The following is a 144,179-nucleotide window of genomic DNA, read 5'->3' as shown; positions in this document are numbered from 1 at the left end:
TAGGGACTGACGTACAGTCTGCTAATCACTCACACACAACCTACTTGGTCCACAAAGCTCTTTATCAGGACTGGTAACTTGGTCTGTCTGGGGTGCTACAGTACATAGGGTTGAGTGAGGTACAGTCTGCTATTCTATAAGGACTGGTATCGGTCCACAATACATAGGGTTGAGGTGCACTACTGCTGACCGCTGCCCTATACTGCAGCAGTCCTTCATGGGTATAGGGACTGAGAGCTTTGTCACAAGGTCATTTAAAAAATGACAGGCAGAGGAAGAGGCAGGCCCTTCCGCAGGGGTGGTAGGGGTAGGGCAGGAGCAACAGGCTTGAGCCAAAGTGGGAAGTTGCAGAAAGTGCGTTCAATTACTTTAAAGGACGCACCAGACTTGGTTGAATGGCTCGCTCAGCCTTACTCTTCTGCACCCTCCTCATCCTCTCGATCTGCACCCTCTTCTTCACTCTCTGCTATGTGCACCCCCAAAGACACTACCACCAACAACACCACCACCACATACCTTCCGCTTGAGTCACAGGAATTATTTTCCGATCCATATCAAGAGGACATTTCTGATGCGCAGCCACTCTTGGTATTGGATCAGGAAGAGGAGGTAGCAGCAACCGCTACTCAGCAGTCTGACGACAGTACCCAGATCAGCCCAAGGAGGAGGTTGGTCCCCGGTGTTGCTGCCTACTCCGAGATCTCTACTTATAGCGGTGGGGAAGGTGACGTTGATGATGACGTGTCTAGTGATGTCACGTGGGTGCCCACAAGAGAGGAAGAGGAGGGGAGTTCAGAGGGAGATATGGACCAGCAGATAAGGAGGAGAAGCAGGAATAACTTGCATTGCACAGGAGGGACAAAGCAGACTGCAAATGTATCAGGAGCGAGTCATCGACCATGTACGGTCACATCTGGCGCTCCCAGGACACCGGCACATGGCTCCGCAGTGTGGGCTTTTTTTAACGTGTCCGCTGCTGACAATAGCGTTGCCATCTGCAATCTTTGCAGTCAACGCATTAGTCGCGGTAAGCCCAACACTCACCTAGGGACGACCGCCTTAAGAAGGCACATGGGCAGCCATCACCGAGCCGAGTGGGAGCAACGGAACACACAAAGCCACACTGCAGGCTCTCACCGTCCAGCCTCGTCTTCTACTTCTCCTTCTCCTCTCTCCTCACAATTGTCCTCCACTCCACCTTCCATCACGCCAAGCTCACGTTTTTCTGCAAAAAGGCAGGCTTCCGTGGGCCTAATGTTTGAGCGTAAAAAAATGATGACGCCGAATAACTCTCTTGCCCAACGGTTGACGGCTGGCTTGTCAGAACTCATAGCCCACCAACTACTGCCATATAAACTGGTGGACTCTGAGGCCTTTCGCAAATCTGTGGCCATTGGAACACCACAATGGAAGGTCCCAGGAAGGAAGTATTTCTCAGAGAAGGGCATCCCAGAGCTATATGGCCATGTTCAGCGGCAAGTGAATGTATCTCTGGCACACAGTGTCGGTGCCAAGATACATCTGACCACAGACACGGTCTGACCACAGACACGTGGCAGGGAAGGTATATCACTTTTACTGCCCACTGGGTGAACCTTCTGACGGCCGTCAAGCATGTAACCCGTGGCACCCATGTAGATTTGGTTTTACCGCCACGGATTGCATGCAGGCCTGACTCTTCTTCTTCTCCTCCTCCTACTCCATCCTCCTCCCTCTCCTCCTCAGCTGACTCCTCCTTTTCCGCTGCTAGCGTCTCTTCCGCTGCGCCGCCCAAGCTCCCCAGAACCTATTCCACATGCCAGGTGAGACGTTGCCATGCCGTGCTGCGTCTGTTGTGCCTGGAAGCCAAAAGCCACACTGGCCCGGCACTCCTTTCAGCTTTGCGTTCACAGGCAGATCAGTAGCTAACACCGCTCAATTTGACAGTTGGTAAAGTGGTGTGTGACAACGGTGCCAATCTGCTTAGCGCATTGAAACAGGGAAAAATCACGCACGTGCCATGCATGGCACACGACTTAAACTTGGTTGTGCAGCGATTCGTTGTCAAATACCCTGGGGTCCAGGACATCTTGCGGCAATCAAGGAAAATCTCAGCCCATTTCAGAAGATCTTACACGGCCATGGCTCGCCTTGCTGACATTCAGCGGCGACACAATCTGCCGGTCAGACGTCTTATTTGCGATTGCCCGATGCAATGGAACTCAACCTTCTATACGCTTGATAGGCTGCTCCAGCAGAAATGTGCAGTTAACGTCTACCTGTATGAACTCTGCGGCAGAACCGGTTCTGGGGAGCTGGGGTTTTTTTTTACCGCACCAGTGGCTGCTCATGCGCAACGCATGCAGACTTCTGCGGCCATTTGAGGAGATCACCAAACTGGTCAGTCGCAGCCATGGCGCCATCAGTGACATGGTACCTTATGCCTTCTTTATGGAGAGTGCATTGCGTCATGTCATTGATCAAGCTGTGGAGGAGCAGGAGCGGGAAGATGAGGAAGTCGCAATGCTGGATGAATTCCCAGGGGGGCTACTCTATCTGAGACAAGTCAACAACAGGAGTCTGAAGAGGAGTCAGAGGAGGATGGTGCCGGGGCGGATGAGGAGGAGCAAGAAGAGCATGCTTTAAACCTTTCTGGGATCCCTGTTGTGCGTGGATGGGGAGAGGAGAATGAAGAGGACGACATTATCCTGGATGATGAGCAGGAGCCAGGCCACCACACCGCTTCCAGTTTAGTGCAAATGGGGGCCTTCATGCTCCAGTGTTTTAATAGGGACCCCCGTATAAAAAGCATAAGGGTCAAGGACCAGTACTGGGTGGCAACGTACTTAGACCCCCCGGTACAAACACAAAATGGCGGAAATGTTACCGCCGTCACAGAGGGCTGTCAGAATGCAGCACTTCCAGGCCTTGCTTCGAGAAATTCTGCATTCTGCTTTTGCGTGCGCTGGCAGAGGAGCAATTCCCACTCCCAGAGAAGGAGTTGCGGGCACCAATCCAACAGCGCTTGCAAGAAGAGGCCAGTTTGAAGATGTGTTGGTGACTTCGGATATGAGGTCATTCTTTCAGCCGACCCATCGACAGGTGTCATCCGGATCCAGCATCAGGGAACGCCTAGACCGTCAGGTGTCCGACTACATCGGGTTAACGGCCGATGTGGACGCTCTGAGGAGTGATGAACCCCTGGACTACTGGGTGGGCAGGCTTGACCTCTGGTCAGAGCTTGCCCAATTTGCAATCGAATTGTTGGCTTGCCCCTCATCCAGTGTCCTGTCCAAAAGGATGTTCAGCGCAGCAGGGGGGATCGTGACCGATAAGCGTACTCGCCTAGCTCACGACAGTGTTAACTACTTCACATTTCTAAAAATTAATGAGGCATGGATCTCGGAGGAATTCAACACATGTGACCAGTAGACCATGTATATGTCTATAAACAATTTTTTTAATCAAGCACACAGACTTTCTTTCTTCATTTGGCTCACTTCCTTGTCCAAAAAAAGCACACCGTACTATATGCCCGTACCCTCCTCTTTGAAGAGGTTGAGCGGTGTCATATTTCTACTGGGGCTGCTTATTATGAGGGGCTCCCACCATCCCTGTGCTGTGCTGACATCCTCCAGGGGCTGTACCTCTGCTGTGCATATTATGAAGGGCTCCCACCATCCCTGTGCTGTGCTGACTTCCTCCTGGGGCTGTACCTCCGCTGTGCATATTTTGAGGTGCTCCCACCATCCCTGTGCTATGCTCATTATGAGGGGCTCCCACCATCCCTGTGCTGTGCTGACTTCCTCATGGGGCTGTACCTCTGCTGTGCATATTTTGAGGTGCTCCCACCATCCCTGTGCTATGCTCATTATGAGGGGCTCCCACCATCCCTGTGCTGTGCTGACTTACTCCTGGGGCTGCTTATTATGAGGGGCTCCCACCATCCCTGTGCTATGCTGACATCCTCCTGGGGCTGCTTATTATGAGGGGCTCCCACCATCCCTGTGCTATGCTCATTATGAGGGGCTCCCACCATCCCTGTGCTATGCTGACTTCCTCCTGGGGCTGCTTACGGTGCAGGTGTCAGTGATGTATATCACGGTGCTGATGTCAGTGCTCTCTGTCACGGTGCTGCTGTCAGTGCTGTATATCACGGTGCTGGTGTGAGTGCTTTATGTCACGCTGCTGCTGTCAGTGCTCTCTATCACGGTGCTGCTGTCAGTGCTGTATATCACGGTGCTGGTGTAAGTGCTTTATGTCACGCTGCTGATGTCAGTGCTCTCTATCACGGTGCTGCTGATGTCAGTGCTCTCTATCACGGTGCTGCTGCTGTCAGTGCTGTATATGACGGTGCTGGTGTGAGTGCTTTATGTCACGCTGCTGATGTCAGTGCTCTCTATCACGGTGCTGGTGTGAGTGCTTTATGTCACGCTGCTGATGTCAGTGCTCTCTATCACGGTGCTGCTGTCAGATGACTCTATCATGGTGCAGGTGTCATTGCTGTATGTGACGCTGCTGGTGATCATCTCCTGCACCCTCTTCTTTGCCTACCCTGGTCCCTGACCTTCCCTCCATTGCCTTCATGCGCTCCACAGTCCTGAATTGTCACAACAATTTCCCATATAAAAAAAGAATGCTTGTAGTTGTCGATCCCAGATTCACCTCATACATGTGTTATGTCATTGGCCATGTGGTGGGACTATGTTTGCACAGCTAATAATTATTTAGTGGCTGCAAATTTGACCTATAGGTTTGCGAAGTTCGCCTCCCATTGAAGTCAATGGGGCCCGCCGCGAACGTTCCGGTTCGCAAACTATCGGCCACGTTCGCGGTCCGCGTTTGCGAAACGTCCCGTCGGAAGTTCGTCCATCACTATTCCTAAACATCTTGAGCAGATGCAGGAAAGGTCTCAGCAGATTTTATGTTATAGTTTTGCTGTAATTAGAAGTTTAGAACAGCATGTGTGAGAAACAAGTCAAAAGTCAAGTCATAAAAACATGAAATACTGCATTAGTCAGAACAAATGTCTATTATAAGCACTAAACCTTTCTAAATAGGCATATTTAAACCTGATTTATGGACAATTGCATAGATTTAGAAAGCACATGTTGAAAACTGGCATTAACATTGGTAAAAAAAAACTATTGTAGTTAAAGCTTATGCATTGCTTCACACAGACAGATAATGTGCACCATCTAGTCGTTAAAAAAAGAGTACTACCAAAATAATGTCTGTAGTAAAGCAATGCATTGCCAGTATGATTATTGCACAGTTAAAGTGTACCAGAGAGATAAAGATAATTATCTATAACACTGAATAACAGGAATATATATGTTATTAAAATATAGTAATGTTCATTGTTGTAACTACATTTTAAAATACTTTAGTTAACATCTGTATTATATATTGTTAATGGTTATAAACATGTGACTATAAAAATGTAAAAGATGTATTGTTATGTAAAAATGAAACTACTTCCAGCCATAAAGTCAGTGGTCATATCTCATGCTGTTTGTGTGTTTCTTTGCAGTCCACACCAAGCTGATCACCTTATCTCATCGCGTCTACAATCATCGGCTCTCTTAATTCACATTTTGAGGCCAGTAAAATTTTGGGGGCTCGTCCGGGATGCGTTGTGTTACCAGTGAGAGGGAAGCGCAAGACAAGCGTGAGGCTGCTACAGAGCTACAAGGAGAGTCGTGAGTGTCCTCTGCCTCGTGAGGGCAAGTCTTCAGATTGCAACAAAGATGGCGTCTCCTCGACGTGCGCTGATGTGGGATATCCAGAAACAAATTTATCTGCTTAATGAAGAACAGCTGCATAGCCTCGCTATTACACTGGAAGATGAAAGAGACGTGGACGTTCCATCAGTGACTGGTACCGACGAAATGGAACTCGTTGAATTTATTGAAGACTACTTGAGACGTGATCAGCTGGAAAAGTTGGAAGATCATTGTATGTCATACCTACTCATCATCCAAGACAAGATCAATGAACTAAAACTTAACAAGGAAAGTACACCAACTGTGCACATTGCAACCGCTGCTAAAAAATAAGTAGTGGGACTGCAAGGACTGAACAGGTATCAGAGGTGGTGAGATTAACTGATGTTGTTGCTTTATTGTCACGTAGAGAATTCAAAATGCATGGTGGTGTAATTTCAGATCATGGTTCGGACATGAGTTACAGTAGCGCGTGCAGACAAATTGACGAGGGTCTAAAAGAAAAATTCCCTGAATCTGAAATTATACGCACAGTGTTGAGAATAATCAAACCTGGTAATTTTAAAGATACAGTGCCTTGCGAAAGTATTCGGCCCACTTGAACTTTTCAACCTTTTGCCACATTTCAGGCTTCAAACAAAGATATAAAATTTAAATTTTTTGTGACGAATCACCAACAAGTGGGACACAATTGTGAAGTGGAACGAAATCTATTGGATATTTTAAACTTTTTTAGCAAATAAAAAACTGAAAAGTGGTGCGTGCAAAATTATTCGGCCCCTTTACTTTCAGTGCAGCAAACTCACTCCAGAAGTTCAGCGAGGATCTCTGAATGATCCAATGCTGTCCTAAATGACTGATGGTGATAAATAGAATCCACCTGTGTGTAATCAAGTCTCTGTATAAATGCACCTGCTCTGTGATAGTCTCAGGGTTCTGTTGAAAGCGCAGAGAGCATCATGAAGACCAAGGAACACACCAGGCAGGTCCATAATGCTGTTGTGGAAAAGTTTAAAGCTGGATTTGGATACAAAAAGATTTCCCAAGCTTTAAACATCTCAAGGAGCACTGTGCAAGCGATCATTTTGAAATGGAAGGAGTATCAGACCACTGCAAATCTACCAAGACCTGGCCGTCCCTCTAAACTTTCAGCTCAGACAAGGAGAAGACTGATCAGAGATGCAGCCAACTACAGAGAACTACAGCTGAGGTGGGAGAGTCTGTCCGTAGGACAACAATCAGTCGTACACTGCACAAATCTGGCCTTTATGGAAGAGTGGCAAGAAGAAAGCCATTTCTCAAAGATATCCATAAAAAGTCTCGTCTAAAGTTTGCCACAAGCCACCTGGGAGACACACCAAACATGTGGAAGAAGGTGCTCTGGTCAGAAGAAACCAAAATCAAACTTTTTGCCCACAATGCAAAATGATATGTTTGGCGTAAAAGCAACACTGCTCATCACCCTCAACACACCATCCCCACTGTCAAACATGGTGGTGGCAGCATCATGGTTTGGGCCTGCTTTTCTTCAGCAGGGACAGGGAAGATGGTTAAAATTGAGGGGAAGATGGATGCAGCCAAATAGAGGACCATTCTGGATGAAAACCTGTTGGAGTCTGCAAAAGACCTGAAACTGGGACGGAGATTTATCTTCCAACAAGACAATGATCCCAAACATACAGCAAAATCTACAAAGGAATGGTTCACAAATAAAGGTATCCAGGTGTTAGAATGGCCAAGTCAAAGTCCAGACCTGAATCCAATCGAGAATCTGTGGAAAGAGCTGAAAACTGCTGTTCACAAACGCTCTCCATCCAACCTCACTGAGCTCGAGCTGTTTTGCAAGGAAGAATGGGCAAGAACTTCAGTCTCTCGATGTGCAAAACTGATAGAGACATACCCCAAGCTACTTGCAGCTGTAATCGCAGCAAAAGGTGGCTCTACAAAGTATTAACGCAAGGGGGCCGAATAATTTTGCACGCCCCCACTTTTCATTTTTTTATTAGTTAAAAAAGTTTCAAAAATCCAATAGATTTCGTTCCACTTCACAATTGTGTCCCACTTGTTGGTGATTCTTCACAAAAAATAAAAATTTTATATCTTTATGTTTGAAGCCTGAAGTGGCAAAAGGTTGAAAAGTTCAAGGGGGGCCGAATACTTTCGCAAGGCACTGTATGTTGACTGACTAAGTTGATCTTACTGTTGCTGAATTGAAAAGGTTTTTGAAGTCACATATGAGAGAACAAAGTGGTAATGAGTTATTTCAGGACCTTAGCAATGCTACCCAGCAAGAAAGAGAAACAGCACAACAATTTGTTTACAGGCTAGTGGGGTTAAAACAAAAAGTTCTGTCTACATCACATGATAGGCGAGAGCTTAACTATGACAAAAAACTGGTGCAAGGCATATTCCTTCATACAGGGACTAAATGAGAAAAATTCTAATGTTAGATGAGATATCAAGCCTTACGTGTCTGATTTGACAGTAACGGATGACTTTATCATAGAGCAGGTCACCAGATCAGTTGATGAGGAAACAGAAAGGCAGACACGCTTAAACAGTGCACCTAAACATAAACCTCTTACTGTTCATTCATCACAGACACCAGGTAATAGTGAAAAAGACACATTGCAAAAGGGAGTTGAGGGAGATGCTAGAGCAAATCACACTGCATTAATGGAACTAATAACACAGGTCTCTGCTGTGACAAAGAACCTGGAAAAGATGATGAAGCAAACTCCTGTTGTTGGAAACCAAATGACTAAGCCACTAACCAATGTTCAAGTTCCAGATACAACTCACTGCAAGCCCAGGTGTGATGATTGTGTTAAACGAGAGAGTCAAAACTGCTACCATTGTTTCTACTGTGGTTGGACAGGACACAGAGTGGTTGATTGCTTGAAGAAAAGAAAATGACAGACGGTCACTGGGAAAGGGACAACCAGTGACCACCTCAAATGATCTGTCCCATGCTAAGGTAAACAGGGTATTCACCCACCGGTCAACTAGAACACTCCCAAAAGAGAATGGATTCTCCAAACAACACGTAGCACAATTAATTGGAGGAAAATGCCTACTGTCATGTCAGATGAATGGTGTTCCGGTTGACATGTTGATGGATACAGGAGCTCAGGTCAGCATTGTCAGGAAGGCATGGTTAGAAAAGTTTCTACCCAGCGTCTCCATTAGGCACATACAAGATTTACTTTGTGATGACAACTTATCCATTACAGCTGCAAATGGTTCTATCATTCCATTCATTGGATGGATTGAAGTCTGCCTGGAATTCGAAAGTAGTGGACAGGGAAACTCAGCCATTTATGTGCCAATGCTGGTGAGTGACTGCTGTAATGACAATTCAATTCTTGGGTTTAATGTTATCAAAGAATTGATCAGAGAAAACCGTGACTACCCAACAGCACCCAAAACCTGACTATCTTGCTGAATGAAGCTATGAAAGTAAGACCGAGTGTAGCGAATAACATTGTCAATGCTGTCATTCGAGCAACTGACCCAGGAGAAATATCCGATAGTCGTATGGTCAAAGTGGGAAAGAAGGGACTCCAGATTAAAGGAGGCGAGCTCTGTGAAATCAAATGCAGAATTAGAGCGTGGCCAAAAGGAGGAATCGTGTCATTTGAACCACTTCCTGAATATCCAGTTGAGGAAGGACATGAACTATTTACTTCAGTGGTAGATGTGCCAAATGGGTTCTCTAAACTGGTAAAGATACCTATACTGAACCGTGCTCAACATGACATCTACCTTTTACCCAGAACAGTATTGGGTACCATATTTCCAGCAGCCGAGATTCTACCGTTATCTCCAAACAAAGACGATGGAAAGGGAATTGACCAGAATAAAAGGGTGTTTCATATAAACCAGTTGAATCAAGTAGACACTGGAAATCAGCTACCCACTAACAAATCTGTTAAGTGGCACCCACCTGTCAATTTGGAAGATTTTTCAGAAGAAGAACAGGAGATAGCGAGACATATGTTATATGACAAATCAGATGTCTTTGCTTGAGATGAGGGAGACATAGGATGCATTCCTAACCTGAAACTGAGGATAAATCTGAAAGATGAAACTCCTGTCCAAAAACACTACAATTCGATACCGAAACCCCTATACAAGGAAGTGAAAGAATATATCCAAAACCTTCTTGACCGAGGTTGGGTAACAAAATCTTCTTTTGCATACTCATCACCAGTTGTTTGTGTTCAAAAGAAGGACAGTATACTACGACTATGTGTTGACTTTAGGGATTTAAACTGAAAGACTATCCCAGATAGACATCCACTACCTAGAATACAAGATCTGATGGATAGCTTAGGAGGATTGGTTCTCAATCCTTGACCAGGGTAGAGCGTATCATCAAGGCTTTGTGCATGAAGACTCCAGACATCTGACGGCTTTCAGCACCCCCTGGGGACTCCTGGAGTGCAATCGTATTCCATTCGGATTAACTAATGCCCCAGCAGCTTTTCAGAGATGCATGGAGAATGTACTCGAGGGCATCAGAGACAAATGTTGTTCTCCATACCTGGATGACGTACTTTGCTACTCCAAAACTTTTCAGGAGCATGTCAATATTAGGCAAGTGCTTAGTCAAATGCGCGAGCATGGTATCAAACTTAGACCAAAGAAGTGTGAACTCTTTAAATGACAGGATCGATACCTTCGACGAATGGTGTCAGAAGAAGGCATAAAAATTGACCCAAAAGGAATCCCCTTCCTGTTGTTCACTGACCTCCACTGGAGTAGATTCCAACTTCCCAGATAACTCTTTACTTATAAACATTGGGATGACTTCTCACACTAATTATGGGATGTGGTAATTGCATAATTTACTTGCAATCTATGGATCCCCACTCCTCTCACAGTTAGATCCCTGTAGGGGTGAGAGGGAGGGGGATGGAACCCCACACTCCCGAGCTCTCTATTAACAGCCCAAAGACAGATAGGTTCATTCCCCGTTGAAATGGATTCCTTACAACATTTTTTATAGACTAAGTTTACAGTTACACTTGTTAGAGATCTCAGGGTAAATGATTGCGACCAAAATAAAGGGCTATGGTGCCCCTTGGATGGTAGTTATACGATTGTTGTTATTAAAATCCTGGGTATCTGTTCCCACACTATAACTCTGAATATAACAGATTGTGCAGGTATTCAACATAATCTCCCAATAGACATATACAGGTATTAAAATATGCTTTCTATCCAGTCACACACGACGAATACGACCATTAAGCACAAACAATATTGGTTTGGGTGAGGCACAATACATAAACTAATGGTTACATGTTTTACATGTTTTGCCTTATGTCTCATATTCAGCCTTAAATGGATAGACTTCAGAATCAATACCTGCTGGACAACTGTTTATGACTGTTGGTTTCTTGTTGTTCTTAACCTATTGTACCATGCATCTAGCGGCTGCGCCCGCAATTATATGTTTCTGTTTTGCCTTTTTATTATCCTCAATAAAAAAAAATTTTGAACTGGAAAAAAAAAAATTGACCCAAAAGATCTTGAAGTGGTGTTACATTTGAGAAGGAAAGAGCCAAAAACAGTGGGAGGAGTCAGATCTTTGTTAGGATTCCTGAGCCTAACAAAGTCCTTCATTCAGGATTTCTCTTGACTTGCAAAACCACTGTATGAACTTTTGCAGAACACTGAGAAAGTATCTGCTACATCCATCCCCAAAAACAAATCGGGGGGGAACCTACAAAGAAAAACGGGAACAAAGCACAAGTGCCATCTAAAACACCAATTCAATGGACACCCAAACATCAAGCTGTAGTATCCAGACTGGCGGACATGCTAACCAATTCACCAATACTAGCATACCTTGATTTTTAATTACCCTTCGTCTTACACACTGATGCTTCCAATGAAGACCTAGGTGCTGTACTGTACCAACGACAAGGAGAAAAACTTTGTGTTATTGGGTTTGGCTCCAGAACATTGACTCCAGGCAGAGCGCAATTACCATCTTCACTCCGGTAATCTTGAGTTTTTAGCTCTCAAGTGGGCAGTCTGTGACAAATTCAGAGATTACTTGTACTACACTCCAACATTCACAGTTTACACAGACAACAACCCATTGACATATGTATTGAGTATTGCCAGATTGAATGCTGTGGGTCATCGCTGGGTTGGCGAGTTGGCCAATTTCCACTTTGATATCAAGTACAGGCCAGGTAAACAGAATGCAGACACGGATACACTGTCACAATTTCTGGTGGAACTCACAAAGAATCTGAGTGAGTACACAGAGCTTGTACCATCTGAGGTTGTGTCAGCTATGTGGCAAGGGAGCAAAGCTGTCGATGAAGAAGAGGCACTATGGGTGGCTTCATTGACTCTTCACTCAGAAAGTGATGTGGCTGAAGAATTGCTGAAAGGGCAGGCAATCTGCCCAATGACTCAGGAGAATATCAGAGCATTACAACAAGATGATACCAACATTAGAGAAGTGGTCTGGCTTAAAGAGAACGACTGGATTCCAAACCACAAAGAAAAGGAGAGTATGACCAGCAAAACAAGACGTTTGATACATGAATGGAACAAACTCAGAGTTGATGAAGGAATTGTTAGGAACGTCTAGTATTGAGTCTGACTTGGTGGAAGGGGACCTCTCCTACGGCTCTGGTTCCGGTCTCTCTGGAATGGGGACAGGGAGACAGGAGCGCAGCGGGGTAGAAGAGTCCGGCCAGGTGCAGCAACCGGTGCTGGGTAGGTGAGGATCCTTGGAGCAGGAACTCTCAGTAGTATGGAAGAAACAAGGAGAAGGCTGCTGACTGTGGATCCTGGATGGAGGAGGTCCGCTGGACGAGGAGATAGCCGACTCAGGAGCAGGCAGGAATCAAGCAGAGGTGTCAGGTACAAGCAGGAGGTTTGGCAACAGGAAAACAGTCCAAGAAGGGTCAAACAAGCCGGGGTCGGAGCAGGAGAGGTCAGCAAGGTCAAACGGAGCCGGGTCAGGTATCAGATGAGTAGCAGGCAGGTATCAGGTAACTTCAGGCACTAGCTGCAGACGAGACAGCACAGAACCACAACAACTGTGCCCTTAAAAAGGGTCACTGGCGCCAATCGAGCTAACGTACGCTCGTGCGTGCGTGCGCTGCGCGTACATACGATCGTCGTGCACCCGCGCGCGTCGGAAGGCGCTCGTGCCTACGACGACCCGCAACACGAACGCGTGCGCGCGCACGGAGAGCCGGTCGAATGGAACGGACGGATTCCTGACATTGCCCCCCCACAAGGGGCAACCTCCGGGTGCCCCTAGAGGCTTTCTTCTCCGGGTGAGCAGCAAAGAAAGCCTGGATCAGTCTATTGGCATGTACATTAGAAGCAGGTTCCCAAGAATTACTCTCTGGGCCATAGCCCTTCCATTTAATAAGAAACTGACCTTGTCCCCGTCGTCTTCTGAAATCCAGAACGGCCTCAACTTCAAATTCTTCATTGCCATCAACTAGCACAGGGTCAGGTGGTCTTGTTTCTCTACCAGGGAAGGGATCAGGTACAGCAGGCTTAAGAAGAGCTACGTGAAAAACTGGGTGAATTCTCATGGAATCAGGCAGGAGCAGTTCATAAGACACCTCATTGATCTTTCTCTTAACGGGAAATGGACCCAGAAACTTGGGTGCCAACTTCTTGGAGGGGCATGCTAACTTTAAATTAGAGGAAGACAGCCATACCTGGTCCCCGACTTGAAGGATTAGTTCTCCCCTTCTTCCTCGATCGAAGCTCCTCTTACTGTCAGCCTGAGCTTTGGTTATGACCTCCTGAAGCGTCCGATTATTCTGTTGCAGGAAGGATATCCTATCCTGGATCGCTGGAACCTGGGATTCTGTAGGAACATCGGGAAGAAAAGACAAATTAAAACCGTAGTTGGCAAAAAACGGGGACTGCCCAGTGGTGGCATGGCTGGCATTGTTATAGGCGAATTCCGCCAGAGGTAACAGGGGGACCCAATCGTCCTGGACAAAAGAAGAGAAGCATCTAAGATATTGCTCGAGGGTCTGATTGGTGCGCTCCGTTTGCCCGTTGGTCTGTGGGTGGTAGGCGGAGGACAGAGCCAGTTCAATTCTTAAAGATTCGCAAAGGGCTCGCCAGAAGCGGGAGGTGAACTGGACCCCTCTATCGGACACAATATTGATGGGTACCCCGTGGAGCCTGATTATTTCCTTAATAAAGACATGGGCAGTCTCGGTTGCAGAGGGGGTTCCCGCTAAGGGTAGGAAGTGGGCCATCTTGGTCAGACGGTCACAAACTACAAATATGGCAGTGCAGTTTTCAGAAGGGGGAAGTTCCACAATGAAGTCCATCGTGATCATCTGCCAAGGGCGGTCGGGTGCGGGAAGAGGTTTAAGCAGCCCCCAAGCCCGATTTCTGGGAACCTTATTCTGGCTGCATACGGGGCAGGTGTTTACATATTGCTTGCAAAATTCCCTCACGCCTGGCCACCAGAAGGAACGCTGTACTAGTTCTAAAGTCTTGCGGACACCAAAGTGCCCAGCGAGCGGGTGGTCATGACAGAGACCCAAGACCTTAATCCTCACGTCTTCAGGGACGAAGATCAAGTTGTCCTTCCAAAGCAGACCCTCCCTGGATGCTAGCGAGATTCCCGGGGGACCGGAAGAGGAGGAGGAGGCATTCTTGAGCAGAGTTACTAGATCTGGCTGGATGAGAAGAAAAGTATTAGCAGGGAGGATGGTATCCGGGGGTGTGGTGTCCTTAGGGCTGTCAAACATACGGGAAAGTGCATCAGGCTTAACGTTCTTAGATCCGGGACGATAAGTTATATGAAAACAGAACCGGGAGAAAAAGAGGGCCCAGCGAGCTTGCCGAGGTTTCAGGCGTTTTGCGGAGCGGAGGTACTCGAGGTTCTTGTGGTCCGTGTAGATGAGCACGGGGTGTACCGCCCCTTCGAGTAAATATCTCCATTCCTCCAAAGCGGACCTAATGGCAAGTAATTCCCGGTCGCCTACATCATAATTCCTTTCCGCTGGAGAGAGTTTTCGGGAAAAGAACCCTACGGGGTGCATCAGGTCGTCCACGCCAAGGCGCTGGGAGACTACCGCCCCTACTGCTATCTCAGAGGCGTCAACTTCTAGAATGTAAGGTCTGGATGGATCCGGGTGGCTGAGGATAGGAGCGGAGGTGAACAGGTCCTTAAGTCTCTTGAAGGCAGCCTGGGCTTCAGGACCCCAAAGAAAGCGTGTATTTTGCTTGGTAAGCTGGGTGATGGGGGAAATAATGGCAGAGAACCCTCTAATGAATTTTCTATAAAAATTAGCGAAGCCCACAAAGCGCTGGATGCCTTTCTTGTCAGTAGGGGCTGGCCATTCGAGGACAGCAGCGACCTTTTGCGGGTCCATCTTGATGCCTGCTGGGGAGATTTCGAGGCCGAGGAATTGGATCTCCTGCTGTTCAAATTTGCACTTCTCGGCTTTAGCATAGAGTCCATGTTCCCGGAGCCGAAGCAGAACTCTGCCGACGTGCCCCCGGTGCTGCTCCAGGGACCTGGAGAAGATCAGAATGTCATCAAGGTATACGATGACAAAGATATCCAAGAAATCACGGAAGACATCATTAATTAAATGTTGGAAGGTGGCTGGGGCATTACACAACCCAGGCATTACCAGATACTCGTAGTGCCCAAAACGAGTTCGGAATGCGGTCTTCCATTCGTCACCTGCTCGTATGCGGACCAAGTTATAGGCACCTCTTAAGTCCAATTTAGTGAAGATGGTAGCTGACCTCAGCTTCTGGAAGAGCTCAGGAATCAGAGGTAGGGGGTAGCGATTTTTGATCGTAACCTTGTTCAATTCCCGATAGTCCACACAGGGTCGAAGAGATTGATCTTTTTTGGTAACAAAGAATATTCCAGCCCCGGCAGGAGATGTGGAATGACGAATGAACCCCTTTTGGAGATTCTCGGAAATGTAAGCCTTCAGGGCCTCTTGTTCCTTTTCGGATAAAGGGTAGACACGTCCAAACGGGATCTCAGCCCCAGGAAGGAGCTCAATGGGGCAGTCATAGGGACGATGTGGGGGTAAGGAGTCAGCCCCCCGTTTACTGAAAACGTCCAGAAACTCATGGTAAGGTTCGGGGACAGATTGGCATAAGTCCAAGTCTGGGTCTAGGCAGAGGAGTGTTCTGGTGTGTATAGAAGCCCCAGGCAAGCAGTGGTCCCGGCAGTAAGGGGAGAGGAACTTCACCTCCCTTGTAGTCCAGTCGATGGAGGGATTATGGGCCTGCAGCCACGGAATGCCCAGAATCACAGGGAAAAGTGGGGATGAGATGACATCCAGGATTAATAGTTCAGAATGTTGGCAGGGAGTAGAGGCGGATAGTGGAAGGGTCTCCTGGGTGACTCGGCCGGACTTAATCTGAGAACCATCGGCCAAAAAGATAGCAAGTCCATGAGTCTTTTTCTGTAGTGGAATCGAATGCAGGTCGGTGAAGGCGGAGTCGATGAAGCAGCCGCAGGCTCCGGAGTCAAGAATGGCATTAACGTGTATGGTTCTTCCCGGCAGCTGAAACGAGAGCAGAAGGACAACATGGAGAGGGTTGGAAGGTGGGTTAAAGGAACTGTGAGACACAGGTGAGAGGCACTTACGTGGCTTTACAGGACAGTTGGCCACATAGTGCCCGGGGCCGCCACAGTATAGGCACAAGTTCATTTGACGGCGGCGGGCTCGCTCTTCAGGAAGCAGAGAGGGTCGGAGTAGTCCAAGTTGCATCGGTTCCTCAGGAGCAGGAGGCACACTGGTAGGTCCTCTTTGAGGGGGCGGAGAGAAGAAAGGTGTGGGAGACGAGGTCCTAGCCGTCATCCAGGCAGGTCTCAGTGGTTGGGAAGAGCGTTCGGCCCTACGCTCGCGAAGTCTGCGGTCTATTTGGATGGCCAGAGCAATTAAGTCCTCCAAAGCGTCAGGAGTGGAGACACGAGCTAACTCATCCTTGAGGCTTTCAGACAGGCCCATACGGAATTGGTGTCTAAGGGCCGCCTCATTCCACAGGGTATCTGCGCTCCAACGTCTAAAGTCAGAGACGTAGTCCTCAGCCGTCCTGCGGCCTTGCTGGAGCGCAGTTAATGCAGACTCTGCGGTGGTAGCCCGTTGGGGGTCATCGTAAAGTTGCGCCATCCCCTCGAAGAAGGTGGCGAGAGTCTGTGTAAGGGGGCTGTCATTCTCCAAGAGATGGTGGGCCCAGGACTGAGGCTCTCCTTGCAGGAGAGAAATGACAAACCCCACCTTGGTGGCCTCCAGAGAGAAAGTCCTGGGCTGGAGGGCAAAGTAAAGCTGGCAAGCGTTGCGAAAAGCCCGGAACTTGGAGCGGTCCCCAGAAAATCTCTCAGGAGTGGGAACCCTAGGCTCAGGTGGGAGCATCATGACTGTTGAATGTGCAGCTGGCTGGACAGGAGGAGGCTGAGGTATGGCGTCAGATGATCCCGGAGTAGAGAGGTGCTGGACACGTTCCTCCAACCTGGAGTAGCCATCTTGAAGGGATTTCACGGCCTGGGTGAGGGCCGCAAGGTGGGAGCAAATCTCCTTCATGGCGGAGGTCCCTTCCGCAGACTCAGACATGGCTGTCTCGTACTGTTAGGAACGTCTAGTATTGAGTCTGACTTGGTGGAAGGGGACCTCTCCTACGGCTCTGGTTCCGGTCTCTCTGGAATGGGGACAGGGAGACAGGAGCGCAGCGGGGTAGAAGAGTCCGGCCAGGTGCAGCAACCGGTGCTGGGTAGGTGAGGATCCTTGGAGCAGGAACTCTCAGTAGTATGGAAGAAACAAGGAGAAGGCTGCTGACTGTGGATCCTGGATGGAGGAGGTCCGCTGGACGAGGAGATAGCCGACTCAGGAGCAGGCAGGAATCAAGCAGAGGTGTCAGGTACAAGCAGGAGGTTTGGCAACAGGAAAACAGTCCAAGAAGGGTCAAACAAGCCGGGGTCGGAGCAGGAGAGGTCAGCAAGGTCAAACGGAGCCGGGTCAGGTATCAGATGAGTAGCAGGCAGGTATCAGGTAACTTCAGGCACTAGCTGCAGACGAGACAGCACAGAACCACAACAACTGTGCCCTTAAAAAGGGTCACTGGCGCCAATCGAGCTAACGTACGCTCGTGCGTGCGTGCGCTGCGCGTACATACGATCGTCGTGCACCCGCGCGCGTCGGAAGGCGCTCGTGCCTACGACGACCCGCAACACGAACGCGTGCGCGCGCACGGAGAGCCGGTCGAATGGAACGGACGGATTCCTGACAGGAATCCTCTACCGACACTCTGGAACCCAAAAACAGCTAGTTCTACCAGAAAAGTTAAAACCATTGGTCTTAAAAAATCTTCATGATGACATGGGTCACATTGGTACTGACAAGGTAACCCACCTAGCACGTGAACGATTTTACTGGCCATTTATGCAAAGAGACATTGATGAATATGTGCTGAAGAAGTGCAGCTGCATCAAACAAAAGCATCCAAATATCACGAAAGAGCACCTATGGGTTCGATTACTACCAGTTCACCCTTGGAGTTATTATCCATTGATTATCTTCACTTGGAGAAAAGCAAAGGAGGATATGAATATATACTTGTAAAAGTTGACAATTTCACACGCTTTGCACAAACATATCCAACTAAGAACAAATCTGGAAAAACGGCGGCAGAAAAGATCTTTCAAGATTTTATACCACGTTTTGGCTATCCAGAGAAACTCCACCATGACCAAGGAAGAGAATTTGAAAACAACTTATTTCAGACATTGCAACGATTGGCAGGGATTTCTCATTCAAGAACTACTCCATACCATCCACAGAGTAACCCAGTGGAGAGACTGAACCATACTTTGTTACAGATGCTTCGCACCTTAGAGGAAGAGAAAAAGTCTGATTGGAAAGAACATCTTCTACATATGGTTCATGCATACAATTGCACCAGGCATGAAGCCACAGGATACTCGCCATTCTTTCTATTGTACAGAAGATCTTTGCCAATTGACCTAATGCTCAACCTAAATTTGGAAAAGCAATCAGAAAGTCAACCAACATTTACTCAGAAATGGGCATCCAGAATGCAAGAAGCTTACAAAATCGCATCAGAGAATAGCCAAAAATCATCTGCTAAAGGGAAGAATTACTATGATAAAAAGATAAAAGGAGCACCTCTTCAACTGGGTGATCGGGTCTTAGTACGAAATCTCTCTGAAAGAGGAGGACCTGGTAAACTTCGTTCATACTGGGAAGAATCAGTACACAAAGTGGTAGAAAGAATCAAAGATGGGTCTGTGTACAAAATTCAGCCTGAAAGTGGTAAAAAGACTATTTGAGTACTGCACAGATATCTTTTACTACCAGTAAATGACGTACCAATTGAAGGACATATTACAAGAGTACCGATGAAACGAAGACAACCAAGTAACAGAAAGGATACCAGAATGGATCTGGACCAGGAGGAGGGATGTTCAGATGAAGAAAGATGGTATTATCCTTATATACCAGAGACTACAGAAAGTCATGATCGTGTTGTGTCTCAACAAAACTCTCAAAACGTACAGAAAATCCCATTAAGAGTTTCTGCTGAAGAGTTCTATCCTACAACTACCATACCCAATCTTGAACAAGAACAAAATGATGGAACAGTAGTTGGTGACCAAATCTGGGCTACAGACATGGTGTGACTAGACACTGCAGAATTACACTCATTAAGTCAAGACTTACCTGTGAACCAAGATATGCGAATGGAGAATGATGTTGATGCAGAAGCCTCAACTCCTGTCAGAAGATCTACCAGAAAAGCCAAGCTTACAGAGATCTTTACATATGACACACTAGGTCAGCCAAGATACATACCAAGTCAGATTCACACCATACAAACTCCTACAATGCTAGCTACTCCCATGACATGCCAGGTAGTTAACATAGCTCCTTGGTGGCAACAAGTACCTATTTGGGTTACTTAAATCACTAAATAGTGTTCAGATACCAATTGAGTTTAATGTCGGAAGCCATTAACTGAAGGAGGGGAGAGTGTGATGGACTGAAATATCTTCCTGCTATTCTATCAACAACCAGTAGATGGCAGATAAGGTACATAAACAGAGTCTATATAAGGCCACACACCATGTGACTGGAAATGAAACTACTTCCAGCCATAAAGTCAGTGGTCATATCTCATGCTGTTTGTGGGATTCTTTGCAGGTATGTACTCTAAATCGTTCCTAATCTGTAATAACCTGTGATAGAAAGATTTCTAAACATCTTGAGCAGATGCAGGAAAAATCTCAGCAGATTTTATGTTATAGTTTTGCTGTAATTAGAAGTTTAGAACAGCATGTGTGAGAAACAAGTCAAAAGGGCATAAAAACATGAAAATACTGCATTAGTCAGAACAAATGTTTATTATAAGCACTAAACCATTCTAAATAGGTATATTTAAACCTTATTTATGGAAAATTGCATAGATTTAGAAAGCACATGTTGAAAACTGGCATTAAAATGGGTAAAAAACCTATTGTAGTTAAAGCTTATGCATTGCTTCATACAGACAGGCAATGTGCACCATCTAGTGGTTAAAAAAAGAGTACTACCGAAATAATGTCTGTATTAAAGCAATGCATTGCCAGTATGATTATTGCACAGTTAAAGTGTACCAGAGAGATAAAGATAATTATCTATAACACTGAATAACAGAAATATATATAAGTTATTAAAATATAGTAATGTTCATTGTTGTAACTACATTTTAAAATACTTTAGTTAAAATCTGTATTATATATTGTTAATAGTTATAAAAATGTGACTATAAAAATGTAAAAGATGTATTGTTATGTAAAAATGAAACTACTTCCAGCCTTAAAGTCAGTGGTCATATCTCATGCTGTTTGTGTGATTCTTTGCAGTCCACGCCAAGCTGATCACCTTATCTCATTGCGTCTACAATCATCGGCTCTCTTAATTCACATTTTGGAGGCCGGTAACACCTATTATTATTATACAGGATTTATATAGTGCCAACAGTTTGCGCAGCACTTTACAACATGAGTGCAGACAGTACGGTAACAATACAATTCAATCCAGTACGAATCAGAGGGTCCTGCTTACAATCTAAAAGTGAGGGTCAAGTGTTACAAAAGGTAATAACTGTGGGGGGTGAGCTAATGGAGAAAAAGAAAGTACAGTTGTAAAGTGGAGGCAAGATAGGATTCTCTGAATGGAAGGAAAGGGGAAGAGGTTTCTAGGAACTTCCCTTTCCTCATTGGATTATGGCAGGAGGCAGTTTCAAGGCTCCGCCCTCCTGTGTGAATGAGTCACACAGGTGCCTTGTTAGGTCAAGTGCACAGAGGTGAATTCATATGGCCTATAGGGATTAGGCCATGTGAGTAAGGTCAGAGGTATACAGGCCGGGAGAATACTAGGCTAGGATTGGCTAATTTGAGGTAGTGTTAAATGGAAGACTAGGATAGGCCATGAGAATTTTACCTCAGGACATCCCAGAAACCACCTGAGCCTGCCTATAAAAGGGGGTTCTGTGAAGGGGAGCTCATTCACCTCAGAAGGCATAGCCATGGTGAACTAGGAGTTATATCCATTGAGAAAACTGTGCTTTTTGAGGCCAGAAGAATGAGCCTTCTGAGGAGGCTTATCGAGAGGATGGGCGAAGAAGGCGGAGAAGACTGGGTCTGCCGCTGTCTGAACCTACTGAGATCTCCGGGTCAAGAAGCACCAGAAGAAGGGGATATCACTGCCACCTGAGCATGGACCAGAGAGGGAGAATGGATCATCTCGTCATGGCAAGAGGAAGAGGAAGAAGATCCGGAGAGCAGGAGATCCGGAGAGCAGGGAGCCACTCAGCATCATCTCCGGCGTAGCTGAAGGGCCGGCGAAGAGGAGGCGTGTCCCGCGCAGAAGACACTTCCCGTCCCCGCCTCGCAGGTCAGCAAAGGGAGGAGCTGGACATTCGAAGCCTCGCAGCCGCCAGGGAGGAGAAGCGAGAGGCAGAGCCACGTCACAGCGGCCATCTTGCTGAAGACCAGAAGAGGAGTTTCCTAGGCAACCAGCAATGCCTGAAATGCCAGCATTAACAGCAGAGCGGTCATTGGTCCATCCAGACTCCTGATTCCTGTGGCGCCCACAGCGCAAGAGGTACAGCAAAGGAGTCATAGCATTCCTGTGGTCTGTGCCCAGCAACAGGTTGAATCTAGGAGATGGTAAGTTATCTTCTGTGCAATTATTGACTATCCTGACTAGTTTAGTACATGAGCTTGGTCAAGATTTAGATAACAGACACAAAGTGAGTCAATGTTTAATTTAAATGCAGATAACATATTGCTTCAGTTTGGGCGCCACCTACTGCACCTGTAGTTAATTGCACCCAATTGTCTGTTAAATTGTGATTCAGTTCGTTCACTAACTACTAGTATAGACAATGCTAGATTACAGAATTTACCAGAAACATCTCTTAAGAATCATTACCTTGTGAAGTATCTCCACTGGGTTATCACATTGCTCTCAGCATTAAAGAAAACATTTGGAGAGGCGAGTTTATTCATATATTAACTCTTTTACCGTCTTTCAAGGGATTTTTGTCTAAGGCTGAGAAAAGAGATGATAGAGCAGAAGAAGACAGGAAATGACCAGTAGCTAGATCTTTTAATAATTGGTTACAGGCGTTTTGCATTTTTAGCAGCACATTGGAATAATACTAGAAGCATATAAAAACTTTGGAAGGACAGCAAGGTTTTTGCATGACGAGTCTTTCCCTCAAAAAACTTGCTGTCCATCCTATTCTGAAATGGGGAACTAAGGACGTCGGCCTATGGCCCAAAGAGCTTCCTTCGTCAAACAAACAACTAATGTGGGACCCTTGTCAACAGCAGGCTATAGAAAAGGTATATGCTTTAATTTCAACGAAGGACACTGCAAATGGCCGATTTCCTGCAAATTTAGGCACAAATGTGCCTTTTGTGCAGGAGGCCACCCAGAGAATGGTTTTAGGTTACCCAAATTTTTAGGACAAGGGTGTACATTGGTAAATAATTTACAGTCAGTGGATAATATGTAGTTAGGGTTAACATTTTTAAGGAATTACTAGAAGGACGGTTCACTTTTTCTGTACCGCCTTTTGTTAATTTCAGAATTTCTCCTTTAGGTATTGTTCCTAAAAAAAAAGCTAAATTCGTTTAGATTAATTAATCATCTTTCATATCCAGCAGGTGATTCTTAAACAATCAAATTTCAGAAACAATGTCTATGGTCACTTACGCATCTTTTGAAGCTGCTCTTTGTAAACTTAGGCTTTTGGGCCCAGGAGCGAAAGCAGACATAAAATCTGCATTTCGGCTCCTCCCAATCCATCCATGCTTTTGTTCCCTAGGTTTTTTCTTTGATAATACGTTTTATTTCGACAAATGTTTGCCAATGGGCTTTTCTCTATCGTGTTTTTTTTTTTAACGTTTTTCCACCCTTTTAGACTGGGTAGTTTCTCCAGTTACTGGTTCTTCATTAAAGGGATTGTAAAGTGATTTTTTTTTTTTAAATAACAAACATGTTATACTTACCTCCACTGTGCAGCTCGTTTTGCACAGAGTGGCCCCGAACCTGCTCTTTTGGGGTCCCTCGGCAGCTGTCTCGGCTTCCTCCCGCAGGTGCTTCTCACGTTCATGCGAGCTCCCTCGCATGGTGAGAAGCATCTGCGGGCGCGCTCCCATGATACAGCTATAGCCGCTGGCTGTTTTACATGGCCCCGCCCCCCGGCGCTCCACGTCAGTGGATGTGATTGACAGCAGCGCGAGCCAATGACTGCGCTGCTTTCCATCCATCCACTCCAGCCAATCAGTGGCCAGGCTGAATGGTGGAAAGGACGTCCGGGGGACAAGCGCAGGACTTTTGAGGGGTAAGGTAAGTAAAACGGGGGGGCTGGGGGCGCAGGCACTGTCAGATGTTTTTTCACCTTAATGCATAGAATGCATTAAGATGAAAAAACATTTACCTTTACAACCCCTTTAATGATTCATGGGACTAGAGGACAAATACAATTTTTAACTTAAACTTTAAATATAATAAAAACTATTAGACTTTAATATGTGTTATGAATGGCCACGACCCTTTATTATTGATATGACGATATATATAACCAATAATAATAACCAATACAAATACTTTGACAATATAACATTTATAACCATACATAGATTATAAATACCAATGGTTCAGCTTTAAAAGCTCGAACCAACCAAATAAAGACAAACCACTATGCCCTCTTTAATCTAAACGAGCCTGGCACCCCGCCCGGGCTATGGCCAGTTCGATACAAGAATTAAAATACATGTTAAGAATATCATTGCCTATGTCAGACAGATGGACCTGGTCAAAATGGTACAAAACAGGTAAACCACCTTCCAGGTCAACATGACGGAAGGAGGAGATGGGGGGAGTGGCCTAAGCATGGCGGTGTGAAAGCGCTGTAGAACGGAGCCCAGCGATACCTTGGTGCACTCTTCAGTAGACCGGCAGTGTACGCACGCAGGCCCCATCTAGTCCATGCCGAGGCGGGGTAAGAGCACAGGAGTGTCATACACTCCGACCCATTCATACATTACCCGATACCTGATGGTGAAGAGGGATCTGAAACAGCCTGCAGACGCTGACACCAGCATGGCTTTGACCCAGGAATTTATTCCGGAGGTATCAATACAAGCGTCGGCTATTGCATTATTACAGAGCGGAGTGGCGGCTATACTATCAGAGACAGCTGATCTGGAGCCCTTGGCACCGACTCCTATAGCCATCAGCAGAGAGGTACAGGTATGCTCGCATACTGCACATAATATACAGGAGCAGGGGATAGAGCTGGACATTAGACAGCTTATTCAGGCTCTCCCAACGAAAGAAGATATTCAAAAACTCCTGGTCAGTATAGTGGGATCACTGAGAGAGGAGATTGAAGAGGTACGTACCAATGTTACAGCTGTAGACCATAGAGTGCAATCTGAGGAAGCAGAAAATAGGAGTAGAAGGAATAATATTCGGATTAAGGGGATCCCGGAGGAAAGTGAAGGGGCCGCCCTAAGAGACACAGTGATGAGTATCTTAAATCAGGTGGTGAAAAATCCCCTGAGCACTCCTATTGAGCTTGATCACGTACATAGGATTCCCATGATCCGTAACCCTGCATGGACCAATCCACGGGATGTTTTGTGCCGAGTACATTTCTATAGGATAAAGGAGGACATACTAAGAGCGGCATGGCAAGAGGAAATAGTGAAGTATGAGGGGGGTGAAATACAAATATACCCGGACAAACTAAAATTAGGAGACAGATGTTAAAGCCCCTACTGGACTATTTGATAAGTAAATGAGCTATATATAGATGGAGCCACCCGCTGGCAGTAATAGTTAAAAAGGGGGGACAAAGCTTTATTTTAAGGGAACCTGCCCAACTTCCAGACCTTTTCCACTTCATGGGCTCAGAGGCTATTGAGGTCCCTAACTGGACAGAACTGCCAGAGCGATTCCCTCAACAAATGCCATGGCAACGGGAGAGATTTAGACGGGACTCGGGACATGCTCAAAATATACAGATATGTAACCCACCATAGAAATAAGAAATGAACAAGGACTGAACTAGATGAATATATTATTTTGAAAATATTATTATTATAATTTTTTTTTTAATCAGAGGTCTACAGAGTTAATGAGAAGCCCAGAGGGGGAGGGGAGGGAAGAGGAAGAGAGGGAAAAAAGTAAAAAAAGAAAGAAAAAAATATATATGTATGGAGTACCTGGAAAAAGGGGGGGGGGGTTTATTTATGAATATGTTTATGTTTATGTGCTGTATGATTTTTTGGGGTGAGATGATCCCAGTGTAGGGATAGGAAAATTGAATATATCCCATGACCTAGGAATAGCGGCAGGAAGATGGATGGGGTGGAGCCCAGGAGGGGGGAGGGGTACAAAGAAAGATAAGAAGGCACCGATAGGTAGTATATGTAATAAAGTTTGTAATAAAGTTGGGGGGGGATTAGAGGATGGGAATAAGAAAGGAGAGACGTGAAGGGAAGGGGGGGAGACACTTTTTGTTTTGTTGCGAAGAGTTTCCGAAAAGGGATAGAGGATTAATAACAAATAATACATTTCGCTATGCATAAATTGATAATATTTTTATTATAAATTATTATTTTTTTAGGTTTGTTTTTTGAATATGTGAGATTATACACAAGATAGGGTTTATACACGATAGGGTGTAGTGTTTTTTTTTTTTGTTTTGTTTTTTGCTGTGAGGATGCACTTAGTTACGTTTTTCTTAGACAGAGGGGCAAGCCGGGGGAATTTAAGAGTATCCTACATGATATAGCTTCACAAGGGTAAGGGGGTAAGGTGGAGGGAATCACCAATTTGGAGGATTGAAGGATTGAAGGGGGGATGTGCCAGTGCTGATTCAGAAAAGAACGGGGTCCCCCCTTCAGCTCCCTGATACTAATATACGAATATAAGAAAAAGCATGAAATGTAAGTTATAGGGGGTTGAGATAGTTTGAATACTGGTGTTAATCATTGAATAATTCAAATAGTACAAATAGTAGAAGACGGAAGCGGCCGTGTGGGGTTTTTCTTTTTTTTTTTTTTTTTTGTGTGTGAAAAATAAAGGTAAATCATTCATCAATTTTTTTTTTTTTTTTTTTTTTAATGGGAAGTATTTAACAAATGTAAATTATTTATTTCAATTTTTTTTTATTTTTTACATTTGTTTGATAGGTATGAATGTATAGGAGATATGGGGGCTGCCAAGTAAGGAGTAGAGATGTACTAGCTGATAATTATGATATATGGGCAAACAAGTGATGACAAGTATATGGGGATGCTTATGGCAAAGGGTGCACATGGTTAGCTACTAGAGCTCAGATCGTTGCCTTGCTTATTTACTCTCCCCAATCTAGACGCCTTTCCTTCAAGGGGAGGAAAGTCGGAGGTGTCTTAAATTTTCTATTTCTTTTACTAGGTGAGTAGCAGGCAGACTTGCAGTTGCATAAGGCCTGCTGGCGCTTAGACTATACATTACTCAGGGTTCTTAATCTGTCAGGCCCTGAGCTACAGCTATTCCTTTTTTTTTTTTTTTTTTTAGGGTCTCCCTCCCTGCCCCCCTTCCCTACTACCCAGATCTTCTGCATTGGGGTTTGGTTGTAGTCATACGTTAAAGATGACTAGGATAAAATTGACCTCCTACAATCTAAAGGGGCTAAATAGCCCAGAGAAACATGCCAGACTGCTAACTGAACTGGGGAAATTTAAATGTCAAATTATTTTTCTACAAGAGACACATTTTAGAAATGATACAATTCCAAAACTAGGGAATCTGAGATTTCCCACAGTATATCATAGTGCCTCTCAGATCACAAAGGTGAATGGAGTATCAATTATGATTTAGAATCAGATACCATGGAAAGAATATAAGACAATCACGGATGAGGCAGGACGTCTTCTTATTGTGAAAGGTATTTTACAAGAACAAAAAGTAACGTTAGTAAATTTGTATTTACCGAACAAGGGCCAAGTCCCGACTCTTGAGACATATTTGAACTTAGTATACCAAAATAAGGAGGGGATTCTGATGGAAGGGGATCTGAATATGGCATTAGACCCTACTTTGGATGTCTCCAAGGAAGTCTCTCACTTATCTTCCGTAAAATTGCACAGAGCAAAGAGAATGCTACAAGACATGCAATTAATGAATACATAGAGAACCCTCCACGCAAACGATAGAGACTATATACGATATACTTTTTTCTCAGCTAAACATAAGACATATACCAGAATAGACTATATTTTTATATCACAGAACACACTGTCATGCGTACGGGAGGCATCCATAGGATCCTTTACATTGTCGGACCATGCGCCAACTAATAGTGTTATAGAATGGGGAGAGAAAAGTCTTCGAGAATGGAATTGGAAGATGAATGAGACACTCCTGAAAGAACCAGAGTATGAGAATCAGATAGCCCAGGAATTGGAATCCTCCTTTATAATAAATGAAGGAAGGAAGGAAGTAACCCCATTATGCAGATGGAAAGCACATACATGTTATATCAGAGGAATTCTTATATCCCTGGGAGCACAAAGGAAACGCTCTTTGAGCACTAAACTAGACACTCTACGGGAATAAATCCGGGCACTCAAACTGGCACATAAGAAATCGCATTTGAGGAGATTGAGGAGAAACGAATGAGGCTATGGGATGAATTAAATTGGTTGTTGACAGATAAAGTGAAAGCTAAACTAACCCGGTGCAGACGAGTATATTATGAATACGGAAATAAACCCAGCAGGGTGTTGGCAAATGCGCTCAGAGAGACGAGAGCACGGAATTATATTGCATATCAAAACTCTGGGAGATGTGCTAGTCAGTTCATCACAGGCTATTGCGAAGGCATTTAGAGATTATTATAATACTCTTTATCAGATAGAGGATCGATGGCCCACGTCGAGGATACCTACCAGAGGGGAAATGGCAAAAGAGTATATAATGGCCTCAGGAATCCCTAAGCTCCCTGAAGAAGGAGCAGGAAATATAGACGATCCAATTACAATAGAGGAATTCTCAGAAGCCCTTAAAATGATGAAACCAGGTAAGGCCCCAGGCCCTGATGGGTATACATTACTTTATTATAAGACCTTTTTTGAAAAACTGGCACCAAAATTTTTAGAGGCTTTTAACTCTATACGTGATGGGCAAAGGATGCCAGCTGAGACATTAATGGCCCATATAACAGTTATCCCTAAGGAGGGAAAGGATCCAACTCAATGTGTTAGTTACTGTCCAATCTCTTTGTTAAACATAGATCTTAAGATTCTAACAAAAATACTTGCAAAAAGATTATTGACATATATCCCAGCTTTAATACATCCGGATGAAGTGGGGTTTACTCCCGATAGGGAGGGAAGAGAAAATACGCAAAGGGTTCTAAATGCTTTACACACAGAATTGGATTACAAGTCTATATTCTTGTTCGAAAGCAAGGGTGAAGATAAATGACACAATGTCTGAACCATTCTGCATAAGGAACGTAACGCGCCAGGGATGCCCACTCTCCCCTATCATATTTATTCTTACATTGGAACCCTTTTTAAGAACAGATATGTTTAAAAGGTGAACCACTGAAACACTCAGTTTCATTTATGTATGTGTTGTTGACTGAGCAAGAAGCCCCACAAGAACTGGCATTCTTACGAGCTTGGGAAAGGGACCTTGGAGTTACTTTCTCAGACACAGAAAAACAAGATTTTTATGCTCACGCACAAGGCGTCAATAGCAACCAGATACCAAGAAGGGGGGTATAACATTTTGACTAGGTGGTATAGAACCCCAGAAGTATTGCACCAGATATATCCACAAGTATCAAATTTGTGTTGGCGCTGTCAGGGTGCAGAGGGCACTATGTTACATATATTTTGGAAATGTCCTGGACTGAAAGAATTTTGGAAGATTGTTTCTGAAATAGCGAAAGAAATTACAGATGTGTCTTTTGGTGAAAACCCGGCAGCTTTTTTATTGCATGATATTCCGTTATCTATTTTTTTTTTTTTCAGTTTAGTTTTTATTAGAAAATTTTCAGAACATAACAAAAGTATACATTCCCATACATATTTGTTACAAGAGATTGTTATAGGTGTATAACATTCCAGAGTATCGTGATAGAATCCACAATCAACATTAAATCTTGAGACAGTGTACATATATCCTACATGCGACATTTAGTTCAATAGTCGTCAGTAATAATAAAAAAAAAAGATATTACATGTGATTAATGTGGTACTGATCAATCGCAGACTTTCCCTTACACGTAGAAGGATATATACGCCTCTAAGTTAGGGAAGCAGATATATGGAGAATGTAAAGGAAAAGAAAATCATAAAGCAAAAACTGAGTAAAACTAAGACCAGGGTTTGGGTGGTCTGGTAACAAATCCTCTAACAAAATATAATCTGAAGAGTAATATATTATCAATTTGGACCTCCAGTATGGACCTATAGGTATGAAGCCGCTATGGTACAGCATATGTAACTTCCCGTCTTGTCTCTTGGATTATTGGACTCACTCTTTTGGCCAAAACTTCAATAGTAACCAGCATCAAACAGCATGATCTCACTACTACTGTGGAAATTTTTCCAGCCAGCATTTCCACCTTCCCTCAATCCATCTCTTGGAACCTGATTTTACAGCTTATAAGGCTTCCCATTTGTAGTGTGTTTGTATGATCGGGTATATATCCGAAATGTTTGGGGGAACATCACTTTTCCACTTCCTAGTAATAAGTAATCTAGCCACAATCAGTATGTGTGTAACCACTGTGCGATAATCTGGCAGAAATATCTAAATTTCTAGGTTTAATAGAGCCATGCTGTTCTTTGGATATGTAATCATCCCAGTAATAGAGGATATTAATCGAAACACAGCATTCTTAAAACTAGTTATATGTTTGCACCTCCCCACATCCCCTCCAGCATTGGGAGGAGTGTCCGGGAAAAAACTTATGGAGGCGATATGGGGTCAAGTACCATCTCAACATGATTTTCTGAGTCAATTCCCAGTGATTAACACACTTTGAAGATTTATACACAGAGTTTAGGGCTTGTTGCCATTGTTGAGATGTGAACGTGGTCTGCATTTCTGTTTCCCATTTCTGAAACGGCAGTGATTTAATAAAGGTGGTTTTGTGTTGAAACAGCGTGTAAAAAATTGAGATCCCTTTTGGGGTAGCAGCAGGGACTGTGAAAAATTTCCACGCAGCTTCATGAATATATAAATGTTGAACCCCTAGCGGTTTCAAGAGATGGGAGATCTGATCATAGGTGTAACGCTCGCTACCTGGAAGACCATATTGTTCTTGCAACTGTGGGAACGTTTTTAGGGAGTCGTTATGGAACAGATCACTTAACCTAGTAATCTGTCTGGAAGTCCAATTAATATGTCTTATATTTGGAATAGCACCTTCAATTGTAATCAGGGGTATTGGTATTTCTATTTGTTTATCCGACGGGGTTAAGGCACCACATAGATCCCTCCAAGCTTGCAAGGATGCCCAGAGGGTCATGGGTAGGTTTTGCAAAGGGACGCGGCTCCAACTGTCAAGCAAAAGAAGGTGAGAAAGATCTCTGGTGGGGTTTAAAGTCTGTTCTAGTTTGCGCCACGGAATGTCTGCTCCACTTAGGAACCATGTTCTAAGTTGGGTGAGCAGGGAAGCACGGTAGTAGTCCAGCAGAACCGGAAACCCCATACTTCCTGCTCCTCTGTGTTTGGCCAATATGGCTCTATTACATCTCGTTTTTTTTTTTTTTTTTATTTCACAAAAGTTTTTATTGAAGAATTGCAGGTAATTGCAATCGACAATATATCACTCGGTAATAGTAGCATAATAACACATTGTTACAGGTGGTTACAGAGATACAAAAACAGTAACTTGAACTTTCAGGGTATAAGCAAGAATAGTCTATAGACCTTTAATGCCTATTATACAGTTAATTTTTCGTTGTGGATAAGATAGAAATCTTAAGCAGATATAATGATAGGTCAGGATCACTCATAGAAAGGAGGGGGGAGAGAAAAAAAAAAGGGGGGGGGGAAGGCAAGGAAGGGGGTAAGAAATTAGTTTAATATAGTTGCAGAAGGGAAGAGTAGGCAAGGAGAGTTCCCAGGCAGCGGGCCAGCGCTGTTAGGTCCTCGAAGAAGTAACATAGATGATGAAGGTTCAACAGCAAACATTACTAAATGGATGACTTATATTCCTGTGTATCTTTGAATGCAAGCCATTTCGACCAAGTTGAAGTAAAGTTTAACATTCTTTCTTGTGAGATACTTATAAGTTCCTCAATGTTTTCAACAAAATTAATCCTTCTGAACCATTCTTTTTTCGTTGGGAGTGAGGATGATCTCCAATGGCAAGGGATACAATGTCTCGCTGCGTTTGTCATGATCATGGTTAGGGATTTCAAATATTTTTTTGGGGGGATTGTGTTGTGATGCAGCAGGAAGTGGGCTGGGTTGAGTTCTAATGTTTCTGATGTTATTGATATGATGGTTTCATGAACCATTTTCCAGAATGGTTGAATAAGTGGGCATGACCACCAGATATGAAATAGCGAGCCCACCTCCCCACTGCATCTCCAACAATTGTTGGAGATCTGGGGGTAGAATTTATGAAGGCCTTTATGGGCATAAGTGAAGATATTTTCCCAGTTTTCATTTGTGAAGGAAAGGTTGAGGTCATTTTCCCATGCAAGACAAGATGGGCAGGAGAACTCTAAACCCTCTTTAAATAGTGAATTGTAGAGACATGAGATAATATGTCTCTGTGGTGATGTGTCTGAGCATAAGATCTCGAGGGTTGTGGGAGATTTGGACCTAAGGGGTGCCAGTGCTGCTTTAGAGATATAGTGTCTAATTTGAAGATATCTCCAGGGGGGAAATCAGTCCAGGGTCACTGTCCTTATTGATTTCCTCGAGGGATAAAAGTGTCCCCTTGTGGAGAAAGTGTTTAATTAGCACTGCTTTGTGGGGCCAGCTATCCAAGAAACAGTTTGGGGTGTTTCCTGGGGGGAAATCAGGATTGTTCCGGAGAGGGGTTAAGGGACTGATCCAAGGGGTGGGGTCTCCATTCTTATATGTGTCGTGAAAGATTGCTATCGTGGGTCCAATAAGGGGGTGTGACTTGATTTCTTTTTGAAGATATTTGGGGTCTATCCATGGTATGTGGGTGATTGAATAGAGAAATTGGGCCTGTTCTAATGAAACCCAATCTTTGACATGTTGATGTAAGTTCCAATCTACAATTCGCGTGAGTACAGTTGCTTGATGGTATTTTTTCAGATCAGGAAGTGCAATTCCTCCTTTGTTTTTTGGGAGGATCAGTCTGGCATATTTGATTCTGGGAGGTTTACCCCTCCAAATAAAGGTGGTACAAGCTTTGCGGAAGGAGGCAAAGAAGGATGATGGCAATCTGATGGGGATCGTTTGCATGGCATAAAGGAACCTGGGTAGAATGGTCATTTTTAATAGAGAGGCCCTTCCAAACCATGAAATGTTGAGGGAGTTCCAACGTTTAAGATCTTCTTGTGAGTTTCTTAGTAAGGGTCGAAAATTACGTTTGAATAAGTCTTTTAGGGATCAGGGTATCTCTATCCCCAGATAGGTAATTTGGTTGGGAGACCAAGTGAATGGGAAGTTTTGTTTGCATAATTCTACATCTTTGGGGGGCAGTGATATATTTAGTGCTACCGATTTGGAGTGATTAATTTTTAAATTAGATAGTAATTGGTATGTTTCAAGTTCTTTAACTAGATTGGGTATGGAGACTAAGGGTTGTGTTAGAAAGAGTAACATATCGTCCGCGAAGGCGGCAATTTTGTAAGAGCGATCTTTAACCTCGATGCCTTTAATATTTGGGTTGGATCTGATTTTATTTAAGAGCGGCTCTAAGGTAAGGACAAAAAGCAACGGGGACAAGGGGCATCCTTGTCTCGTCCCATTTTTGAGGTTAAAGGCGTTCGACAGGTGGCCATTAGTGCGTACTCGCGCAGTAGGATTAGAGTACAGTGCAGCAATGTATGCTCTCATCTGGGGCATTATGCCAATATTTTTAAGGACTGCATCAATGAAGTCCCAGGCCACTCTGTCGAACGCCTTTTCTGCATCAAGAGACAGAAAGAAGCCCTGTTTTTTTTTAGACGTCAACCAATTATGTATGTTCAGAGCCTTGATGGTGTTATCTCGGCCTTCTCTGCCGGGGATGAATCCCACCTGGTCTAGGGAAATTAAGGAGGTCAGTAGGGGTAATAATCTATTGGCCAGAATTTTTGCGTAAATTTTGATATCTACATTTATTAAAGAGATTGGGCGATAGTTTGTGACAAGGGATGGGTCTTTTCCTTCCTTGGGAATGACTGTTATATGCGCTTCCAGGAGCTGTTTGGGGGGATTTTTTTCTGAATGTAGTGATTGGAAGGTTTGCAAAAATTTGGGTTTGAGAATGTCGAAAAAAGTTTTATAATATTGTAAGGGGAGACCATCTGGACCCGGGGCTTTGCCTATTTTCATGTCTTTCAAGGCCTTATCAAATTCTTCGCCATTAATGGGGGATTCGAGTTCCTGGGCAATATTTTTTGCGATTTTCGATGGACTATGTTTCTCTAGGTAGTTTTGGATCAATTTCGCTCTGGTTTCCGGTTTGAGGGGGGACTTAGAATTGGGAGGAATATTATACAGTGTTTGGTAATATTATTCAAATTGGGTGGCTATCTCCTCGTTCGAAGAATACGACTTTCCTCGGTTGTCAGTTATGTGGTGTATGGTGGAAGCGGCTTTTTTACTCTGAACTGCTCTCGCAAGCATTTTCCCACTTTTATTACCTTGCTCGTAATATATTTTATGTCGTAATATGTATTGTCTTTTAGCCTTAAAATTCAATTCTTCCGTAAGAAGCTCTCTAGCTCTGGTCAATTCCTCGAAAGTGGAGACAGCCACAGTCTTTTCATGTTGAAGTTCGAGCTCATGGATGCGATCTGTTAAGGATTTGATTTTATTTTGTTTTTCCTTTTTGAGTTGGGACAATTTCTTTATGAACTCGCCCCTGATGACACTTTTGTGTGCTTCCCATTGAATGATATTAGCGGTGTCTGCAGTGTCATTACGGGCAAAATAGTCACTGAGTGTGTCCCGAAAGCGATTGATGTCTATTGGGTCCTTTAGTACAGTGGTGTTTAGTCTCCACGTTTTAGTTATAGTGTTTTTTTCTGGGAAAGTCAAGGATAGTGTGATTGGGTGATGGTCCGATAAAGTCATAGGCTCTATTGTCGTGTTTGTCAGGAGTGAGAGGTCTGCTTGTGTAATATAGAAGTAGTCAATTCCACAATATTTTTGATGGATTGCTGAGAAGTAGGTATAATCTCTGGCTTGAGGGTTGAGAGTTCTCCAGGTATCATGTAATGTTAGTGACTGCAATTGGAGTTTTATTTGTTTTAGAGCCCTGAAGGGAAGACTCGAGGAGCCATTTGAGGTGTCAGCTATAGGATTGAGGGGGACGTTAAAGTCGCCGCCAAGTATTAGGATGCCTGAAGCGAAGTTTGTAAGTAGGTCCTTAATTTTGCGGAAAAAAGTAACCTGTTTTGAGTTGGGGGCGTAGATATTGGCAATTGTGATCGGATGAGATGACACTACGCCCTTGAGAAAAATAAATCTCCCCTCTGGGTCAATCATTGTGTCTTTTAACTGAAAAGGAGTATGTTTCGATATAAGGATGGAAACCCCTTTTGTCTTCCCCTCAGGGTTGGTGGAGTGAAAAATCGTGGGAAATCGGCTATCTGAAAATGTAGGTATATTATTGGATTTAAAGTGCGTCTCTTGAATACATACTATGTTGGATTTGTATTTGTGAAATTCGTATAGGAATTTGGTTCTTTTAGAAGCGATGTTGAGTCCTTTAGCATTAATGGACAATAGCTTAAGGGAAAGGGGTGAAGTTTGCGGTCTTTGAGAAGGCATATCTATAATTATTTTTAGATATTGTCGAGTAAAGGGGAAAGAAAGAAAAAAAATATATATATCAAGGGGTGGGGGGGTGATGGAGGGTTGGTGTAGTACCTAAAACAGGTACAGAGAATACAAACCGGAGGAAGGGTTAGACCGGCTAAGCCTACCTATATATATATGCCGGTAAGGTCAAGGAGGGATGAGGGGAACCACTCCTTGTGTGGGTTCTATGACCAGATGAGGAACAATTCAGTGATAAAAAATTGTATCACAAAGTAAGAAATGTATTATCTGATGGGGGGACTGGCGCCCAGGGAGCTCCTGAGGGCATAGTAAATTTAAAGAGGACAGGGTTGAGGTGCAAAGACGTGGGGAAAGGGATAGTGTATCTGTATCTTATTTTTTGCGAATAGACGGCTAGAGCTATTGCTATATAGATGAGGTGCGGGAGAGATTGGTCTCCTGTAGAGAAGCTGAAAAGAAATTCTCACAATGCGGGCCTCTGATCTAAAAACCATGATAACAATATGTAAATTTTGTACTTCAATGGTACTAACAGATGTAACCCTTTTACCCATGGGGGAGTTTGCCTAATTAGGTGCATTGTTTAACCAATTTGTGCGATAAAGCAAGCCAGTAAGGAACCATTCCAGAAACACTAATTCAAATCTTATATAAAGAAGCGAGAGGGCGTATCAAGAGTCCCCCCAGGCCTCTGTAGGTTCAGCTCTGAAGGTGAGCGTCCTATAGTTGTTATCCCCCATTATGGAGTATTATGAGCTTCATTGAGATAATAGGGTGCAGCTCTATCTCTAGGAAACATATAGGTAGTGACTTTCCTGATTCCAAGAAAGAGGTGCACCGGAAGGACTCTCCACATGCCCGGCTATCTTATATGCTAATAAGGTAATAGTGACTTTGATTCCAAGTGGTAACCATTTACTAACACCCAACTGGTTTACAGTATTGATAACTAAGGACATAAACTTTGTTAACAGTGAAAAAAAAATAAAACCTGAAAAGTAAAGAAACCTTCAAAAAAATCAACATTTTGAGAAATAATAACCAGATTAAAGGAGTCATTTAGACGTTGCTGTTACATGGGTACTTCAGAGTTCGGTCCTCGTGGGAGAGATACCGCTTTAGTAAACAAAGAATCTTAACCCATTAAGGCATTAATACAAAGAGTGCAGAAGAAAAGGACAAAAAGGGTTAGAGGCCTAACACATAACACAATAGAACAAGGCCTGACCGACAAACCTAACACAAGTTTAAAAATTGTCTCTATGAAGGGCAATTATCTCTGTACAGGTGTAAAGAGTATCGGGGTTGGGGCCCTGTATAGGTAGTTCATTTGCAAAAGGAAAAGTATTTTGAGCTACTCAGTTCAGTCATGCCCTGGGTCGGCGTATATGGTGAGGGTAGCGAAGTAACTTCACATTTGTAAGCTCGAGAGTTGGCTAAGTTCACTTGCAACGGATTGTCATCAGTTCGACCCAAAAAAAAAACAAGTGTATACAAAAAAGAGACTCCAAAACACCCCAGAAGGGCCTTACCTTTCGGTGTAAGTCTGGATCGTTCATTTACAGAAAAAGATATTGAGGGTGGACAAAATAGGTTCACTCACTGTATATAGAGCGCAAAGTGGTGGGGGTAGTCCAGAAGTAGATATATAGCGGTTGAAATAGGACTATTTGAGGGAGGCGATGAGCTGCGGTCTAGGTGTCCATTAAATCTTGCCTGTCGACCCGGTCTCTCCTTCTGGGTGGGGAGATGCCTGGGCTTCCTTGCTCTGCTCTTTTTCCATGGTGCTGTGCTGACGGAGATCTACGACGTCGATCTCTGTTTCTCTGTGTTCTGGGAGTCGTGTTGTTTGCCACTTCGACCCATGTGTCATGAATCTGGAATGAGTTGTACCAGTCGGGTACATCTGTTACGGGGAGGTTGAGCGATTCGCAAAATGATTGCAGGTCATCAGGAGTGCGTAGGAAAGCTGTGTGGCCTCTCCATGTTGCAGATAGGCAGAAAGGGAATTTCCACCTATAGGGGATGCCTCTGGTCCGGAGTTGATCTAGTAATGGACGCAGGGCCCTGCGTTGCTGTAAAGTAATGTTGGAGAGGTCTTGGAATAATTTGATTTCATGACCGTTGAAGAGCACTCTGTTTCTTTCTCTGGCTTTTTTGAGAATGGCTTCCTTTAGCGGAAAATTTACCAGGCAGCAGACTATATCTCTCGGCGGGTCGGTATCCCTCCCCCTTGGACGGAGAGCACGGTGAATCCGTTCAAAGTCAATTGGGGAGTCAGGGGGCCTCTCCAGCAGCTCATTGAAAATGGAGGTTGCCGTCTGTATTACAGGGATCTGATCTGTGGTCTCGGGGACACCGCGGATTCTAATGTTATGACGCCTGCCTCTGTTGTCGAGGTCCTCAATGTGGCGGTGCATCTCTATTAAGTGGCTCAGGTGGTTATCAGAAGCTCTTTGTATTTGTTTCAGAGCATCAGAGTGGCGAGATGTAATTTGCTCCACAGATCCTATCCTTGCTGCCACATGCTGTATGTCAGCTTTCAAGTCTGTGATGGCAGCAGACAAGGTAGCTTTGATATCTAGAGCCACTGCCTGGAGATCAGCCAGGCTGAGGGCTTGAGGGGCTAGGGAGGCTTTGGAGGATACAGCCTGGGGCGGAGGGGGGTAGATGTCCCTGTTTGGGCCCTGCGGGCCGCTCGCGCCGCCTGCCGCACCTCCGGAGGTGCCGAGCGGGGTAGCCTGTTTAGGCGAGGCCGTGGCTTTGGGGCCTTCACCTTGCGGCGGCCAGAACATCGCCGGGATATTAGCATGAGGTGACAGACCTGTCTCGGCGGCGTCCCGGGATCCCGGAGAGCTTCTGTCTCCCTTTCCCATGGTCGGATGGGTTTTTAAAAGCCCTGTGTGCGGCGAAAGTTCTCCCTGTGCGCCGGAGGAGATGAGCTAAGCGTCCATCGCTGTCCCCGGTCCGGCCACGCCCCCCTAGTTTTTTTTTAATTCCAGATATATTTTGTCAGTATAGAATCTAGTGCCTTTAAATGGGTGGTTTTGAGGGGGGATTGGGAGGGTGCGAAAGATATATAAGATTTGAGGAAGAAGTAACATCTTAAAAGACGCTAGGCGTCCAGACCATGTAAATTCAGATTTGGCAAGTCAAGGGTTTGTGAGGTTAATTTCTGTAAAAGGGCATAATAGTTAGTATCTGCTAATTTAGAGGGGTCTTTGGTAATTTGGAGGCCAAGGTAAGTTATTTGTTCTGCTGTCCATGAGTAGGGGAAGGAATTGAAGTTGTAATCGATTTTGAATAGCGGGTGGGACATGGATAGGGAGAATTAGTGATTTGGTGAAATTAATTTTATAATAGGAAATTTTACTAAATTCGTTAAGGACTGTGTGGGCATTTCTTAAGGAATGTGACGGGGAGGTTAGGAATAAGATAACGTCATTGCCAAATAGATTTATTTTATGGGTATGATTGGGGAAAGAGAAACCTGTTATGTTTGGATGGGATCTAATTTTTTCTGCTAGGGGCTCCATAAGAAGGTTGAAGATAAAAGGGGAGAGAGGGCACCCCTGCCTAGTCCTGTTGGAGATTGTAAAGGATCGCGATAGTTTATTGGATGTGTATACTTGTGCAGAAGGTGAGGAGTATAAGGCTAGTATGGCTGACAATATAGGTCCCCCAAGGCCAAACTTTTTAAGGGTTTGAACCATGTGTTCCCAGTGTATTCTATCGAACGCCTTCTCCGCATCCTAAGATAGGAGCAGAGAAGGCGTCCGACAGGAATATGCACAGTGGAGGATATCCACCACCCTGCGAGTTGCGTCCGATGGTTGCCTACCAGGAGTAAAACCCGATTGGTCGGGATTAATCAGGAAAGGGATAATTTGGGCTAGTCTCTGGGCAATTATTTTAGCGTATAGTTTGACATCTGTATTTAACAGAGAAATCGGGCGGAAATTGTCGGGTTGATCAGGGCTTTTCCCCGGTTTAGGTATAGTGACAATGTATGCTTTAAGCATTTCAGGGGGGAACAAAGATGTCTGTATTGCATGAGTGAATGTATCTTTTAAAGGAGACATTAGAGTGGAGGCGAATGTTTTGTAATAATCGTTGGGTAGTCCACCTGGGCCTGGGGATTTGCCATTCGGTAGAGATTGAATTGCTTTCTGTATTTCTAATGATGAGATTGGAGCATTTAAAGATTGTAGTTGTTCCTGGGATAGGGCCGGGAGAGCTATCTCTTCTAGAAAGCCTTGTATGTCTGATTCAGAGGGTTGGTAGGTGTTTCTTGTTGGAGATTGTATAATGTGGAATAATAATTAGCGAAGGCATCAGCAATACCCCTGGGATCAATGATCTTGCTGTTGCCCGCAGAGCATTTAATATAAGGGATTCTGGTACGGGTTCTTTGTTCTTTTAATCTATATGCCAGCAATTTACTTGCTCTATTGCCCAGTGCGTAGTGATTAACCTTGATAACTCTAATATATTTATCATAACGTTCTAAAAGCATACGTCTAAGGTCGCAACGGAGTTTGGTCAATTTATCTGCCAGAGCAACCATGGGTGCGACCTTATTCTGAATTTCGAGTGATTTAACTTCTTGTAATAGGAGATCAAGTTGTTTAGATTTTTGTTTATTAATTCTCGAGTTTAGTTGTATCAATATGCCCCTTATGAATGCCTTATGTGCACACCACAGAACTGACGGGTCAGAGACTGAGGAATAATTAATGTCAAAAAATTCCTTTAATTTATTGGATATGAAGGTCGCATGTTCGGGTATTCTGAGCAGATTAGAATTGGCCCTCCACACAAAATCTCCCAAATAAGCATTCCCCTCCGCCACCGCGATTGATACTGGGGCGTGGTCAGACCATGAAATGTCATGGATGGCGGAGGAGGACAGCTGTTGTAGCAGAGCTCGATCTACTAAAATCATATCAATACGAGAGTAGGAATTATGTCTGGAAGAGTGAAACGAAAAGTCTCTTTCTCCTGGATTTTGGCACCTTCAGGCGTCGTAGAGCTCCTCCGAGTGGAAGAGTGTTTGTAGGGAAGATAAAGGTCGTCTGGACTTAGTGGTTGTGTCGATAGCATAGTCTGCAGTAAGATTAAAGTCTCTGCATACCACCAATGCCCCCTTCTTAATAGTGGATATTTTCTTTAAAAGCCGTTTTAGGAAACGCAACTGGTGGAATTTCGGAGCATATAGACAAACTATCATGTAGGTTTTGTTGTTTATGTCTCCTATTAGAATCAAATACCTCCCTTCCTTATCTGGGATTGTCTCCAGCATTTTAAGAGACAAAGTCTCTAATGGCTATGGCAACTCCTCTATTCTTTTGCGTAGCAGAAGCAAAAAAGATTTGGGGGTATCTGGGGTGTTTTAATCGAAACTGATCAGAAGGTAGCAGATGGGACTCCTGGATGCACATTAATTCAGCTTTCAGTTTCAGAGCTTCCTTCCATAGGGCAGTTCTTTTTACAGGGTGGTTTAAGCCGTGAGTGTTAAAAGAGATTATGTTCAGCATTTTACCTTACTATCAGATGATGGTAGTTGCGTTGTATTGGACGTGACTATGACTCTAAAAGATCCACGAGTCCATGATCGAGGGTACAGTTCTGCAGAATGACGAGAAGTGAACATGCTTGGTATTGAGGTCCATCCTGGAGGGAGTAGAGGAGTAAAAACAAAAAAGCAAACCAAAACTAACAAAATAAACAGTTTAGAAACATGTAAAGGTCTGTATCTCAAACAGTAGAAGTAAAAAGAGGGATTACGGGTTGAATCCTGAGGCAGTAGAACTGCCCAACAATATTTGGGGTGAAGTATAATGTCTTAGCCATCCATGTGACCAAGGAAACTAAAGCGCTGCGTTGCAGTGGTAGCGTAGGGTGTTCGACCAAAGTATTTTAATTTCTTAGCTTTATGCTTACGAGAAACCATTTGCCAGGAGTTGTCGGTGTTCAATTTTGCAGTGGAAGCTGGGGTAGGGGTTGAGGATTCTGGAATAATGTCCCATGTCCGCAATAGAGCCAGCCCTTCTTCTAACGTATTCACTACTTCAGTATAATCATCCCTTGAGATGGTTAGCTTTGAAGGGTATCCCCAGAGATATACAATGGCGTGATTACGTAATGCCTTAGTGATGGGAAGGAGAGTTTTGCATCTTTGCATGGTGTGTTGCGATAGGTCAGCAAAGAGTTGTATAGACATGTATTTTTCAGGTGGTTGTCTGTTTTTCCTGAATGCTGACATAAAGCGTTCTTTAACATGATAGAAATGTATTCTCATAAGTACATCTCTAGGGATGTTTTCAGGCAAGTGAGAGGGCTTGGGGAGTCTATGAATTCTGTCCATTACCAGATCAGGCTCTGCCAGGTCTGGTAAATAGGCCTTCATTAGCTCTTGTGCATATTGAAGCAGCTGCCCGGGTAGGATTGATTCAGGAACCCCTCTAAATTTTAAGTTGTTTCTTCTGGACCTATCTTCAAGGTCTGCGACCTTAGCCTCAAGCCATGTCACCTCTTCAGATTGTTCGTTGTGTGCATCAACTAGGGAGTTATACGAGGAAGCAAATTCCCCCATCTTGTGCTCCACGTGTTCCACCCTCTCCCCCAGCTCACCCATGTCTGCTTTAAAGCCTCTCATACAATCCATGATGTCCGCATGGAGTGAGCTGCGGAGCGAGACAAGCATGTCCCGCAATGTGGTGTCTGACACTGGCTGGTCAGTCGTGGGGAACGTTGTAAGAGATTCCACCAGCTCCCTGGTGTCATCTAGGCCTTCCCGGTCATCGCTCACCTGCTCACTGTCGTTATGGATGGACAATCTCGGCTTTGACTTGCTGGGCTCCCAGATAGCGGGGTAGAGATCACATCCTTCTGCCGGTCCAGTGCTCTGCGGGAGCTCGGGCTGGGTGTCATGGCGTCTGAGCCGCTGGGTGAGGTTGGCGAGGCCTCGCCGTCGCCATCTTTGCTCCGGCCGCGTTCCTTCTGCGAGAAGAATTGAGGGAGTTTTTGGAGCTGCGAAGCTCCTTTTCTCTTCCTGGCCATGCCGGAGCGTTAAGGGGTCTTGTAGCGGTGTGGCAGGGTGAGATCTGCTCGGTCAAACACCTCCGTAGTGGCTTTTTTCCCTGGTCTGGCGCGGAGCTATCTGACTATGCGACCATGCAGTAGCTCGGTAGCCACGCCAACCACGCCACGCCAACCTCGGTAGCCACGCCCCCCACATTCCGTTATCTATTGAAAGATATAAAAAGTCCCTCTTAAGGCATCTGCTTACAGCAGCAAAAGCGTGTATTCCACCTCTCTGGAAAAGTACGGTGGCTCCAACCAAATCACAATGGATGAGTAGGATAGCGGAGATTCAACAAATAGAAAATTTGACTATGATGTTGAGAGAGCAAGAAGATAAGTATCAGGAAGTGTGGAATCCCTATATCATATATATATATATAGGGAACAGCGTCCCTAGATAGGGCTCCTTAAGATGAATAACTAGGGCTATCCCTGGTTAAGGAAAATTCAATAGTGAGTAGAAGGTAATACGGGAATGTAATAGAATAAAGAGGTATGAATAAATGATGAGTGTTTTGCTTCTAAATATGATAGTAAGGTAACTGATAATAATCAAGATATAATTAGAAGTTAAATACAAGATGTAGTTGTTGATGTTCTTATATGTAACGTTGTATTACTAGTATTGTGAAAAATAAAGAATTTATAAAAAAACATGACGGAAGGACAGTCCATCAATCATTGCCATAAATTTAACTATAAATTGAATTACTGTTTTACGGATCTTTTCTAGATATAAATTTGTTGGGTTAATCAACCATTTTAATCTTGGAATAATCTCAGAGAAGATTAAAAAAATGGAAGGCAAAATAACACGAAGATGTTAAAGATCCATTTTAATCTGTGCAAGTAAATCTAAAGTTTTATAAGAACCCAAATCATTGCCAGACAGATGAAAAATAATAATGGACGGAGGAGGCCGAGAGGAAAATATGGTATTCAGAGAGGGATGAAGATCGAACCATGACATGCCTCTGTAGCCGAACCAAAACACTTCATAAGATGAATCATCAAGACCTAAGTTGAGGCCGTAGCAGCATAAGGAAGCTCTCCTTTCAGCCCAATAAACGAATGAATGTCCTATAATCCAGACACAATAGGGGGCCCTATAAATTAGAAAAGCACAAAATTAGGTCTCACATTAGATCGGAAACAATCAGATTGCCAACCACCCAAACTTTTATTGACATGAGATGACAAACCCAATTAGAAGCTTCAGTGGCTGCCCTGATTCAAAAAGAATGTGAGGTTATATGCAAGTGGCCCAATCCAATATGACACAGGCATTTTTTCAAAATTGTTTTGAATTGATATTGCGTAAGTGGAAGACCTGAAACATGTATTAAGAGGTGGCTGTTCAGGGAGCAATAACAAAAACCTTTTTAAGAAATAAAAAACACAAAGTGGAGAATCAGTCATTTTCTGAATGACAATCCAGCTACCTTTGCCTAACTGGTCCGTTTTGCTAAAACGCAACATGATTTTAATGTGATCATTATACATAACCACATCAGAAATTAAGAGGCCTCCGGAAGATGAAGATTTCGGTAATAATTCAGAAATGCGAAATGCACCGAAAAAACAAAGGCAAAAGGAAACTTGCAAAAGAAGAGATTCATAATCCGAATAACAAATGATTGACAAGGCAACCAAAAGTTAATGCAAAACACCAGAGGTCATAGGTACTCTGTTGTCAACCTGAAAATGTGTTTTATGGTATCCTTTAAGAGCTTGTCTAACCGAAAAGAAATGCGTGCAGGGAGGAAGACCCCTCATCTTATTATAAAAGGAAACACCCACCAAAACTTTAATTAAATGAGAATATGATTAACTTCTCATTAGAACATCAATAAAAGCCAAAACCAACTTTTCAGAAAAATTATGTATAGGGAAATGGGCGGACTGTAGAAAAGAGCTCCACAGGGACCATGCGGCGTTGTATTGCACCCATGTGGAAGGAGCCAAAAAATTTGAAGTAGATGAAGTCACGGAGGGCAAACTACCGACCACAACAGTTCCGGGCAAGGAGAACCCACGAGACCTGCTTCTGGTGCCAAACTGCGGAATCGATCTAGCTGAAAGCGGGACAAAGAATCAGCAATATCATTATCTTGGCCCGGAACATATTTAACCTTAATTCATAAATTAAACTTTAAGCAATTGAAAACGAATCACCTTAATACAGCTAAAACTGGCAAAGAATTTAAACAATTTATGGTAAATGCAACACCTTTATTATTAGAACAAAAGAGAATATGAGAATTCTTAAGATGATCACCCCAGAGTTCAAGGGCCACTAAAATAGGAAAGAGTTCAAGTAAAACCACATTTTTTTTTAAAACCTTGCTCGACCCAAGATGTAGGACAAAAATCCATGGACCAGTGACCGCGCCAAAATGCGCCATAACCCGCAGCGCTGGTAAACAAGGAAATAGCAGAAGAATCACAAAAAAGGGGATTGCCAAAATAGCCAAATAAACAGCCCTTATAAAAAGATAAGAATTCATCCCATACCGATAGATCAGAGACTAAACTGGAAGAAATACGAACAAAATGGAATGGTGATTTAAAACCTACTAAAGCTTTATATAGCCTTTTAGAAAAAACCTGACCTATAGGTATGATACCAGTGGCAAAAGCAAGCATGCCTAACAATGATTGTAAAGTCCTAACTGTAACATTGTTTAAAAATAACAAAAGAAACCAAAGCGTGCAATCGAGCAATCTTCTCAGAAGGGAGACGACATTCCATCAAAACAGTATCAATTGTAATACCCAAAAAATCAAGACAGGTAGTAGGCCAAACAGTTTCTTCTTCAGCCAGCGGAATGCCAAAACGCCTACAGAGGACATGAAATTCGCTAAACAAATAAAGACAATGCAAAGAATCAGCTGGACCCATAAATAAGAAATCATCTAAGTAATGTATCACGTTAGTAGAATTCGTTTGAAACAAGACCGTCCATTCAAGAAAAGATGCGAAAGCTTCAAAATATCTACAAGATAAAGAGCAGCCCATAGGAAGGCATTTATCGTAATTATAGGCACCATCAAAATAAAAACCCAGAGAGCTAAATGCAGAGTGATGAATAGGTAATAAACGGAAAGCGGATTTAATGTTAGCCTTTATGTCAGCAAAGCAGATTGACCGAGTACACGAATTTTAGAAATCGCATCATCAAACGATGAATAATTAACAGAACTCTCAACAGGGTCAATACTATCGTTAAGTGAAGATCATACAGGATACGACAGGTGATGTATCAAACGAAAACTATTTTCATCCTTTTTATGTATCAAGCCAAGTGGCGAGACTCTAAAATTTTGAAAAGGTAGACTTAGAAAAGGCCCTGCTACCCGACCTTCATTAACTTCTTTAAAGAAACACTACATTATGAAAACCACTGACGGAAGGAAGATTATTGTGACATTGAGCAGCACAAATAACAATTTGGTAAAAATCATGAAAGTGAAACTACAAATAAGATTGTATCTGCCCACAGTGTATATAACTACGATGAAAACTCCAGTTGCTATCTTTGCTGTTTAGAAAAACTAAAAACAAGATGCTCGGTTGGATTTCTGCATGCCTGTTAGCTTCCCTACTGCTTCCAAATGGTAAGTTTGACCTATGAAAGAGAAATCAGTTCAGGTAAATGAAAGGTATTTTTCTTATTATAAATGCTTAAAGGCCAGACTCATGTTTGCTTTGTAAGTTTTAAACAGTTTATCAACAATTATTATTATTTTTTTATATATATAAAACATCCACATAAATTTGAGGTAATTTTTGATGACACATATGGCTTTCTACATAATTACTTAATGACATTTGTCAAATTTTTTTTTTTTTTTTACTTTACATTTTTATAAGCATTATAAAGAGCAATCCAAGGAGTGTGAACATTCTTAGTAACAGTAAGTATGTTATGGTTAACATTATTTAACAACAAACAACCATAAAATTTATAAGTAAAATAGTAAACCATTATATGGTACAAGATAAAAAAAAAAGATGAAATAAGTTTGTATAGTGTCCTTTGATCCATCTACCCCAATGGGTGCTAACTGTAGATGGATCCAATTCCACTCTTTATAAAGGTGACAGGTACAATAAGAATAGATCAGTAGTATCCAACCTGGTATTAATTACACATCATAACCTTTTAAATAGTTTGAGGTTCTTTGATTTTTAAGCCATTCTTTTTAAGCCTATTCTTCGTTTCTTATAAAATTATTAACTGAGGCGTTTTTCCGAGCTAGAAAAAGCTCATATTGGGCTTTATTCTAGCGACCACTCTTGACAAGTTAGGAGTTTCTGTAGATTTCCACATGCTTGTGATGGTTAGCCTTGCCGCTACCAGAGTATGTGTTACTATCATCCTAAAGCATAGTAGGCATCTATCCAGATTTATTCCTAGTAAGTCCATTTCTGGTGTCAAATCTATTAACATGCCTGTAAAGTCTGCTATAATAATAATAGCTCCGGGAACTTGCTAAAAATTTTGCACACCCATAGTGTAAGGTATAGGTTACCTGAAGACTCATTGCGCCTCCAACATAATGGAATATTTTTGCCAATCTATATGGGGTCAGATACCACCTATTAAGGATTTTTTGAGAATTGTCCCAATGTTCAATGCAAGCAGATCTTTTGTTATTGTTGTTGGCATGCTTTTTTTTTTTGGGGGGGGGAGTGGAAACCCTCTTTTTAGAGGGTTCCAGCTCCCACTTCCTCCCAGGGCACCGCAACGCCGGGCGTAAGTTCACCTCTCCTCCCTCCCTCTTGGCAATCATCTGGGACACGTCACAGGTCACAGATGATTGCCTGGCCAGTCACAGTGCGTAGCGAGGCTCGAGCATGCGCAGTGCGTGCCAGGCTGTGAAGCCACAGCTGGGCGCCCACAGTCACAATGCTGGCGCCACAGAGAGGAGTGGGAGAGGAGCAGGGCTTCGTTCCCCCTCATCGCTGGACCCTGGGACAGGTAAGTGTCTGATTATTAAAAAGTCAGCAGCTGCAGTATTTCAAGTTGCTGACTTTTAATTTTTTTTTTTTTTAGTCGGAACTCTGCTTTAAGTTTTTCTTTTATCACGGACAAATGGCTTTTTTGAGATAAAATATAAGTATTGTTCCTCCATAATTTATTAGTACAGGTTCAGCCTGTTTTGATTTCCAATATTATTGGACCGTGATCAGACCAGGAAATGTTGTGCATCTTTAATTACATTTGGGAGCAAGATTTTGTCCGTGATGAAATAGTCAATCCTGGAATAGGATTTGTGAACCTGGGAATAAAAGGTGTAATCCCTTTCAGTGGAGTGTAAACGCCTCCAGGGATCATACATATCTTCCATAGAGAACATTTTATTGAGTGCAGATCTATTGGGTTTCCCTTGCTTGGGGGTGTCGATATTGGGGTCTAGAGGTCCATTAAAGTCCCCACATAATATTAGGTGGCCTTTCTGTATTTTCCGAGCTTTGTGTAGAATTTTTGGATAACATGTTGTGGGTTCTTGTTGGACAATGTCGACAATAGTGTCGTTTTCATTCTCAATATTTGCAACTAATATGATAACTCTTCCTTGATTATCAGTCTTGACTTCTAATGGTTGAAAGGACACCAAATCTTTTATTATCGTTATTACTCCTTTATTTTTCCAAGAGTTCTTGGATACATATACATATATGAGGAAAGTTATTATGAGAAAATTTCGGAGCTTTATCCTCTGCAAAATACGATTCTTGTATGCATATAATATCACTGTTCAATTTTAATATCTTTCCAAAGAGCTTTCCATTTGAATGGGCTATTAAGGCCCCTTACTTTCAGTGACATAAATTTAAGTGCCATGATAATGGTAATTTTGGATGCTAAAGAAAAATATAATTGAATTGACCCTGATGGTTGGAATTTTGATTTCTGTCCCTGTTTTGTCCAGTAGGTGGTAGTCTTGTACCATTTATAAATCCAGAGAGGTTTTAGTTTCCAACCGTTCAACAAAAAAGTCAAGGTAACAATAAACTTGGTAATATAAAAGAGGGAGATAAAGATATACTCACATGTACAGGTTATATGTACTTATTTTTGGGGTTAACAGTTCAACTGAAAAACAATAAGTCTTTGGTTTAGGGTTCCCTGAGAGGCAGCTTTGCCTTCTGATTGGATAGATTTTTATAGTTCAGTATGTATTATTTAGAGGCAGAGCCATAGAAAGGTAATGAAGAAACCGTGTCATTTATGGCTAGTTTGCCATTGTTGTGGGATCTTTTCCCTGTGTGGCTTTTTCCCATGCGGTATCTTCGCTTGGAGGTAATAAGCCCCATTTTTTCAAAAGTTTCAGGCCCTCTTCCATATTTATGATGGTATATGCTTTTCCATCTCTTTCCAGCATCAGTTTTGTAGGGAAGCCCTACTTATAGATGATTTTGTGATTCCTAAGAATTGTAGTTATTGTATTGAGATTTTTGCATGCTTGTATAGTTATCTGTGAAAGATCTGAGTACAATATTATTCCCATATATGGGCCAGGTAGTGGTGCGTTATGTCTTGAAAAATACATTAGTTGCTACTTCACTTCGAAAAAATGAATTTTTGCAATCACATCTCTGGGTAGCTTTTCTGGTATATGTTTGGGTTTAGGCAGTCTATGTGCTTGGTCTATCATGAGCTCTTGATGTGGAATTTCAGGTAGTAGAGTAGATATCATCTCTTTTAGGAAGCGTTTCAAATCAGGTTTAACATCCTCCGGAATACCTCTGAATTGTATATTGTTCCTTCTTGAATGATCCTCCAAATCAATTACCTATCATTTAAGTGTAGCGGCAGGCTCCTGAAGAGCATGCGCTATGTATTTTCAAAATTAAATTTTACCCAAACTACAGTTTGGTTTGGGTCTATTTGCCTAAATTTGACTTCTGTGTCAGTCTGACTGGGCTGTGAGATGTTCAGCCTGGCCACAGGGGGCACTGTCTCTGGTGGCAGGCATGGAACTATGGTCTGGTTGGGCGTTTAATTTACTCTCTCTCGGAGTCAGGTCAGTGGGAGTGGCCCTCTCGCTGTGCCCTCTGGTAGAGTCACGTGGTTCGGGGTTCTGGCCAGTATGCTGTGCTGATTACATGGTCCTGGTCCTCCTGACCAGCCCCCAGGAAGGCTATGGCCTGGGGTGCGGATCCACCCGACTTTAATGCCTCGGGGCTGACTATCCCAAGGCAAGGGAACTAAGGAAGTATTCCAAGGGGGATGGGTGCTGTCTCCGGTTCGGGAGAGACCCATTGAACTGCGAGCATTCCAGGGGAGGACTCTTTAGAAAAACACCACGTACGGTTTGGTTTTCTTAACAAGAGCCTGGAAGGGCTGAAGTAACCGAGAGAATCCGGTCTTGTGGATATCGCCAAGCAGGCTGAAAGATCCAGGTATCCTACAAGTGTTCTACAGCTTAGTTTCCCCACGTGTTCTGCAACAACATTGGTGATAAAGACTTTGTTCCTGAGTAAACACCTGGTTAGCTGCTAGGCCTTGTGAGAGAGGGACTGTCCAATTTGAGTGTTCATCCAGCTGTGAATGGCTATTCTCTGGATGCAGTCAAAGTAAGCAATTCTTTAACATTTTTGGACTTTGACATTGAGAGTACCTTTCCTTTCCAACCCTCTGATCCCAAGTTGAAAGACTGTTCAATGGTTTGAGTTTTTGCAAATAAAATCCATTCAAGTGGATCTATTGTCAGTCTCAAGTTACTGGGCCATCTACCACAGGACATCCCCTAGACGTGAAACAAGGAGAACGAGCGGTAAGCCCAAAAATAACCAGTAGCTCCTTCGGGGGTTAGTGCTACATAAGGTTTTTTATTTCATCTTCTAATTCCAAATGTGCATCAACCAGCTCATTATGTTCATCTGTAAAATAACACATTTTATTTTCCACATACTCCGCTCGTTCTCCTAGGGCATCTATTTCTTTTTTGGATTGATTTATAAAACACTTCATATCATACTGCAGTGCTCCTCTCATGCTGCGTACACATGATCAGACGATCCGGCGGACTTAGTCTGGCGGACAAACCGCCGGAAAATCCGTCTGACTTTCTGAACAAGCGGACCTGCCCACACACAACCGGACTTTGTCCGCCGGACTATGGTGGGGGTCCGCCGTACTTTTGAAAATGAACAGACTTACCCACACATGGAGGAAAGTCCGTTCATTTTGAACACGGCGAGATTGACACGTCGCTGGCCCCCTCACCTGGTATGGACTTAAAGGGGAAGCCCTACGCCAAAAAGATGGCGTGGGGGTCCCCCCCAGGTCCCTATAAGACCCTTATCCAAGCACGCAGCCCAGCCGGTCAGGAAAGGGGGTGGGGATGAGTGAGCGCCCCCCCCCTCCTGAGCCGTGCCAGGCCGCTTGCCCTCAACATGGGGGGTTGTCCATGTTGATGAGGACAAGGGCCTCTTCCCGACAACCCTGGCCGTTGGTTGTCGGGGTCTGCGGGCGGGGGGCTTATCAGAATCCGGGAGCCCCTTTTTATAAGGGGGGCCCCCAGATACCGGCCCCCCACCCTTTGTGAATGAGTATGGGGTACAATGTACCCCTACCCATTCACCTGTGAAAAAAATGTAAATAAAACACAACACACAAGGGTTTAAAATAATTTATTGCACAGCTCCGGGGGTCTTCTTCCGTCTTGGGGGGTCTTCTCGCCGGACTCCTCCGCTATCTTCTGCTAGCTCTTTTACTAATGGAGGAGCCTGACTTTCTTGTTCGTTGCCGCCCGGGGGTCTTCTTCCGACTTCGGGGGTCTTGTCCCCCTCTTCGGCTCTTCTTGCCTGGCCTCCGCTTTCTTCCTTTAGCTCTTTTACTATCGGTGGCCCGGTCTTCTGTCGCCGCCGCCGCCTCTTCTTCCGACTTCGGGGGTCTTGTCCCCCTCTTCAGTCTTCTTGCCGGGCCTCCACTCCTTCTTCCTGATCTTTTACTGGCGGAGGCCCGGTCTTCTGACGTCGCCTTCTCTTCTCTTCTTTTCTTCTTCCTTGAGATGTTGACTCGACGCTGTCTCTGGCCGTAATGACAAGCACGTGTTGCGCAGTGACTTATATAGGGACAATGGGCAGGGTCACCGAAGACCCCCGGGCGGCGACAAAGAAGAAAGCCGGGCTCCTCCGCTAGTAAAAGAGATAGAGGACGAGTCCGGCAAGAAGACCCCCCCCCCCCCCACAAGACGGAAGAAGACCCCTGGAGCTGTGCAATAAATTATTTTGAACCCTTGTGTGTTGTGTTTTATTTACATTTTTTTCACAGGTGAATGGGTAGAGGTACATTGTACCCCATACTCATTCACATAGGGTGGGGGGGCGGTATCCGGGGGCCCCCTTATTAGATAGCGGACATCATGTATATGGTGGGTTGTGAGGCATTGTGGGTGTAATGCAAAATAGATTCATTGGGTGCCAGACACTTCTTGAATGCAAAGAGATTTTATTTCTCTTGAACAGAACTTTGGGAGAGAGGGTTAGGGCCAGGACACCCTTAGGCAGTTGCAATGTTAATTGGCAGACTCCAAGACTTCTATAGGAGGACAGCCTTGCAGGGAAGGCATCCAGCAAGACGGCACATCTGCATGGATAGGCATGATGTCTCCTATAGCAATAGATATTAACAGTTTCTAACACAAAGTATAACAGTTCCTTCACTTCCACTACAATCACTTCTTGTAGTTCTTTAACCTACTGAGCTCCCAGTCTCTCTCTCACGAGACTAGACAATTCACTGCCACTGAATCCCTTGAGCTCCTCCAATATTCACTGTAGTATCTTCCTCAAGTGTTGCCCCACATCTCTGCTGGGTCCCTAGCTGGGCACTCCAGATACTTCTCAAGCTTTACCCAACTGGCCTGCTCGATACCTGGCTTGACACACAAGGCTGCTCTGCAAGCGTCGCCTCCGCTGGCTGGGTCCCTGGCTTACTACTTGCTGAAGATTCCCGAATATTTGCTGTCTCCGGTTGGTGAGAATTCTGCTCTGGTACTTGCTTCAGCTACTCACTGTGGTCCCTTATAATAAGGTGGTTGGTCCCTTAGTGGCGACAGCTTCCCCTCTACCTCCAACCACGACGGGTTCTCCAGCCAGAAAAACCATCAATTCTGGTTGGACTGCAAGCCGCAATCCCAACCCTGTGCTTCTGGATAGGCTTCCAGACAGCCTAGCAGCTAGGTGTGCCTGGGAATACCAGGGTGCTATATGTGTGTGTATATATATAGATATAGAGAGAGAGAGACTGTATAGTGAATGTGTGTGTCTATTCATTAATAATTGTGTTTTTATTTATATCAGGGCATTTCAGTAATACTTGTAACTGACAGCATTTATGGCTATATAAATATATTCTGTTATAAATACCACAGTAATGTCTTGATATAAATAAAATCAGAATTACAGCTAGAGTGAGAGCTGCGTTCTCCCCATTAGTGATGGACGAACTTCCGACGGGACGTTTCGCGAACGCGAAACGCGAACGGACACAAACGTTCGCGAAAACGACCGTTCGCCGCGGGCTCCATTGACTTCAATGGGAGGCGAATTTCGCAAACCTTTAGGTCGAATTTGCGGCCACGGGGTAATTATTAGGGGGTAGCACGTAGTCCCACCACCTGGACAATAGCATAATACATGTATGAGGTGAATTTGGGATCGATAACTACAAGCATTTTTTTTTTATTTGGGAAATTGTTCTGACAATTCAGGACTATGGAGCTAATGAAGGCAATGGAGGAGAGGGAAGGTCAGGGACCAGGGTAGGCAAACAAGAGGGTGCAGGAGATACAGAGCACTGACAGCAGCACCGTAATACAGAGCACTGACATCAGCACCGTGACATACAGCGCTGACAGCAGCTCCGTGACATACAGCGCTGACAGCAGCTCCGTGACATACAGCGCTGACAGCAGCTCCGTGACATACAGCGCTGACAGCAGCTCCGTGACATACAGCGCTGACAGCAGCTCCGTGACATACAGCGCTGACAGCAGCACCGTGACATACAGCGCTGACAGCAGCTCCGTGACATACAGCGCTGACAGCAGCTCCGTGACATACAGCGCTGACAGCAGCTCCGTGACATACAGCACTGACAGCAGCTCCGTGACATACAGCGCTGACAGCAGCTCCGTGACATACAGCGCTGACAGCAGCACCGTGACATACAGCGCTGACAGCAGCTCCGTGACATACAGCGCTGACAGCAGCTCCGTGACATACAGCGCTGACAGCAGCTCCGTGACATACAGCGCTGACAGCAGCTCCGTGACATACAGCGCTGACAGCAGCTCCGTGACATACAGCGCTGACAGCAGCTCCGTGACATACAGCGCTGACAGCAGCTCCGTGACATACAGCGCTGACAGCAGCTCCGTGACATACAGCGCTGACAGCAGCTCCGTGACATACAGCGCTGACAGCAGCTCCGTGACATACAGCGCTGACAGCAGCACCGTAAGCAGCCCCAGGAGGAAGTCAGCACAGCACAGGGATGGTGTGATCCCCTCATAATAAGAACCCCCAGGAGGAAGTCAGCACAGCACAGGGATGGTGGGAGCCCCTCATAATAAGAACACCCAGGAGGAAGTCAGCACAGCACAGGGATGGTGGGAACCCCTCATAATAAGCAGCCCCAGTAGAAATATGACACCGCTCAACCTCTTCAAAGAGGAGGGTAGGGGCATATAGTACGGTGTGCTTTTTTGGGTCAGGGAAGTGAGCCAAATGAATTAAGAAGGTCTGTGTGCTTGATTCCAAAAATTGTTTATAGACATATACATGGTCTACTGATCACATGTGTTGAATTCCTCCGAGATCCATGCCTCATTCATTTTTAGAAATGTGAGGTAGTTAACACTGTGGTGAGCTAGGCGAGTACGCTTATCGGTCACAATCCCCCCTGCTGCGCTGAACGTCCTTTCGGACAGGACACTGGATGAGGGGCAAGCCAACAGTTCGATTGCAAATTGGGCAAGCTCTGGCCAGAGGTCAAGCCTGCCCACCCAGTAGTCTAGGGGTTCATCACTCCTCAGAGCGTCCACATCGGCCGTTAACCCAATGTAGTCGGACACCTGACGGTCTAGGCGTTCCCTGATGCTGGATCCGGATGACACCTGTCGATGGGTCGGCTGAAAGAATGACCTCATATCCGAAGTCACCAACACATCTTCAAACCGGCCTCTTCTTGCAGGCGCTGTTGGATTGGTACCCGCAAATCCTTCTCTGGGAGTGGGAATTGCTCCTCTGCCAGCGCACGCAAAAGCAGAATGCAGCATTTCTCGAAGCAAGGCCTGGAAGTGCTGCATTCTGACAGCCCTCTGCGACGGCGGTAACATTTCCGCCATTTTGTGTTTGTACCGGGGGTCTAAGTACGTTGCCACCCAGTACTGGTCCTTGACCCTCATGCTTTTTATACGGGGGTCCCTATTAAAACACTGGAGCATGAAGGCCCCCATTTGCACTAAAGTGGAAGCGGTGTGGTGGCCTGGCTCCTGCTCATCATCCAGGATAATGTCGTCCTCTTCATTCTCCTCTCCCCATCCTCGCACAACAGGGATCCCAGAAAGGTTTAAAGCATGCTCTTCTTGCTCCTGCTCATCCGCCCCGGCACCATCCTCCTCTGACTCCTCATCAGACTCCTGTTGTTGACTTGTCTCAGATAGAGTAGCCCCCCCTGGGAATTCATCCAGCATTGCGACTTCCTCATCTTCCCGCTCCTGCTCCTCCACAGCCTGATCAATGACACGACGCAATGCACGCTCCAGAAAGAAGGCATAAGGTACCATGTCACTGATGGCGCCATGGCTGCGACTGACCAGTTTGGTGATCTCCTCAAATGGCCGCAGAAGTCTGCATGTGTCGCGCATGAGCAGCCACTGGCGCGGTGAAAAAAAACCCAGCTCCCCAGAACCGTTTCTTTCGCAGAGTTCATACAGGTAGACGTTAACTGCACGTTTCTGCTGGAGCAGCCTATCAAGCATATAGAAGGTTGAGTTCCATCGCGTCGGGCAATCGCAAATAAGACGTCTGACCGGCAGATGGTGTCGCCGCTGAATGTCAGCAAGGCGAGCCATGGCCGTGTAAGATCTTCTGAAATGGGCCGAGATTTTCCTTGCCTGCCGCAAGATGTCCTGGACCCCAGGGTATTTGACAAGGAATCGCTGCACGACCAAGTTTAAGACGTGTGCCATGCACGGCACGTGCGTGATTTTGCCCTGTTTCAATGCGCTAAGCAGATTGGCACCGTTGTCACACACCACTTTACCAACTGTCAAATTGAGCGGTGTTAGCCACTCATCTGCCTGTGAACGCAAAGCTGAAAGGAGTGCCGGGCCAGTGTGGCTCTTTGCTTCCAGGCACAACAGACGCAGCACGGCATGGCAACGTCTCACCTGGCATGTGGAATAGGTTCTGGGGAGCTTGGGCGGTGCAGTGGAAGAGACGCTAGCAGCGGAAAAGGAGGAGGCAGCTGAGGAGGAGAGGGAGGAGGATGGAGTAGGAGGAGGAGAAGAAGAGTCAGGCCTGCATGCAATCCGTGGCGGTAAAACCAAATCTACACGGGTGCCACGGGTTACATGCTTGACGGCCGTCAGAAGGTTCACCCAGTGGGCAGTAAAACTGATATACCTTCCCTGCCCGTGTTTGCTAGACCACGTGTCTGTGGTCAGATGTATCTTGGCACCGACACTGTGTGCCAGAGATACATTCACTTGCCGCTGAACATGGCCATATAGCTCTGGGATGCCCTTCTCTGAGAAATACTTCCTTCCTGGGACCTTCCATTGTGGTGTTCCAATGGCCACAAATTTGCGAAAGGCCTCCGAGTCCACCAGTTTATATGGCAGTAGTTGGCGGGCTATGAGTTCTGACAAGCCAGCCGCCAACCGTTGGGCAAGAGGGTTATCCGGCGTCATCATTTTTTTACGCTCAAACATTAGGCCCACGGAAGCCTGCCTTTTTGCAGAAAAATGTGAGCTTGGCGTGATGGAAGGTGGAGTGGAGGACAATTGTGAGGAGAGAGGAGAAGGAGAAGTAGAAGACGAGGCTGGACGGTGAGAGCCTGCAGTGTGGCTTTGTGTGTTCCGTTGCTCCCACTGGGCTCGGTGATGGCTGCTCATGTGCCTTCTTAAGGCGGTCGTCCCTAGGTGAGTATTGGGCTTACCGCGACTAACGCGTTGACTGCAAAGATTGCAGATGGCAACGCTATTGTCAGCAGCGGACACGTTAAAAAAAGCCCACACTGCGGAGCCATGTGCCGGTGTCCTGGGAGCGCCAGATGTGACCGTACATGGTCGATGACTCGCTCCTGATACATTTGCAGTCTGCTTTGTCCCTGCTGTGCAATGTAAGTCATTGCTGCTTCTCCTCCCTATCTGCTGGTCCATATCTCCCTCTGAACTCCCCTCCTCTTCCTCTCTTGTGGGCACCCACGTGACATCACTAGACACGTCATCATCAACGTCACCTTCCCCACCGCTATAAGTAGAGATCTCGGAGTAGGCAGCAACACCGGGGACCAACCTCCTCCTTGGGCTGATCTGGGTACTGGCGTCAGACTGCTGAGTAGCGCTTGTTGCTACCTCCTCTTCCTGATCCAATACCAAGAGTGGCTGCGCATCAGAAATGTCCTCTTGATATGGATCGGAAAATAATTCCAGTGACTCAAGCGGAAGGTATGTGGTGGTGGTGGTGGTGGTCGTGTTGTTGGTGGTAGTGTCTTTGGGGGTGCACATAGCAGAGAGTGAAGAAGAGGGTGCAGATCGAGAGGATGAGGAGGGTGCAGAAGAGTAAGGCTGAGCGAGCCACTCAACCAAGTCTGGTGCATCCTTTAAAGTAATTGAACGCACCTTCTGCAACTTCCCACTTTGGCTCAAGCCTGTTGCTCCTGCCCTACCCCTACCACCCCTGCGGAAGGGCCTGCCTCTTCCTCTGCATGTCATTTTTTAAATGACCCTGTGACAAAACTCTTAGTCCCTATACCGCTGAAGGACTGCTGCAGTATAGGTGAGCGGTCAGCAGTGGTGCACGTCAACCCTATCTATTGTGGACCGATAGCGGTCCTTACAGAACAGCAGACTGTACCGCACTCAAGCCTATGTACCGTAGCACCCTATACCAAGTTACCAGTCCTTATAAGAACTTTTGTGGACCAAGCAGGTTGTGTATTAGTGTTTAGCAGACTGTACGTCAGTCCCTATACCGCTGAAGGACTGCTGCAGTATAGGGCAGCGGTCAGCAGTGGTGCACGTCAACCCTATCTATTGTGGACCGATAGCGGTCCTTACAGAACAGCAGACTGTACCGCACTCAAGCCTATGTACCGTAGCACCCTATACCAAGTTACCAGTCCTTATAAGAACTTTTGTGGACCAAGCAGGTTGTGTATTAGTGTTTAGCAGACTGTACGTCAGTCCCTATACCGCTGAAGGACTGCTGCAGTATAGGGCAGCGGTCAGCAGTGGTGCACGTCAACCCTATCTATTGTGGACCGATAGCGGTCCTTACAGAACAGCAGACTGTACCGCACTCAAGCCTATGTACCGTAGCACCCTATACCAAGTTACCAGTCCTTATAAGAACTTTTGTGGAACAAGCAGGTTGTGTGTTAGTGATTAGCAGACTGTACGTCAGTCCCTATACCGCTGAAGGACTGCTGCAGTATAGGGCAGCGGTCAGCAGTGGTGCACGTCAACCCTATCTATTGTGGACCGATAGCGGTCCTTACAGAACAGCAGACTGTACCGCACTCAAGCCTATGTACCGTAGCACCCTATACCAAGTTACCAGTCCTTATAAGAACTTTTGTGGAACAAGCAGGTTGTGTGTTAGTGATTAGCAGACTGTACGTCAGTCCCTATACCGCTGAAGGACTGCTGCAGTATAGGTGAGCGGTCAGCAGTGGTGCACGTCAACCCTATCTATTGTGGACCGATAGCGGTCCTTACAGAACAGCAGACTGTACCGCACTCAAGCCTATGTACCGTAGCACCCTATACCAAGTTACCAGTCCTTATAAGAACTTTTGTGGACCAAGCAGGTTGTGTATTAGTGTTTAGCAGACTGTACGTCAGTCCCTATACCGCTGAAGGACTGCTGCAGTATAGGGCAGCGGTCAGCAGTGGTGCACGTCAACCCTATCTATTGTGGACCGATAGCGGTCCTTACAGAACAGCAGACTGTACCGCACTCAAGCCTATGTACCGTAGCACCCTATACCAAGTTACCAGTCCTTATAAGAACTTTTGTGGACCAAGCAGGTTGTGTATTAGTGTTTAGCAGACTGTACGTCAGTCCCTATACCGCTGAAGGACTGCTGCAGTATAGGGCAGCGGTCAGCAGTGGTGCACGTCAACCCTATCTATTGTGGACCGATAGCGGTCCTTACAGAACAGCAGACTGTACCGCACTCAAGCCTATGTACCGTAGCACCCTATACCAAGTTACCAGTCCTTATAAGAACTTTTGTGGAACAAGCAGGTTGTGTGTTAGTGATTAGCAGACTGTACGTCAGTCCCTATACCGCTGAAGGACTGCTGCAGTATAGGGCAGCGGTCAGCAGTGGTGCACGTCAACCCTATCTATTGTGGACCGATAGCGGTCCTTACAGAACAGCAGACTGTACCGCACTCAAGCCTATGTACCGTAGCACCCTATACCAAGTTACCAGTCCTTATAAGAACTTTTGTGGAACAAGCAGGTTGTGTGTTAGTGATTAGCAGACTGTACGTCAGTCCCTATACCGCTGAAGGACTGCTGCAGTATAGGTGAGCGGTCAGCAGTGGTGCACGTCAACCCTATCTATTGTGGACCGATAGCGGTCCTTACAGAACAGCAGACTGTACCGCACTCAAGCCTATGTACCGTAGCACCCTATACCAAGTTACCAGTCCTTATAAGAACTTTTGTGGACCAAGCAGGTTGTGTATTAGTGTTTAGCAGACTGTACGTCAGTCCCTATACCGCTGAAGGACTGCTGCAGTATAGGGCAGCGGTCAGCAGTGGTGCACGTCAACCCTATCTATTGTGGACCGATAGCGGTCCTTACAGAACAGCAGACTGTACCGCACTCAAGCCTATGTACCGTAGCACCCTATACCAAGTTACCAGTCCTTATAAGAACTTTTGTGGACCAAGCAGGTTGTGTATTAGTGTTTAGCAGACTGTACGTCAGTCCCTATACCGCTGAAGGACTGCTGCAGTATAGGGCAGCGGTCAGCAGTGGTGCACGTCAACCCTATCTATTGTGGACCGATAGCGGTCCTTACAGAACAGCAGACTGTACCGCACTCAAGCCTATGTACCGTAGCACCCTATACCAAGTTACCAGTCCTTATAAGAACTTTTGTGGAACAAGCAGGTTGTGTGTTAGTGATTAGCAGACTGTACGTCAGTCCCTATACCGCTGAAGGACTGCTGCAGTATAGGGCAGCGGTCAGCAGTGGTGCACGTCAACCCTATCTATTGTGGACCGATAGCGGTCCTTACAGAACAGCAGACTGTACCGCACTCAAGCCTATGTACCGTAGCACCCTATACCAAGTTACCAGTCCTTATAAGAACTTTTGTGGAACAAGTGAGTTGTGAATGTTTAGCAGACTGCAGCAGAAGGGCAGCAGTCAAGTATAATATCCTTTCTATATTTGGAAGAAAGAATATTATACATGTACAAGCCTATTACTGTACCACTGATACCAGTCCTGAAAAGAACCTTTGTGGAACTAATAATAACAGCAAGTCTTTAAAATTACCCTCACTGCCTGACAACACTGCTTCCTTCCTGTCCCTATACAAATTGGCAAAAAAAGAGAACGATTAGTGGTTACTGGAACAGCTCTTTTGTGGACCTTGATAGTAACAGCTAATGATGATGATGATGATGATGATGATGAAAGACTAATCTGGCTGTCCCTGTAGCATACACCGTCCTTTCCCTTTCTCTAAACTAACAAAAGACACTCAGGCTGCTGCAAGAATCAGCAGCACAGCAAACCTATCAACACCTAACACCTATACCAGTCCTGAAAAGAACTTTTGTGTACCAAATAGCTAGTGGTTTATCTCTCCCTACTCCACACAGGAACCTGTCCCTATCTTAACAGAAGAAAGAATGTAAAATGGCCACCAGCTCGGGTGTATTTATAGGTTAGGGGGAATGTACAAGTGTCCATGTGCTGTCATGTCTCAATTGGCTGTCCTGTATCACATGATAAACGTGTCACCAAAGGTTAAAGTTCTTGTATACATTAAACACGTAAGTCCGCCGCGGCGAACGACGGAAAAAGGCGTTCGAACGTGCGGACCGCGAATGTCGGAAATTCGCCGCGAAACGACCGCCGGGCGAACCGTTCGGCCATCACTACTCCCCATCCCTGTCATAACAGAGATCCTCCAGATTTGACGGGAAATGCACCAGGCTGCACCCACCCACCTTGTCCCCACCCTGGTGCAGGAATAGTGAGAGGAGTTCCATGGCCAAGTACAATTCCATGGGGGGCACAACTGAGATCTGGGGTGGCACGGCCCCTCCAGAACCCCGCCTAGATCCAGCCATGCTGGTGAAGGGCTGCAATGTGTAAAGGCAGGAAATATGACACTTTAAAAATGTACACCTACAGTAACTCTGTGTTCACTGGAACTCACTGGTTATATTACTAATTTTGCTCAACTCATCTTTCAAGGAGCAGCCGCAAAAGGAACTTTTCTCATTAACATGTTGACATCAAATATTATCATTCAAAACATTTATAATCTAATATATCAAAATTAATCAAAGCATTCATCCAAATGATAAGAATAAATGTAGATTGAAATCCACATTAAGCCCCCATGGTTTTAAATTATTTTGTTGGTGTATCCATTTAACCTCTCCATTAGTGCCGGGTAAACGGTTCGGCCTGAGTATGAATTCGGGCCAAACATTGGCTGTCCACAGGTTTGATGAATGTGCAAGTTGTTGGGAGGGTTTGACTGTTTGTTTGGCCCCCCAAGCACTGCACAATGCATTGGAAGCCCTAATTGGCTGAAGCAATGAAGGATTTGCCCAGTCAGGGCACAGATCACTGTCAGAGCCACGGTTGGAGAAAGTAATGATGACTTTGCCTAATCATGGCTCATTGCTCATAGACCCACCCCCAGCTAAAAAAGCATCATTCCCACAGCAGTCAAGCCATTTGCAGGGTGATATTGGAGTGGAGATAGAACAGGTCTCTGTTCATTGCTACTAGCAAGTTAGTGTGCTATTGTGATTCTTTTGTGACTGTAGCATGCCAGTTTAGTGTGAATATAGGGATAGTGTAGTGCGACCATTCATTTTTACTTTAGTGTCAGTTTAGTGTTTCAGGGCAGGTTTACTGCAGTATATTGAGGTGCATTAGTGCACATTTACTGCAGTATATTGAGGTGCATTAGTGCACGTTTACTGCAGTATAGTGAGGTAAATTAGTTGCAAGTTTATTGCAGTATAGTGACGTGTGTTAGTGCATGTTTACTACAGTATATTAAGGTGCATTAGTGCATGTTTACTGCAGTATATTGAAGCAAATTAGTGGACGTTTATTGCAGTATATTAAACTGCTTTAGGACACTTTACTGCAGTAGATTGAAGTGCTTTAGTGCAGTTTTACTGCAGTATATTGAAGTGCCTTAATGCACTTTTATGGCAGTATATTTAAGTGCCTTAGTGCAGTTTTACTGCAGTATATTGAAATGCGTCAGTGCAGTGCCAGTGGAGTGTGTCTGTATAGTGAGTACTCAAGTTAAAGTGCACCAAACACCACTTTCCATTGATTAACCACTTGAGACCCGCGCTATAGCCGAATGACGGCTACAGCGCAGATCTCCTTTGCCGTGACTACGTCTATTGACGTCGTCCCGTGCACGAGCGCCGCGCTCTGTGATTGGCGAGTCTATGAGACTCGCCTGATCACTGATCCGAGCAAGGGGTCGATCCCGACCCCTTATCACGTGATCAGCTGTCAGCCAATGACAGCTGATCATGTGATACAACGGAGCCGGTAATCGGCTATTATTCCTCCTCGCGCTGACAGCGCGAGGAGAAAAAAAAAAGCCGATCACCGGCGGCCGCGATCGGGACATCAGTCCCGATCACGGCCAGCCCTGCCAGTGCCCACCTGCCCCCTGCCAGTGCCCACCTGCCCCCTGCCAGTGCCACATCAATAAAAAATGTGTGTCCCCCTGTCAGTGCCACCCAGCAGTGCCCACAGTGCCACCCAGCAGTGCCCACAATCTGCCTCAACAAAGGTGCTGCACCCCAGGGCCACATATCTGTGTCCATCAGTGTCATCTACCAGTGCCCATCAGTGCCCAGCAGTGCCGCCCATCAGTGCCCAGCAGTGCCACCTATCAGAGCCACCTATCAGTGCCACCTATCAGTGCCCATCAGTCCATCTATCAGTGGTACCGATGAGTGCCCTTAGTGCCACCCATCCGTGCCACCCATCCGTGCCACCCATCCGTGCCATCTTATCTGTGCCCATGTTTGCCCATCAGTGCCGCCTTATCTGTGCCCATCGGTGCCGCCTTATCTGTGCCTATTAGTGCCGCCTTAACTATGCCTATCAGTGCCCACCAGTGCAGCCTATCAGTGCCCACCAATGCAGCCTATCAGTGCCCACCAGTGTAGCCTATCAGTGCCGCCTCATCAGCGCACTTCAATGAAGGAGAAAAATGACCTGTTTGCAAAATGTTATAACAAACTATTAACCACTTCAGTTCCGGACCAATAAACACCTTAAGGACCAGAGGTCTTTTTGCAATTTCGCACTGCGCTGCTTTAACTGGTAATTGCGCGGTCATGCAATATTGCACCCAAACGAAATTTGCGTCCTTTTCTTCCCACAAATAGAGCTTTCTTTTGATGGTATTTGATTGCCTCTGCGATTTTTTTTTTTTGCGATATAAATGAAAAAAGAGCGAAAATTTTGAAAAAAAAAGATATTTTCTTCTTTTTGTTATAAGAAAAATCGAATAAACTAAATTTTAGTCATACATTGAGGGCAAAATTTATTCAGCCACATGTCTTTAGTAAAAAAAATGTCAATAAGCGTATATTTTTTGGTTTGCGCAAAAGTTATAGCGTCTACAAACTAGAGTACATTTTCTGGAATTTACACAGCTTTTGATTTATGACTGCCGATCTCATTTCTTGAGGTGCTAAAATGGCAGGGCAGTACAAATCCCCCCCAAATGACCCCATTTTGGAAAGTAGACACCCCAAGGAAATTGCTGATGGGTATGTTGAGCCCATTGAATATTTATTTTTTTGTCCTAAGGGATTGAATAATGACAAAAAAAAAAAAAAAAAATTTTTTTTACAAAAAGTTGTCACTAAATGATATATTGCTCACACATGCCATGGTTATATGTGAAATGACACCCCAAAATACATTCTGCTGCTTCTCCCGAGTACGGGGATACCACATGTGTGGAACTTTTTGGGAGTCTAGTCGCGCACGGCACCCCGAAAACCAATCACCACCTTCAGGATTTCTAAGGGTGCAAATTTTTGATTTAACTCCTCACTACCTATCACAGTTTCGAAGGCCATAAAATGCCAAAATAGCACAAAACCCCCCCAAATGACCCCATTTTGGAAAGTAGACACCCCAAGCTATTTACTGAGAGGCATGTTGAGTCCATGGAATATTTTATATTTTGCCAAAAGTTGCGGGAATATTACAAACTTTTTTTTTTTTGCACAAAGTTGTCACTAAATGATATATTGCTCACACATGCTATGGGCAGAAGTCAAATTACACCCCAAAATAAATTCTGCTGCTTCTCCCGAGTACGGGGATACCACATGTGGGGGACTTTTTGGGAGCCTAGTTAACTAGCTACCTAGCGACACTAGCGACACTGATGCAGCGTTCAGAAAAATTATCGCTTAGTGACACTGGCAAAAGGGGGTGAAAGGGTTAACTAGCGGAAATCAGGGGGTTAAAACCATTATTGGGTAGTATATCGGGGTACCTAGCGCTATAAAAACCTGGCGGTGAACCTAAAAAAATAACTAGCTACCTAGCGACTGTAGCGACACTAATGCAGCGATCAGAAAAACGATCGCTTAGTGACACTGGCAAAAGGAGGTTAAAGGGTTAACTAGCGGCAATCAGGGGGTTAAAAACATTATTGGGTAGTATATCGGGGTACCTAGCGATATAAAAACCTGGCGGTGAACCTAAAAAAATAACTAGCTACCTAGCGACACATGCAGCGATCAGAAAAATTATCGCTTAGTGACACTGGCAAAAGGGGGTGAAAGGGTTAACTAGCGGCAATCAGGGGGTTAAAAACATTATTGGGTAGTATATCGGGGTACCTAGCGCTATAAAAACCTGGCGGTGAACCTAAAAAAATAACTAGCTACCTAGCGACTGTAGCGACACTAATGCAGCGATCAGAAAAACGATCGCTTAGTGACACTGGCAAAAGGGGGTGAAAGGGTTAACTAGCGGCAATCAGGGGGTTAAAAACATTATTGGGTAGTATATCGGGGTACCTAGCGATATAAAAACCTGGCGGTGAACCTAAAAAAATAACTAGCTACCTAGCGACACTAGCGACACATGCAGCGATCAGAAAAATGATCGCTTAGTGACACTGGCAAAAGGGGGTGAAAGGGTTAACTCTAGGGGCAATCAGGGGGTTAAATCTTTATTGGGGGGTGATAGGGGGCTACCCTGGACCTAACACTAACTGTCCTGACAGTTTTTACTGTCACAACTGACACTGAATGCATTGATCAGTAAAGAAATGATCAATGCAATCAGTGACACTGTGACTGGGGGGGGAGGGGGGCGGGGGGGGGATCGGGGGGCGATCGGGGGGGGATCGGGGGGGGTTTGTGTGCCTGTGTGTACCTACATGTCAGTGTAGTGTTCGTGCACACTTACTTTTACTCTTCTCCTCGTAGTCCGGTCAAAAAGACCGCCCCGAGGAGAATGACATCACTTCCTCCTTCCTGTGTAAACAATACACAGGGGAGGAAGCTTCTCATTGGCCAGGAGCGATCCAGAGGGGGTGGCCGAAAACGAACGGCCATCCCCTCATCACGGATCGCTGCTGGACCGAATCGGACCGCCGTAACCAGCGGGAGGGGGTCCGATGGGACCCCCCACCCGCTGGAAGGCAATCACGTAGATGTACGTGATTCTGCCTGCCTGTGCCATTGTGCTGACGTACATTGGCAATACGGCGGTCCTGAAGTGGTTAAACATAATTTTTTTTTTGCATCTTTTTTTGTTTGTTTAGCAAAAAATAAAACTCCCAGCTGTAATTAAATACCACCAAAAGAAAGCTCTATTTGTGGGAAAAAAATGATAAAAATTTCATTTGGGTACAGTGTTGTATGCCCGCGCAATTGTCATTCAAAGTGCATCAGCACTGAAAGCTGAAAATTGGTCTGGGCATGAGGGGGGTTTAAGTGCCCAGAAAGCAAGTGGTTAAAGTGCATCCAAGTACACATTTCCTCTTCTCTATTACACTTCAGTAATAACTCCTATCCATCATCTCTGGGAGGCCAACAAGGAGAGGCAGATGTTCCCATGGCACTGTGAGGGGGCCAGCAGCTTCTTCTATTTTTTTTTTTCAAAGGGGCCTTTTTAAAAAAGATTTTCTTTTTGTAACTGCTGGGTGGGGGACGGCGCCCATGCACCCCCTATGGATGGGCCACCACTGGTAGAGAGCAGCCACCCTATTCCATTACATTGTGGAGCTGTTATCTCCCAGCCCACTTCCCACAGCTTAGCTGTCTGGGCCTTGTTTAGTACATGTGCAGCCGATCATGCTGTTGTGACTTTAAAATGTTGCCTCAAGCAGATCAAGTGTGGCAAAAACACCAGCCATTTGGGTACCACATGCTTGACAAAGCTTTTAACCTCCCACCACTCAGCCCATTGACAAGCCACACAAAAGGGAAGCAATTCTGCTTCTGTTCCGAGTACACTAAATTGTAGCCTCATCATACAGACTGGCTCTCCAAGCCCTTGTTTGTAAAATAAAGAAGGCTTGCAGGGAAAATTTCATTTTATTGTCTTTACAAATGTCATTTTTGCTGCGGCAGCTTCTATAAACAGTACAGATATGCCACTTTACAGGGAGACTAAGGGGACCCCCAGGCACTATATTTAAAGGAATTAAAGGAATTAAAAATTTTTATTTCACGTTAACCACTTCCGGACCAGCCTCTGCACTTTTATGGTGGCAGGTTGGCTTTGCTGGGTAAGTCGCCTTTTGGCCCCTAGGCGCGCCTGCCGCATGTGCCCGGAGCCAATGCGAGTGCCCGGCCGGCGCGATGACCACCGGCACCCATGATAGCTCATGACAGAGCGAGAACAGGGATCTTTGTGTGTAAACACACAAATCCTGGTTCTTTCAGGGGAGTAGCAACAGATAGTATGAACACACGAAGTATGAACACTGATGAACACCGGGCGTCAGTGATAAAGTGCTGTTATCTTTAGTGTCGCTTTAGTGTCGTTTTAGCTGTGTTATTCAGCCGCTAGTGGGGCGCTTTTAACCCCCGCTAGTGGAAGAAAAAGGGTTATAATCGCTGACAAAGTACCACCACAGCAGCACTTTGTCGACGGTTTGGTGGCGCTGCCCATTGATTGCAATGGGCAGGGGCACATTAGGAGCGGTGTGTAACCCGCTCCTACAGCGCTGCAAAGATGCTGCTTGCAGGACTTTTTTTTACCGTCCTGCAAGCGTACCGCTCCAGTGTGAAAGCACTCGGGCTTTCGCACTGAAGTGAGAGGAGAGGCTCTTTACAGGCGCTATGCAGGCACTATTTTTTGCGCTGTAGTGCCTGTAAAGTGCCTCATTGTGAAAGCAGTCTAAAAGATATTGTGTTTTTTTCAAAATTGTCGCTCTTCTTTTGTTTATAGCGCAAAAAATAAAAACCGCAGATGTGATCAGATACCACCAAAAGAAAACTCTATTTGTGGGAAAAAACAGAACGTCAATTTTGTTTGAATACAGCATTGCATGACCGCATAATTGTGAGTTAAAGCGACGCAGTGCCGTATCGCAAAAAATGGCCTGGTCATTGAGCAGCCAAATCTTCCAGGGCTGAAGTGGTTAAGCATCAGTAAATCACTGCTCATTTAAAAATTATGTTTTATACAAACTTTTTTCATTTTTCTAGTTCGGGTCCCATATACTTCAATGGGTGATGGTTATTCGGCTCTGAATTTGCGATGTTCAAGAGTTTTGGCGCGAACAGAACAGGGGGTCATTCAGCCCATCTCTACTCTCCATATTTTATACAAATTCTCTATTTACACTAGACATGTGCAGTTCATTTCATTCTGAATTAATGTTCAGGCACATTTTTTGCTATTCGGATATATCCGAATACCCGAATAACAATATAAACAAATTTTACGAGAGGGAGGAGTCTCATGATGGAGCCAGCAGGCTGCACGCGGTGAGGAGTCTGAGATCTCCTTTCTGCCTCCATAACGCCGCTACAGCCCCCCCCCCCCGCACCTGCTTACCCGTGTTTCTCGACAGAAGATCACCTGTTCAGAGAGGACGAAGACAAAGATTGTGCCTGTAGGCGACAGAAAGGAGGAGGCGGGCGTCTTCTACCCGGTGAACCCGCGGTGTGTTCGGCTCGTCGCTCGACTGTTCTGGCCACCTGCCCGTCAGCTGTGGAGTGGAGGTAGGCTGGCCGTGTGGGATGAGAGGAGATCGGGCAGTGCAGCACCGAGTAATGCCGGAAGGACGCGAATGAGATGAAGTGAGAGAGGTCTTGGGTCACGGACAGGAGGAGAAAGATACGCTCCCCTGCAGATAAGTAGAAACTTTTGTTTTTAAAACAAAGATAAGGACTAAGAGGGAAGAAAGAAAAAGGGGAAAGCAAGAATTTTTTTGTCTGTGCTGAAATAAGAGAATGTGTCAGTATTGAAAAAGCGAGACTATAACAAAGTGAATAAGATATACAGTGGAGGAAATACTGATAGGAAACACTAAGAAGGCTACAGGGCACAGGGGAAAAAAAAGAAAAATCTCAGGATACTATAAAGGGTTAAATGTGCTGGCTGTCGGATAAATGATTAATTCATTAATTAATGGATAAGTAGATAGACAGACTACCAAAAGATTACTACATATTGAGATTTGTTCCCTTTTTTCTTTTGTTTTTGTACTTTTTGTACACTGATTGTGGATAAGTTATAAACAGTAAATTCTGCCCTGCCCTGAAGAATTTTCCTTAAAAGAAGTAAAATGTATATAAGCAAAATTTCTGCTCAAATTTTGCTACAATCTCTCTGCTCTCTGTTCTTTGAAAAAAAAATGTTTTTCATTTTTTAAGGAAATAGGATGGACCTCTTATCCCTGTTTTGACCCCATTTCACTTCATCCCTAGATCTTTTTTGGGAGGAGCTATATTTCATCTTTTGTTTTTTTCTCTCTACTCCTCTCTTCTCTTTTGTGTTGCCTCTGGCCCCTAGTCCCCCACTAAATGAGGGGTAAAGTGGCAAGAGGTGGGGGAGCAGTAGCAAAATCACCACAATCTAGCTTAGGTACTAGTCCTGGCCCTATGAACAGATATATTATACATGGAGAGGGGAGGGAGAAAGACAACCGAGTACAAGAGGAAGACAGCTAGACACCAAGGAGAAGGAAAAGGAGAAAAAAGGTCAGACAACAGCGGAAATTAGTTTAATTCTGGAATCCAGAATAGACCAGGACTTGGAAGTAGACAGAGATGAAGATGTCAGAAGGGAGAGAGATAAACAAACAGCTCAATTACCAACATGGTTAAATGTTTGCAGCCCTGGAAAATTCCTTAAAGGCAGAAATGACAACAATACATAATGACCTGGGTCAGATGCTCTCAAGAGTGGAAGAAGTAGAGCTAAAAGTGGATTCCCATTTAAACATGATAAAAGACCTGAAGGGAGAAATAAATGTACTAAAAAAGGAACAACAGGAACAAACCTATAAAATAGAAGACCAAGAAAATAGGAAACAAAGGTAAAATCTGAGAATCCTAAATTGCCCTGAATCAATGCAAGAAGAAAACATACTGGAAACAATAAAGATTTTTAACCCGATTTTAGGAAAAGAAGAAACGAATATAATAAAAGTTGAAAGAGCACACAGAATAAGAAGTCCACAAGGGCTCCCAATGGAAAAATCAAGAGACATAATTGTTTGATTCAAAAATTGGGAAGAAAAAAATCAAATTTGGAGAAACTTGAAGGGAAGACCACTAATTGAATACGAAGGAAAAACAATACAAATTTTTCAGGATCTATCTCAAGAAACTCTGAGAAGAAGATGTTTGATCGCTAAGAGAAATGGAAGAAGTGCCAGATTAAGATTTATAGGAGATATTCCAGATTTTTGTAAAAAATTACAAATCCCAATACCAGAAAGCCCTAGAGATCCAACTCTTAGACAAGAACAAACCACGACACAAGATGAAGCACGATGGCAACAGAGCTCAAGAAATATTTAATGTCATAAGTCGAAGTATAGGAAAGGAGAAAGATAATAGATCAGATATAAAGATATTTTATATGGGGTAAGGGGAAGGGAAAGGGAGGGAGGTGGTTTGTTTCTACAAGAAGATATAGAGACCCTTCAAGTAGGTTTGAAAGTAGGAGGCCCCTGGTTCCCCCACTGGTCCTTTTTGATCAGACCAGAAGGGGGGGGGCCCTGTTGAACTGCACGGGGATTAGAAAGGAATGAAAGTCATGAATAGTGTAAAAATTATGTCATATAATGTCCAAGGATTAAACTCACCACGGAAGAGACGTATAATGCTACGAGAATTGGAGTGGAGCAAGGTTGAAATAATATTTCTTAAAGAGACACACATTATGCAAGATTCAAATATTAAAATATATTCAAGAAATATATCAACATGGTACCATGGGGATTCGCCAATTAAAAGGGGTGGCTATAGGACTGGGGAAAATATCTGTTTTATAATAGAGTAGAGAAAAGTTGACCCAGAAGGACGTTTCCTCTTCCTTGTAGGATTCATACATGGTATAAAGTACACACTTGCTAATGTCTACTGCCCCAATACAAACCCTAAAAAACATTTAGTAAGAATACTGAAAGACCTAATGGAATTTAAACAAGGTAAACTAATACTTGAAGGAGATTTCAACTTTTCGATGGACCACAGACTAGACAGCACCTCAAATGCAATGGACAGAGAAATAAGACAACTTAAGAAGATAAAGAATATAAAAAAACTATACAAACATCAATTAGTAGACCCATGGCAAATGCAACATCTGAGTACAAAAGATTACCCATTTTACTCAGCAGTACATGGAACGTATTCCAGGTTAAATTATATTATGGTGGAACACAGAAGCCTGGAGGAAATAATAGAAACAAAAATAGGAATAATAACAGCCTCAGATCATTCGCCAATAATGTTGAAGTTGAAACTACATGGTGAATCTTTTGGGAAAGGTACATGGAGAATAAATAAAGATTTAATTGAAGATAGTGAAACGGAAAAAATCATAATGGAAGAGACTGAAAAATACTTCAAGGAAAATGTCCAGAATTGACAAAAGCAACCCTTTGTCAGGCACATAAGACTGTCATTAGGGGCTCACTGATATCTATTGGAGCAGGAAAAAAGAAGGAAAGAGAAAAAAAAACATGAAGAGAACTATAAAGGAAATACACGAATTGGAACAAAGGAATAAAAAGCAAGCTGAAAAGGAAACATATCGGTCCCTAAAACGTAAAAGAGAAAAACTGAAGGAGTGGATGGAACAAGAGGAAAGGAGGGAGTTCAACAGAGTAACACAGGAGAGATTTAAATGGGGCAATAAGCCAGGAAAATACCTTGCAATTATGGTAAGAATAAAGAAGTCACTAAATTACATTGAGAAGATTAAAAATGACAAGGGAGAAATAGTAAATAAGACAACAGACATTGCAACAGCTTTTCAACAATACTACAGTGCTTTATATGTAATAAAAAAAGGAGTCAAAAGCAGAAGAAGCAGTAAGAAAAGAGAAGATACAAAATTATTTAAAGCAAAACTACCAGAAATTAAATATTATAAATTTCAAGAACAACTGATCCTAAAGCTATATGAATATTTGAACAACATAGGAGAAGAAATAAGATGAGAATCATTATTAGCCACAATTACAATCATACTCAAAGAGGGAAAAGATAAAACCAATTGCTCGAGCTATAGGCCTATTGTCTTACTAAATGCTGATACAAAAATCTATGCAAAAATTTTGGCCTCAAGATTAAAAAAATTAATATCACTTTGGATAAACCCTGATCAGACTGGATTTGTTCCCGGTAGAGAGGGGCGGGATAATAGTATAAAAACAATTCTGGTGTTACGTAAGGGGAGACAAAATGGAACCCCAGTTCTACTCCTGTCAATAGATGCAGACAAAGCATTTGACAGGATAGACTGGGGATTCATGATGGATACGCTCCTACACCTAGGAATGGGACCAAAAATCATGAAGTGGATAAAAACCTATATATTGACCCAACTGTAAAGGTGAATGGGAGACTCTCGCCTGTGTTCAAGATGTTCAATGGAACACGACAGGTATGCCTGCTGTCCCCACTGCTATATATACTGTCAATGGAACCTTTTTTGGCGACGCTCTGAAACAATCAAGATATTGGAGGGGTGAGAGTTGGAGAAATAGAGCATAAAATCGCAGCATATGTGGATGACATTTTAATCTACGTAACCAACCCAAGAGTGTCTTTGCCAAATATAATCAAGGAGGTTAAAGATTATGGGGAACTTTCAAATTTTTTAATAAATCCAATAAAAACTGAAATATTACATATCGGATTAAGAAAAAGCGAAGCGCAGAGCCTCCAAAAAGAATTCCCATTTACATGGGTTAAAGGAAAACTAAAATATCTGGGAATAAAAATAACATCAACGGTCAAAAAAATATACCCAGCAAATTATATTCCATTAATCAACGAGATTGTAGAATAAACCTGTTCAAAATGATGATTCCAGATGTTACCAATTGGGCTTCCACAGAGTTTTTTTAAGAAAATAAAAAACAATGCTGATAAAATATATTTGGCAAAACAAAAAGTCGAGAATTAATTTTGCACAAATCACGAGAAGGGAACATGGAGGATTGGCAACACCAGATATCAATCGATATTATAAAGCAATAGTTCTAGCAAGAATGATTGAATGGACAAATGAAAATAGTGAAAAAAAGTGGGTAGAGATGGAAAACACAATAAGTAGGACTACATTGCACACAAAATATATGGATACCACGGAAGTTTAGAGTAATAGATTCGGAAACTCACGCTTTACCTAGAAATGTTTTTAAAATTTGTTATACAGTATATCGAAAAAATGAATGGATATATAATTCACCGTTAATGGCCCTCACCAGAAAAAAAATTTTTACACCGGGGGATGAGATATTTGCTGACCATGAGATAAGAAACCTACAACTGAAAGATATAATCACAATGGGAAGGATGAAAACACAAATAGAATTAGAAGCACCCAATAGGTGGAAGATAAGTGAATGGAAATATTATCAGTTACAACACTTAATAAACACACTCCCACACCCAATCAGAGATGAAGGGGAACTAAGCCCCCTTGAAAAACTTTGTTTTACCCAAATGCCACTGAAAAATGGAATATCAAAAATTTATGGAATATTGTCAGACGTAGAAGTAGACATGTGCAAAAGGAAAAAATTCGTTTAGTTTAGTTTAGTTTTAATTTAATTCATTAATTTTGTTTAGTTATATTCGTTAACTTCCTTAAATTTGTTTTCGGATTTCGTTTAGTTTTCTACCGAATTCGAAAAATCGGCCACATTCGAAAATATTTCAACCAAATTCGAAAATATTTCTACTGGATTCGAAATGATTTCAACATGATTCGACATTATTTCAACCACATTCGAAAATATTTTGTGACCCGAATTTAGGGCCATGTATCTCGGGGTCACTTGGAGCTAGAAACTCCAAATTTGGATATGTTGTAGTGCTAGTACTATTGTGTTTGCATACTAAATTTGGGGTTTCTAGCTATAAGTGACCCCGAGATATGTGGCCCCAAATTCGGGTCACAAAATGGCATTCTCTGTTCTAATAACTAATAACATTTTGCGACCCGATTTTGGGGCCACATATCTCGGGGTCACTTATAGCTAGAAACCCCAAATTTGGTATGCAAACACAATAATACTAGCACTACAACATATTTGAAGTGTCTAGCACCAAGTGACCCCGAGATACATGGCCCTAAATTCGGGTCACAAAATATTTTCGAATGTGGTTGAAAAAATGTCGAATGCAGTTGAAATAATTTCGAATGCAGTTGAAATAATTTCGAATCATGTCGAATTCATTCAAATTCATTCGTTATATTTCTTTCGTATTCGTTGTAATTTTTTATTTTTTTATTCGGACATTCGGATGCATCCGAATGTCCGAAAGATGCAAAATTCGGCCGAATTTCGATTCGTTACGAAACGAATTGCACAAGCCTACGTAGAAGGACAAGGAAGACCTGCCTACATAGAACATTGCGAAAAAGAACTAGATATAAAGATAGAAGACCAGCAAGTGGAAAAGGTGATAGAAATGGGATATAACAATGTCTGGGATATGAATACCATCGAAATGAACTATACATTTTTAACAAGATGGTATTTGACGCCAGAGAGAGTTCATAGATATCAACCTGAGAGATCGCCATTGTGTTGGATAAACTGCAAACATAGGGCAACGATGGTGCCCATATGGTGAGAGTGTCCAAAAATAAAAGGGTACTGGCAAAAAATAGTAGATAATATAAAGGAAATAACTGGTGAGATAATAGAAAAAAATATATGGACTTGCCTATTCCACAATTTTAAAATCCCAAAAGAAACAACATATGAAAACAATAATCCCAAAACTTCTCAATGCTGCAAAGGGCTTGATCCCAAAAAAGTGGTTAAACAGTGAGAAACCAAGCATTAAAGAATGGTTTGAACAAAGACTTTTATAGTAAAATGGACCTATTAAGCAGGAGGGACACAGGACATAGCGAATGGGAACCCTGGAAAAGCTTCAAAGTCTTGGAAAAATATTGGGAGAAAATGAAAGAAGGGGAAGGACTGTGACCTGGATCTTGAAGGGACCTAGAAAGAAAGAAACCCAACAGGGGGGGAGGGGAATGGGGGGATAATGGGAAAAGGGAAAGAGATAAGGAAAAGCTTAAAAAACAGGAGTAGTCCTATTTTTGTAAAAACAATTTAAATATTCAAACAATTAATAAAGATATTGCGGAAGAAAAAGAAAAAAAAACACTATGATGTGAAAACGAGAAGGGACAAAATCGAACTGTAAAGTTGGAAATGTCTCTTGAAAAATTTCTCTGAGGTGGAAAAATAAAAAAAATAAAAAAAATTTTTTACTAAATGTTCAGAATAACGAACGTGCGAATTTCGGAAATTTGGACTGAAATTCAAATCAAATTTTACATTGAACTTCATTCAAATTCTCACTACACATATTGCTGAAATCAAAGACTGCGTGTGTTATTAGAGTATGATTTCAAAATAATGCTGTTTTTGTTAAGCCAAAGGTGATTTAAAGAGTCATTGTAATCATTTGCTGAAGATTTTTCTTTTGTTTGTTCACTTTGCTGCATTCCAATCGAAAGCAATATAACATTTTAATTTTGACTGATTTGGAAATGTATCGATTTGATCATTTCAAATCGAAAAAAAACTGTAAATTTGAGGAAAATTAAAAAATTCTGAAACGAATTCCGAAAATGAATTGAAGAAATTTAACTAAACAAAATAACTAGATTAACTAATCAAAACAAATTTTTTCGTCATGCACAATTTCCACCTCATCTTAATTTAGGGATATGATCAATGGCCATATATATATGCTGTAAAACCGCATGACCATTATCAAGTGTCTAACTAATGGTATTTCAATATTTATGCCTTGCAATGTGTTACTTAAAGTGGTTTTAACCTCAAAACCAAAAATGTAATACTGTATATACCATATGTCACTCTGTAATCCACCATTTTTAATCTTAATTTATGTATCTATAAACTGAATCTGTAGTTCACTATATTGCATATTAAATTCTAAATTTCCCCCATTACATTTAACTCGCTATGGAATCGCTCCAGGGACAATGCACTCCCACGCCATATGGTGAACATGTCATCTATGAAGTGACCCCACTGCAGGCAATATTCTTGAAATAATTCATAAGAATAAATACATTTCTTCACCACTCAGTTCACAAATCATTTGCCTAAGGCAAAGCTGCTTTTGAACCCATTGCACTCCCCCCCCTTCCCTTCCAGTTCCCCACTGTACTTATCTCCCATTTCAAACCCACTGGAGTGGCGTGGGGGAGCTGACAGCTCAGCAACCCTGGAGGTAAGTACAACAGGGACTGGAAGAATGGGGAGAGTGTTAGTTGACTGTTTCATTTTTTCTGTAAACATGTTAGTTCACGTTTACAGAAAATGTTCATGTTCATGTTCATGTTAGTACACTGGTCCAAAAAAACTGTATTTGTACCTCCATATACCTCTCTAGGTGCTGGTGTACATAGTGGTTTTTGTAGGTAGATTTGGCTTGACTGGCAGCCAAGCCTGGGTTAAGTCTTAATCAGGGCTGAGTGACTCAGAGAGGCCAGATGACTCAAGCAGCATCTCTGGTGACTCCCCCTGCTTTTCTGGAACCTTGGAGAAGCTTCCAGAAGCAGAAGGTGGAGTCTAGGAGGAGCTACTTGTAGCACTGATGAGGGTCCCAACCAATCTCCAGAAAAGTGGGCTGGCAAGGGGCGGGCACCTCTTAAATACTCTTGGGTCATGCCAGCAGGGGCAGTTGGGTAGAAGATGGAATAGGAGCGCTGAGGAGGCTATTGGTGGCCTTTAAGGGTGCCCACTAGACTGGGGGTGACCTGGGGCTCGTGTGCTGGAGGGACCCTCTACAACACACAGAGGATATCCTTCCTGGAGGCACGGGAGCATGTGTCAGGATAGCAGGAGCAGGTCAACACATGATGGGCTGGTGAGTGTGGCAGTCTAGAAGGACTGTGGGAAGTAGCCATAGGGTTAGTGAGAGAGGCAGCTGTAGCCAGGTGGGCTGGCAGTGCCTAAAGAGATGGTGCTGGGAACAGTAGCTACAGGAATGTAACCTGGACACTGGACTTTGCTAACCAACTAAAGCTCCCTGCCTGTAAAGGACTTTTTCTTGATCTGTCTGAGTGCTTTGTCAGATTCATTAACCACTTAAAGCGGTTCTGCACACAATTTTCCTAGTTAAGCACTCAAGAGTGCTCAATGGACATTTTTTTTTTGAGCGTACCTTTAGATCAGTGGCCTTGTGTATATTCCCTTTGTTATGTGGCTGTGGGCGGGGATTTTGCGGGTATCCGAATCATTTCCTGTCCCTGCCGCACTGTCTCCTGGGATCTCGTGTCATTCATCCCAGGAGTCAGTGCGGAGAGCTGCCGCAAAATCTCTAGGGGATTTCAACTGACGTGACGCTTCACGTCACAACGGGGGCGGAAACTTCCTAAGACGCCACCCGTTGTGATGGCAACAAAGAGGTTTACATCGCTCGGCGCAGTTACCACTAAGCATGCGTGGGAACCAGCAAGAATGCTGGTACATCTACTGTAAGGGAACAAGGAAGTGATTGCTTGTGGGCTTCAAATGCCCACAAGCAAGATGAAAACTGATGTGCATTATTTTTATAAATGACTATTTGACGGAAAAAGGGACTTGGATATCGGAAAGGAACACTAAAAGTGAGTCTGACTTTAGAAAGATAGTAATTTTAAACTGTACAAAAAAAAAAATCGTGTGTGCAGATTCACTTTAAACAATTCAGTCCGGATCATTTTGCTGGTCAAAGACCAGACCACTTTTTGCGATTCGGCCCTGCTTCCCTTTAACTGACAATTGCGCGGACCTGCGACTTGGCTCCCAAACAAAATTGGCATCCTTTTTTTCCCACAAATAGAGCTTTCTTTTGGTGGTATTTGATCACCTCTGTTGTTTTTATTTTTTGTGCTATAAACACGGTGTGACAGAAATTATTGCAACGACCGCCAATTTATTCTCGGGGAGGGGAAGAAGCCTATCCTGCTTCTAACACACACTGTTTTACTTCCTCCATCAGCTCATCCCCCACAGCTTTTACCTTGTGTATCAATTGCCCCTTCCTTTTTAGATTGTAAGCTCTAACGAGCAGGGCCTTCTGATTCCTCTTGTACCAAATTGTAATGTAACTGTAATGTCTGCCCTCATGTTGTAAAGCACTGAGCAAACTGTTGGCGCTATATAAAACCTGTATAATAATAATAATGTTTGGGAGTTCTAAGTAATTTTCTAGCAAAAAAAATGATTTTAACTTGTAAACAGAGTCTTAAAAATAGGCTCGGTCCTTAAAGGGTCACTAAAGGATTTTTTTTTTTTTAAATAACAAACATGCTATATTTACTTTTGCACAGTGTCCCCGAATCTGGTTTTCTGGGGTCCCTCGGTGGCTGTCTCGGCTCCCTCCCACAAGGACTCCACAACTTCACGTGAGCTACCTCGCATGATGTGGAGTGCTTGTGGGCGCTCTCATGATACAGCTGGCGGCCATAGCCACTCACTGTATCACTCGACCCTGCCCCCGGCGCGCCGTGTCATTGGATGTGATTGACAGCAGAGCAAGCTAATGGCTGCGCTGCTTTCAATCCATCCATTCTAGCCAATCAACGGCCAGGGCGAGCGGCGAAGAGGACGTCATCTTTTGATTGTTTTTTTTTTTATTATTCATAATGTGTTCCTAATATTGCACAGGTGAGTGCAGTGACATCATTGGAGGACGGGAAGCTGCTCCTCACTCTCGACCATATATGGCTCTACTGAAGACAAAGAGATCCCTATGTGCCGGAACATTAATAAAAGCTGACTGGGTGTTAACGGCAGCTCACTGCGAAGTGTAAGTAAACATAACTTTGTTTATGCTCATTAAAATTATTTGTTTCAATTGTTTCTTAAAGTTAAATCCTGGAAAACAAAAGGGATCCCTTGCAGCCCTCCCCCCGGCAGTGGACTGGATTGTCCCTCGACATTCTCATCAGTGGCGTTGCTAGGGGGGCCAGGGGGTGTGGCCCGGACCTGGGTAACACCCGCAGAGGGGTGACACCATCCTGAGGGAGGCAGAGGGTCCTGGAGGTGGGGCTCTTCACCCTGAGTGGGACTCCTCACTCTCACTCCTGCTGCAGCTTATTCTACACAAGCACCCCACAGCCACCCAGGGAGTAAAAGTCTGAGCAACTCTCCGGGAGGCTGAACATTGAATCTTCCTCTGCCCTTCTGCCCAGGTGCATGAGGGGAGAGGGGGTTTATCCTGAGGGGGTCTGCACTAATGGAGGGAGGTTTATCCTGAGGGGGTCTGCACTTATTGGGGGGTTATCCTTTGGAGGGTCTGCACTGATGGAGGGGTGTTAATCCTGGGGGGGGTCTGCACTTATTTGGGGGTGGTGGTTTATCCTGAGGGGGTCTGCACTTATTGGGGGGTGGTGGTTTATCCTGAGGGGGGTGTGCACTAATTGGAGGGTGGTGGTTTATTCTGAGGGGGTCTGCACTTATTGGGGGTGGTGGGTTATTCTGAGGGGGGTCTGCATTGGAGGAGGTTATCCTGAGGGGGGTCTGCACTTATTGGAGGGTGGTGGTTTATCCTGAGGGGGGGTGGTGGTTTATCCTGAGAAGGGTCTGCACTGATGAAGGTGGTGGTTTGTCCTGAGGGGGGTTTGTACTGATGGAGGGGTAGTTTGTCCTGAGGGGGGTCTGTACTGATGGAGGGGGGCAGTTTGTCCTGGGGGGTGTACTGATGGAGGGGGGTCTATACTTAGTAAAGGGGGTCTGTGCTGATGTTGGGGAGTCTGTACTGAGGGGTGACTATACTTGGTGGGTTGGGGGGGGGTGACACCAACCCTAGTGACGGCACTGATCCTCATGTCCCTACATGGAACCTGATGAAGTCAAAGCACTTTAGATTAACGGAGTGCAGGGGAGAAGAAGCTGCAGGGACTGGTCTAGCATCAGGGAGGAGCCTGTGGCAGCAAGATATTTATTCCACCTGGGAATTAGGTTATGGATGTTATACGTATTTTTAAAAAATTGTATCTAATAAATTTGAAACAATGTAATGTAGTCCAACCAGTTCTGAGATTTGTACAACCCTGGTCAATATTATCTGCTGCAGTTAAAGCAGAATTAAAATTTCAAAACATTTTTTATGCCATTATGTACTAGTATGGACAGCATATTAGCACATGGCAGGCCTACCTGTCAATCAACTCCCCCCAGTGATGCGGTGCCAGGGCTCTTGTTGGACACAAGTACCTCCATCTTCTCTGGGACGCTTGATTGGGTATATTTACACTTTAAATAGCGTTACACTTTAAATTGTGCTTTTTTTAGTCTACTTGTTAAACTTTAACCTTCCGACTGTATACAGTACATATACGGTGGCAAAGAGGCTCCCCTGTGCAGGATCACGTATCTGTATGTGATCTTGCACTTTCAGATCTGGGACCCTGGCGACGCAGCGGGTCCGGTGGACACAATGTGGGCCAGGATACGCTGATCGTTCGTGACACAGGCAGAATGGCAGTCTATCTATGTAAACAAGGTACATCACCATTTTATGAGAATGGAAGGCTGTGATCCTGTGTTCCTACAAAGCAGGAACACGGATCTCTGCCTTCCTATAGTAAAAGCACCCCTATACAGTTAGAAAGCACTCCCTAGGCACACATTTAACCCTTATGTTGACCCATTCCCTGCCAGTATCATTAGTATAGGGATTAATTTTGCAGTGTATATTTTTAGCACTGATCACTGTATTAGTGTCTCTTAGTGTCCAATTTGTTTGCTGCAATGTCGCAGTACCGCTTTAATTTGGTGATTGCCACTAGGGATGAGCCGAACCCCCCCCCGGTTCGGTTCGCACCAGAACTTTCGAACGGACCCCAAATTCGAACGAACTTTAGAACCCCATTGAAGTCTATGGGACTCGAACGTTCGAAATTAAAAGTGCTAATTTTAACGGCTAATATGCAAGATACTGTCCTAAAAAGGGTTTGGGGACCTGGCTCCTGCCCCAGGGGACATGGGTCAATGCCTAAAATGTTTTTAAAAATGGCCGTTTTGGCGGGAGCACTGATCTTTAATGACGATTAAAGTGAAAAAAAAAGTGAAATATTCCTTTAAATATGGTGCTTGGGGGGTGTCTGTAGTATGCCTGTGAAGTGCCACGTGTTTCCCGTGTTTAGAACAGTCCCTGCACAAAATGACATTAAACGGAAATAACACCATTTAAAACTGCTTGCGGTTTTAATGTTATATCTGGTTCCTGCAATATGGTTGAAAATCATTGAGAAAAATGGCATGGGTAGCCCTCCCCGCCCATTACCAGCCTATTTGGGTCTTGTACGCATATTAAGGGGAACCCTGTACCCATATTAAAAAAAGGAAATGCGTGTGGCCCCCAGGCCCTATATACTCAGAACAGCAGTATACAGGCGGTGCAAACAAGACAGGGACTGTGTAGGTTTGTTGTGTTAAGTTGAATCTGTTTGTAATTTTCAACTGGTAAATTTTTAACCACTTTCAGACCGGACCAATTTGCTGGTCAAAGACCAGACCACTTTTTGCGATTCGGCACTGCGTCGCTTTAACTGACAATTGCACGGTCGTGCGACGTGGCTCCCAAACAAAATTGACGTCCTTTTTTTCCCACAAATAGAGCTTTCTTTTGGTGGTATTTGATCACCCCTGCGGTTTTTATTTTTTGCGCTATAAACAATAATAGAGCGACAATTTTGAAAAAACGCATTATTTTTTACTTTTTGTTATAATAAATATCCCCCAAAAATATATAAAAAAACATTTTTTTCCCTCAGTTTAGGCCGATACGTATTCTTCTACATATTTTTGGTAAAAAAATCGCAATAAGAGTTTATTGATTGGTTTGCGCAAAAGTTATAGTGTTTACAAAATAGGGATAGTTTTATAGCATTTTTATTAATAATTTTTTATTATTTTTTTTTTACTAGTAATGGCGGCGATCAGCAATTTTTATTGTGACTGCGACATTATGGCAGACACATCGGACATTTTTGACACATTTTTGGGACCATTGTCATTTATACAGTAATCACTGCTATATAAATGCAGTGATTCCTGTGTAAATGACACTGGCAGTGAAAGGGTTAACCAGTGGGTGGCAGTGTAGGGGTTAAGTGTTCCTAGGGGAGTGTTACTAACTGTGGGGGGGTTGGGCTTTCATTTAGTGTACACTGATCTCTGCTCCAATCACATGGAGCAGAGATCAGCGTCACTAGTTGCTAGGCAGAATAGACAAATGTTGTTTACACAGCATTTGCTCTATTCGGCCGCTCCGTGAGACGATCGCGGGGATGCCCGCGGAGATCGAGTCCGCGGGTCCCGCGACCGGACTCACGGGGGTCCCGACCAGCGCGGGAGCGCGCCGCCGCCGGCGCGCTCCCGATGGCAGGGCGGCATTGAATATTGGACGTACCTGTACGCCAATATGCCTGCCCGTGCCATTCTGTCGACGTACATCGTCGTGCACTGGTCGTGCACTGGTCGGGAAGTGGTTAAAGTGTAGCTCCAGTCAAAAAAACTATTTTTAAGCTTTTTGGAAAACATAGGGAAGGTTTATCACCCCTGTATAATATGTTTTGTCGTCCATCTTTTTTCATCTCACTTGCTATTGTCTCCTTCCGTTTGCAAGTAGGAGATGTTTGTAAGTTGGATGTTTGAAAGTAGGGGCCTGCCCTATATGCTCTGCAGAAATGGCGGAACAAGGTGTTGGTTTTGCCACAACATTGTAAGCCCTCAAAGTGACTCTTGGTGGGCTTTGGAGCGCCCTGCTGTGAACGATTATATCAAGAATTGTAATTACATGCCATTGTTGAACAGTGGTAGAAAAATTGACCTTTGGTGGTTGTGGTGCTGGTGCCACAACACTATAAGTCCTCACAGTTACTCTGGGTGGGCACAGGAACGGGCCCTCCTGTGAAATATTATATCAAGAATTGTAATTACTAGTCCCTGTTAAACAGGGGCAGAAAAATTGGGCCTTAGGCACTGGTGCTGGTGCCACGACACTGCAACCTCTCCCATATACTCTTGTTTTATTGCAGGAATTAGCCCTGCTGCAAAGCATTGCATCAAAAATTGTAATTAAACGCCCCTGTTAAACAGGGGCAGAAAAATTGGGCCTTAGGCACTGGTGCTGGTGCCACCACACTGCAACCTCTCCCATATACTCTAGTTTTATTGCAGGAATTAGCCCTGCTGCAAAGCATTGCATCAAAAATTGTACTTAAACGCCCCTGTTAAACAGGGGCAGAAAAATTGGGCCTTAGGCATCACCCAGAACCAGAAATGTTCTTCCAACATATCAGCGGAGGAGGAAGAGGATAGACAATCAACATAACAGGACAGTCACTCAGCATCAGCATAGGCAGTCTTGAAGGGATGTGATATTTCAAAAAAAATTATTCGGTTACATCAGCTTCAGGTGCTTGGTAGCTGTGGGTGATCCAAGACTGATTCATCTTGATGAAGGTCAGTCGATCAACTGATTCGGTGGACAGGCGCACCCTGTGATCGGTAACAAAGCCACCAGCAGCACTGAAGATGCGTTCCGAAAGAACGCTGGATGCAGGAAAGGCCAGTAGCTCAATTGCATACTGTGCAAGCTCTGGCCAGTGATCCATCCTCAAGACCCAGTAAGCCAGAGGATTTTCGGTGGGAAAGGTGTCCAAGTCTGACCTTGCCCCTAGGTATTCCTGCACCATGTAAATGAGACGCTGGCGATAGTTGCTGGAACCGATCATACCTTGGGGCTGCGGACTAAAAAATTGTCTGAAAGCATCAGTCAGACGGCCACCTTCTCCACCGCTCCTTCTGACCGATGCCTCAGCAACACGTTGTCCAGGACCAGGAGTTTGTAACCTCCCAGTCTCTGGGAACGCGTTGCACGTACCTTTCTGCAAGGCCTCCCGGAGATGTCTCATCCTCTGCTCCCTCTGCGATGGCAAGATAAGGTCGGCAACCTTACCCTTGTACCGTGGATCAAGGAGAGTGGCCAGCCAGTAATGGTCCCTCTCCTTGATCCGAAGAATACGAGGATAATTCCGCAGGCTTTGCAGGATCAGGGAGGCCATGCAGCGTAGGTTAGCTGAGGCATTCCGTCCGGAGTCCTCTGGGTCACTAAGGACAACATGATCCGCAGCTACCTCCTCCCAGCCACGTACAAGTCCACGTGTTTCTTGGGACTGTAAATCATCTCTACAAGACTGCTGCTGCTGCTGATGCTGAGTGCCAGCCTCCACCTCCATGCTGACACAATCCTCCTCCTCCTCCTCTTCCTCCTCCTCATCCTCTTCCTGTGTGATGGGTGGCACAGCAGGAACACTGTCTGGATAAAGGGGGCCTTGAGAGGCAAGGAAGTCCTCCTCTTCCTGCCTCTGTTCTGCCTCAAGTGCCCTGTCCATTATTCCACGCAGCGTATGCTCCAAGAGGTGGACAAGAGGTACAGTGTCACTGATGCATGCACTGTCACTGCTCACCATCCTTGTGGCCTCCTCAAACGGTGACAGGACAGTGCATGCATCCCTGATCATGCCCCACTGGCGTGGTGAGAAAAAACCAAGCTCCCCTGACCCTGTCCTGGTGCCGTAGTCGCACAGGTACTCATTGATGCCCCTCTGCTGCGTGTGCAGCCGCTGCAGCATGGCCAATGTTGAGTTCCATCTGGTGGGCATGTCACATATAAGGCGGTTCTTGGGCAGGTTCAACTCCTTTTGGAGCTCAGCCAGCCGAGCACAGGCATTAAATGATCGGCGGAAATGCACACAGACTTTCCTGGCCTGCTTCAGGACATCCTGTAAGCCAGGGTACCTGCCCAAGAACCGCTGCACCACCAGGTTAAGGACGTGAGCTACACAGGGCACATGGGTCAGTTGTCCCTGTCGGAGGGCGGAGAGGAGGTTGGTGCCATTGTCGCAAACCACCATTCCTGGATTAAGCTGGCGTGGCGTCAACCACCTCTCGGCCTGCCCCTGCAGAGCTGACAAAACATCCGCCCCAGTGTGGCTCCTGTCCCCCAAACAAACCAGCGCAAGCACGGCATGGCATCGTTTTGCCTGCGTACTTGCGTAGCCCCTGGAACGCCTACGGAGCACCGCTGGTTCTGAGGACAGAGCACTGGAAGAGGCCATGGAGGAAGAAGAAGAGGAGGGGGTGGAGGAGAGAGGTGTGTCACAACCAATAGTAGCATTTTGGAGGCGTGGTGGCAGAACAACCTCCAACACTACTGCACCTTGTCCTGCATCCTTCCCAGCTGCCAGAAGAGTGACCCAATGGGCCGTGAAAGACAGGCAACGTCCCTGTCCATGCCTGCTGGACCATGAGTCAGCGGTAATATGCACCTTACCGCTGACCGCCCTGTCCAGCGAGGCAAGGACATTGCCTTCCACATGCCGGTAGAGAGCCGGAATCGCCTTCCGTGAGAAAAAGTGTCGTTTGGGGACCTGCCACTGAGGAACCGCACATTGTACAAACTCACGGAAGGGGGCCGAGTCTACCAACTGAAAAGGCAGCAGTTGAAGTGCTAGCAATTTAGCCAAGCTAGCATTCAACCGCTGGGCATGTGGATGGCTGGGAGTGAACTTCTTCCGCCGGTCCAGCAGCTGGGGCAGGGACATTTGCCTGCTATAATCGGACGTGGGTGTACCGCTAGCAGAGTTCCCGGAAGCACTTGGCTGTGACACACCTAATTCTACACCTTCATTCCTCTCAGAGCAGGTTTCAGAGAGGACTGAAGGTCTAGTGGGGTTGGAGATGCCAGCTGATGAGGAGCAAGGAGAGGTCCGCTTTGTTCTTTGGTGTGGGTCTTTGAGGTACGCTTGCCAACGAGCTGCATGGCAGGTCAACATATGTCTGGTCAAGCATGTGGTGCCCAAGCGGCTGATGTTTTGGCCACGTGAGATACGCTTGAGACATATGTTGCAAATAGCAGCGGTGCGATCTGATGCACTCGTCTCAAAAAAGGCACACACCAAAGAACTTTTAGAATAACGCGCAGAGGCAGCGCTCTGCACAGGCGGAGCTCTGCGGTGTGATTCAGTCGGTGTGCTGCCCCTAAGCTGGCCCCCGGAGGGCATCCTGCCTCGTTGGACATGTGCCTCCTCCTCCTCCTCCCTCCTTCCAGGCACCCACATGGAGTCAGTGCCCTCATCATCCCCTCCCTCTTCATCGCTGTAGCAAACCTGGCAGTATGCTGCAGCTTGTGGAACATGACTGCCAGATTGCTGTCCTTCTTGAGCATCCCCTCTCTCTGCGCTCACGCTACTGCCTTCCTCTAGCTGAGTGTCATCATCAGAGCCCACAAAACACTGGGCATCCTCCTGGAGCATGTACCCAACACTGTGCTCAAAGAGTTCAGGAGACTCCTCAGGAGGACGTGGTGGGTCTAGGGAAGGAGTCACTGATGATGACATTGAGAGGAGGGAAGACGATGCGTTGGCAGCTGCTTTGCTAGTACCCTGAGACTGGGTGAGAGAGGATGAGGAGGATGAAGAGGGCTTGGTCATCCACTCTACCAAGTCGTTGGCATGTTGCGGTTCAACATGTCCAGCTGCCGAAAAGAAGGACAAGCGTGTCCCATGGCCACGTGCTGATGACAATGCACCGCGTCCACGACCAGCACTGTTGTCTCTAGACACAGAGCCTGCTTGCCCTCTTTTATCGGCTCGCGCCTGTCTGCCTCTCCTTGCTGGCCTTCCAGACATGGTAATGGCCTGAAGGGAGTTGGGTAAAAAAGCAGTTGGGTAGTGTATATTGTGCTAGAGGCACACAACACCCACTAACTCCTGCAGATGCCTTTATTATAGAACACCAGAGATAAAGGGGTATATACAGATGTATACTGTGCTGTGCTGGAGGCACACACAACTTCCAATAACTCCTGCAGATGGCAAATGGGCTCAAATAGAGAACAGCTATGTAGGTGGATATAGCGGTATGTACTGGGTACAGAGCACGCAGACAGCACGCACTATCTCCTAACACTACTGGGTACAGAGCACGCAGACAGCACGCACTATCTCCTAACACTACTGACTGCAAGCTCTATTATAAAAGATAGATCACTAGCTATATAGGTGAGGTGAATATAGCGGTGTATACTGCGGTCAGGGCACGCAGACAATAACCACTACACAACAGCAAGATCGAAAATCGGCCGAAAACGATCGGTGTGTACTGTGTTGAAGGTACACAGAACACCCACTGCTTCAGACACCAACACACTACACGAGGCCGCCGCGCTGGCGGCCTTATATAGTGTGGGGCGTGCACTACACAGCCTGAGCTATGATTGGCCACAGGCATCCTGCCTGTGGCCAATCATGGCTCTCCTCGCTGCTGGTGCTGCGATTGGCCAAGCATGCGGGGTCACAGTGCATGCTTGGCCAATCATGAGCCAGCAATGCACTGCGCCATCGCAGTGGATTGTGGGCCGTGAGCGCCACACGAATTTGACGCGAACGGACCAAAATGTTCGGACTTCGCCGAACGGACGAACAGCCAATGTTCGAGTCAAACGTACGTTCGACTCGAACACGAAGCTCACCCATAGTTATCAGTGCCCATCAGGGCGGTGACACCAGTGCCTTATCAGTGCAGTGACAGTAGTGCCTTATCAGTGCCCATCATTGCAGAGCGGGGATAGTTACAGATAATCCGGAGACAAAGTGCATCTTGGGCTGACAGATCTGTATGCAAGAACACCGCTCGTCGTACAGAGCCAGACCCGCCTCCCTGCACCGGAATCGAGATGGCGCACTGTTCCAATGTACAGGGAGGCAGGGCTGTACCACGAGCGGTGTACACATACAGATCTGGCAGCCCGAGATGCGCTCTGTTCCGATTATCTGTAACTCTCCCCGCAGTGGAGAGAGATGACAGGATGCCAGTGGCGGTGCTGGCAGGGAGGAGGACAGCAGTTCTGTGAGACCCCCTCCGTCCACTACAGCGACCCAAACGGAAACAGAACTCCCTGCTCGCTTTCAGAGGACTATAAGGGGGAGTGTCAGACCACTGGCTGAAGTTACTGGAAAAAAATCACAGGCAATTATGGTTTTTCAGTAAGTTCAGAAGGCTATTGCAGAGGAACTACAGAGCTCAGAAGAACATGGCTGACATAGTTGGTGAAGGTAGGGAATCAGAACATGGAAAAAAAAATTGCCCAGAGTTCTGCTTTAAAGTGAAACAATAAAAATGAAATATTCCTTTAAATATCATGCCTGGGGGGGTCCCCATAGTCTGCATGTAAAGTGGCACTAATAGAAGGCACCGATGGGAGTCACTGATAGGATTCAGTGATGGCTGCGCTGATAGTAGGTACTGATGGCTGCGCTGATAGTAGGCACTGATAGGTGGGACTGGTTGAGAAACCCTGTACTAGACTGCCTCCACGGTACAGTAAAACCTTGGATTGCGAGCATAATTCGTTCCAGAATCCAAAGCACTTGTATATCAAAGCAAATTTCCCCATAAGAAATAATGGAAACACAGATGATTCTTTCCACACCCATTTATTTATAGGTCTTTCAGTTTATAGTCCATATAAAAGGATTATAGCAAGTATAAAAGAGAAGAGAGGCTAAGTGTAGCAATATGGTTACATTTAATGAAGGTACAACATTAGCAACTCACATGGTTGATTAAAAAAAAAAACTCTTGCCGACCAGCAAGAATGGCATGGCTGGGCGAAACGACGTTATGTTATGTCGCTTCGCCCCGTGGCCACTAGAGGTGCCCACTGCTCGACCCCGAGTTAAAGCGACGCAGCGCCAAATCGCACTAAGTGCTCTGGTCAGGAAGAAGGTAAAATCTTCCGGGGCTGAAGCTGTTAAAAGAAGAACATCTACGTATGCAAGCATCCAGGGTAAAGCTGTCCACATAGACCACATAGACCATCCTCCCCACTGCTGGCTCTCACTGCTGTCAGTCTACAACCACTACTGGGAAGACTAACCTGCAGTAGAGTGATCTGAAAGCGAGGCTTGAAACACTCATGGAGCGCAGCGTGGAAGAGATGAAGTCGATGGTAGTGAGGAGGATGGTCTATGTGAACAGCTTTATCCCGGATGCCTGCATACTTGCATGTGCCTGTTTTAATCATCAACCATGTGAGTTGCTAAATGTTGTACCTTCATTAAATGCAGGGCTTCCATCAGGGGGATACAGCCCCTACACCTGTAAGGGGCCTGAGCAGGGGCCGATTCTTTGGCCACTTTCATATTCTCTGAGGACCGGCGCTTTAATGAAGCACTCTGACAGGTGTCGGCTGCTTATCATAACAGCACACCTAGCGATAGAGTCTAGGCTCCTCCATTCTGACCAGGGGTGGACTGGGGACCCAGAGTTAGTGTGGGGGGGGGGGATACTTGCCACTGTGGGGACAGCAGCAATGTCATTGCTTCTAAATACATACACTGCGCTGGCGTGTATGTATTTAGAATCTCCACAGCGCCTTTCTGCCCCCCTGCATTATGAAATCTGACTCAACCCTCCTCCCTCCAATCACCAGTGCTGTGTGCTGAGAGGGGGGGTGGAGCTCACTGTAGCTGTAGCTGTGCTGGCCGGTGTTGTGTCGAATACTGTCCCCCGTCGGATAGTGTCCGCCCTGTACTGCGCTTGCAGAGTCCGGAGGACAAGGAGATGCTGAAGGTCTCCAAAGATGAACAGCACCTGCGCACTGAGTCGAGGTTCAAGCCCCACCATCCAAGTGGAAATAGAGTTCGAATAAAAAAATGCAGAGGGAAGCGAGGCCGTGCCTGAAGCGTGGTGAGTGAAGCGAGCCTGTGAGGGGCCCTGTTACTAAGTGCTACCATATGTCCTCTTGGATGGTGGGGCTTGAACCTGGACTTAGTGCGCAGGCGCCGTTCATCTTCGGAGACTTTCGGAGTCTCCTTGTCCTCCCCACTGCGCAAGAGCTGCGCCTGCGCAGTACAGGGCAGACACTATCCGACGGGAGGACAGTTTTTGGCAGAACACTGGGACAGCTCTGCTCACACTAGGGGGAGGCGAGATTCGTTTTTTTTGTTTTTTTTTAGCAAACTCTCCTTGGAAGAAAAACTGCAAAAAGTTTCTTTAGGCCTTGTATGTATTGCAGTGATAAGGATACACTGAGAATGTAGAGACAGCGTTTGTCACAGATATCTCCCAAGCTAGCACACAAACATCCTCCCACCACTCTGTCCAGATAATGTGAATGTCATTTATAATTATAATCATTAATGCAACCCTGGTTTGATTATATAAATATACATTTTACATCTTATAACAGGAAGATGTTTTCTTTGAGTACCAATTTTGTATTATGTAACTTTTATATATTAGTAGATAGATGAGCACAATAGCAATTTTTTAATTATAAACATGACTATCTGACCACATCTCAGCCCCCCCCCCCCCCCCCAGACCACTTCATACATCCAGCTGATGAACATCACTCAGACCCTTATCTACCCAACATCACTCCCTGGTCACCCCGCAGACTGACATTAAAATAAATCCTTCCCCATTCTGCCACTGTCATGCACTCCTCTCTACATATTGGATGGATTACACCGACTGGATCTGGGCTGTACTGATGGCACAGAAGGGATAAAAGGACTACGGAGGGAGGATACTGCGTGAGAGGACCAACAGAGGGGAGATGAGACTGGAGAAGGATGACATGGAATGGGGTAGGATGACCTAGAATGAAGGAAGAGGAGGACAAAGATGGGACTGCAAAAGGAGGATCATGTGAGATGGAGGAGATGGAACTGTAAGAGGAAGAGGACATGGGATGGAAAAGGAGGACATGGGATGGAAGATTTGGGAGTGGAGGAGGAAGAGGACATGGGATGGAGGAGATGGTAGTGGAGAAGAAAGAGGACATGGGATGGAGGAAATGGTATTGAAGAAGGAAGAGGATATGGGATGGAGGAGGAGGGACTGAAAGAGGAGCACATGGGATGGAGGAGAACATGGGATGAAGGATATGGGAGTGGAGGAGGAAGAGGACATGGGATGGAGGATATAGGAGTGGAGGAGGAAGAGGACAGGAGGATGGAGGATATATTGGGTTGTAAGAGTATTAAAATAAAAGTGGGTACTAAAGGATTTGGTGGGATGGCCAGTGGGTGGATTTGGTGGGACAGACAGTGGGCGGGCCTTGAGGAATGTTTGTGGTCAGGCCGGGGCGGGGGGGGCAAAATTTCTGATGGCTGCCCTGATTAAATGTAACCATATTGCTACACTTAGAGATGTCTCTCTTCTCTTTTATACTCAGTTGTGACTTGACGCTACTTATATATCAAGTCAAAATTTATTTTAAAATGTTGCTTGTCTTGCAAAATGCTCTCAAACCAAGGTTTTAGAGATAGATAGAGATTAGATATATATATATATATATATATATATATATATATATATATATATGTGCAAGGTGAGATCAGGGGCGGACTGACCATTCAGCCACTCGGGCACTGCCCGAGGGCCCCGGGCCACTAGGGGGCCCCATCAGGGTTGTCAGCCTAAGTAAAACCAGGGACACTATGTAAAAATTTGTGTTTTTTTTTTACATCTGCCTCTGAAATTTCCCTTACCAACATCCTTTTGGTCTAAAAATCCAGACATTATAGCTGCCCCACCTCTCCAGTACCTTCTCAGCCAATAGAAACATATCTGTGTATACTGTGTGTACATGTATGTGTAACCTGTGTGATTGTATACTGTGTGTGTGTTTGTATATGCTGTGTGGCCCCATAATCTCTGATTGCCTGGGGGCCCCATAATCTCCTATTGCCCGGGGGCCCCATGAGTTGTCAGTCCGCCCCTGGGTGAGATACACAATAGTAGGTACATTTCACCTCACATTTGTGCCATTGTAAGGGACTAAACTGGAATCCGGCCTGGTTTTTACAGCTTCTGTGGAAGGCTGGGTTCCGGTCCAGATGTTCGGGTCCACTGGAGTCCACAGTCAGCTGTACTTATATCCAGGAAGAGAGCACAGCAGTGCCCTGTTTTTGAGACTTGGGAAGGAACCTGAGTAAGAGGAGCTCTGGCTGTTGGACTAAAAACGGTTTGCTTTTCCTAATGTTTTGTGGGCGACGGGGACCAGCCCCGCACTGTATAGGGAGGAGACTATTTGTTTAGTTAGCGCCGGATGGCAAGGATTTAATTTACTGTTTGTTCTTTACTTTGCAAACCTCCTGCAAATAAACCTGGCATCTGCCAGATTTTTAAGAAGGTGCCTGTTTGCTGACAGGGGCGTTCCAAGCGATTGGAGAGACCGGCGCCCGCCAGGGGCGCAGGTCGAGGGGGGGCACCAATTGGCAGTGTTCTTTAATCCTAGTCACTGTCTTCAGCACAGGCGCCGAGCACTTCTGCTGGGCTAGTGGGCTGGCCCAGTGGTGTACTAAGTGGGACACGGGCTGCCCCGGGTCATGGTGCCACACACTAGAGGAGTGTCAGGCCAGCACCCCCCCCCCCCCCTCCATGACTAAAGCAGAGACAGCGGTTGGGTTTGAGCAGCTCTCGTGGCCACGCTGCGGCTGAGTGGCTCTGCCAAGTCTCGGCTGTGACTGTCTCACACAGCTGAGCAAAGTGAAGCCACCTCCCCCTCCTGTGTCTACACGTGCTGAGTACTGACTCACTGTGCATATTATCCCACGCTGATGCTGATCATCTGAGCCGAGGAGGTACATTATGGTTCAGAAGCGGGGGTCAGCGCTGTGGGGGGGGGGGTCTGTATTGTAGGGAGGGTCTATATTGTAGGGGGGTCTGTGTAACATGCAGGGGGTCCAGTGCCTGTATAACATATAGGCATCTAGAGCTGTGGGGGGCTGTGTAATATAAAGGGGTTCAGAGGTGTAGGGTGCTGTGTAAAGGGGTCCAAAGCTGTAGGGTGATTTTGCGCAAACCTAACAAAATACACTTATTGGGATTTTTTTTACCAAAAATATATGTGGCAGAATCTTGAATGGATATGCAGACTATTAAAAATGAAAGGAAATTGATGTAAAAAAGCAAACAATTGAAATTCTAACTTTTTAAGGGGGGGGGGGGGCGCCGCTGCAGATTCTCACCAAGGGACCCTAGTTACGCCTCTGTTTGCTGATTGTCATTCAGAAAAGGCGATCCCACAAGCTATAGTCTCCCCACTATATATATATTATATATTTTTTTGCTGATCACAATCATTAGTAGATGAGTTCCAGAATTCAACAACCTCTCGTCCAGCTGGGTTATTCCACGAACATTCCTGTGACAAGGGGCAATGGGCAACAGCATGTCCCCGCCCACTACAACGCATGCAGTGCAGAGGGCTCCTTGTCTCATGCTGTGGCACCTTTGGGCTCAGGCTGCCAGGGACAACATCCTCTATCACTTCCCTTTAACTGAGGGTGACATGATCAATTTACCCAGGGTCACAGCGGTGTCACACTCAGACCAATTCTCTGGTGTGGCTGGGGCATGTGGTGAAATACCCTCTAGCCACAATATATATTAGTATAAATGCCTTAAAGCTATCCCCTATTTTGTAAACGCTATAACTTTTGTGCAAACCAATCAATAAACGCTTATTGTGATTTTTTTTTTTTTTTTTTTTTATTGTGATTTTTTTTATGTAGAAGAATACATCTCGGTCTAAACTGAGGAAAAAATTGTTTTTCTTTATATATTTTTTTGGGGGATATTTATTATAGCAAAAAGTTTAAAGTATTGCTTTTTTTTCAAAATTGTCGCGTACAATTTGTTTATAGCGCAAAAAATAAAAACTGCAGAGGTGATCAAATACCGCCAAAAGAAAGCTCTATTTGTGGGGAAAAAAGGGCGTCAATTTTGTTTGGGAGCCAGTCGCACGACGAGTTAAAGCGACGTAGTGCCGAATCGCAAAAAGTGGCCTGGTCATTTGGCAGCCAAATGGTCCGGGGCTGAAGTGTTTAAAATGGGTGTTGTATTTCCATAGATGTGTAGCAGAATGCAAAAACTATCTGGAGCAAACAAATGCAAGTTGACCCTTAAAGTGTTTGTGCAACCAAAACTTATTTCTTAGATTCAGAAAGAGTGTGTAAATGTTCGCATCCCATAGCAGGAAAAAAAAAATCTAATTCTAATTTCGAGTTCTAATTATTTCCCAATCTATCCAAAATTAGAAACATTTTTCACTTTATATGTACTTTATTATTTTGAGTGTTTTCAAATCTTGGTGATCTTATCATAAAAGTACTTGTTATGGGGGGACAACTGTCTCCTGACTGTGGTTCTGTGATTGCACCCTGTCACCTGTGCCCCTAGCTGAGACTACAGGCAGCCATGCTGACACGCATTGCACAAGCACGGCCCACTATTGTCACTATTAGGATGGTCATCTAGAACAGCCTTTTTCAACCAGGGTGCCCAGGCACTCTGAGGTGCCTTTAGGTTTCTTCAGGGGTGCCTTGGCAAAATGCCTACAAATTGCCCAAAAATTGTATACAAACCAGCAGCTGGATGAAACCTGTCTTCTAGTTGCACAAAGCCACAGGTCACCATTACAACTTTCCAGCATCCTAACAACCAATGACATGATTGGTTGATGAGAAGGACCCCAGGCACCTGCATAGCATCCTTGTTTGCCCATCCTAGTCAGCAATGGGGTCACATTAGGTGTATGAGGTAGAAGAGAAACATTGGAATACTAGTCGGTACTAGTGTGCAAAAGTGAATTTGCTTTGGAAGAATAAATCACCTCTAACGTTGGGTGTCCTATGTGTGTGGATGTTGCTGTGTTATATAAAACTATTAGTTTTGTTTTTCAAATTTTTGAATAGGGTGCCTCCAAATTGTGCATAATTTTAAAGGGCACCTTAACTGAAAAAACATTTAGAAACACTGATCTATAACAATGAGATGCATGCAGCTAATGCTAGGTCAGGTGCACTGAGACAGGAAGTAGCTGAAAAAGGAGATGTGATCAGCTGTGCTGAAATGCAATAAAAAGAAAATGAAAAACAATATTTTATGGAAATAATACTAAATGTTGTCCAGCTGGGGTTTGTATTTGCATTAATTTGTAGATAAAACATTTGTTTTGCTCATATTTAATTCTTAGCAACTCTTCAACTACAATCAAATTGGGTGTCCACTCAAAGAAAGTAAAAGATAAATATATACAGGAGTTCAAGGTCTTAAGAAGCATAAGACACAACTATGATAAGAAAACAAAGGATAATGACATCCAGCTTGTACAGGTAAAAACATCAAGTAAATAATAAAATCAAAGTTTATTTCAAACAAAGAAAGAAAAACAAATATATTGCAGTTTGCCTTATGCCACGTACACACAATCAGAAATTCTACCAGCAAAAGTCAGATGAGAGGTTTTGGTCGGAAAATGCGACCGTGTGTATGCTCCATCTGACTTTTGCTTGCGGAATTCCAGCCAGCAAAAGATTGCGAGCAGGTTCTCAATTTTTGGGTCGGAAAAAGTTTAGATTGGAAATTCTGATCGTCTGTACCAATTCCGACGAGCAAAATTCCTACGCATGCTCGGAAACAATTTGACACATGCTCGGAAACATTGAACTTAATTTTCTCGGCTTGTCGTAGTGTTCTACGTCACTGCGTTCTTGACAGTCGAACGTTCAGTGAACTTTTGTGTGACTGTGTGTATGCAAGCCAAGCTTGAGCGGAATTCGGTCTGAAAAATCTTGTAAAATTTGCTCGTGTGTACGTGGCATATGATGTGGTGGCTGCATTATGTTTTTTTTTTTTTTTTTCTTAGGCATGCTTCTTTTTCATTTATTTTTACCCAGTGATACTGCCAGTAACACACTTTCTGCCTTAGGATGCCAATGTTCAATCATTGTACTGTATCTATGGAGAAATTATGTTGTCATCTAGGACAGGAAGTATATTAAGAGCATTGAACTCCTACCATGCTTATGGGAGGTAGGAGGTGTTCTGTAGTCCACTGATGATAATTAAACAGGACTGACAATGCTGCTTGGGATTTTAGTACGCATAGGAAGCTGTGCAGAGCAAATTATGAGCTCACTGGATTTCTGTTCTTGCAGCATTTCTAAAGGGACAATAGATGGGAAAATGTGTACGTAAGGGAGGAGTGTACCAAATATCTTTTTGATTATTATTATTTTACCAATCCACACACTTTAATGCATATGTAAATCCAAAACAACAATTTAATAAAGCAACTTCTGGATCTCCTTAGATGTTTTTTTTTTTCATACTTTTTTTACAAAATTTTCATCTGATAATTCAGTGAATATCACACGCCTTGTCCCTTGTTTACACTCATTCCTCTGTGTCTATGGTATGTAAAAAGAAAAAAAAAAAAGCAGGGGTCTGTTGCAGGTCCGTTTTTTTTTTTTTTAGCCCAAATTTTGGGCTCAAACAGACCAACAGACGCACAGGGCTCCTGTGAAAACTCACACCTGAGCTGAATCAGAGATATGTGAACTGTCTCCATAGAGCCGGTTACATTCTACTGCTATTGCACATTATTTCTATTGTTACATGGTTACGTGGTCCGCCCGTCCTTGCAGAGGGACCATAAGGACATTAGTCTTTGTATGAAGCTAATGTCCTCTCCCAGGGGTTCAGATCCACCCTCCAATTGAGGGTGGTTCCAACTATAGCGGATAACTTGAAGTCGGCTATGGAGCATTCTGAGATTGTTACTGAGAAGTTGTTCAAAGAAGTTGCATGGGGTTGCATGGCTGGCCCGTTTGAGCAGCCGCCAGTGCCCAATTTGGTTGTTTCCCCATTGGGAGTGGTTCCTAAAAAGGAGCCAAACAAGTTTCGGCTCATCAACCACTTGTCCTACCCGTGCGGGGGGTCAGTTAAAGCGGAGGGACGTTTAAAAAAAAAAAAAAGTCAGCAGCTGCAAACACTGCAGCTGCTGACTTAATCAGCCCACTTACCTGTCCAGGGCGCCCGCGATGTCGGCCGCCCGAGGCCGACCCGTCCCTCGGCTCACGGGTCCCGGCGCCGCCACTCCTTGTAAGGGAAACAGGCAGTGGAGCCTTACGGCTTCACTGCCCGTTTCCTACTGCGCATGCGCGAGTCACGCAGCGCTTTGTGAATGGGACGCGCTGTGTTCTGGAACACACAGTTCCCAGAACACAGCACGACCCATTACCCAGAAGACGCCGCACAGAGGAGAGAAGAAAGAAGATCTCCGCGGAGGAGGAAGAGGAAGATTAGGATTATGTGCCTAGCAACAGGCACTTCTGGTAAGTAAAAAAATAATTTCTTTCATTTTTTTTTTTTTTAGATTTTTTTGTAATTTTTAATATTTTTTTTTTTCAGGGTGGCCCTCCACTTTAACGGTTCATTTGTTTCGGATCTCTGTATGGTTTCTTACACGTCGTTTGATATGGCGGTGGCCTGAGTGCATCATTATGGACAAGGGGCGCTGTTGGCCAAGACGGATATTGAAGCCGCCTTCCGCCTATTGCCAGTGCATCCTGATTTGTTGGGCTGTCGGTGGCAGGGTGAGTTTTTTGTTGACAGGTGTTTTCCCATGGGTTGCACCATTTCCTGTTCCTTGTTTGAGCAGTCTAGTTCCTTTCTGGAATGGGTGGTACGGGATGTTTTGGGCCTGTCTTCCGTCATCCATCATTTGGATGACTTTTTGTGTATAGGGCCTGCGGAGAGCTTGGTGTGTGCATCTCTGGCCACAGTTCAGCAAGTTTCCGAGGCTTTTGGGGTTCTGTTGGCCAGCGACAAGACTGAGGGTCCGGCCTCAGAGCTGCGGTTTTTGGGTATCGTCATCGATACCATGGCTATGGAGTGCTGATTGCCTCTGGACAAACTCGAGGATTTGAGGCAGGAGGTGTTGCGGGCGTTGTTGGGATGGAAAATTCAACTCTGAGCCCTGCAGTCTCTGTTGGGCAAGTTAAATTTTGCCTGCCACATTATGCCCATGGGGCGTTTTTTGCAGGCGACTGGCCACGGCGACAGCCAGTGTCCGGGCGCTACATCATTACATTTGTTTGGTTCAGGATCATAGGGAGGACCTGAAGGTGTGGGCTACCTTTTTTGGCTACCTATAATGGTCATTCTTTGTGGCTGGGGAGGGTGATGTTGAATTTTGACTTGCAATTGTTCACTGACGCGGCTGGTTCCGGCGGTTTTGGGGCCTTTTACAAGGGACGGTGGAGTGCCGGGGAGTGGCCGGCGGCTTGGAAGGAGGCTGGGTTGATACACAATCTGGCAGCATTGGAATTATTCCCCATTGTGCTGGCGGTGGAGCTCTGGGGGGGATGAATTTAGGAATCCACTGTGATAACCTGGGGGTGGTGCAGGCCATCAATAGTAACACTGCTTCTTCTCCCCCCCAGTTGTGCGCTTACTGCGACACCTGGTTCTTGCTTGTTTGTGTCTTAACTGTTTTGTGTCTGCTGTTCATGTTCCGGGGATTGAAAATTCTGTGGCTGATGCGTTGTCTCGTTTCCAGTGGGACAGATTCCGTCAATTGGTTTCCGGAAGCGGATATGCATGGGATTCCCTGCCCCGAGCGGTTATGGAGCATCACATTGCCACTGCCCAGTTCTTGATCCGCAAGTCGGTCTCTGCGGCTACATGGACTGCATACAGCAAGGTTTGGCTTGAATGGGGAGATTTGGTGCAGGAGGTAGGGGACTGCTCCCATTATAAGGGTAGGATTCATCTGCTGCTTTATTTTATTGGGAGAAATTTTGAGAGCGGGGTTTCGGCGTCATACATGGCAAGTAAATTAGCCGGGTTGGCTTTTGTTTCAGTTAGCGGGTCAGCGTCATGCAACCAAGGCTTTCATGGTTTGGCGTGCTATGCACGGATACCGCATTTCTTTTACGGTCCTAGGGACCGTGGTGGGGCAGTTGGTGGAGGTTTGCGAGTCTTGTTCCGGGCCGTTTTTGTATTGGTCTTTTTTGGGGCTTTCTGGGTGGGTGAACTGGTGAGTAGGAACAAGAAAGGAGACGGTGGCTTGGAGGTGCAGGATGTGTGGGTACGGGGCAATGCTTTGGGGGTGTTTCTGAGGAGGTCTAAGACGGATCAATTAGGCAGGGAGGCCTGGGTAGTATTGCGGAGGGTCCCCGGTTCTCCTATATGTCCAGTGGGCGCTGTAGGGGAATTTTGCCAGGTCAGGCGCTGCAGGCCATAGGGACGGGACGGCTTTGTCCCGCTTCCAATTTCAGAAAATGTTTGGTTGGCAGAGAATTGTGCGTTGGGAGTCAGCGTGGTTCAAATCATACATTCGCCCCCATTTCTTGTGAGTTGCGGACATGGGGTGCATTTTTTTTCTTTTCCTGGCCCCTTCCTTTCTCTTCAGCTTTTACACATTCATGTTGTTTGTTCAGGTGGAGCTTGGTTTGGTATGGGGGTTTTATGTTTTTCCCTTCCTTTCCCCCCCTTTTTTTTTCTGTCTTTTCAGATTCGGAAACCTGCCTGGTGTGGATCCTTGGACACTCCTATGTGTCTTGGGGTGCCAGGAGGGCGGATGTCAGGAAGGGTGGCAGGTTGCTAGGCTTGTCGGGGGAGGAGGGTGTGGTACCTTGGATTGGAATGCCAGGCATGCTATGGTCCAGGGTTGTTCCGGAAATGCATAGGTACGCTCGGTTGGACCGCCCTCCTGATGTGGTTTTGTTACATGTGGGGGGTAACGACCTTGGTTTGCTTTGCGCTAGAGAATTGATCAGGGACATAAAATTTGATCTGTTGCGGCTGCAATCTTTTTTCCCGGATAAAATTTTTATCTGGTCGGATATTGTGGCCAGGACTGCTTGGCGTTTGGCTCGTTCTGTAGCAGGTCTTAACAGAGCCAGGATTAAAGTCAACAAAGCGGTAGCCAAGTTTTTTTGTGCGGAATGGGGGTTTGTCGGTCCGTCACTGGGATTTGGTGGCGTTTTTTTACATTCCGATGGGGTGCACCTGAAAGCCATTGGCATTGATCTGTGGCAGCTGAGTTTACAGGATGGAGTGCAGTGGGCATGTCGGGTTTGGAGGGCGACACACACGTAAGGTGTCACATGCGTGTGCTGTGGCGGTAGGTCTATGGGGTCTTTGAAGACAGTGCTGGAAATAATGGAGGTTTTAGGCGCATATGGAGCTATGGGCGTCTTTCCCCTTAAAGCAGGGGTGTCCAAACTTTTTTCAAAGAGGGCCAGATTTGATGAAGTGAACATGCACGAGGGCCGACCATTTTTCCTGACATTCTTTGAACCATTAAAATTCGGTCTAAGTGTGTTCGTTCGAACACTAATACACGGCCCAACAAGAATTCTCTTGCCTTTGTGGCTGTGTGTGTTGAAGAGATGAGCTCGGGCATGTTATTTGGATATACCGTATTTATTGGCGAATAAGAGGGAAGTTTCAGGAAAAAACCTTAAAATTTTAAATAAAAAACTGTAAAGCAAAATAAGGGTCAGTGCCCATCTGCGCGCCCACCATTGCTGGGAATGCAGCCCCCACCACTGCCAGGAATGCAGCCACCATTACCAGGAATGCAGCCACCATTAGCCAGGAATGCAGCCACCATTAGCCAGGAATGCAGCCACCATTGCCAGGATTTCACTCACTATTAGCCAGGAATGCAGCCACCATTGCCAGGATTTCACTCACCATTAGCCAGGAATGCAGCCACCATTAGCCAGGATTTCACATACTATTGCCAGGAATGAAGCCACCATTAGCCAGGAATGCAGCCACCATTAGCCAGGATTTCACTCACTATTAGCCAGGAATGCAGCCACCATTAGCCAGGAATGTACTCACCATTAGCCAGGATTTTACTCACCATTAGCCAGGAATGCAGCCACCATTGCCAGGATTTCACTCACCATTAGCCAGGAATGCAGCCACCATTAGCCAGAATTTCACATACTATTGCCAGGAATGCAGCCACCATTAGCCAGGATTTCACTTACTATTAGCCAGGAATGCAGCCACCATTAGCCAGAATTTCACATACTATTGCCAGAAATGCAGCCATCATTAGCCAGGATTTCACTCACTATTAGCCAGGAATGCAGCCACCATTAGCCAGGATTTCACATATTATTGCCAGGAATGCACCCACCATTGCCAGGAATGCAGCCAATATTAGCCAGGAATGGAGCCACCATTAGCCAGGAATGCAGCCACCATTAGCCAGGAATGCAGCCACCATTGCCAGGATTTCACTCACTATTAGCCAGGAATGCAGCCACCATTAGCCAGGATTTCACATACTATTGCCAGGAATGCAGCCACCATTGCCAAGATTTCACTCACTATTAGCCAGGAATGCAGCCACCATTAGCCAGGAATGTACTTACCATTGCCATCAGTGCAGCCTTGGAGGGGACATGGAGGGGGCTGAACGAGCGCCAAAGAACAGGAGAATCTCCTGTTTACACAGCGGCCTCTTTAAGAGAAAGTCCCGCCTCCTTTGATGGACAGAACAGTCGTCCAATAGTGGAGATGGGACTTCCTATTACAGAGGCTGCCGTGTAAACAGGAAATACACCTGTGTGCACGGCGCTCGTACAGCCTCCTATCTCCAATGCAACCAGACTATATATCTTTTGTGGCCCCGGCGCTGGGAGATCGCCGGGGGCCACAAAAGATATATATGTTTAGATTACGAGGCGAGCCATTCAAAACCGGGCCGCGGGCCGCGATTGGCCCACGGGCCGGACTTTGGACATGCCTGCCTTAAAGGGTAACAATGCTGGTAGTTGGTTGTATCTGGAAGGAAGTAACTGGTTGTCCCTGAGCTTGCGTAATACACGGTGTGGGGCCTTTATGGGGTGTACCGATATAACAATTTGGTTGGATATATAATTTTGCCTTCAAAGACCTCTAGATCAGGGAGGTTTAATAAACTGATTTGTATTTGGTTATATGGTTATGTAAGAATGTATTATATGCATTACGTTATTTGTTAATGTGAATTTTGTAAATTTATATTTGTTGTAATAAAAAAGGGCTGCTATAGCTAATTGGACTCCAAAAAATTTGTGTTGTCTGGTCAATGGTTGGGAAGGAAGTAAAAGGGTGTACGGTTTAGGACGGTAGCCTCAGAATTATGCACATCCCTAAGTCAAGGCAAAATAGCCTTTCACAGCTATGAAGCTATTTTAACAGGCGGGAATGAGCCAAGGTTGGATAAAGTCACGGTGACAGTGTCCAATCATGACTCTGACAGTGCTCTTTGCCCTGATTGGCTGAATCTTTCACTGCTTCAGCCAATCAGGGTTTGCAATGCACTGTTCAGCACCGCAATGCAGTGTGGTCGGTTTGGGGGTCCTAACAAAAGGTCAAATGAACCGTTTGTTTGGATGTACTTCGAACATCTGAACAGCAAAAGTTTGGCCCAAAGTTATGCTCGGGCCGAATCGTTCGCCCATTCCTAGCATCAAGGCAGAAGTACTAAGCCATTGTGCTGCCCTGTAAAGAAACCCTTATGCCCTGCACACACGATCGGACATTCCGACAACAAAATCCATCAGATTTTTTCCGACGGATGTTGGCTCAAACTTGTCTTGCCTACACACGGTCGCACAAAGTTGTCGGAAATTCTGACCGTTAAGAACGCGGTGACATAGAACGCGTATGATGGGACTATAAAGAGGAAGTTCAATAGCCAGTAGCCAATAGCTTCCGTCTTGTAATTTATTCTGAGCATGCGTGGCACTTTGTCTGTCTACACGAATTGCCTACACACCATCAGGATTTACGCAATCTGATTTTAGATCCAGATCTCAAACTTTGTGTGTCAGAAATTCAGATGGAAAAAGTCCGATGGAGCCTACACATGGTCGGAATTTTCGACAACACGCTCCGATCGCACATTTTCCGTCGGGAAGTCCAACTGTGTGTCCAGGGCATTGGTGTTATTGTGTACTAAGGGTTACTGCTAGATTCAAGGTGTATTGTAAATTTTATAGATAGGCAAATCCTATCCGAATATTGATCAGTGGTTCCAAATTAATAACTACTACATTAGGGAACAGACACACAAAACACACCCAACATTGTTCTGTTTATTTGGCAAATTTTTCTCTAACCATGCTTACATAGATATCACATTAATATTACACTTGTACTTAACTTAACAAGGGGTGTAACTGAAGCAGTACTTAGGCAGGCTAGTTTTTTTTATCAGGGTCTAAGGAGTATGAATACCTGATAGAACAGGGTGATCATGTGCAGTGCATTATTAGTGCCATGTGCAAAACCTAAGCAATGCATACAAAAGAGAGTACAATTTAATATAGAGTGTAACATTTCTTTCACAAAAATTAGGGTTGTTTCCACAAGAACAGGTCCAAGATAATTTAAAGGAAATTCCTTAACTTATGGGGGTTAGTCAAAACGTTCCAATTTTTTACCATATTTTGGCAAAAGAAACTCTCCCAATATTGTTCAGCTCTAAATATGATTTATGTTTGCTTCTCATATTCATTTCGCACTCAGAAGAGACCTCAGAATTAAATTATTTGAATAAAAAAATTAATTTGGTTTTTCAAATCTCTTTCAGCTGTCTCACAAAGCAAAACTAAACAAAGCTGTGAACATTTTGCCATTGCCAAAGAAATTTGATGATGTCAAATATGGGACTGTGTGTGACACAGCAGGATGGGGTTCAACCAGAAAGAATATTTCGCAACTCCCTGACAAGCTTATGGAAGTCAGCCTTACAGCAATAAACAGAGAGAAATGTGCTGCAATGTGGAAATCTAGCATAAAGATCACCACAAACATGATGTGCACCCTTGATGCGAGTGGAGAGAAAGATGTATGCAGAGTAAGTATGGAATAGTTGTTGTCATTTAAAGTGGAGTTCAGCAGTAGGGATGAACCAAACACCCACCCCCCCCCCCCGTTCGGTTTGCACCAGAGCTTTCGAACGGACCAAAAATTTGGTGCAAACTTTAGAACCCCCATTGAAGTCTATGGGACTTGAACATTTGAAATAAAAAAGTGCTAATTTTAATGGCTAATATGCAAGATATTGTCCAATAAAGGGTTTGGGGACCCGGCTCCTGCCCCAGGGGACATGGGTCAATGCCAATTTTTTTTAAAAAAACCGAAGTTTTTTCGGGAGCACTGATTTTAATGATGATTAAAGTGAAAAAAAAAATGAACTATTCCTTTAAATGTCGTGCCTGGGGGGTGTCTATAGTATGCCTGTGAAGTGCCACGTGTTTCCCGTGTTTAGAACAGTCCCTGCACAAAATGACATTTAACGGAAAAAAAGTCATTTAAAACTGCTTGCGGTTTTAATGTAATATCTGGTTTTGGCAATACGGATGAAAAACATTGAGAGAAATGGCATGGGTAGCCCCCCTGCCAATTACCAGCCCCTTTGGGTCTTGTATGGATATTAAGGGGAACCCCGTACCCAAATAAAAAAAAAGGAAAGGCGTGGGGCCCCTAGGCCCTATATACTCAGAACAGCAGTATGCAGGCGGTGCAAACAAGACAGGGACTGTGTAGGTTTGTTTGTTAAGTAGAATATGTTTGTAATTTTGAACTGGTACATTTTTAAAGTGTAGCTTCCAGTCAAAAAATCTATTTTTAAGCTTTTTGGAAAACATAGGGAAGGGTTATCACCCCTGTATAATTAGTTTTTGGCCGTCTGTCTTTTTTCATCTCACTTCCTGTTGTCTCCTTCTTTTTCCAAGTAGGAGACGTTTGTAAGTTGGATGTTTGAAAGTTGGGGCCTGCCCTATATGCTCTGCAGAAATGGGGGCCTAAGGTGTTGGTGTTGCCACAACACTGTAAGCCCTCAAAGTGACTCTTGGTGGGCGCTGGAGCGCTCTGCTGTGAACAATTATATCAAGAATTGTAAATACATCCTAGCCTAGAGGCGATTCAGTTCGCATTGTGCGCTATACAAGTATTTCATTCATTCATTCATACATGCCATTGTTGAACAGTGGTAGAAAAATTGGGCCTTTGATGGTTGTGGTGGTGGTGATGGTGCCACCACACTATAAGCCCTCACAGTTACTCTCGGTGGGCGCAGGAACGGGCCCTGGTGTGAAATATTATATCAAGAATTGTAATTACATGCACCTGTTAAAAAGGGGCTTAAAAATTGGGGCTTAGGCACTGCTTGCTGGTGCCACGACACTGCAACCTCTCCCATATACTCTAGTTGGAGTGCAGGAATGAGCCCTGCTGCAAAGCATTGCATCCAAAATTGTAATTACATGCCCCTGTTAAACAGGGGCTGAAAAATTGGGCTTGTGGCATCACCCAGAACCAAAAATGTTCTTCTAAGCTATCAGCAGGATCATTGAGGAGGAAGAGGGTAGTCAGTCAACATAATAGGACAGTCACTCAGCATCAGCATAGGCAGTCTTGAAGGGATGTGACATTTAAAAAAATATATTTGGTTACATCAGCTTCAGGTGCTTGGTAACTGGTGATCCAAGACTGATTCATCTTTATGAAGGTCAGTCGATCAACCAAGTCGGTGGACAGGCGAACCCTGTGATCGGTTACAAAGCCACCAGCAGCACTGAAGGTGCGTTCTGAAAGAACGCTGGATGCAGGACAGGCCAGTATCTCAATTGCATACTGTGCAAGCTCTGGCCAGTGATCCATCCTCAAGACCAAGTAAGCCAGAGGATTTTCAGTGGGAAAGGTGTCCAAGTCTGACCTTGCCCCTAGGTATTCCTGCACCATGTAAATCAGATGCTGGCGATGGTTGCTGGAACCGATCATACCTTGGGGCTGCAGACTAAAAAATTGTCTGAACGCATTGGTCAGACGGCCACCTTCTCCACCGCTCCTTCTGTGACTAACCGAAGCCTCAGCAACACATTGTCCAGGACAAGGAGTTTGTAACCTCCCAGTCTCTGGGAATGCGTTCCACAGATCTTTCTGCAAGGCTTCCCGGAGATGTCTCATCCTCTGCTCCCTCTGGCAAGATAAGGTCCGCAACCTTACCCTTGTACCGTGGATCAAGGAGAGTGGCCAGCCAGTAATGGTCCGTCTCCTTGATCCTAAGAATACGAGGATCCTTCCGCAGGCTTTGCAGGATCAGAGAGGCCATGCAGCATAGGTTAGCTGAGGCATTCGGTCTGGAGTCCTCTGGGTCACTAAGGACAACATGATCCACAGCCACCTCCTCCCAGCCACGTACAAGTCCACGTGTTTCTTGGGACTGTAAATCATCCCTAAAAGACTTGGCTGTGACACACCTAATTCTACACCTTCATTCCTCTCAGTGCAGGTTTCAGAGAGGACTGAAGGTCTAGTGGGGTTGGAGATCCCAGCTGATGAGGAGCAAGGAGAGGTCCGCTTTGTTCTTTAGTGTGGGTCTTTAAGGTACGCTTGCCAACGAGCTGCATGGCAGGTCAACATATGTCTGGTCAAGCATGTGGTGCCCAAGCGGCTGATGTTTTGGCCATGCGAGATACGCTTGAGACATATCTTGCAAATAGCAGCAATGCGATCTGATGCACTCGTCTCAAAAAAGGCCCACTCCAAAGAACTTTTGGAATAACGTGCAGAGGCAGCGCCCTGCACAGGCGAAGCTCTGCGGTGTGATTCAGTCAGTGTGCTGCCCCTAAGCTGGCCCATGGAGGGCATCCTGCCTCGTTGGAGACGTGCCTCCTCCTCCTATCAGGCACCTACATGAGTCAGTGACCTCATCATCCCCTCCCTCTTCATCACTGGAGCAAACCTGGCATTATGCTGCAGCTGGTGGAACATGACTGCCAGATTGCTGTCCTTCTTGAGCATCCCCTCTCTCTGCACTCACGCTACTACCATCCTCTAACTGGGTATCATCATCAGAGCATCCTCCTGGAGCATGTACCCAACACTGTGCTCAAACAGTTCAGGGGACTCCTCAGGAGGACATGGTGGGTCTAGGGAAGGAGTGATTGATGACATTGAGACGAGGGAAGAGGACGTGTTAGCAGCTGCTTTGCTAGTACCCTGAGCCTGGGTGAGAGAGGATGAGGAGGACAAGGAGGGCTTGATCATCCACTCTACCAAGTCTTCGGCTCAACACGTTCCAGCTGCCGAAAATAAGGACAATCGTGTCCCATGGCCACGTGCTGATGACGATGCACCGTGTCCACGACCAGCACTGTTGTCTCTAGACACAGAGCCTGCTTGCCCTCTTTTATTGGCTCGTGACTGTCTGCCTCTCCTTGTTGGCCTTTTTAGACATAGTAATGGCCTGCAGGGAGATGGGAAAACCAGCAATTGGGTAGTGTATATTGTGCTGGAGGCACACAACACCCACTGTAAATGCTGCAGATTCCTGTATTAGAGAGCACTAGCAGTAAAGGGTAGCTACAGGTGTATACTTTGCTGGAGGCTCACAACACCCACTAACTCCTGCAGATGCCTGTATTATTAAGCACCAGCAATAAAGGGTAGCTACAGGTGTATACTGTGCTGGAGGCACACAACACCCACTTTAACTCCTGCAGATGCCTGAGAAAAGAACACACTGTCCCTGCTTATCTTGCTCTTTCCCTGCACGCCGGAACACATTACACAAGGCTGCCGTGCTGGTGGCCTTATATAGTGTGGGGTGTGTACGCAGGGATCCTGCGATGTTGGCACCCGAAGTCAACCCATCCATCGGCTCCTTACTAAGAGAAACAGGAAGTGAAGCCTTGCGGCTTCACAGCCTGTTTTCTACTGCGCATGCGGGAGTCACACTGTGCTTTCTGAATGGTTCCGTCATCTTCTGGGACACACACAGGTCCCAGAAGGTGATGGGGCAAAGATGGAGGGCACAAGAAAAAAGGTGGAAGTGGCGTACGTCTCTGCGGCACAGTGAGACGAAAGTCCCAAAGAAAACATACCAAAAAGGTATGAATTTTTTTTTTTTAAATATCCCAAAATGAGTGGGGATGGGGTGTGACGTTTTAGAAGGATTTCAATTTTTGCCTGCTTTAAGATTCATTTTCCAAGTAAGGATGAGGTGAAGTTCAGGATGAAACCTGCATTGCCCTGAACTCTAGCTGTTTGTGATTTTCTAATTACTGTATACACTCGGGTATAAGCTAGGTTTTCTGGCCTATTTTTTAGGCTGCACCCCCCCCCCCCTCGGCTTATACTCAATTGAGCCGTACAGCAGCCATACCTTTTTTTTTTTTTTTTTCTTTTTTTTTGCTACTTCAGCAAATTTTCGTGAGGTCCAGTCAGCTTTACGTTCATTTACGTTGTCCTCATCTTCACATCATTGTAGCTTTATATTTTAATTTATATTACAAAAATTCCTTTATTTATTTTCAAAAGAAAAGAGGTATAATAAACAATATCAAATCTACTCCTACGAGATTCTCACTCCCTCTTCTACCTTACCCCTCCCCAACTCCCACCCACCACCCTCCTCTACCTCACTATGCGTGGAGATTTAAATCTACTTCTATTTACCTTCTTATATTCTTATATGCTCAGCATAGCTCCATGTTTTTTTAAATTTTTTCCACTCTTGCCATTTATCTACTACTACCAATCCCTTATCATCGTGGCTTTCCCTTCGCCTAGTCATACGGTGAGTCTCTTCCACTGCATCGATCCATTCCCAGATTGATGGGCTTTCCTCTTTTTGCCAGTTCTTGGGTATCAATCTTTTGGCAGCATTTAAGAGATGTGGGACCAGTGATTCTTGATACTTTTTAATTTCCTCTCTAGTACCATGGAATAATACTATCCATGGATCCTCTGGGATTATGATGTTTGTAATTTCTTTTACATAGTGCAAAATCCTTTTCCAGTATTTATTTATTTTAGGACAGCTCCACCACAGATGGGTCATTGTCCCTAACTCTCTACACCCTCTCCAGCAATCTCCTGACTTACTTGGTTGAAATTTATGAATTTTGTCTGGGGTAGCGTACCATCTAGAGATACATTTATAATTCATTTCTGCTGTGCTGCTATCAGCGGCCGACCTGTGTATAAGTTTATAGATTTTCCCCTGAGTGCTTTTATCACATTGTGTGCCCAGTTCCTTTTCCCATTTCTGTATAAAAGGCGGGCTCTCCAGTTCCTCTCTCTCGGTCAGTAGCCTATACAGCTTGGAAATGATCCCCTTAGGGTTATCTGTTAAGCATAACTGCTCAAAAGGCGACCACTCCTCTTCCGTTCTTAATGGCTGTGGTAGGCTTCCCACAAAGTGGGCCAACTGAAGATACCGCCACTCGTCTATTCTTCCTAATTCCCCTTTGTGTTTAAATTGTGCAGTGACAAAATCCTCCCCCCTTTTATAATGTCCCTAACCTGTGCCTTCTCTTTTTTCAGCCAGTTCCCACTATTAATTTTTAACCCTGGAGGGAAGTATTCATTTTCTTTTAACTCTATAAGTGGGGAATTATACTGGCCATTCAATTGCTTATACGCCCTATCCCATACCCTAAGTGCATTGCGTGTCAAAATATTTGTGTCCAAGTCAAGTGTCCTGTGTTTTGGCGGATTCCATACCATCTTGTTCAATTGTGTCTTACTAAAAGTGTTTTCTAAGTTTACCCATCTTTTCTCCTTATTATTTTCCCTTACCCACTCTACTACTCTCGACAACACAATTGCGTTATAATATTTTTGTATATCGGGTACAGCTAGCCCCCCTTGTCTTTTACTTCGTTTCAGGGTAGTGAAAGGAACTCTCGGTTTTTTATTATTCCATATGAGCCCCATTAGTAGTGTCTTCATCTTTGTGAAATAATACTTCAGTACCGCTATGGGGATCATCTGGAATTTATACAAAATTTTGGGTATAATGAACATCTTGAGTGCGCTAATACGTCCCATCCAGGTCAGTGATCTATTAACCAATCTATTACTTTCTTTCTTGATTTCATCTAGTAATGGGATGAAATTTAGTTTATACATTTTCTCCACTGAGGTTGTAAGTTTTATTCCAAGGTAATTAAATTTCTTCCGCCAAGGGAACCCAAACTCTTTTTGGAGCCTGCATTTTTCCAGTTTACCCGTATTTATGTTAAGTACCTCTTATTTTGCTTGGTTGATTTTAAAATTCGAGAGTTGGCCATACTGTGCTATCACCTCTATCAGCTTAGGCATAGTATTACTTGGTTTACTGATATAGAATAGTACATCATCGGCGAAAGCAGCCAGTTTATGTTCTTCCTTTCCTATTTCAATTCCCTTAATCTGTGGGTCGTTACGAATCGTGGCAAGCAGTGGCTCTAAAGACAACACAAACAGTAGGGGTGACAGGGGGCACCCCTGTCTCGTCCCATTTTTCATCTCGAAAGGTAGGGATAACGTACCGTTAATCTTAATCCTAGCGGTTGGAGGACAATAAAGTGTCCTAATCCTCTGGACCATTTTTGGTCCCACTCCCATTGCCTCCAGGGTCCGGAACATAAAGCCCCAGTCTACCCTGTCGAAGGCCTTCTGGGCATCAATCGACAGGAGTAGACTCGGGCTCTCCCTTTCGCCCTCCTGGGATAGAAGGAGCAATGTTCTCACCCCATTGTCCCTTCCCTCCCTTCCGGATATGAAACCCACCTGGTCGGGATGAACCAGTGTGTTCATCAGGACCTTCATTCTACTTGCCAGGACTTTGGCAAAAAGCTTTGTGTCAGCATTAAGTAGAGATATGGGCCTATAATTAGAACACATCGTCTGCCCATTTGCAGCCTCACTGTGCCCATTTTCAGCCTCACTGTGCCGCATTTACAGCCTCACTGTGCCGCATTTACAGCCTCATTGTGCTCATTTGCAGCCATACCTTTTTGATTACTAAAACAGTGGGTGTCTACCGCTGTGTTATGCAGTCTGTTCGGCCGTCCATCATAACAAAGCCCCGCCTCCTCCTCGTCAGTGATAGAGGAACACTGATACAATGCTGGGAAACTGTATCAGTGTTCCGTCTATCACGGACGAGGAGGAGGCGGGGCTTTGTTACAGTGGACGGCCGAACAGACTGCATAACACAGTGGGAGACACTCCCTGTTTTAGTAATCAAAGGCATGGCTGCAAATGAGCACAATGAGGCTGTAAATGCGGCACAGTGAGGCTGTAAATGTGGCACAGTGAGGCTGCAAATGGGCAGTGTGAGGCTGCAGATGGGCATTGTTTACCCAGTAGCTGCTGCATTTTCCCACCCTAGGCTTATACTCGAGTCAATACGTTTTCCCCGTTTTTTGTGGTAAAATTAGGTGCCTCGGCTTATATTCGGGTCGGCCTATACTCAAGTATATACGGTAAATGGCCTGTTTGTCTAACCCCTCCCATCAAACATTCTCCTGTGCAGGAGGGATGGGCCAAATACCCCCCCCCCCCCCCCAATCGGTTCACACCAGAACAACAGACAAAAAATTTGTTCGAACATGCGAACATCGTTAAAGTCTATGGGACATGAACATGAAAAATCAAAAGTGCTAATTTTAAAGGCTTATATGCACGGTATTATCATAAAAAGTGTTTGGGGACCCGGGTCCTGCCCCAGGGGACATGTATCAATGCAAAAAAAAGTTTTAAAAACTGACGTTTTTTTTCGGGAGCAGTGATTTTAATAATGCTTAAAGTGAAACAATAAAAGTGTAATATTCCTTTCAATTTCATACCTGGGGGGTGTCTATAGTATGCCTGTAAAGTGGCACATGTTTCCTGTGTTTAGAATGATGAAATCATCAACTATATATATATATATATATATATATATATATATATATATATATATATATATTTATAAAATTTACATACACACACACACACGCGTGGCCATATTTGGTCAATAATGTTAGCTAGTATCGCCAGACCCTTTGTTTACATTCAGCTGCTAGCTGGAGAACCTCCTGGATAGAAGAGAATGAGGCCCGGGATGTGGGGAGGAGCCCAGCCCCTTGTTCTCATCAACAGGTGAACAGGGTGCTTTACTTGGGGACTAGGGTTGCGATTAGATTTTGATTCGATTCCGCGATGCATTACGATGCATCACGATTACCGAGGAGCTCCCACTTCCGCTTGGGCCGCCTAGTGTCTTTTTATTAAAAGTCAGAAGTTACACTTTTTTTTGTAGCTACTGACTTTTAATAAACAAAAAATTTACTGGAACTCCTCTTTGAATTAAAAATAACCTCACTCCCTTAAAGTGCACTACAAGGTACAGACATTTACACACGGCTACTGGGAGGTCAGGAGGAATAACAATCCACAGCTTACAAACAGCCCTGTGAAGTTCCCTGTACCATCTCTGTGCAGACCAGTAGCGGCTGGTGCTCAAAATTTTTTTGGGGGCGCAAACAAACTGAAAAATACTGAACCTCCCCCATCAAGCGCAGCCACCTGTGCCCGTCAAGCGCAGCCACCTGTGCCCGTCAAGCGCAGCCACCTGTTCCCATCAAATGCAGCCAGCGTGAGGAGTAAGTAGAGTACAAACCCATTTGTACTCTACTTACTGTTACATTGCATGATGTGCCCCGCTGTATTTATTAAAAAAAGTATGTGCTTTTTAAAAAATTTTCGCTATACCGCATTTCACAGTAAATACATCCCGATCATATGCCATGCCCGGTGTTGTGCCGAGAAGGGTTTCCCCGTCGAAATCTGTTCCCCCTGGCTCGCGCCTCAGATCGGAACTATATGGAAGGAGTAATAATATTGTACCATATATGTGTGTGGATGGACTAATGCATACATTATATATATATATATATATATATATAATGTGTATGTATGTATATGTGGATAGAATATACTAATAATATTGTACAGGGGATGGTGGAAGTGTGATTTGCATTCAGGGTAGAGGAGGAGGAGCTGCAGTGCGAAGGGCTGGACAGGCGGAGTTCCGATCTGAGCCAAGAGCCAGGGGGAACATATTTCGACGGGGAAACCATTCTCGGCACAACACCGGCCCGCCTCTCGCCCCCCGCCTTTCTCCTCTCTCCTCTCAAGTCTCTCGAGTCCTGACGTCAGTGGGGAATTCTCAGCCCCGCCCGCTGACTATAGTTATCATATCAGAAGAGAGGCGGGCGGGGCTAAGAATTCCCCGCTGAGGTCAGGACTCGAGAGACTTGAGAGGAAAGAGGAGGGAGGCGAGAGGCGGGCCGGGCTCGACACGGTACATGATCGGGATGTATTTCCTGTGAATTTCGGTATCAAGTGACACATTTTTTTTTAAAAGCACATACAGCGGAGCACATAATTCACTGTAAGTCGGCATTTATTTAAAAAAAAGTAATTTTAAAACTATACTCGGAGGGCTTTCCTGGGAGCGGCGGGGCAAGTTTTGATGACATCACTCACAAGTGATTTTTAGGTCCGTATGCATCGATGCCGAATCGGGGACACCCGAATCCCGATGCATCGATGCAATGATTAATTTCAGCACCCCTACTGGGGACACTCCTGAAATGGTTTAGGAAAAGAGTCCACTGCTCAATGCCCCTCCCCCGACCAGCAAGGCTGGATGCTTAGATAAAGGTCTGGTATGGGTTTGAGGTGTCCCTATGCTGTTAGTTATTTGAGTTATAGGTCTACCAGCAATTTAAATGGCTTTTTTTATTTTGTAAATGTCACTTTTGCCTCAGTACATCATACAGGTGTGCCACTTCACAGGCACATTTAGAGCATCCCCCAAGCTTGTTATTTGAAGTAATTGTGAATTTATAATATTACCTTTTAAAATGCTGCTCCCTATCAAACTGTTTTTTTTTTTCATTTTTTTTTTTGCATTGGCACATGTTTCCTGGCCCAGCTCCCAGACCATTTGTTTGACAATCCTTTCCATATTGACCTTATTAACCCCCCCTCCATAGACTTGATTCGGTCCAAACTCAGGCACATTCGGTTCATCATTATTCCTAAGAAACCAACAATAACATGACAATATGTTGGGTTATGAAGGTTAACAAAACGTATTAAGCACAAACCATTTTAATTTAACCACTTCCCACCCGGCCAATGCATATATACGGCCGGGTGGGAGCCGTCTAATCCTGATAGGACGTTCAGGAACGTCCTTCAGGAGTAGCGGGATCGCGCACGCGCGTGCCCGCGCAGCGGCGCGATCCCAATGTGCTCGTGTCACCCGGACACGGCACATCTCAGATCGGCAGGAGGGCTCTGTGATTGGCCCTCCTGATCACATGACGGCCGTGTCCAATCACGGCCGTCATGTGATGTAAACAAACAGCCGGTTGCTAGGCAATCGGCTCTCCTCTCCTCACACGGAAGTCACCGCTGAGGAGAGGAGAGCAGAACGCTGCAGCCGGCTGATGATCAGTGAGTATGAGCTGCTTTTTACAGCTTTTTACTCACTGATCATCAGTGTAGTGTAAACACACAACACACCACACAGTACAAACACAGTCCCCACATATGTCCCCAAAACACACATGTCCCCAAAACATACATGTCCCCAAATAATAAAAACACATGTCCCTAATAATAAAAACATGTCCCCCACATATGTCCCACTAAAATCACATGTCCCAATGATTATCTGCACACATATGTACGTGATCACCTGCACACATATGTACATGATCATTTGCGTACATATGTCCGTGATCACACAAACCAATTATTATACACTTAACGGAATTTTTTTTACCAAAAACATGTAGCAGAATACATTTTGGCTTAAATTTATGACAAAATTTGATTTTATTGGATTTCTTTTCAAATAGAAAAAAGAAAATATTGTTTTTTTCCCAAATTTCCGCTTTTTTTGCGCTTATATCGCAAAAAAAAAAAAAACGGAGTCGTGAATAAATACCACCAAAATAAAGCTCTATTTGTGCGAACAAAATGATAACAATTTCATTTGGGTACAGTGTAGCATGACCGCGCAATTGTCACTGAAAGCGCTAGAGCGCTGAAAGCTGAAAATTGGGCTGGGAAGGAAGGGGGTGAAAGTGCCCTGTATTGAAGTGGTTAATCACAGATGGTGTCCAAAAATGTCAGTGAGTCATCTAACAATTTAACCTTACAGTAGGGAAAAGTCTTGCCCGATTTCATCATTGACAGTTGCTCTTTCCTGGAATAGTCAATTCACTGACACTTTCCATTGACGAATCCGCATATCTGGAGTTCCAAATATAATTAAATAAAAGTAAAACCTAAAATAAATGTAGCAATTCATTCACTTAAACTGATCATACGCTGAACAAATTTCAGCTGATCCAGCAGGTGAGTTTCACTGTCAGAATACAATATCCCAGTAGTGGGGTTTCCTCCATTCACTTCATTTATATCCCTTTTGATTGACAGTGATAAGGTTTGCAATAGGCACCAACTGCTTACAATTGTATTGTTTCTTGTGAAGTGGAAGGCAAGTTCACAGCTTTGATCAACCGTGCTATCTCCCTGGTTTACTGTAAGAGCATGAAGGTTGTAGCTGGGACCCTTCACATCCACCAGGCTCTAAGCTTCTGCCTAGGCTGCCTTGTGGATGATCTGGCTTTGCCTAAAATCATATCTTCCTAGTCTAGTTGTTTTTGTTTATATTATTTTGTTTTATATATTTTAGGGTGATTCTGGAGGACCTTTAATATGCAAGAAAATGTTTCGGGGAATTGTTTCTTTTGGTCCAAAACTTTGTGGGAACCCTGAACTACCAAGTGTCTACACATTCCTCACCAAAGACCATAATAATTGGATTAAAAAAGAAATAAAGAAGAAAACAAATACTATTTATTAGCCCTTTTGTGCTTTTGTATCCAAAATTGCTGCCAATTGTAACTAAAATTGCTGCCAATCTTACTCTTATGCCATGTACACATGGTCAGACTTTCCGAACCTAGAAATAGAATATGTTTTAAATCTTTCCGACGGAATCAATTCCTATCGGGAAAACTGTTTGTCTGTATGCTATTCCGACAGACCAAAAACAAGGCATGGGCAGCTATTGGCTACTGGCTATTGATCTTCCTTTTTCTAGTCCCGTCGTACGTCTTGTATGTCATCACGTTCTAGACGATAGAACTTTGGTGTGATCGTGTGTAGGCAAGACCGTTTCAGCAGAACTCCATTGTAACTCAGTCGGAAAAACCTTCAGTTTATTTTGACGGAAAAAACGGTCATGTGTACGTGGCATTACTCCTCCAGAGTTCCTTTTTATTACATGTTAGCAAATAGTTGAAGTGTAATTCTTTCTACCATCCTGATCCTACCACATATTCAAGATGACTATTTATACCAACTGAAATTATGGTTATTTATTGTTGTTTTAATCTGTTGGTTATTTTATGACTCTGTGCTTCGTTTGTTTGTAATTTGTGGAATTCTGACATTGTATTGCCTTTACATTGTATCTCTGCCTCTGGGGAGCGTTATCATTTAAAATGACTGCTAGTAATATTATATGTACCCAGGTGTTATATAAGCCCTTGTACACACGGTCGGAGATTCAGACGGAATGTGTCCTATCGGACCGTTTTGTCGGATATTCCGACTGTGTGTGGTCTGCATCGGATATTCCGACGGACCAACTTTTTCAACTTGCCGGTAAAATTTTCAGACAAAATGCTCCGATCGGACATACTCCGATCATGTGTAGCCTACTCCGACGGACAAAGTACCACACATGTTTAGATCAAATTCCTAGACCAAAGCTATTGGCTACCAGCCTGAACGTAGTCCCGTCGTAACGAAATAACGTCATCACGTTATGTACAATCGGATTTTCCGACAACTTAGTCCGACTGTGTGTATGCAACATCACTTTCGGACCTCTTCCGGAATTAATCCGTCGGAATTACTCCGACGGATTTGGTTGTCGGAATCTCCGACCGTGTGTACAAGGGCTTAAACAGGTGGAGAGTCACAACAACCAATTCCCATGCTGTTTGACAATAAAGTTTTACCTTTTATAGTCATCCTTTTTTTTTTTTTATTGTTTTTCCTAATAACTGGCTTATTCACTAAACTAAAAAAGTAACATGCATAACTCAACAGTAGCAAGCAATCAGAATTCAACTTACGCCTTACTCACCTTTGATTAGTGTAAATTGAAATTTTGTTGCCATACAAATATTTGTTCCCATACAAATCAAGTATAAGCCCCCCCGGCTTATACTCGAGTGAGCCGTATAGGAGCAGTACCTTTGATCTCTAAAACAGCGGGTGTCTCCCGCTGTGTCATGCAGTCTGTTTGGCGGCTGTCCTCGGAACAAAGCTTTGAAACGGATTGGCTGTCATGCACAGCCACACCAGATTTTGTACTCTCCAATTTTAGTCAATCAACCCCTATGTGTGTCCTGTTTGTGATGTCAGAGGTGACAGTCGAAGCCCCTTTAAGTCAACCACCATCTTACATTATCCAATTCCTTTGCCTATGCAGGGAAAAGAAACTGGGTCAATTTACTCCCCAGCTCCTCTTTCCTCACTGTTGCCCCATTCTGCTTGGCCAATGGAACTGATTGCATTCAGTAGCTGGTAAAGAGTCTGTATAGATAGGGATTTGACAGTGCAGTGGCTGTCTCACTTCAGATGACATCTGGTCCCTGACACTCAATCTAAAGGTTTAGGCTCAGACAGAAGTAAAGCAAGGGTCTTGGGTTCAGTAGCAGATGCTACCATTTTTGCTGCACAACTGTTTATATGGGATGCTGCACTTTGCATATTACCTTCATGCAACTGATACAACTCTCATGTCCTTTCAACTGATTTCTGCAGTTATTCTCCAAGAAGGAACCTGTGAGTATTTCATAATATCTACCTTAGGGCCACATCAGAGGAGTGTATTATTTTATTAAATATAACTGCTTAAATTGTGACCTGAACCTGTTTTCCTGACAACCTGCTGGTGACTCCAGCCTGATGTATAGGGTCACCTTTAGATAAGAACAGAAATCTTCAATGAGTTATTAGGCCTCGTGCACATAGGACATTTTTTTAACTCACCAAGAAGCCAGTAGCATTTTTGCAGAAAAAAATGCCTGACGCTTGTAAAAGTGTCGTCTAAAGCTTTTAGGACCTTTTACAGGAATCAAGCTCTTGGACGTCAATTTATTTCATTGGCCAGAACCATAGGCGTGCACAGGGGTGTGCCACCCAAATCACTCTGTGTAGTGCCGACTCCCTTTTATTGCCTGGGCTTCCCCCTGTGTTACACACCCAATGCAATAGGCTGGGCACACCTATGGCCAAAAAAATAATTAATTCTGTCCATTGAAATTAATTAATGCTCAAGCACTAAAGTTTCGGCACGTTTAGCAGCTTCTAGGAGCTTTTAGTAGTGTCTAGCATTTTTTCCGCCCAAACTCTGCAGCTCCTGGATACACTGGCAGGGTTTTTTTTCCTAGCTCTAAAAGCCTTTAAAACTCCTGCCACTAAACGCTGCTAAAAACCTGTGTGAATGGACACATAGGCTAGCATGGAGGGGTGGTTAGAGACAGGGAAAAAAATGCTGGACACCCCTAGAAGCAGCTGTAAAAATGTCCAGTGTGCATGAGACCTAATATACTCCTGATAATTATCAGCCCACGGTATGGGTTCCACAAAAAAATAAATCTATTTATGGCTAAGATAAGAATCCATGCTATAGGTGCCAGCTCTTTGGATATATATATGTGTATATATATGTGTATATATGTATATATATATATATATATATATATATATATATATATATACATACATACATATATACATACATATACACACACACACACACACACATACTATATTGTCAAAAATATTGGAAGGCCTGCCTTTGCACGTACATGCGCTTTAATGGCATCCCAGCCTTAGTCCGTAGGGTTCAATATTGAGTTGGCCCACACTTTGCAGCTATAACAGCTTCAACTCTTCTGGGAAGTCTGACCACAAGGTTTAGAAGTGTGTCTATGGGAATGTTTCACCATTCTTCCAGAAGCGCATTTGTGAGGGTAGGTACTGATGTTGGACGAGAAGCAGTCTTCGCTCTAATTCATCTAAAAGCTGTTCTGTTGGGTTGAGGTCAGGACTCTGTGCAGGCCAGTCAAGTTCTTCCACCCCAAACTCGGTTATCCATGTCTTTATGGACCTTGTTTGTGCTCTGGTGTGCAGTCATGTTGGAACAGGAAAGGGCCAGGAGAGGAGAAACAGTTATCTGTAAAGGGCACCATACTAAACACCAGTGTAAGGGAGCACTACACTGACCACCAATGTAAGATGGTGCTAATATTTGGGTGATGCGTCTAGAAAAAGAAAGCCTTTATGTATATGGCTATTAGTTCAAGCTCAAGAAATATCCATGAGAAAGCAAGCAGCAAATTGTTTTAATGAAAAAAAGAGATACCGTTTACATAATGTAAAAAAGGGAAGAGAGCTACAATGTTATAGTTCAGTCTTTATCAACCAAGGCTCTATCAACCCAGAGGCTGTTAGGGGTTCCCGAAACAAAAAAAAAAATTGGTCTTTCATATAAGTAACCACTGATTTTTAGCTACCTGTAAAGGGGACAATTTTCCCAATGATCACTAATATAAGGGGGCACCACACTGACCATCAATGTAAGATGGCATTTTTTAATGACCATTAATCTAAGGGAACATTTCACTTTTCATGTGGGGGGGGGGGGGTAATTTCTCTGCTGACCATCAAAGCAAGGGGGCATTTCTCTACTAACCACTAATGTAAGGGGTTACTTTTTCACTGACCACCAATCTGAGGGAAAATTACAATTTTCACTGATCGCCTTTATTTTCTGATCATCATTATTATTAGTGCTTAACCTATACCGCTACAGGGGGTTACAAACAAGATAGGGACTGTAGGTTTGTTCTTAAGTTGAATCTGTTTGTAAGTCGGAACAGGTAAATTTTTTAAGTGTAGCTCCAGCCAAAAAATAAATTTTTAAGCTTTTTGGATAACATAGGGAAGGGTTATCACCCCTGTAACTTTTGTTTACCTGTCTGTGCCCCTGTACCGAAGATTTGATCTCACTTTCTGTCCCAATGATAATTGGATTTGTTGGGCTGTTAGGGAAACAAGGATTGGTGATAAAGCATCAGTGGAGAAACCTTTTTCCCATATAAACTTACAGGAGAGAATTTTCCTTCCTAGAGGTAGATTTCCTCTTACTTCCTGTTATCTCCCTCCATTTGTAAGTAGGAGTCGTTTGTAAGTCGGATGTTTGTAAGTAGGGGACACCCTGTACTGGTATCGATGCCAATATACTTGTACTCCTGCAAATGTTCTGATAGTAAAACCAATAACTTCAGACTTGTTTCTTATACACTATATTACCAAAAGTATTGTGACATCTGCCTTTACACATGAACTTTAATGGCATCCCAATCTTAGTCTGTAGGGTTCAATATTGAGTTGGGCCACCCATTGCAGCCATAACAGCTTCAACTCTTCTGGCAAGGCTGTCCACAAGGTTTAGGAGTGTGTCTATGGGAATGTTTGACCATTCTTACAGAAGTGCATTTGTGAATTCAGGCACTGATGTTGGAGAGAAGGCTTGGCTCTCAGTCTGCACTCTAATTCATCCTAAATGTGTTCTATTGGGTTGAGGTCAGGAAGGACTCTTTGCAGGCCAGTCAAGTTTCTCCACCCCAAACTTTCTCATCCATGTCTTTATGGACCTTGCTTTGTGCACAGTCATGTTGGAGCAGGAAGGGACCATCCCCAAACTCTTTACACAAAGTTGGTGAGGCATACGCGAACATTCCTAAATGAGCAAACAGATCTGCCATGTCCACGGAAAGGTTTCTGTAGCCAATGGTCTTCCACCAACATCTGTATGTGCGAATATGCTCGCATGAGCATATTACAGCAAAACTGACACTGGGGGACATCTGACAAAGCAAAAGAAGAAAAAGCAAAAACTTCTCCTGCGCTCTGGTGTAAAGGTCCTCAGTATGTGGTGTAACCAGCTTCACATAGTAATATCTATCGTCTTGCAGCCCTCCTCAGAATAATGGGTATTCAGATACTAAAAGAAACAAAAAAGAAAAGGAGGGCACTCCGACTCACAAACGAGTATTGATAGAAGTCATCTGACAACATACATTAATAAAAATTTCCACAACAGGGGAAATTCATCTACTGAGTCTGTGCTGTTACTCAGAACTCGGTTGATCCATTTCCCTCCTTTACAAACGAATACTACTTTGCTAATTCAGTAAAAGCTGAGATACCATGAATATATTGACTTATGTGAAATGTCATTTAAAAAGTGCTTGTGAAAAGATGACAGAACTAGAGTGTCAGGTGTGTTGGAAGGTCCACAGGGTCATGGTGATGCAGAAGAGCAGGTAAATCCAAGCAGTCCTCAAAGGGACCATGCTACACACTTTATAACTGTTCTCTCACTTTATTTGTGCAGAATTTCTGAGCTGGTACCACTGAGCTTGTAAAAGGATTCTGCCAGCCCTGTAAACATCACCTCACTCCCAGTGACTGATTTGTATGTTTCACATCAATACTAGGAAGTTGTACTCTGTACATAACCCATGCTTGCTTTTCTCTTGAGGTCTCTCTTTGTCTTCCGTGACTCCCAGGCTGAGTCCCTAGGATGCCCCGTGTCATGATGTCGGACCCAGTATGTGGGTTCCAATCACTAGGGAAGGAGCCTGATCACAAAAGCTCCTTCACTACCAGGGCCTACATCACCTTTGCCAAGTGACTGCTTCTCAACTGGCTGGCTGCTTATGCACTCAACACAAGTATTGTAGTTATTAGCAAAAGCAATAGAGCCTCCTCCGAATAGCTTCACTGCACTTTAGACATTTGTACTGTATATTCTCTATTTTCGCTTGTGTCCTAATTAAGCCCTGTGCTTTGTGATATGCCATGCATGCATTGCACCTCTTTAAGGTTATTCTAAAGTGAAGTCAGAACAGGCCAAGTTGAAAACAATAAACATTCTTTACTGAAGAGGATCAAAATAACCTTTTCACATGATATTTCCAATACATATTCCTGTACATGTTCTGTAAGGGCCCCTTGCTGTTCTCCTGGTGCCGCAAAATACCCATGAGGTAGTCATACCTTAAGGTGGTGGGAAAGTCCTTGGAACCCCAACTGGGCTTCCACAGTGATTGGTCAAGTGCAAAAGAACAATTCACATTTTTAACAGCATTCTGTTCCTAAGTGGGGACCCCTGGAACCATACCTCCAGCTGGCTTGCTTACTGTGGTACCCCAGAGAGGTGGTTCCCTCCATTTTTATGTGTTTGCCCCAGTAGATGGCAATACTTCCCCAAAAAAGACTGGGAAGACCTGACCAGTAGAGTTAACCCTTGCTTACCAGGGAGTATCAACTCAGAAGACAAGCACCACTAACAGTAAAATCCATTTGACTACTTCAGGGCTGTATGACATGAATATGTAACCGGCAGCCCAATTCCACATCATTGAACAGTCCCAGTTATGCAACCTTTACAGTAAAATACATATTGGTAATTGTGATTGTTATATGACTTTGAAATAGCTACACCAACTCAAGAGATCAAGGCACCTACTTCCCAAATTTAAGAATTAGGAGAGGAATGAAAAGGGGGATTTTAACGGTGCCACAAATATATACCGAAAGTATATTATTCAATAAAAAAGCTTTTATTAATAACAAAATATAAAAAGAGAGTAAACCACATCGACTCTCGAAACTACCGACATACATATAAAATCATGACAAATTGATGGAAACAATAATGCATATAAAGCTATATGTAGCTGTATAAATGCCTGTAGGGCTCTACATGTTTATAGTGCTTATTCAGGAGCTGTGAGACAGATATTGACTACAAGGAAAAAACATATACATTTGAGAAATACAAAAAATACATGACAATAAAATAGAGCCATAATGCATAGTAATATTTAAATATAAAAAAGATAACATGTACAACATATGGATAGAAATAAAAAAATAATGATGAAAATAAGACCACAGGGTGATATAATACAAATCCCATTCAAATAGTCTATGGCTTTCTAATTCCTGCAGTGAGAGAGACAAGTGCAATGGAAACAGGGAACTCACCTATTATATAAGTGATAGTAAAATTTGTTAAACTCCTGATATTCAATTAAAAAAGGCAGACAGAGGGACATCAAAATCCAGCAATGGGAATCGCAGGGTGAGCATCAGAAAATGATTCCTACAGAAAATAATGTATAATAATAATGATAATAATAATACAGCAACAAGGGAAAAAGCCCTCCTGTATCATTGCAAAAATGATATATATCAATCAAATATGAGGAACAAATAAAAATGATTGTAGAATCAGATAGTGTGTTACCTTAAATCAATAACTGCAGATATGTCCAGAATACAGATTGTGGCATCATATAGCAGATATATGATGAAACAAAGGATTCCCAGCAATCAGTTACCAAATCTAGAAAAGACTGACTTCCAGATGGTGCGTTCAGGCTCCCAATTAGGGGGAGAGCACAATCTGTAGACAAAATAATGCATATAGGGTATAAACATCCTGTCTTCATTAAACACGATTTAGGCAAGGAGAGAGCTATATGGTATTTCTCCAAATAGCAAAAGATTCTCAAACAACTCACCAGGCAGCCCACCGAAGAAGTAGTGACAGCGTCCCTCCTGCTATCAACAGGAGCTCTGTTGAATCCACCTGCAGCCCTGTTTATGAGGGTTCACCTCGATCAGTCGGCGTCTGACATCACCAGCGGATTGTGGACGCCAAAAAGTGACGTCAGACGCAAGTACGCCAAATCCCCAGCCACCATCTTGGAATGTCAGTCTATAGGCAGAAATCCATAAGAAGGAAAGCTAAATTCCCAAATCAAGGCACTGGATGGAATAGTGTTAGAGAGAGGTGTACTGACTAACACCAATCCGAGATTAAAAAGACCAAGGCGCATCCGCAACACCCTCAAACAAAACTAGGGGAAGGGAAGCCTCACAGAGAGGGAACCCGTGAGATGGGAAAACCCACTAAATCCGAGATGGTAAACGGGAACAGAGGTGGGACAGAGTAAAATTATCCCACCACTCTCCCGGGGGGAGAAAGGGGAAGAGGGGGGACCTAGACAAGGAATGGTCAAATGATGGTGCCCACCAATTAGCGAACAAGGCCAACCATGATAAAACGGAGAACTGCCCACGAGGGGGGACACCCAATGCGTCCGTATGATACCCAGATATGCAGACAGGGTGCTCCCCTGATAGATGCCAATGGTGAAGGGGAGTAAATAGAGGGTGGCAAATAAAGCATATCCCTACAGTAATAACCAAACACCAACACACTATTAACCCTCTGCGGTAGACCCAGCCATTTACTAACAATAAATACGCTTAAACAAAGGTAAATAAATATAAATAACAAAGGCAATTTAAAGGAGAAAGGCAAGGAGTAAAGCCAGATGGTATGTCAAGACTGGAATGGGGAGACAGTAAAGGCAGGACATGATTTATAACCAAATACTATAGAAATGGTTTGAGGCTGATAGCTACTAAATATCCAGGCCTGAATGAAGCCGATAGCTGATAAATCCATCTAGCCTAAATCTGTAATAACTTTTTGTCTATGTCCCCACCTCTCTCATGAGAAGGGATATGATCAAGAGCAAAAAAAATTACTTTTGATAAATCAAATCCATGGTGTAGTCCACTGTGTCTACTAATGGGGGTTTCCATACTCTTTTTACCGATTGGGGACACATGGTTTCTGATGTGGTGAAAGAAATGGCTTTTAGTCTTTTATACATAGTAGGCACTGCAATCACATTGCATAATGTAAATACCAGTGGTCCGACAGTTCGCAAAAAAATGAGGATTCCAAACTCTGCCACTAGGTAGTACAATCTGGCGGGCATTTATGACAAATGTGCAATAGTTGCACCTACCACATGGGGCAGTGCCTTTTTTACTACTTTTCCACAGGGTTTTACTGATATGATGACTAATAATATGCACCAATTGGTCTATTAAAAGACGGGACCTACAAAATGTAATTTCAGGATAGAGATTAATGTATTTGGACACCACCTCATCCACAGTGAGCAAATGCCAATATCTCTGCATAATAGAGCGAATCTTTTAAGACAAGATCTGGTGTAGTCTCTATCCAAGAGGCGTAATTGGAGGGCTTTAGCTTCCCTCTCAAAGTCATCCTGTCTAGTACAGTTCCTTCTGACCCTCAAATACTGGCTGTAGGGGATACTGTGTACTGAAGTTGGGTGTGAACTAGTTGCATGGCAAAGAGCAGGGATGAGCTTTATGTTGGAGTCAAGCATGAGTTCGAGTCGAACATTGGCTGTTCGCTGGCTCGCTGAACAGCGAACAATTTTGGGTGTTCACTGCAAATTCAAAAGCCGCGGAACACCCTTTAAAAGTCTATGGGAGAAATCACAAGTGCTAATTTTAAAGGCTTATATGCATGGTATTGTCATGGGAGCAGTGATTTTAATAATGCTTAAAGTGAAACAATAAAAGTGTAAAATTCCTTTACATTTCGTACCCGGGGGGTGTCTATAGTATGCCTGTAAAGGGGCGCATGTTTGCTGCGTTTAGAGCAGTCTGACAGCAAAATGACATTTCTAAAGGAAAAAAAGTCATTTAAAACTACTCGCGGCTACAATAAATTGTCAGTCCGCAATACACGTAAAAGTTCATTGATAAAAATGGCATGGGGGAAAATGGGGGAAAATGGATTCCCCACAGGGGAATCCCGAAACAAAATAAAAAAAAAGTGTGGGGGTCCCCCCTAAATTCCATACCAGGCCCTTCCGGTCTGGTATGGATATTAAGGGAAACTCCACGCCAAAAGCTAAAAAAAAATGGTGTGGGGGTCCCCCTCAAAACCCATACCAGACCAGCATCAAAATGAAAAAAATAAATGGCGTGGGGTCCCCCCAAAAACCCATACCAGACCCTTATCCGAGCATGCTACCTGGCAGGCCGCAGGAAAAGAGGGGGGACGAGAGAGCACCCCCCCTCCTGAACCATACCAGGCCACATGCACTCAACACTGGGAGGGTGCTTTGTGGTAGCAGCCCACCCCAAACCACCTTGTCCCTATGTTGATGGGGAGAAGGGCCTCATCCCCACAACCCTTGCCCGGTAGTTGTGGGGGTCTGCGGACGGGGGCTTATCAGAATCTGTAAGGCCCCTTTAATAAGGGGACCCCCAGATCCTGCCCCCTCATGTAAATTGGTAATGGGGTACAAATGTACCCCTACCATTTCATAAAAAAAGTGACAAAAAGGTTAAAAAACACGAGACGGTTTTGACAAGTTCTTTATTAATTCCTTCTTCTTTCCACTTCTTCTTTCATCTTCTTTCTTCTGGTCTTCCTTCAGTGTTCTTCTTGTTCCTCCAACTTCTTCTTCTCCATCTTATTCTTCTTCATCTTCTTCTTCCTCCGCTCTTCTCGTTCCGCATCTCACTCTGGCTTCTTCTTGGCTCCGTCCACACGATCCGCCTCAGTGGGAGTCTTCAGCGGCATAATGCTTCGATTCTTCTGACACTTCTTAAATAATGGAGGGTGGGCCACCCGGTGACCCCGCCCTTCACAGACAGACGGGGACTTCCCTATGGCTTTCCCCGTGTTGTCAACGCCCCCCTCTGACATCACGGGGAAAGCACGGGGACATCACCGGGTGACTCCGCCCTCCGTTATTTAAGAAGTATCAGAAGAATCAAAGTGTCACACAGCTGAAGACTCCCACTGAGGCGGATCGTGCGGACGGAGCGGAGAAGAAGCCGGAGCAAGATGTGGGACAAGAAAAGCCCCCTCCCAATGTTGAAGGCATGTGGCCTGGTACGGTTCAGGAGGGCCCCCTCTTTTCTTCCGACCTGCCAGGTTGCGTGCGCGGATAAGGGTCTGGTATGGATTTTTGGGGGGGACCCCATGCCATTTTTTTTATTTTGATGTGGGGTTCCCCTTAAAATCCATACCAGACCTGTAGGGTCTGGTATGGATTTTGATGGGGACCCCACACCATTTCTTTTTAATTTTGGCACAGGTTCCCCTTAATATCCATACCAGACCTGAAAGGCCTGGTATGGAATTTAGGGAGACCCCCCCCCACACATTTTTTTTTAAATTTTGGTTCGGGGTTCCCCTGTGGGAAAATCCCCATGCCGTTTTTATCAATGAACTTTTTTGTGTATTGGACCAACAATTGTAGCTGCGAGTAGTTTTAAATTACTTTTTTTCCTTTAGAAATGTAATTTTGCTGTCAGACTGTTCTAAACACGGAAAACATGCAGTCCTTTACAGGCATACTATAGACACCCCCCAGGTATGAAATTTAAAGGAATATTACACTTCTATTGTTTCACTTTAAGCATTATTAAAATCACTGCTCCCGAAAAAAATGCCCTTTTTAAAACTTTTTTTTGATACATGATGATACATGTCCCCTGGGGCAGGACCCAGGTCCCCAAACACTTTTTATGACAATACCATGCATATAAGCCTTTAAAATGAGCACTTTTGATTGTTCATGTTCATGTCCCATAGACTTTAACAGTGTTCGCTTGTTCATGTATGGATTTTGATGGGGAATCCCACACCATTTCTTTTTAATTTTGGCACGGGTTCCCCTTAATATCCATACCAGACCTGAAAGGCCTGGTATGGAATTTAGGGAGACCCCCCACACATTTTTCTTTTTTTAATTTTGGTTCGGGGTTCCCCTGTGGGGAAATCCCCATGCCGTTTTTATCAATGAACTTTTTTGTGTATTGGACCGACAATTGTAGCTGCGAGTAGTTTTAAATTACTTTTTTTCCTTTGGAAATGTAATTTTGCTGTCAGACTGTTCTAAACACGGGAAACATGCACTCCTTTACAGGCATACTATAGACACCCCCCAGGTATAAAATTTTAAGGAATATTACACTTCTATTGTTTCACTTTAAGCATTATTAAAATCACTGCTCCCGAAAAAAATGCCCTTTTTAAAACTTTTTTTGATACATGATGATACATGTCCCCTGGGGCAGGACCCAGGTCCCCAAACACTTTTTATGGCAATACCATGCATATAAGCCTTTAAAATGAGCACTTTTGATTATTCATGTTCATGTCCCATAGACTTTGAACATGAACAGTGTTCGCGTGTTCAAACAAACTTTTTGCCTGTTCACATGTTCTGGTGCGAACCAAACGGGGGGTTGTTCAGCTCATCCCTAGCAAGGAGTATTTCCTGATGATTCCTTTCTGAATAAGGTAGAACCTAAACTTTGATTGTCATTAGCAAAAATGCTTACATTAAGGAAGTCAATGACTCTCTAAAGTCAATTCAGAGTACATTTCAAACTGAAATCATTGTGTCCGAGAAGTCCTAGAAATACATCTGGTTCCTCCCTTGCAACCATCCACACCATGAAGATATCATCAATATATTTTCTCCAAATTAGAATCTTATCAATATAGTTCTGTATTGATTCATCGAAAACAATACCCTGCTCCCACCCCCCCGGTACAGGTTCAATATCCTGCACCTGGAGGTAGAAGGAGCCTTGAAACATAAAGAGGTTATATCTCTACCTTTCTGTGTTTCTAGATTTCTGTGGCAAATCTTTTGTAGAAAAATTACATTCAGGAAAATGGCATATCTGTAAAATTTTTGAGATAGCAAAGAAGAACACATTTTACTACAAACACTTTCAGGCAAAAAATACACTCTTGTCCTACTTCCAGTCCTGAAGTTCATAAAGAATACTAGAGCAAAAGACCAGTAGTTAGTCACATTCAACTGGACCTATTGGGATCATTGTTTCAAACTACAACTAGCTAAACCATATTCTAGGTCACATGTGTCAAACACAAGGCCCATAGGCAAAATTCAGCCCGCCAGGCCATTTCATGTGTCATTTGTGTGTGTGTGTGTGGGGGGGGGGGGTGCATTGTGACGTAAGGGAGGGTAGGGAACTTTTGATTTCTGATGCTGGGGAGCTCTGGACATCTGAATATAATTATTATGAGAATAATACAATGCTATGCCAGTTGAAAATGAAAGTTGCACACCGCTGGCATTGTCCACAAGAAACTTTATTAGAAGCTGCTCAGACATTACAGCATGGCAGAACCCCTGTTCTATATGAGCAGTCTCCAATAAAGGTTCTTGTGGATGATAACAACTGTGTGTCTTCCTTTTCAGACGAATTGCATCATCTGCTACAGGAGTGTGATGCCGCATACACACAATCGTAATTTTGGTCGGAAAAAGCTCTGATGGTTTTCCCGACGGAATTCAGATGGGATTTCGCTCAAGCTGTCTTGCGTACACACGGTCACCCCAAATTCCAACCATCAAGAACTCGGTGATGTACAACACATACGGCGGGACTAGAAAAGGGAAGTTCAATACCCAGTAGCCAATAGCTTCCATCTCGTAGTCCGTTAGAAAGTTTTTCCATTTGAAAAATTAAGAACACGCTCTCAAATTTTTGCTGGAGGGAATTTGGCCAGCTAAATTCTGATGGAGCATGCACGCGGTCGCATTTTCAGATGAAAAGCTCTCATCGGTCTTTTGCTGGCCGAAATTCCGATCGTGTGTACGCGACATGAGTGTGCTCCATGACAGTCTGCACCTGCCCTTTACTGATTTAATGCTTTTACATGATATTTAATAAAAATGTTGTCTAAATACATTTTGCAGATAGATACCTGTTTTGTTTTTTGTGTTAAATTTCCACAAACTTTTGTGCCAGTACTGTACACAGAAACCTATTTTGGTCCCAAGGCACCTCACATGAGTCTTTTGATAAACTGCTGGTTTGTTAATTATACATTTGTAAATTTACAAATAATCCAGAATGCAACTCTATGGTGGGCAGGGGGGCAATTAAGACTTCTAAATATATGTGTTCCCAGTACCCATCATAAATATGTAAAATATGGGAAAGTCTAAATTATATCCTGAACATCCGTTTCACGGTACTGTAGCAACTTTTCCATTTCTTGTTGCTTAAATCATTAAATCATTAAAGAGAATTTTGAGTCAGGGTAAAACATTATGCCAGAAAACATCACCCAAGTGAGAAGATTCCAATGACAAGTGTTGAAACAACAAGGTAAAAATGAATGTACAGTAGACTGTTTGGTTTATTTCATTTAGGCTTCCTCTGATCTATAATACTGGCACAGAAACATCTTGGAGAAATTTCAAGTATAACTAAAGGCAAAACATTTTTTTTGTATTGGATAGAGAGATTAGAACACCTGTCAGGTTCTCACCTGTGCCCCCAAACCCATTAGAGGGGTTCACCCACTTTCTATTTGTCCTGTTTACTTTTATCCCCAAAAGTGATAATCTCACATTTTGAGATGTCGCCAGATAATATTTTAGGAATAAAATAAAAGAATGTCCACACATAAAATACACTTTATGCATTTTACTGTAACTTGCAAGATTTACGTGGCATTTGATATCACATTTGACACACTAACAGAATTGTTCAGCACAGAGCACCATATATACGAGTAGACATTCTGTAGCTGTCATGTCCGTGCAAAATGCTAGCACATAGCTTGTAAGCCATCTTTCCTTAACTGCCTCCTGCCCTCCGTATAGATAAATTATGGCAAGTGGGATCGTCTTTTGTTCCGGGCCGACATCATATGAGTCTCACAGTGATCGTGCTCCCGCGGGGGCATGCAGCGGGGTGATAGCATGCACGCTGTGTCCCTGGGACATGGTGCAACCCTGTCCATGTGATCAGCTGTGTCCAATCACAGCTGATCACATGTAAACACGGAAATGCCGTTTATGAACTCTCTTCGCCTCACACTGACAGTGTGAGGAGAGGAGAGCCGATCAGCGGCATCTCCTCACAAGGGAGACCTGTGCAGATAATCAGGGCACTGATCAATAGTGCACTGATTATTAATGCAGTCCCAACAGTGCCCAGAAGTGATGTCAGTTTGTGCCAGTGACACCAAACTGTGCTCATCAGTGACACCAAACTGTGCCCATAAGTGATGCCAATTTATTCCCATCTGTGAGGTCATTCTGTGCCCATCAGTGATGCAAGTCAGTGCCTGCCCATCAGTGCCCATCAGTGCCCATCAGTGCTTCCTACCCATGTCACCTATTAGTGCCATCCATCAGTGCCTCCTACCCGTGTCATCAATCAGTGCCACCTATTAATGCCCATCAGTGCTGCATATCAGTGCCGCTTATCAGTGCCCATCAGTGCTGCATATTGGTGCAACTCGCTTTTAAGGTACTACCTTCATTCTCAAGCCTGATCTACACGTTCACTAATGGGCGTATAAGGAGGAGCGCTCTATAAGCACAGAAGGGGGAAGGATCTACAGTGTTGCATATGTTATACAAGACCAAGAACAACTTACTAACAGCAATTAATTTAAAAATATACATACTGTATGTAATATATAGTAAATTAATTAAAACAATTAAATATTTTAAAATATGTTTTAGATTATCGAAAAGGTATTATATATATATATATATATATATATATATATATATATATATATATATATATATATATTACAGTCAGGTCCATAAATATTGGGACATCGACACAATTCTAATCTTTTTGGATCTATACACCACCACAATGGATCTGAAATGAAACGAACAAGATGTGCTTTAACTGCAGACTTTAATTTGAGGGTATTTACATCCAAATCAGGTGAACAGTGTAGGAATTACAACAATTTGTATATGTGCCTCCCACTTTTTAGGGACCAAAAAGTCCATCAAACTTTCACTTTTTAATACTTGGCTGCAAATCCTTTGCAGTAAATTACAGCCTGAAGTCTTGATTGTTGACTTTGACACACATACACCTACCTCCTGGAGAGTGTTCTTGATCTGGCCAACTGTTGTGAAGTGTGTTTTCTTCACAAGGGAAAGAATTCTTCGGTCATCCACCACAGTTGTTTTCCGTGGTCTTCCGGGTCTTTTGGTGCTGCTGAGCTTGTTCGTTTCATTTCAAATCCATTGTGGAGTACAAAAAATTAGAATTGTGTCGATGTCCCAATATCCCAATATTTATGGTCCTGACTGTGTATATATATATATATATATATATATATATATATATATATATATATATATACATACATACATACAGTGTCTCAAAAAGTGAGTACACCCCTCACATTTTTGTATATATTTTATTATATCTTTTCATGGGACAACACTGAAGAAATGACACTTTGCTACAATGTAAAGTAGTGTACAGCTTTTATAACAGTGTACATTTGCTGTGCCCTTAAAATAACTCAACACACAGCCAGTAATGTCTAAACTGCTGGCAACAAAAGTGAGTACACCCCTAAGTGAAAATGTCCAAATTGGGTCCAATTAGCCATTTTCCCTCCCCGCTGTCATGTGACTCATTAGTGTTAAAAGGTCTCAGGTGTGAATGGGGAGCAGGCGTGTTAGATTTGGTGCTATCACTCTCACTCTCTCATACTGTTTACTGGAAGTTCAACATGGCCCCTCATGGCAAAGAACTCTCTGAGGATCTGAAAAAAAGAATTGTCGCGCTACATAAAGATGGCCTAGGCTATCAGAAGATTGTCAAGACCCTGAAACTGAACTGCAGCACGGTGGCCAAGACCATACAGAGGTTTAACAGGACAGGTTCCACTCAGAACAGGCCACGCCATGGTCAACCAAAGACGTTAAGTGCAAGTGCTCAACATTATATCCAGAGGTTGTCTTTGTGAAATAGATGTATGAGTGCTGCCAGTGTTGCTGCAGAGGTTGAAGGGGTCAACCTGTCAGTGATCAGACCATACTCTGCACGCTGCATTAAATTGGTCTGCATGTCTGTCGTCCCAGAAGGAAGACTCTTGATGATGAGTCTGAAAAAGCCTGAAAACAGTTTGCTGAAAACAAGCAGACTAAGGACATGGATTACTGGAACCATGTCTTGTGGTCTTGGGGTCTGATGAGACCAAGATGAACTTATTTGGTTCAGATGGTGTCAAGCGTGTGTGGTGGCAACCAAGTGAGGAGTACAAAGTGTGTCTTGTCTACAGTCAAGCATGGTTGTGGGAGTGTCATGGTCTGAGGCTGCATGAGTGCTGCCGGTGTTCTGGCATATTCAGTCCGGCCATCATATAGTGTCCGCCCCGTACTGCGCAGCGCTTGCGCAGTACGGAGCAGAAGAAGCTTCGGAAAATCTCCGAAGATGATCGCTGCCTGCGCTGTGAGTGTAGGTGGTAGCCCCACCATCCAAGCGGACATAGGGCTGGGAAAATAAGAGGGCCCCTCGCAGGCTCGCTTCGCTCGCCACGCTTCGCTCGCCACGCTTCGCTTCGCTCGCCACGCTTCGGGCATGGCCTCGCTGTGCTGGGCTCTTTTATATTCCAACTCTATGTCCACTTGGATGGTGGCACTAGAACCTGGACTCATGGCGCAGGCGTCGTTCATCTTCGGCTATTTTCTGAATCTGTGTATGCTGTGTACTGCGCATGCCATGAACCATGAATGCCAACATGTACTGTGACATACTGAAGCAGAGCATGATCCCCTCCCTTCAGAGACAGGGCAATATTCCAACATGAAAACGACCCCAAGCACACCTCCAAGACAACCACTGCCTTGCTAAAGAAGCTGAGGGTAAAGGTGATGGTCTGGCCAAGCATGTCTCCGGACCTAAACCCTATTGAGCATGTGGGGCATCCTCAAACGGAAGGTGGAGTAAGGTCTCTAACATCCATCAGCTCAGTGATGTCATCATGGAGGAGTGGAAGAGGACTCCAGTGGCAACCTGTGAAGCCCAGGAGAGTTAAGGCAGTGCTGGAAAATAATGGTGGCCACACAAAATATTGACACTTTGGGCCCAATTTGGACATTTTCAGTTAGGGGTGTATTCACTTTTGTTGCCAGTGGTTTAGACATTAATGGCTGTATGTTGAGTTATTTTGAGGGGACAGCAAATTTACACTGTTATACAAGCTGTACATTCACTACTTTACATTGTAGCAAAGTGTAATTTCTTCATTGTTGTCCCATGAAAAGATGTAATAAAATATTTCACATAGGGTAGGGGGCCGGTATCTGGGCGCCCCCCTTATTAAGCTTAGAGGCAAATCTTGGGGACTCTGCTGATATTCTGCTGATAGGCAAACTACTATAAAAAAAAAAAAGTCTGGAAAGCTGGACACTGAGTTAGTGACTAATGGCAAGCAAGCAAGTTTTAAATACCATACAGCAGAGAATCGTTTCATAGGGCACTAAGTGCATTACTCATAAGATACAAATCCTTTAAATAACATGCTTGGGGGATGCCTTAAAGCTGCAAGTGGTGTACGAGTTCCATTCTCATGTAAGATCATGGTCACTGACAGGGGCATAACTAGACATCACAGGGCCCCATAGCAAAATGTTGTATGCCGCCCCCCCTCCCCTCACCCTCACCCAGGGGCAGATCCAGAGTCTAGTCTCAGGAGGGGCGCTGACAGAAAATACATTTTTTTGGAGGCAATTTATCGGGGGAATGGCTGATGTTGGCGCTTCGATCATCACGGACACCATGGTTGTTATAGTGTCAGGATGATTGAAACACATTATTTCTATTATTACATTGTTATAGAAAATGAAATAGTTCAACTCACCATAATGCAGAATCAGTGGGAGCCCCGAGTGTTTCACTGGCCACCAGATGCAAATTGTCACACGTTGCAGATTGTCACTTGCCACGTCACCTGCCACAAGTTGCAGATTGTCACTTGCCACATCACCTGTCACACATTGTGGATTGTCCACTTTCCACGTAACCTGCCACAAGTTGCGGATTTTCACTTGCCACGTCACCTGCTACACATTGCAAATTGTCCACTATCACCTGCCACACATTGCGGATTGTTCACTTGCCACATCACTTGCCACACGTTTCAAATTGTCCACTTGCTACGTCACCTGCCACCCATTGTGAATTGTCACTTGCCACAAGTTGTGGATTGTCCACTTGCCACGTGACCTGCCACAAGTTGTGGATTGTCACTTGCCACAAGCTGCAAATTGTCCACTTACCACGTCACCTGCCACACATTGCAGATTGTCCACTTGCCCCATCACCTGCCATAGGTTGCAGATTGTCACTTTCCTGCTAAGGTGTGGAATGGGGATTGTCATTCCTGTGTCCCAGTGTGAGTCAGGCAGCAGAGAGATGATGTAATCTCTCTGCTGCCTGCACAGTGAGTGAGAGCGGAACTGCCAGGATGCAGGGCGGGCGCCGGACGGTGAGAGATGATGTCATCTCTCTGCTCTGGCACCTGCTGATTGGCCAGTCAACCCACTGAGCCTCCCAGCTGGCAGCTTCCCATTCCCCCCCTTCCCGCCGTGCCACCCAGCTGCGTCCGCTCGCACAGTCAGTGTGACTGTATGAGCGCCATGCAGATGGGCAGCTCGGCGGCTCACCCGCTGCCCGCTCACTTACACACCGACTCCCCAGGCCCTACTCGGCTGCAGGCCCCATAGCTCCCACGTGGGTCGCTATGAAGGTAGTTCCACCACTGGTCACTGAAGTAAGAAACGTTTTTGGCTTAATATACACTGGGCCATAGTAATATGACGCCAGCAGGAACGCTCTCTCCCTCCGGACGGGCATCATATGACGTCTGCACGTTTTCTCCACTCCTGTGCCTCCCTGGTGGCGCTCATCGCTGCAATTGGGGACATTGCCTGTTCAGCGAACAATGAACAGTGAACAATTTGGGGTGTTCGCAGCAAATTCGAAAATCTGTACAAGTCTATGGGAGAAATTTAAAGTGCTAATTTTAAAGGCTAATATGCAAGTTACTGTCCTAAAAAGTGTTTGGGGACCTGGGTCCTGCCCCAGGGGACATGGATCAATACAAATAAAAGTTTTAAAACCGCGGGAGCAATGATTTTAATAATTATTAAAGTGAAACAATAAAAGTGTAATATTCCTTTAAATTTCATACCTGGGGGTGTCTATAGTATGCCTGTGAAGGGGCACATGTTTCCCATATTTAGAACTGTCCCTGCACAAAGTGTAATTTCTGCAGAAAAAAAATTCATTTAAAATCACTTGGACTGATCTTTCACCCTGCTACTTTAGTAGTGGGATTCAAAATAACACAGTGGTCTCACATATGTGAGGGGCTTCAGAATAGTGTTTGGAGTTGAGAAAAACAGTTTTTAGTTTTCTCTGGGTTTTGTAATTCCCAGAACAGAGTCTGGAGTCTGGGGGCTTCAAAGCAATTTGTGTGGAAGAAGCCTCTACCCCTGTCCCAATTCTTTCCTGACCGAAGCCCTAAGATTGATGGTCCTGCCTGCTGCCTGAACCAATACTTTGGCTGTGCGGACAATATCTCTGGCTGCACTAATCCAGGACTTTTTATGGACCGTATGCCTGCTGACTGGACCAATAATTTGGCTGTACTAACCATATCTCTGCCTGCTGCCTGTACTAACTATGGACAGTATTCCTGCCTGCTGCATGGACAATCCTTTCGCTGCTGCTGACCACATCCCTGCCTGCTACCTGGACCAATGCTTTGGCTGTGCTGACAATATCTCTGCCTATACTGACTATGGACAGTATTCCTGCCTGCTGCCTTTCACTGTCGCTGTACACATTCCTGCCTGCTGCCTGGATGGATGCTCTCCTCTGTGGACCACTGCGCTACTAAAACAACAGGTAATCTTTTGTTTACCCTTTGCTCAGCAGAATGTATTTTGGTGTGTAATTGGTATGTACTGTACATGCTATCTGTTAGAAATATGAAGGGCCTTCAACAATGTGATAGGTTGTCAGGAATCTATGTGTGTAATTTATGTCCCTAGAACACCTGGAGGTGCTACTTGGATGTTGAGCCTCTGTATGTAGCCAGGCTGTGTAAAAGTCTCACACATATGGCATTGCCATACTCATGAGGAGTAGCAGAATGTATTTTGGGGTGTAATTTTTGCTATGTACATGCTATGTGTTAGAAATATCTTATAAATTGACAAATTTGTGTAAAATACATTTTCTGAAACCTTGTGAAAAAGACTCAATATACCTTGGGGTGTTTGCTTTCCAAAATGGGGTAATTATGTGGGTGTTTCCATTGTCCTGGTGCTCCAGGGCCTTCAAAAGTGTGATAGGTCCTCATGAAATTATATGCGTAATTTATGCTCTGAGAATGCCTGGAAGGGTTACTTGGATGTTGGGCCTCTGTATGCGGGCAGGCTGTGTAAAATATAAATGGAGAATGAATCAGCCCAAAAACATTTTTTCACACAACAGCAGCTGAACACTGAGGACCAAAATATCAAATCCCTATAATTAAATAAATAGAAGCAGTGCAGCGCAAAAACTAACAACAACATAAACAGAAACAGAAAATAAAAAGTCCATAGGAACACCAGCAAGTGTCCATACAGGGTGATCCTATCAGTAGGCAGGCAAGTAAAACAAGTGATATCGTCCACCAGTTGTAAATGCAAACAGCTCACCACACTGAATAGACCCCTGAAAAACAGTTGGGTCAAACAAGCAGCCCCTTATGTATGGGTACATGTACTGGTCTGCTCGATGTCTGCATCGCTGGACATGTACTTGTTTACAACATAGGTCTCATGCATCCAGATAATAGACTCCAAAATAATCCATTGTACATGCAATAGTAATAATGGTACAAATAGTGCTATCCGTATATTAAAATATAAACATATTTATTTATAAAATATTGCACTTACAAAAGTATGCACTGTCCCTCAGTGCTAAGGATCAACAGCGTAATAACATTAGCCATGAGGATGACGTCACGTAGGTCACGTGATTCCATATGTGTTGCATCCCAGGGGGCGGGACTTCATCAGCGGTGACAGAGTGACGTACACCACCCGCTATTAATACCATGCCGTGACGCCACCCAACATTAGCAGCGTCACACGTAAACACCATAGCAATCTAATAAACAGCCTAAGCTGGAACTTACAAAATTGCTGACTCTCCAGTGTTTCACAACTTTTTCTATCCCCCATAACTTCAGACCCCTGGGGTTCTAAATATGAAGTGACTTCTTGATGTTGTTCACATGCTCGCCTAATCTTACATGAAGAGACCTAGAAGTCTTACCGATATATTGTAGGCCACACGCACACTCGAGCATGTAAACAACACCAATCATGGCACACGTAATCAGTTGCTGAATTTTATACTCTTTATTTGTTGCTGAGGACACAAAGTTTTTACGTTTCTTAATATTACACTTGGAATGCCTACACGCAGTATACTTCCTGCAGGCAAAAAAAAACAGAAAGAAAAGAAAACAAACAATTATCTGACTGTGTTGGTGGATCAACAACACTAGGAGTCAAACCATCTCAAAGACAGGGAGCCTTTTTATATATAAATAAAGGCCATTGTAGCAAGAGAGGACCTGTTACTTTGTCTTTAAGATAGACCAGTTTTTTCAAATAATCCTTTCAATTTTTTTATGTTGAACATTGTAATTTAATACCATTTTAAAATTTGCAACATCCGTATTTCTTTCTATATTTTGATTAGTAACCAATATTTCTCTACTCATACTCTTCACCCGCTCAACTTCACTATCAAGAGTCAATTTCTCATATCCTTTCTGTTGAAACCTAGTGACAAGGACCTGAGCCTGGACACAAAGTCCTCACAAGTGCAATTCTGCCTGAGCCTAATAAACTGACCTCTAGGGATGTTGCATACCAATGACCCATCGTGGCAAACCCCAGAGGGATATAGGAATTTCGATCGGTTGGCTTAAAATGGTTACCAAATCCCTATAAGCCTCAAGATCTCAAACTCTTTTCACGTTTCCCTCCTAAAGCCTATAGTCCTCAATAAGGTTCTCTCGTCCTCTCCCTGCATCGGTTCTAGTCTCCGAGGGTAATCAGGAGTATGAGGTTAGTCAAATTCTGAATTCCCAGCTTGGTAAAGGCAGTCTTTAGTACCTTATGCATTTTAAAGGTCTTAGATCTCTGCATCCGATGTCTTTGCACCTCGTCTTTTGAGGAGGTTTCATTTGAGGTTCCCCTCCAAGCCTGGGCCCAAGCGAGGGAGGAGGAGGCCTCATAAGAGGGGGGAGGTACTGTCATGACTCTGCAGTCATACTTTTATGCCCTGTCTGTCTCTTACCTGGTCTGTGTATAAGCCTTAGGGCCTGCACTCTCACACCTGCATGGTTAAGTAATCTTTCCTCAGTGTGGTTCCACCCCAGCCTCAACAGGTGTTCTCCAAGCCTTCCTTGCCAAGTAATATTGTGTGTTTGGTTTCCTGTCTACTGCTTGCTGTGTGCTCTATGTCTGTCTCTGTTACCGATCTTGGCTTGTTCTTTGACTATCCCTGCCTGCTTGTTACCCTGACCTTTGGTGTGTTCTCTGTCTATCCTTGTCTGCTAGTTCCCCTGACTTTTGGCTTATCTCCTGACTATCCCTTGTTGTCCTGGGCTGCTGCTTCCTCTCTATCCTCCTGTAGTCTATCGTGAGTGTGAGTTGGGAGACCCTGGGGGCCGTGACCTTGAGCCAGTTGCAATGCAGTCCATCCTCACCACTAGAGGCTCTGGTGAACACCTGCTGGCTCTTAGGCCGCGTACACACGGGCGGATTGTCTGCCCAACTAAGTTCGTCAGACAATCCGACAGACAATCCGTTCAAAATTTGCATGAACGGACTTGACCACACACGATGAGCAGACAGTCCGCTGAAAGCGTGCGTGATGACGTGTACATCACGTACAACGGGACTAGAAAAACGACGTCCTATACACTGCAATGCAACCTTCGGCCGTGTAAATCCTTTCTGAGCATGCGCCATACTTAGTCCGTCCAACTTGCCTACACACGAGCGGACTGTCCGCTGAAACCAAGTTTGGACGGACAAAACCAAGTTTGAACGGACTGTCTTACGGAAATTCCGTAAGACTTTGTTCGTCAGATTGTCCGCTGAAAAAGTCCGCTGAAGCCCACACACGAGCGGATTGTCCGCTGAAACACGGTTCAGCGGACTAAGTTGGACAGACAATCCGCTCCGTGTGTACGCGGCCTTAGACTCTGTGCCTGTGGAATCTATGCTCTAGCTCCCAGTGGGATCTGTGTTGGTGTTCCAGTGGACCTGTCTTCCTGAACCTCCCAGAGTTCCATCCACAGCAGTCAGTCATCCACTACCTTAGCAGTGCACTCCTGACTCCACCGGTGTGCATCTGTCACCTGGACTCATGTGACCTGACAGTTTAATTTTTATTGTTTCACTTTAAGCATTCTTATAATCACTGCTTCTGAAAAAACTGTAATTTTTAAAACTTTTTTTTTGCATTGATACATGTCCCCTGGGGCAGTACTGAATCCCCATATACTTTTTATGGCAATGACTTGCATATATGGCTTTAAAATGAGCACTTTTGATTTTTCATGTTTGTGTCCCATAGACTTTAACGGTGTTCGCATTTTCACACAAATTTTCTTGCCTGTTCCGGTGCAAACTGAGCCGTGGGGGTGTTCGGCTCATCCCTACTTACAGCAATAAGCAGAAATAAATTCGTCATAAAGTGGAAATTAGGGATGAGCCGAACACCCCCCGGTTCAGTTCGCACCAGAACTTTCGAACGGACCCCAAATTCGAACGAACTTTAGAACCCCATTGAAGTCTATGGGACTCGAACGTTCGAAATGAAAAGTGCTAATTTTAACGGCTAATATGCAAGATACTGTCCTAAAAAGGGTTTGGGGACCTGGCTCCTGCCCCAGGGGACATGGGTCAATGCCTAAAATGTTTTAAAAAATGGCCGTTTTGGCGGGAGCACTGATTTTAATGACGATTAAAGTGAAAAAAAAGTGAAATATTCCTTTAAATATGGTGCCTGGGGGGTGTCTGTAGTATGCCTGTGAAGTGCCACGTGTTTCCCGTGTTTAGAACAGTCCCTGCACAAAATGACATTAAACGGAAATAACACCATTTAAAACTGCTTGCGGTTTTAATGTTATATCTGGTTCCTGCAATATGGATGAAAATCATTGAGAAAAATGGCATGGGTAGCTCTCCCTGCCCATTACCAGCCCCTTTAGGTCTTGTACGCATATTAAGGGGAACCCCATACCCATATTAAAAAAAGGAAATGCGTGTTGCCCCCAGGCCCTATATACTCAGAACAGCAGTATACAGGCGGTGCAAACAAGACAGGGACTGTGTAGGTTTGTTGTGTTAAGTTGAATCTGTTTGTAATTTTCAACTGGTACATTTTTAAAGTGTAGCTCCAGTCAAAAAAACTTTTTTTAAGCTTTTTGGAAAACATAGGGAAGGGTTATCACCCCTGTATAATTTGTTTTGTCGTCCATCTTTTTTCATCTCACTTGCTGTTGTCTCCTTCCGTTTGCAAGTAGGAGATGTTTGTAAATTGGATGTTTGAAAGTAGGGGCCTGCCCTATATGCTCTGCAGAAATGGCGGAACAAGGTGTTGGTTTTGCCACAACATTGTAAGCCCTCAAAGTGACTCTTGGTGGGCGCTGGAGCGCCCTGCTGTGAACGATTATATCAAGAATTGTAATTACATGCCATTGTTGAACAGTGGTAGAAAAATTGACCTTTGGTGGTTGTGGTGCTGGTGCCACAACACTATAAGTCCTCACCGTTACTCTGGGTGGGCACAGGAAGGGGCCCTCCTGTGAAATATTATATCAAGAATTGTAATTAAATGTCCCTGTTAAACAGGGGCAGAAAAATTGGGCCTTAGGCACTGCTGCTGGTGCCACCACACTGCAACCTCTCCCATATACTCTAGTTTTATTGCAGGAATTAGCCCTGCTGCAAAGCATTGCATCAAAAATTGTACTTAAACGCCCCTGTTAAACAGGGGCAGAAAAATTGGGCCTTAGGCACTGGTGCTGGTGCCACCACACTGCAACCTCTGCCATATACTCTAGTTTTATTGCAGGAATTAGCCCTGCTGCAAAGCATTGCATCAAAAATTGTAATTAAACGCCCCTGTTAAACAGGGGCAGAAAAATTGGGCCTTAGGCACTGGTGCTGGTGCCACCACACTGCAACCTCTGCCATATACTCTAGTTTTATTGCAGGAATTAGCCCTGCTGCAAAGGATTGCATCAAAAATTGTAATTAAACGCCCCTGTTAAACAGGGGCAGAAAAATTGGGCCTTAGGCACTGGTGCTGGTGCCACCACACTGCAACCTCTGCCATATACTCTAGTTTTATTGCAGGAATTAGCCCTGCTGCAAAGCATTGCATCAAAAATTGTAATTAAACGCCCCTGTTAAACAGGGGCAGAAAAATTGGGCCTTAGGCACTGGTGCTGGTGCCACCACACTGCAACCTCTCCCATATACTCTTGTTTGATTGCAGGAATTAGCCCTGCTGCAAAGCATTGCATCAAAAATTGTACTTAAACGCCCCTGTTAAACAGGGGCAGAAAAATTGGGCTGATGGCATCTACCAGAACCAGAAATGTTCTTCCAACATATCAGCGGAGGAGGAAGAGGATAGACAATCAACATAACAGGACAGTCACTCAGCATCAGCATAGGCAGTCTTGAAGGGATGTGATATTTCAAAAAAAATTATTCTGTTACATCAGCTTCAGGTGCTTGGTAGCTGTGGGTGATCCAAGACTGATTCATCTTGATGAAGGTCAGTCGATCAACTGATTCGGTGGACAGGCGCACCCTGTGATCGGTAAAAAAGCCACCAGCAGCACTGAAGGTGCGTTCCGAAAGAACGCTGGATGCAGGACAGGCCAGTAGCTCAATTGCATACTGTGCAAGCTCTGGCCAGTGATCCATCCTCAAGACCCAGTAAGCCAGAGGATTTTCGGTGGGAAAGGTGTCCAAGTCTGACCTTGCCCCTAGGTATTCCTGCACCATGTAAATCAGACGCTGGCGATGGGTGCTGGAACCGATCATACCTTGGGGCTGCGGACTAAAAAATTGTCTGAAAGCATCAGTCAGACGGCCACCTTCTCCACCGCTCCTTCTGACCGATGCCTCAGCAACACGTTGTCCAGGACCAGGAGTTTGTAACCTCCCAGTCTCTGGGAATGCGTTGCACAGACCTTTCTGCAAGGCCTCCCGGAGATGTCTCATCCTCTGCTCCCTCTGCGATGGCAAGATAAGGTCGGCAACCTTACCCTTGTACCGTGGATCAAGGAGAGTGGCCAGCCAGTAATGGTCCCTCTCCTTGATCCGAAGAATACGAGGATCCTTCCGCAGGCTTTGCAGGATCAGGGAGGCCATGCAGCGTAGGTTAGCTGAGGCATTCGGTCCGGAGTCCTCTGGGTCACTAAGGACAACATGATCCGCAGCTACCTCCTCCCAGCCACGTACAAGTCCACGTGTTTCTTGGGACTGTAAATCATCCCTACAAGACTGCTGCTGCTGCTGCTGATGCTGATGCTGAGTGCCAGCCTCCACCTCCATGCTGACACAATCATCCTCCTCCTCCTCTTCCTCCTCCTCATCCTCTTCCTGTGTGAAGGGTGGCACAGCAGGAACACTGTCTGGATAAAGGGGGCCTTGAGAGGCAAGGAAGTCCTCCTCTTCCTGCCTCTGTTCTGCCTCAAGTGCCCTGTCCATTATTCCACGCAGCGTATGCTCCAAGAGGTGGACAAGAGGTACAGTGTCACTGATGCATGCACTGTCACTGCTCACCATCCTTGTGGCCTCCTCAAACGGTGACAGGACAGTGCATGCATCCCTGATCATGCCCCACTGGCGTGGTGAGAAAAAACCAAGCTCCCCTGACCCTGTCCTGGTGCTGTAGTCGCACAGGTACTCATTGATGGCCCTCTGCTGCGTGTGCAGCCGCTGCAGCATGGCCAATGTTGAGTTCCATCTGGTGGGCATGTCACATATAAGGCGGTTCTTGGGCAGGTTCAACTCCTTTTGGAGCTCAGCCAGCCGAGCACAGGCATTAAATGATCGGCGGAAATGCACACAGACTTTCCTGGCCTGCTTCAGGACATCCTGTAAGCCGGTGGTACCTGCCCAAGAACCGCTGCACCACCAGGTTAAGGACGTGAGCTACACAGGGCACATGGGTCAGTTGTCCCTGTCGGAGGGCGGAGAGGAGGTTGGTGCCATTGTCGCAAACCACCATTCCTGGCTTAAGCTGGCGTGGCGTCAACCACCTCTCGGCCTGCCCCTGCAGAGGTGACAAAACATCCACCCCAGTGTGGCTCCTGTCCCCCAAACAAACCAGCGCAAGCACGGCATGGCATAGTTTTGCCTGCGTACTTGCGTAGCCCCTGGAACGCCTACCGAGCACCGCTGGTTCTGAGGACAGAGCACTGGAAGAGGCCATGGAGGAAGAAGAAGAGGAGGGGGTGGAGGAGAGAGGTGTGTCACAACCAATAGTAGCATTTTGGAGGTGTGGTGGCGGAACAACCTCCAACACTACTGCACCTTGTCCTGCATCCTTCCCAGTTGCCAGAAGAGTGACCCAATGGGCCGTGAAAGACAGGTAACGTCCCTGTCCATGCCTGCTGGACCATGAGTCAGTGGTAATATGCACCTTACCGCTGACCGCTCTGTCCAGCGAGGCAAGGACATTGCCTTCCACATGCCGGTAGAGAGCCGGAATCGCCTTCCGTGAGAAAAAGTGGCGTTTGGGGACCTGCCACTGAGGAACCGCACATTGTACAAACTCACGGAAGGGGGTCGAGTCTACCAACTGAAAAGGCAGCAGTTGAAGTGCTAGCAATTTAGCCAAGCTAGCATTCAACCGCTGGGCATGTGGATAGCTGGGAGTGAACTTCTTTCCCCCGGTCCAGCAGCTGGGGCAGGGACATTTGCCTGCTATAATCGGACGTGGGTG

General features: G+C 44.6%; 1 protein-coding gene across 1 annotated transcript; it reads left to right on the top strand.

The window, feature by feature from the left end:
- The first annotated feature begins 45,836 nt into the window (after positions 1–45,836).
- On the top strand, positions 45,837–116,335 carry LOC143940919 (granzyme A-like). Its single transcript, XM_077462740.1, has 5 exons — positions 45,837–45,961; positions 78,228–78,369; positions 94,627–94,765; positions 103,042–103,308; positions 114,988–116,335. Exons 1-5 carry the CDS (start codon positions 45,910–45,912, stop codon positions 115,156–115,158), a joined length of 771 nt encoding a protein of 256 aa, XP_077318866.1. The 5' UTR covers positions 45,837–45,909; the 3' UTR covers positions 115,159–116,335.
- Positions 116,336–144,179: the final 27,844 nt, after the last annotated feature.

This window comes from Lithobates pipiens, unplaced genomic scaffold (assembly GCF_037356315.1).
Source record: "Lithobates pipiens isolate NorthernLeopardFrog02 unplaced genomic scaffold, aLitPip1_a1.2 Scaffold_3, whole genome shotgun sequence".
Classification (NCBI taxonomy): Eukaryota; Metazoa; Chordata; class Amphibia; order Anura; family Ranidae; genus Lithobates; species Lithobates pipiens.
This window is presented reverse-complemented; position numbering and strand designations above follow the sequence as displayed.

Coding starts and splice junctions, on each gene's coding strand:
- LOC143940919 (XM_077462740.1), top strand. CDS start 45,910: ATGCTCGGTTGGATTTCTGCATGCCTGTTAGCTTCCCTACTGCTTCCA. Junction 45,962..78,227: donor TTCCCTACTGCTTCCAAATG/GTAAGTTTGACC, acceptor AATATTGCACAG/GTGAGTGCAGTGACATCATT. Junction 78,370..94,626: donor ACGGCAGCTCACTGCGAAGT/GTAAGTAAACAT, acceptor TTTAATTCTTAG/CAACTCTTCAACTACAATCA.